This window comes from Bidens hawaiensis, unplaced genomic scaffold (assembly GCF_021521415.1).
Source record: "Bidens hawaiensis isolate Kalapana, Puna unplaced genomic scaffold, B.hawaiensis_p1.1 tig00013993_1, whole genome shotgun sequence".
Taxonomy (NCBI): domain Eukaryota; kingdom Viridiplantae; phylum Streptophyta; class Magnoliopsida; order Asterales; family Asteraceae; genus Bidens; species Bidens hawaiensis.
Genome location: NW_027492202.1, coordinates 310,619 through 454,797, shown reverse-complemented (window position 1 = coordinate 454,797; position 144,179 = coordinate 310,619). Strand labels below are relative to the sequence as shown.

Genomic DNA, 144,179 nt, shown 5'->3' with positions numbered 1-144,179 from the left:
TAAATTTTTTAGTGGAAACTTGACGTCAAAAAGTAAAATTGTTGGTGTAGAATTGTATTGCCAAGCCTTCGAGCCTGAGTTTATTTAACTTGCAAACCTCCCAAAATCAAAAAGCCACATGAAGTTTTGATTTTTTTCATATCCGTATATTTATCTACTGGTTTTAGAACCCGTATATACACAAGATGTTTATAGTTGTTTCGACCATTTTACAAAAATTACAATCTTTACCCGTTCATAAAAGAAATGTTACTTTTGACTTGTCCAGTAAAAATGATTAGGGTGACCCATCCATACATTGCAATAAATCATTTTTTTAACTGTCTCTACTAATGTTTTAAAAGTCATATATGTGTTTGTTCGGGTATAGTTAGTTATTCAGCATGCACATTCTTCTCTTGTTGGAACTTTCATTCGCATGAGAACGCCTCTACATCTATCTTTAAAATGTACTCTTTAAACTTTTGAAAATATAGAAGATTGTTTTTGAAACCATACGACATGAGGCTGTAATCATCACAATGCCATCTTAACTTTTAGAATAAAAACATACAATATTATTTTCTTAAATCGTATGACATGAAGCTGTAAAATGGTTTAGCAGTCCACATGAAGTCCCATCTGACGCATGAACATGGCATACGAAACCCGGTGATGTGTCTTGCAAATGATTAACCTCCATGAACAGCTCTAGAACGTGACAGAAAACAAAGAAAATTAAGCCTTTTTGGCTTGCATAGTCATATCAGCTTTCTACAAAACAATATGATGCCAATTAATTTTAGAATTAAACATGTAACAATTTTTAACAGTTTATTATACAGAATACAAGTTAAAAGAGTACCTCTTTTAATTCAAAAGTCAACTATGCAATTAATCTTCGAGTTTTTAACAAATTTTCAATAGCCTGACCAACTTGTTTTCAAGGAGTTTTATCCAAGGCTTTCTTTATGCCAGCTACTGTAATAATCCAAATTAATATAAAATAAACAAAGTTAAGCTGAATAGAAGAATATGCCAATAGTCAATGCATTAATCAAACTTCAGTAAACCGAGTATTATGTAGCGATTAAATATTCTGTATTTAATTCCTGGAACTAACCGTGCAAAATTTTTGTTTTGATCAACTGATATTGATTAACTACAATTAGGTTGGCAAAGATGGGAATTAGGTAATTTTAGCATACTGTATATTAAGCAGGCCAAAATTATCAAATAATCAATAGCAGGAAATTGAAAACTGGAGTTGTAATAATCTATATATCTATTTGATGATGCATACCCTCACAAACATCCTAAGTGAGTCTAAACCTATCAGACATTAAAAGCAATATTTTAACTTGAAGAAACACGGATCCACTCTCCGGGTATGGGTCCTGGATCCAGTGAGTCCACATGGTACAATACGATAATTACTACCACGATATGAGTAAGGCTTTCTAAAGTCCAGTGACCAGAACCTGCAAAACAGACACCGTGAGTCTCGTTACAGGAAGGGCAAGAGGGGGGTCTTCCTGTAACCACTCTCCGGCGTGAGAATCAGTAACGTTCGTAATGAAGAAAGTACTGATGTATAAAGACTAAGTGTAGTCAGAATATATGTGAGTGAATGAATGAATACCTCATATCGTTTGACAAGGTATTTATAGACGAAGAATGATGGAAGATGATTGGGGCAGCTGTCCTCTTCTAGAAGATCTTTGATAACCGCCTGGACACGTGTCTTCTTGTGATAGGTTGGGCTATACGTCCCATGTGCATGGGTATAACAACCTGGACACGTGTCACCAGCTGATAGGATGGATCGCACCCTGACCATGTGCACGGTTATAACAACCTGGCCACATGTCTTCTTATGATAGGTTGGGCTATACGTCCCATGTGCATGGGTATAACAACCTGGACACGTGTCACCAGCTAATAGGATGGATCGCACCCTGACCATGTGCACGGTTATAACAACCTGGTCAGGTGTCCTTTGTTCATTGGTTAGTATGTCAAGTATTCCCCAAGTAAGAATCATGAGCCTTTCTTCTAGAAAGTATTTGAATGGTGACAGCTGTCCTACTGGCACTGTCCTCCAGTTATTTGTGCGGACATACATCCTGTCTTGCGGATGACTTTTAAGAACGCCAGGATGCTTCGGCGTGTGTTATGAGAACGTTCCTCCTTACTCGTAACATGCGGGTGGCCCAAGTGTCCCGCGGGTGGTTTATATGACCCGCGGGTAGTATTTAAAGGTATTTGGGTCTTTTTGGTACCCTACCTCTACATAACTGGTGTGTGAGGCAAAACCTTAATTAAAGTTGCGTAATAATTTATTCGAGACAATAAAAACGCACGTATGTACATCCATGCATGTAAAAGAGACGCAACCATATTTTAACTATCTGACTATGATTTCTAATGAATCAGATTGAAATATATCATATTTAGCACACTTACTTTCCATTTTGTTCATGGATGATTTACCTGTTCACCCCTATTTAATTTGTGCCTCCAAAGCAGGAGACATTATGTTTTATCACAGTTAAGCACTTAATGAAAACATCACCAACTTAGGTTAAATTTAAAACCAAGAAATCCCAAAATTATATCAAACTCATACTTTTATTGTAAAATCAAAATACCGTCGAAATAATACTCTTCATTCTTGATTGGAATATCACTTGAGAGTGTAATCAACAATCACAAGGATACCCTAATGTATAAGTTGAATAGTTAAAGAGGAGAAATTTACAATACCCACCTTTCATTGCTTTCGTTTAGTAGCATGTTCTTTCTGGTGATACCATGTTATAAACATCATTGTTGATTAAAACTGATACACTACCAACCGGTTCAGTATAGTGCTTCGACGAACCTAGGAAATTAGGTATCTTTGATTCTTAGTTTGAAAAGACTAAAAAAGTGAACCTAATTTTTAATAGGTCGATCGAATGCACTTAAGTTTATAAACGAAACACAAATCTGAATTTGATAACGAATTGATTGAAAGAAAACATGAAAAAACTAAATCTAATTACCTGTGGGATGTGTCTACTGGATTTTTTTTTACAGATGATGATTACTGGATTGAAGACAATCGTGTATGTTGGTGTGGAGGCTTGTTCATGAACAAAATAATAATTAGGGTTTGTCTTCAATATGGGTTAGAAGGCTTTAGAAGAAAGGGGGCATAGGTCAAAATAGATCCGCGAATCGTTGTTTATGTGAACCAAGGCTTTAGAGTGGGAAAACATTCACCACAATGATTGAGACAATGACACGTGTCCTCCATTTTACTTTATTAAAATAAATAGATGTATAACATGAAGTTATTATTATTATTTTTTTTAAAAATTTGGACTCCAATAACTATTGCCCATGGGCCCGCCATGCTAATATTGATCAACACTACCGACAAAGAACGAGAATGTAACAAGGAAACATATGCCAACATCGTGATTATAATAAACACCTCGCATAATTAATTTGCATTCATGAGACTACTCGCATTCACAATCTCAGAATCTCAATCCTATATTATAAAATTAATTTCTCTATTCAATCTACAAAATTTAACCCACTCCAATCTTTTACTCCCATTAACAACCCAATCTCATCTTTTTTTTATTAAATAAATTCAATTTATAATTAGTTTTGATTAACTATATAAATATAATTAAGTAATTATATTTTTTTAAATATAAAAAACTTTAAATATATATATTAATCAAACACATTTTATAAAATAGATAAAAATAAGCTACAATAGTAGCATGAAATACAAAATCTATATATAAATAATTGTTATGAATTAAAAATAAATAATAAAATGTGGGATATGTGGGATAAACAAAATCTAAGCATCCAGTGACATGGTGACACGTGGAAACAAAGATAATGTTTGGATATCTAGTTGATAACGCTAGATAATGTTATCTAAACAAAATCCAAGCAATTAGTAAAACCGTGACATGTGGTAACGAAGATAATGTTAATATTTAATTTGTATTAAAAATGCAAATTTTGAAACGAACTCCGTTTTTAATAAAATTTATACCGGAATTTTCACAAAAAAAACTAAACAAGATTGTGTTTTTAAATTTTTTAAAAATTTTAAATATTATAAGTTATTTAAGAAAAATCAAATTATAATTAAAATTAATTATGTTAAGAGAAAAATCAAAAAAAAAATAAAAACCAACCAACCCAAGTGTGACACTTGGATTCCATTATCTTCAAACATGGTTGCAATCTTGATCGTGCTTGCAATCTTCTCATGGCTTTTTTAATTTTTTTTTTTTGTCCGATCTTATAGGCATTGGATCACCAATGGGCATAGTCTAACAAACTATGCCACTTAAGAGGAAAACCTTTTGGTATCAAAGCCATCACCGCTCTCATCTCTCAGCGATCCTTACATGTGTTTCATCTTCCACCTACACTCTCAATGACTGAAAACCCACCACTCCATAACCCTACTTCCGCATTTATCAATTTTTGTTTTTAAGTGCAAGGGATAAGAATGAAGACCATACCCTAAGTCTCGAGAACCGTGGGATGTCGTCTTTCTTGGGGCCACTGCAATCCCATATCCATCGCCATATCAGAGAGATACAAAAAGGAAGGATGCTCTAGCAATGTCGATCATACAACAAGGGGTCCATGATACTCTTTTCTCTCGAATTGTTGCATCAGAAACAACCAAAGATACATGGGAAACGCTAAGGATGGGGGCTCCCAAGTGCAATCGGTAAAGCTTCAAGGGCTTAGGCGTGAATTTGAGAACCTTACCATGAAAGAGGATGGGGCAGTTGACGACTATTTTTCTCGCGTCATGGACAATGTTGGACGTCAACAGTCCTATGGTGAGGAACTCACTTATCAGAAAATGGTCGAGAAGATACTTCGTAGTTTGTCATCCAAATATGATTATGTTATACCCTCCATTGAAGTTGTCTTTGACTTGGTAGAAATTACTCCCATTAAGCTTATGGGGTTGTTGCAGTCACAAAAAGAACGTATCAGCAGCCGTATCACAAAACAATCAAGAAACCATAACTGCAAGACGATTAATCTCTTAAGGTGTTCCAAGATGAGGGAAAAGCCACTCGTGGTCGAGTTAGAGTTCGAATATCACCAAGAGGACGAGCACCGGTCGTGGGAGGGGTACCTTGGGCTGAAGTAAAGTCCCACAATGCCACGTTTGTAAAAAATACGGTCACTTAAAAAGAGATTGTCGGTATAAAAATGACGATCCTCGAGTGAATGTGGCATAACATGAGGATCAAAATGAAGTTGGAGAAGACGAAAATGCTCACCCACTATTGGCGTTCCATCAGGTTTCTTTGATGACATGCACCGAGGAATCAAGTCATAACTCTCAGTTATGGTTTATCGACTCGGGTTCCTCAAACCATATGACATGCTCAAGAAATAACATTACTATTCTTGATGAATATTTCAAGTTGGGTGTGCAACTGGGTAATAAGACATAAATCCCGGTGGATGGAAATGGAACAATGAGAATACAAACTGGCCAAGACACTTGCAAAATGCTTGAAGACGTCTTTTATGCACCCAAACTAAAATACAACTTGTTGAGTATAGGGCAGCTTATGAATAAGGGATACTCACTTCTTTTTGACAATGGAAGTGTATGGTCTAACATAAAGCCACTGGGAAGAATGTCATGGAGATAAAAGTTAATACAAACAACATGTTTGTGTTTTATGCTGCTACCTGCTTAGTCACCGTAAAAGATGGACCCACCAACAAACAAGAAGATGAAGCTCTAAAATGGCATAACAGGTATGGCCACTTACATTTTGATAGCCTTAAACAATTACGTGACAAAGAGATGGTAGACGAACTGCCAAAAATTATCTCTGTCATACTGTGTGAAGCTTGCATAGTACTGGGCAAGCATGCCAATAAATCATTTAATTGGGTTTTGTGCATACTGACTTATGTGGTCTCATGCAAACTCTTAGCATAGGCAAAAGTTTTTACTACCTTCTCTTAGTTAATGATCTCTTGATGGTCTCACCAGAATGTGTTGTGTTAAGTCTATTTTGTGACCCACAAGAGTGAAACCTTTGAGAAGTTTAAACACTTTAAGGCTATGATAGAAAATATACATGACTCCAAAATTAAGGTGCCTCGTTCTGGGCAGAGGTGGAAAATTTTGCTCTTACGACATTAATTGTTTTTGTGATCAAGCTAGAATTATATGAGATATTACTGTTCCATGCACTCCTCAACATAATGGAGTGGTGGGGAGAAAGAACAGAACAATTATGAATATTTCAAGAAGCATGCTTAAAGAAAAGGAACTACCAAGCTTTCTCTGGGCTGAAGCAGTAGCTGCAGCAGTTTATACCGGTCAACCACCAAAGCACGGGGCTCGAGTTTTTTTTATAATTTCATGTACAAGAGACTATCCAATAATTCCATTATCACCCGCGTGGTTAAGTTCATTCTTTTATGTTATGTTTGTTAGCTAAACAATAGGTCAGCTAGTTTATCCAGTTTCTAGTGGTACATGTTAGGTTGTTGAGTCTTTTCAGGGTTTCTTTTGTTATTTAAGTTGGGTGTATTGATTTTATGTACTATCACTTTCATTAATAAAAAGCTATTTGAGCTTTCACTTTCTTGTAAGATTACTATTGCTTTGAGTTAGATAGCAACAAAACCCTACATTACTATTACAACACCTTAGAGGGTGTTTGGGATTGCTTCTTGAAATTGTTTATGGCTTTTTGAAGAAACAAAATGTTCAAAATGCCCCCTTCAAAAGCACCAAAAAGCTCCAACTTGATGCTTTTAGGTGCTTTTAGATGGGCATTTTGGACATTTTGCCTATTCAAAAAGCCATAAACAATTTTAAAAAGCAATCCCAAACACCCCCTTAGTTCCCATATTTGGATTTCAATTAAAGCTAATATCCATGTGCTTCAGTGCTTCGAGATTGGCAATTGACATCGACAAACTAGGAATAATCTCCATAAATGTTGATTCATTATTAGGAACATGGAAATCCATTATTTCGATTCACGTTAAAACAAAGAGGGACACATGTTAAATAAAACAACATGTTTCATCTTAAAAACATACCATTTATACTCATGAATAGATCCACATACTAAAATTCGTATCGGTTCATTGTATTTGACTAGTTACACCCTAACAATCTAAGAATAATACAATGTCCGAGTTAAAAGAAATAGAAAACACTGATAGAGTTGACAAAGTAGACAAACAAAATGAAAAAAGATAAAGAAAACCTGGTTAAACCATTACCAATAAGGAACATAAAAAAACACCAAAAATACATACATAATCAGCTACCCCATCAGAAAAACACTCACCTTTTACATTTATTTCAATTACCAATCTTCTATTTTTAAACTATACGAAATAATATTTATATGTTATTTGTTTTAAGGGATAATTTAAAAATAAAGGTTAAAAGTTAAATATTTATTTTCGTTGAAGGGAAAAATTAAAATATTTTTTGTTGGTGCTAAAAATTTATATATATATACGCTTCGTTTGAAATAAAATAAAATTTAAAACTTATTTATTAAAAGTAATAAATTTTTATAGAAATTTATTAGGTTTAGAGTAGAGAGTGTGTGTTTGATGGTAAAAAAAACAACAAATTATATTAAAATAATTAACTATTTAATTTAAAATCCTAAATAACTAATTATTTTAATTTATAATACTTACTTCATATAATTTATAAAGTGTGTTATATTTTAAAATATTACTACTAAACTATACATATATAATATTATATCTACATATTTTAAACAAAACTAAATGAATACACTTTTTTTACATATAAATAAAACACAACCATGTCCTCACCCCATATTTCCACCCTCCTAACACTATCTGTAAAGAACTTATATTTTCACATTCGTGGCCCAAAAATTTAACACTTCAATAGATGTATGGTTGAAAGTTGCACACAAATTGTGTCAAGCAGGCATGAAGAACAACCACAAATCTCCTATCAAAGATGGTATTAAAATGCACACAAGTAAATTAAACAATTAAAAAATAACGTAATTAAAACCACCAGTCAATTCACACAAAAATAACATGCACCCAAGTTTATCAATTTTGTAACACACAATTCATAAATAAATCAATATTTTGTATCTTTTATTTACAAACTTTATAAATCAAAAATGTAATTATCATATATATTTATCTTTACAAAAGGGATGTGATCCTCCCACACCACCCCCACATGCCTATACGACTCGTATAGGCCTATACGGCCGTATAAGGTACACATGCCTGACAAGGAGACAAAAAAAACAGCTTTTTTCAGCTTATACGACCGTATAGACATTAAATGTCTCATATTGCATTCAGACAAAACCATAAAAGCTATACGGTCGTATAGGGCTATACTATACGACCGTATAGAAAATAAAAGCTATACGGTCGTATAGGGCTATACGACCGTATAGAAAACAGTTGCAGAAACATTCAGACTACCTTAATCGCAGCTAGAAAACGATTTTAAAAAACCTCAAATTTTGGGATGCATTTTTATTTTAATGCATGTTGACTAGATGTTAAAAAAACCTCAAATTTTTATTATATGTAAATATGTAAGCAACAAATATGCATAGACAGTCTTGAGCTTTTGACGAGCTAAGCTTGAGCTCAACATTTAAACCCGTTAAGTTAAATGAACCAAATACGACCCGTATAAATCACATATATTGTATATATGGTCATCATTTTTTTAAAGTGTCTATAAACGAGCAAAATACGACCCGTATAAATTACATATATTGTATATATGGTCATCATTTTTTTAAAAAAAAAGTGTCTATACGGCCGTATAGGCCTATATACGAGGCACAATAAACGATGGTGTAAGGCCTCGTTACCGGTAGCCCTACTTTCGTGTTGGATTTACTCATAAACACAGTTCTAAATATCAGAGTTAATTAAAACTTTACGTGGAATATAAAACTTTCATAAAACATTACATAATTCATAACTTGTCTCAAAACATCCTTTGTCTTTTAACATTAAAGCATTAAACTTAAAACATCATAAAGCATTAGGTTTTTAATTTATTTTCTAAGCGAACTTAACTTTAGGCGAAGTTAAACCTTAAGCGAACTTAGCTTTAGGCGAAGTTAAACCTTAAGCGAACTTAGCTTTAGGCGAAGTTATCAGTTAGGCGAAGTTATCAGTTAGGCGAACTTGGCCGTAGGCGAAGTTATCAATTAGGCGAACTTGGCCTTAGGCGAAGTTATCAGTTAGGCGAACTTGGCCGTAGGCGAAGTTATCACTTAGGCGAACTTGGCCTTAGGCGAAGTTATCAGTTAGGCGAACTTGGCCGTAGGCGAAGTTATCACTTAGGCGAACTTGGCTTTAGGCGAAGTTATCAGTTATGCGAACTTGGCCGTAGGCGAAGTTATCACTTAGGCGAACTTGGCCTTAGGCGAAGTTATCAGTTATGCGAACTTGGCCGTAAGCGAAGTTATCACTTAGGCGAACTTGGCCTTAGGCGAAGTTATCAGTTATGCGAACTTGGCCGTAGGCGAAGTTATCACTTAGGCGAACTTGGCCTTAGGCGAAGTTATCAATTAGGCGAACTTGGCGTTAGGCGAAGTTATCAATTAGGCGAACTTGGCTTTAGGCGAAGTTACCAGTTAGGCGAACTTGGCCGTAGGCGAAGTTAAGCTTTGAAGGCGAAGTTATGCTTTGAAGGCGAAGTTAAGCTTTTGCAGGCGAAGTTGTTCAGGTCAGCTACGGGTTTGGTTTTTATCAAGCATTTTGGCGATTTTAATACCATTGTTATGGTTCGACATCACCCCCTACGTTCCCTAACCGTTTTCGTTCGTATATATATATATCCCGTATATACTATAAAGCGTGGACCTTTGAGGTAAAAACGTTCAATACTACGTAAACTTTAAAGGTCAAGAACATACCTTTTATACGTTCGGTGTGGTCGCGGTTTGCTTGGTTATCTCGTATATTGAAGATCTAATAATGGTCGGCTTGATTATTGGTCTCGGATGTCTCTCTCTCTCTCGGCCGAATATGGTGTAGTGTATGTGTGTGTTTTTGAGTGTGTAGAGATTATGATGGAAATGAAATGAGGGTTTAGGGTTTTAGGTTGGTTTAGGGGATATTTATATCCCTTAAAGCCCATGGACCTAAGGCTCATTCTCATTTAACCCATCTTAATTAATCTAAGTCCATGATCCGTTCTTTACTCGACATTAATTAATTAATAACGCGAAATCACTAAACGTAACTTTCTTTATTTAACATTATAAATTTTAGGATGTTACAGATGGTAGACAACCTCTGACACGATTCAAGTCTTATACGACCGTATAGTCCTATACGAGCCGTATAGGATAAAAAATGGTATATGAAGATCCAGGGTTGTATGGGAAGATTCTTTTGCTTACAAAATAATAAAATACATAGTTTTGAAATTTCAAATTGGTAGTCGGCGAGGGAAACTTTTATAAATTTAGCATTTCCCCTCAAAAGTCAAAACACACGGTTTTCCCGCCCGTTCAAAACCCTACACACTTTTTATACCTCCAGCAATCCATACACCTACCAGTACCACCACTGCAATACAACAACAATGGCTAAAGGAGTGAAGCGAGATCTGAAACAAGAAGCCGATGGTTCACCAACGCACTCTTCCGATGCAAAACCATCGGTTCCGTTGAAGAAATGCAAGACATCTCCGGCTGCCGTTGCTTCCGACGACGATGACGTCAGGTTTGTTGGAAAACCAGTTCCGGCGGATCAAGCCAGGGAGAAATGGCCGCATCGTTACGAATCGAAGGTTTAGTTTTGTAATTATTATTATTATTATTATTATTATTATTATAATTTTGTAATTTTTTGTTGTGTTAATTGATGTGAATGTGTGATTGTTGATTGCAGAAGAAAGTGGTGGTTATTCCGTCGTCAGATGGGTGAGTTTTTTCAGTTATTTAAGCTTATTGCTGTTTTTAAGCTGGTTTAGATTTTTGGATCAAAATATAAAAATAATTACTTGAGATCGGCTCGTTAAAAACTTGAATTGAGCTTAGCTTAAAAGCTCGAGTTTTTATTAAGGCTGATGAGTCAAACTAACTTTTTATTGATAAATTTTTTATTTAATATATTTATATACTAACTATTTAGATAATGAAAACAATTTACTATATTATATATGAAACTTTTTTGATAATAAATAAACAGACCAAATCATTCACTAGCGGAGATTGAGCTTTGGAAATACAACTCTAAATGAGCTGATCTCAAGCCCTCTTAAACGGAAGCTGATTATGTGCTTAAATGAGCTTGGGCTTGGCTCGATTTGTTTACTTTTATTTATTTTTCTAATGAAATATCCAGTATTTTATTTGAAAGTGTTCGAAAACAAGCAAATCAAAATAGGACCTAAAACAGAGTTTTGAAATCTTTATGTTGGATTTAAAAATCACACAATTAATAAGTTATGTTTGTCACTATAATTTAGGAAATTAGATACAATCATTTTCTTGATTATCTATATAATTTGGCAGTGAATCTGAGAAAGAGATTGTTCAAGCTAAATGCCATTATACCAAAGCTATTGTTGATGGTGTTGCCTTTAATCTTTTTGATGATGCTTATGTCAAGGTGAGCTTCCAGTTTACTTCTCATGTTTCCATTTATTATTTATTTCTATATATATTTATTTCTATATATATTTAACATGTTACTTGATTTTGTCAGGCTGAAGAAGGGAAGCTATATTATATTGCTAGGATTGTGGAGATGTTTGAAACTGTTGATAAAGAGTTGTATTTCTCAGCTAAATGGTTTTTCAGAGCTGAAGATACGGTGAGATTTTACTTGCCAAGGACTTTTCACATATTATTTGTGTGCTCGCTCGTGTTTTAGGTGTTCTGTGTTAAATGTATACTACTATAGACCAACTGTTGTTATGTCATATTCTCAGGTAATCAAAAGCCAAGCACATCTTATTGACAAAAGAAGAGTGTTCTGTTCTGAAATGAAAGATGACAATCCGCTAGATAGCATTGTGTCCAAAGTCAAAATTGTTCAACTTCCTCCAAATGTATGTATTCATCTTCTCTACTTGATATATTGCTTTCTCTTTATTAAATTATGTGCTCATAACCTTTTAGAAAATTGTATATACGTTTTTTATATAGTTGATATTCTGCTTATTATTGGTGTAATTTTAACTGATTAATATTACAGGTTGACTTGGCTGAGAAAGAAAAAGCACTTTCAAAGTATGATCTTTACTATGATATGCAGTATTCAAAGCCAGTTACATTTACAACTTTACATAAAGGTCAATATCTTTACAAGAACCTATCTAACTTAAATCCTTAAATGTGTGTTCATATATGTACATTGATATATAGCTATATCTGTATACATAGAGAAAATTCATTTCATAAACAATAATATGTTGAGAATTACAGCAACGATAATTAATCCTTGTACTAGTTCTTATATAAATTGACTGGAGTGCATGCAAATCCATTAACAGATTTATTTTAAAAAAATATAATACTGATAAGTCTTTTTATCCAAATGCATGTATCCAGAGACAGAATATGCACATTTGTATGCATATGTGCACATTTTTATACACTTTTTAAACGATTTCGACTTGAGTAGAGGAGATAAAATCTAAGAAAAAGTGGGGAGATAACTGAACATCTATTTTTCAATTTTACCTTTTTTTTGTTGAAGTGAAATGTAAACATCTTTATCAGTTCTTGTAGTTCTCTACATACTATTGATTTTGAAGAGAACACATACCTACACTCACACACACACACACTTTGTTTTGAAGATCTATGCCTCATATATTTATTACTTTTCGTAATCAACACAAATAGAACATCTATGTCTTGTATGTTACTTACTTTTCATGACTTTATGGAGGTTGAGTCATACATGATTAAGTCTAGTTTGCTTTAAACTGCAGAAAATTCAACTACAGAGAGCAACGAGTCGTCCGTAGTTTCAGATGATGCTTGCTCAAATGATGTTGTAGAGAGTGGCAATAAAAATTCAAAAGCAGCTAAAAGTAATAAAAAAGCAAAACCAATTAAAAGTAAAGAAAATGAAAAGTCTGAAATGACTCTGTTGGACTTGTATTCGGGTTGTGGTGGAATGTCAACTGGCCTTTGTTATGGCACAAATATGGCTGGTATAAAACTTGTCACGGTAAGCACATCTCATTTTTCAAGATTTTTTTCCATTCTCAATTAAACTTTTATTAAGGTTCTGTTATTTTATACAAGTGTAACAGAAATGGGCAGTTGACATTGATCAACATGCATGTGAAAGTCTGAAGCTGAACCATGCCGAAACTCAGGTTGGCACTAAATTAGTAAATTTACAAGTTCTCTATTTGTGTTTGTTAATAATAGTTAGCAGTGTGTTATTATTAGTTTTGGACTCAAACTGAATCAAAAACCAAAAATTTGGTTTGTGGGTCTTTAAAGTGTTTAATAATATTAATTGTATTTATGCAGGTGAGAAATGAAGCAGCTGAAGACTTTTTATCTCTGCTGAAAGAATGGGAAAAACTTTGCAAGCAATTTGGTTTGTTGGGTTCAAAAAGACATGATGATACAAGTGCAAAATCTGAAGAATCAGATTCTGAGGAAATTGATGAAAACCGTGATCCTTATAAAGGTGAATTTGAAGTACAGAGATTGACAGCTGTTTGTTATGGTGATCCAAACAAAGCCAAGAAACAAAAACTGCATTTCAAGGTAGATAACATTAGTTTTTCAAATATTTTTGTATGCTTTTATCTTTTGATGAAATTTCACAACTGTCGTAAGTATTGGTATTGCCTTTTTTTATCTATTTATTTATATTTTTATTGGTTTAGGCCCTTAGTTTATATTTTTTAAAACAATATTTGCAACATGTAGGTACGATGGAAGGGCTTTGGTCCGAGTTATGATACATGGGAGCCAATTGATGGTCTGAGGTAAGTGTTGTCCCCCCCTCCCCCGCGGGCGTGGGCGTGAAAATAGGGGTGCAAAAAAGTCAAGCGTTTTGTGGGCTGGAGCCTAGAAATAAGCTTGAGCCTTCTAGCGATCCTATAATTTTTGTTTATTGAATTAACTATCTATTTTTTACAATATATATTGTATATAAGAAAACTAGTAAGGTAACTAAATAATATGTATTATGCTATACATATAAATTATAAATGAAAAAAATATAAATCATTTATTAAAGCTTGAAACGGGCTGAGTTTGAGCTTAGATGAGACTGGGCTTGACTTGGCATGTTTACACCTGTTTAAAACAACCCCTCTCAAACATAAACTATCATTATCCTGTTTTAGCTATCATAGTTTTTATAAGATGGTGTGTGTGTCTTTTGGGAGACAGTCATTTCTTAACTGTGCTGGCATTTTATGAAAGGAACTCAATTAAATATTTACATATACATACCTTTTTTTTGCAATAGCAATTGCATGGAATCTATAAAGGATTTTGTTACCAGAGGATATCAATCAAGAATTTTGCCACTTCCTGTAAGTGTTCTCTCTCCATTCAAATTTTTTATCATGTTAACATAATCCACTAACCGTGCATTGACTATTTCACGCTCAGGGTGATGTGGACTTCATTTGTGGCGGTCCTCCTTGTCAAGGAATCAGTGGTCACAATCGGTTTAGAAACTACGAGGACCCGTTAAAAGATCCAAAGAATCATCAGCTTGTAGTCTATATGGATATTATTGACTTTTTGAAACCCAAATTTGTTCTGATGGAGAATGTTGTTGATATTGTCAAATTTGCGGATGGTATTTTGGGATATCATGCAGTTGGGCGTTTAGTTTCTATGAATTATCAAACACGTTTGGGGATAATGGCGGCTGGGTCATATGGAGTTCCTCAGTGTCGGTTGAGGGTGTTTCTTTGGGGCGCTAATGCAATGATGGTAAGTGTTTTTTTTACTATTAATGGTGGTAATATGGTGGATTGGGTTTAAACAGGTCAGGTAGTTTGTTAGAAACATGTTTTGTTCCTCTTTTAGAAATACATTAATGTGTTGAGTAAATCACATTCATGGCTTTGTCGTTTATGGTATAATATGAATATGGCCTTCAGGCGTTATGTTATACAGATTTGGTCTTTATGAACACAGTTTTGCTTTCAAGATAGCTTCTTATGTCAGGTGACTAGTTGTGCTTACTACTTTTCTCTTTTAAAAATTTAAAATTACATATCAATTTTTAACTCTTTGATTATTTTACTTGCTTAAAAGTTACATTTCAACTATTTTACCCTTTTAGAAGTTACATTTTACCCCCTCTTTATTATGATTATTAATGCTATAGTAAAAGGGCAAATGGTAATCTCACCTGATATGGTATCCATCGTTGACTGCAGACAGTGTATTTAGGGACTGAATCTGTAAAATTAAAGCTTAGGAACTAATTCATAGTTTGTCCTAAACTATAGAGAGATCATCTGTGTAAATTACTCTTAAAAGTAATTTACTATGGTAATATCTAAATTTTTTGGGTAATATGATTTAGAAGGCTTTATGAATTGTTTCTCTCTTTTGATATGTTCCTCTTTTTGCTAGAATTTTCAGTGTGATTTGAAACACAATCCAAATCAAGCCAGTTATAATTAAATGGGTTGAAGATGCTAAGGCTATTGAATATGTGTATTAATGTTATTCCATGTAACTTAATTAATATATTTTTTTAATCAAACAGAATCTGCCTCAGTTTCCATTACCAACACATGAGGTTGTGGGGAGAGGAGTTGTTCCTGTTGAGTTCAAGGTGGGTTACATCAATTAAGATTATATAAAAGTATTTTAAAATTTAAATATGTTTTTATGGTATTTTATTAAGCTTTTCTGTCTAATTGTAGGATTGTATTGTTGGGTCTGATAATGATAAGTCATACAAGTTAGAGAAGAGTATATTTCTTGGTGATGCAATTTCAGACTTACCTGAAGTAAATGTTAATTTCAGACTTGGTGTTGCACTTTTGTTGATATTATTATTATTATTAAGATTTTATATTATATTCATTTAGGTTACAAACCACAATGGTAAGGATGAAATGGAGTATGCAGGTGCTCCACATACAAGTTTTCAGAAATACATAAGAATGAGAAAGCAAGGTGAAATAAACACTACATTTTAAATTAAATTATTATTTTCATGCTAAACCATGCTCATGCTTTATGTTTTTGTTTTTACAGCTTTGGGTAAAGATTCTTTAAAAAGAATGATGCTTTATGATCATAGGCCATTGGAACTGAACGAAGATGATTATGCACGTGTTTGTCGTATTCCAAAAATAAAGGTTTGTTCACCAAACTTTCATTTTTTCTAATTTGGTCACTAACTTATAAAGATCCGTGATGCTTGTGCTATGTTTTTTTAAACAAGTTGGAAATCTGAATTAATATGAGCTATTAGCAGATTTCTTGTTATTCTCTGAAGTATTAAACTGTTAATTATCATGTACTAATTATTTATGATATGCTTAATTTATATGCAGGGAGCAAACTTTAGGGATTTACCAGGGGTAAGAGTTGGTAAAAACAATAAAGTAGAATGGGATCCTTCAGTTGAAAGGGTCATGTTACCTTCGGGAAAACCATTGGTACAGTTACAGCATCATTTTCTTTCATCACACAATAAATTCTATTATCCAATACCATCATGCCTCTATTTCTAACATTAAATCACTAATGTTACAGGTTCCTAATTATGCTATGACCTTTGTTCGTGGAACTTCAAAAAAGTATGTCTGCTTACATTTATTTATTTAGATTAGAATCATTGCATAAACATTAACACAGCTTGATCTACTTAATCGTTTAAGTGCCCATGTTTATTTTCAGTTTTTCACACACAAATGTCCTTTTAGTTTAAAAAATGTTAAGTAAATGCAATGTTGATTGTTAAAAAATCCCATGCTCTTACAAATCCTTGACTCTCATTTATGTTATTTAATCTTTTAACATTCAGAACTTATTAATAAAGTATTGCCACTCTGTTATTAAACCAAAAGTCAAAGTCCTTGTATTCTTGCATTTCTTATAAATGGGTACTTGATCTTTTGTGATTAATTATTTAAACTTTATTATGTGATTTTTTTGTTATGTTTTAGTATTTATTCAACAACCGACCATACTAAAATGATCTTTTGGTAACTTTGATCATGTTGATTTTTTTGATTGTGTTTTTGTGACAGTGATTTATATTAACAAAATATAGACCAAAATATGTTACCTTTTATACAATAATACTTTCTTAAGTTTAGCATGTGATGTTGGTTGGTAGTTATTACTAACATAATAAAAAATGCAGACCCTTTGGTCGCTTGGGTATGGATGATATTGTCACAACTGTTGTCGGTAGAGCTGAGCCACATAATCAGGTTCTTTATATTTTTTGAGTAGTCATTAACATTTTTGTTGTTTCAATTGTAAACAAGCAACTGAATGTTAAGCTTTTTTTTTTTAAATTTATGTTTTTTTGATAGGTGCTGCTACATCCGAACCAGGATCGAGTGCTGACCATTCGTGAAAATGCACGTTTGCAAGGATTTCCTGATCATTATAAACTTTGTGGACCTGTTAAAGCCAGGTAATTTTTTACAAAAAAATGATTTTGTTTTGATTTTTTTGCATTACCTTTTTAGCCAAAAAAGGATAGTTTTAACTTTTACAATTTCTAAGTTGAAAGTGGTAACATTGTTCATCTACACGTTAAAAGTTCAACCCTTTTAGTTGTAACTGGCAATCAAGACCCATTCTTCAACTAATGAATTGAAATAAGTAATTCTTTTTTTATTTGTTCATTTAGGCTTACTTAATTTATAGAGTAAAAACTTTTTGTCATTTAGTTTTACCCAAAATTGAAGGCTGTATTTTAACTAAGGTAATTACAAAAAATGTTCTCTAATTCAAAAAATTGTAACAGATTATGTCGTTTTTACTATTTGTGAGTTACTGGGTTAACATTTCCTTTGTAAATCTAGTCATGTGTATTGGTATACTTTTGGTGCATTTAGGCTGAATTTATCAGAAAAAGTTTCCACTGGTTAGTGAAAGGGACATGTTCTGTTACAACTTTTCAATTAAAAGACGTTTTTTTTTTTGTAATTATGTTGGTTGAATGGCACAACCTGCAATTTGGTGTGAACCTCAATTATGAAAAAATGCAATAGGTTATATTTATTAATTGCTTAGAATGTATCAAACTGGTGTTTGGTGCCTGCTAGCAGCCACATAGTCAAATATAATTAACTCATTTTTTCTCTAGCACGACTCGTTAAGACATGCCCGACATGCTATTCAAATTCAAAATTGTTTCTTCAAAGAACTAATAATGAATTTTTATACAAATAGCTAGAATTTGGTATATTAATGTTTTGATTTTGGTTTCGGTGTCAGGTACATGCAAATTGGAAATGCGGTTTCATTCTCTGTATCAACTGGATTGGGGTATAGTTTAGCCAGAGCAATTCAAGGAGTTAGCACAAGCAAACCAATAAAACTCCCAATAAAGTTTCCAGATTGTCTTGGACAACTATCAGATCTTCACTAAAACAAGACATTCAAGAATTTTATTGATGACCAAAATGTGGTTTAGTTTTAAAACAGATTAATGTTATTTATTGTTTTTCATTAGATTGTTGCGACATTAATCAATTGTGATTTTCATCAGATTGAGTGTAATTTAACATTGTTTCTTACTTCTCTGTAAGGTTTTGTTAAAATAAGATTGTTATGGTTATAATTTCTAGAAATCTTTTATGTTTTTTAGATATCAGCAAGATATCTTAATATAATATGAAGAAGCTACTTGTAATAGAGGTGGACAACAAAACCGGCTCCTGGAACCGGTTCGGTGGAACCGAACCGGTTCCTACCCGTTTTTCGTAGGAACCGGTTCGGTTCCGTTTCAACCCGACGATCCGGGACCGGTTTGACATTTTTGGAGGTGGACCGGGTAGGAACCGGAACCGAACCGGAACCGGTTCGACCGGAACCGGTTCTAGCCGTTGGAGTAGTTCTAGCCGTTGGGAAACGGTTTTATGGCCGTTTTTTGACCGTTGGGGTCAAAAATGGCCGTTTTTTTTGCTCCCCAAACACCCCACTACTAGTATAAATAGGTATTTGGTGTAATGGGTTCATCACAACACTCAAAACGCAAACCCGAACGCAAAAAAATACAAAAAAACGCTATTACAACGTTCTAAGTTCTCTAATCTCTTGTTTTCTCTTCTTCTATATTCATATTTGTTGTTATGGCTGCCTCACAATCATCGGTACCAAATGAAACAAAGACCAAACTTTTGTTATGTGAAATTACCATGTTACCCCGGCTGAGGACCAACCGTTAACACGCGAATATGTAACACGCCTGTTGAATGATGCAGATTAATATGGCTAATTTTTCATCAGGTTGTTGAGCTTAATTGTTAGCATTTAAAGTTATGAAATAAGCGGTTTTTTGAATATAAGCAATTCCAAACATCCTCAAACCTTAAATATATTGGACCAACAAACAAATCTTAAATTTCTCAATGTTTATCTTTTCCAGAACTATATCATTCTATCATTAAATTAATCAACCAATTAGTAAAAATTTTCAAAACAATAGTAAGTAAGTTGCAGGTACACGCGTACAAAAATTAATATTCATATACCGAACGGCAGTGTACAATAAGCAACTATTCAATGTAGACAGTTTTCATGGTAACATGAAATTATCATACAAACATCATTCTACATATGATTAAATATGGTTGTTTTAAACAAGTACTGGAAGCCTATATAATATGATAATTGATTAATCACAACTTACACATGGCTGCACTAGTTTATGGTACACAGGCCCACTCAACTACTCATTTAAGATTGGTCGATTTTCCAAAACATGTATAAACATAGGGCTGATATTTGATAGTCTGTGGATATAAACATATGAGAAAATAAATAAACTTCCAAAAGCTACTGAAAACTTGCACACGGCCCCTACCCATATGGAATTATTGTTTTCATGGTTTGTGAATTGACCGTTTACGTTATGTATAACTTATTTTCTGAAATCCAACTAATATTAACCTTAAGGTAACATTTTTGTCATATGTTACAAAGGAAGCAACTGACATGTTAATTTACATAATTCTAGCATCAACAATCTGTGGCTAATGTCTATATATATAGTATTATAGACTCACTTAACAATTATAGGTGACAAAAAAATCCATTGCAGAACAATGATAGTCGACTTTATATATATCTTCCTAGAATCATAGAGTATTAGACATATTTATATTTTATCCTACCAAAACACCAACAAAAATAACTTTACCAGTTTCATAGTAAACAAAATAACCTCGGGTACTTATAACAGTCTCTTTAACTATATAAACAAATAAGAAAACAACACTATTACTGGGAATTATCACATTGCGTAATATTATCTTTGTTTATAAAGTGAAACACGCTATAAGTACCTTCATTTTATTTACTATAGAATAGATAAACTCATAAACATGATACTTTTAGTGTTCTAGAAGAGTAAATATAATCTTAAGATCTAGAAGAGTAAATATATAAGAACATCCCCTATAAAGTATAGACAAATATTGATGATCAGTTAGTTGTGAAAGATACTATTAGCAGTTGAGCTGAATTTGAGTGCTATTTATTATATGTTCTACTCATATCAAAATATATACTAATACAACAAAACTTACATCAATATTAAATATTGAAGGCTTTATTTCTAACTGTTTCACAATATAAATGCCTTAAAAGTCCTAAATCATTATTGCAAATGTCATCTTCATTCCAAAACAAACGCACTTAAGCCATTTAATTAAGCATGTTTCAATTAGACAATAGACATCACCAGAAAATAGAATCTTTTATAGTCCCAAAAATGTGAATTAAACATGTGTGGCCCTTGATCGTTGGTAGATAGCCTTTGTAGCCTTGATGAGCTAATTATAAAGAATAGGGAATAATATTACTATGATATATAGCGGCTAAATTATATAATTCAACGCAGCTTGCAACAGAAAACATAAGCAGTGAATGTATGGTATTCCTGAAATGAACTTACCATTCCACCTAAACCTGTCTATTTAAATACTTGAAACAAACTAGATTGGTCATTTTGAATTTTGATACAATGCAAGCCATAGTTATACTCTTGTAACACCTTTTTCCATCGAATTGCATGTGATCAAAGGAACTAAGATTATAACCAATTAATTATCTCAATTCTTATTGAGTAATAAAAACGCAACAAATACCTTTTTGAGCTGCCTCAAAAAACAATATATACACTCGATCACCATTACAATACATGATATTAATTACAGTAATCATCAATCACGTTTCTACTACGTACAATGTAAATACGCACCGATTCAAGCTGGTTAGTGGTTATAAACTTGATGATATGCATGCCACACCATATCAAGAATGATAAACGATAATTAACGCACAACTTATAAATAACCGACTTATATTATAACCAGAAAATATAACTCAAAAACTTATTACAATAACTTTGGTAGTGATGGTGGTGATTGTTGTGTTTGTTGTTGTTGTTGTTGTGTTATATCTAACACTAACTTTGTACATCTATTTATACTAGTAACCCAACTTGGTCACCAAGCATAATATGTGGTCACCACTCAACTTGGCCACCAAGGTGAACTTGGGCAACAAGGTCAACTTGGCCAACAAGGTGAACTTGGCCACCAAGCATATGGAATGTTTCATAATACCTCTTAGACTTTAACCGACTTGTTAAAACCTCTTAGGCCCGGTTCACCGACTTGTGACCCGGAATATAAATTAATCCAACATTCACCCCCCTAATTTCGGATTCGGATTAGTAAGGTCTTCAACTCCAAGTAACTCGCGCATCTCCGTGAACTTGATTCTTGCGAGTGCTTTAGTGAGGATATCAGCCCGTTGCTCTTTCCCGCTAATGTGCTCAACATCGACCTCGCCGTCGTTGTAGCAATCTCGGATAAAATGAAAGCGAGACTTTATATGCTTTGTTCGGTTGTGAAAAACCGGATTTTTCACAAGGGCTATTGCGGACGTGTTATCAACTTTCAACATGACTTTCTGCAATGCTTCTCCAGTCAACTCGCTCAACAACTCTCGAAGCCATACAGCTTGACATGCAGCTGCTGAAGCCGCCATGTACTCGGCTTCACACGATGAGAGTGAAACTGTCGCTTGCTTTTGTGAGCACCATGTAATTGGAGATTGCCTGTAATAAAACACGTGCCCCGTGGTACTTCTACCATCATCCTCATCTATGTTGTGACTACTATCACTATACCCGACAAGTCGTTTAAACCCGTTCTTCCCGTACTTGATCCCGTAACTCATCGTTTTCTTCAAATATCTCAATAGGTGTCGTATTGCCATACCATGAGATTCTCGTGGGCTTTGCATATATCAACTAACAATACCCACTGAGTACGCCATATCCGGACGAGTGTGTAATAAATACCGTAAGTAACCCACTACTTTTCGATACTCGGTTGCATCGAGTTCGACTTCATTCTCGGCTTTTGAGTATTTCACACCATGATCCATCGGGACTTGAGACGGATTACAGTTTTGCATACCGGTCTCCTTTAGAATCCTTTTGGCGTATCCTTCTTGTGTAATTATTATCCCGTCCTCTCGTTGGAATACTTCAATTCCGAGATAGTAGGTTAACTTCCCGAGATCCGACATCTCAAACTTGGTCGCCATACCCCTTTTGGAATCGGAAATTATACTCGAGCTTGTACCTGTCACAAATAAATCATCCACATACACGGCTACGATCAAAAAATGTTTCCCATCCGTCTTTCGGTGAACCGATTGTTCCTTGGAACATTTTTGAAACTTCATGTCTCATAGGATGTTATCGAGCTTTGTGTTCCAAGCTCGGGGAGCTTGCCTTAACCAAAACAAGGCCTTTGACAACTTGTAAACTTTTTCCTACTCGCCTTTTTCTCGTATCCTTCGGGCTGAGAAACGAACACAACTTCTTTCAATTCACCATGTAGAAATGCCGTCTTTACATCAAGATGGTGGATTTTCCACCCGTTAGATGCAGCCAATGCGATTAGTAGCCGAACGGTCTCGATTTGGGATACCGGAGCGAAAACATCATCAAAGTCAATCCTGGGTTGTTGCACGTAACCCTTTGCAACCAACCGAGCTTTATACTTGTTTATCTTTCCATCCGCATTTCGTTTGATTTTGAACACCCACTTCAACCCGATACATTTTGCACCCTTTGGAAGTTCGCTAACTTCCATGTTTCATTCTTGTTTATCGAACCGATCTTGGTATTCATAGCACGAACTCATTCTTGGTTTGATTTAGCCTCAAAATAGCTACTCGGTTCACCACTTGATGTAAGAAGCAATTACTCATAGTCAGAGTCAATATGTAACACATAATCTTCTTGTAATCTTCTTGGCAAAACCGAGACTCGGGTTGAACGTCTTAGACCCGTTTGGGCCTCATTTTCACCCGAATGGACCTGTGACTCATTACTCGTCGACTGAACTTGAGAGCGGGTTGAGGAATTAGGCCCGATATGACTTGGTTCGGTTGAGTCGTTGGACTCGGGTTGAACCAATGATGTAGGTTCAGAGCTTGGGCTACTCGGGTTGCTTATAGACGTTTCTTCAATAGTGGGTTCGATTTGACCAGTTCCATTGTCAACCGTACCCCCCAAACAATAGAAAACATACCCGGCTCGTAGTCATTCTTCTCAACTTTCTTTACCCAATTCCACCCTTTGTTTTCGTCAAACACAACGTCTCGACTAACAACAATTTTCTGGGTTTTCGGATCGAAGAGACGGTATGCTTTTGAACCCGTCTCCGACCCGAGATAAACGAGCTGTCTTGACCTATCATCAAGTTTCTTTAGATGTACACTATCAACTTTAGCATACGCCATGCACCCAAATACTCGAACGTGTTCAATAATCGGTTTCTTTTTCTTGAACCGTTCATATGGAGTTTGATCAACCAAGGCCCGGGTTGGGACCCGATTAATTAAAAAAGTTGAATGTCGGACCGCTTCTCCCCACATATAATTTGGTACCTGCATTGCCTTTAGAATACTCCGCACCATCCCCATTAAAGTTCTGTTTCGCCTTTCTACCACGCCATTTTGTTGCGGCGTGTACGGGGCGGTTAAATGCCGAATAATTCCACTTTCATCGCAGAACCGATTGAAATCACGTGAAGTGAATTCTCCTCCCCTATCGGTTCGAAGAGTTTTCATTGGTAAACCCGCCTCCGTATCAATTAGGGCTTTAAACCTCTTAAAACTTTCAAACGCTTCACCTTTTTCTTTCAATAAAACCGTCCACATATATCGTGAGTAATCGTCTATAATAACAAAGACATACCTATTACCCGAGATAGTGGATGGAGTTATTGGACCGCACAAGTCACCATGAACTAACTCCAAAGATTGGGATGCTCTAAACGAGGATGTAGCCGGAAATGAACGCCTCGTTTGTTTACCCACCAAGCACGATTCACACAACTGATTTTCGTGTTCAACATGTGGTAAACCTCGTACAAGATCCTTCTTAGCCATCGATTTCATTAACTCGAAATTGATGTGCCCAAGTCTTGCATCATCTTCAATCTTTGATTGCAAACACACGGGAGCTCCAATTTTCATTCGTATTTTATAGAGTCGGTTTTCGGATCTCTTGACCTTCATGAGTAACCTCCCATTCTCATCGTACATGGTCAGAAGATCGTGTTTCATCCGAATGTCACATCCGGACTCCGTTGCTTGACCGAGACTTATTATATTATTTTTTAACTCCGGAATATAATAAATCTCGGTTAGCAAGTCTTGGTCACCCGATTTTCCTTGGAAAATAATTGAGCATTTTCCCTTGATTTGAACAAATGACCCATCTCCGAACTTAACCCTCCTGGTTATGTTCTCGTTTAACTCTAAAAAATATGACCGGTTTCCCGTCATATGATTACTTGCCCCATTATCCAAATACCATACATCATCTTCGACCCGCTCGGTCTCGTATTTCTTTGGTATTAGGTTTTGTTCATTTAAGAACACAACTTGATGCATATACGCCGCATCATCAAAATTTTCACGGGCTTCGGTTTGGTTTGCTTCTTGACCCTTTTGAACTCGGTCCGGGCAACCGGATGCAAAGTGACTAAACTGGTCATATCGGTAACATAAAATCTTTGACCGGTCTTTCTTCACCTTTACTTTTCCCCGACTTGATGACCCTTGTTCGGTACCAGGGGTTCGGTATTGGCCATTGAAACCGCCTCGACCGCGACCTCGACCTCCTCGTCCTCGTCCCCCACTAGATTCAAAACTTCTATGACTTGATGAATCATATTTACCGAATAAAAGTTTACCTTGGTCACCCCCTTGAATTTCTTCTTCTCGGATTCGCTCCTCATAGGCTCGAAGTCGGCCTACAACATCTTCAAATCCCGTTTTATTGAGATCCAACATTTGCTCAAGCGAAGCAACCATTTGAATATACTTCGATCTTGGGAGACTTTTGAGAAACTTCTTTACCAACCTTGCTTCATCTATAACTTCGCCGAGAGCCGCTGATTTCGACGCAATGCTCGATAACTTGCCCGCAAAGTTATCTATGGAATCTGACTCGTTCATCTTCATATTGTCAAATTCCATTGACAAGGTTTGGAGACGTGTTTCTCTAACCCGTTCGGCACCTAAGTGTCGAGTTTTAATCGAATCCCACATGGCTTTAGCAGTTTCTTGATCTCCAATTTGCATGATCAAGGTTTCGGGTATTGATTGAAACAACAAGGCCATAGCCATGTCATTTTTGTCTTCATCAGAGACACCCGAGTTGATGGTGTCCTAAACTTTGTGAACTCCTAGGACTACTTTTATCCTCATAGCCCACACGGTATAGTTCGTTGCAGTTAACATTGGACATTGAACGTAAGATGGCCCGTTCTCTTTCCCCTTTGGCGGCGGCGATGGAGTCGTGTCGCCCATAGCCACTCAAACCCAACTTGTTTGAATAAAGTAACAACTGAACGAACTATGCGATCGACAATGACAACAACTTCTTTGGGAGATCAAACCAATTTGTTCGATCAACCACGGTAACAACTTCTTCGGGAAATCATACCAACTTGTTTGATCGAAACACCTTCTTTGTTGGCCGTTAATTATCGCATTTTTGAACCGAGCTCTGATACCAATTCAAGAATGATAAACGATAATTAACGCACAACTTATAAATAACCGACTTATATTATAACCAGAAAATATAACTCAAAAACTGATTACAATAACTTTGGTAGTGATGGTGGTGATTGTTGTGTTTGTTGTTGTTGTTGTGTTGTATCTAACACTAACTTTGTACACTTATTTATACTAGTAACCCAACTTGGTCACCAAGCATAATATGTGGTCACCACTCAACTTGGCCACCAAGGTGAACTTAGGCAACAAAGTCAACTTGGCCAGCAAGGTGAACTTGGCCACCAAGCATATGGAATGTTTCATAATATCCCTTAGACTTTAACCGACTTGTTAAAACCTCTTAAGCCTGGTTCACCGACTTGTGACCCGGAATAGAAATTAATCCAACACCATACACGTAGTAAAAGAGTATTCGAAATGTTCTTCACATTTCACATGCTTCACACCGGCGACATTTTGCACATTCTTTTCTCCAAAGTAATATTTATTATTACAACCCAACATAGAATTTCCTACCGCAATCCACTTTATAGAATTATGTTTGATGAACCCTAGGTTCAGATCACTAAAATGCATATCAACAACAAAGTATAAAGTATAAACACCCTAACTAGCTGGGGTTTGGCCTAGAGGGCAACACTCGGGGGACATTTATATATTTAATGTTCGAATCATGCACGCGTATGGGCTCTTAAAGGACCACATGCATATGATATGAAACAACTTCCACCTAATGCACAATCCACAAACACCAAGACAGTACAGTTAATACAAACTATGATCAACAACATTTCAATCAAATTTGAACCTAGAAACTTTATTGTAATGGTTTTCAGTTCTACATATCTTGTACGCAGCATCACTTAGAATCAGTATTAAATTTCAACCATATGACAAATTCTAAAATTATACAACGCATAAATACTTAGTTATTATATATATCCAGATTCTCGACTTAACATATTTTGTGTAAATTTTTTTCACCTTTTTGCCATAAGTAAGACATATAACGTTCTATCTTTTTTTAAACCTAACATTTTATCGAACTTTTAAAGATCTAATGATATTATTCGTGTTAAAATAAATTGGTCCAAACATGCAACTTCCCAAAATCGAACCATTTTGGCATGCCCCTCAACCCAACCAACCTGGTCAGTTCGATTTAGTTTCTCTAAAACCGTAATTATGATTCGGCACAAAAGTTCCGTAAAAGCCAGCCTAACCAGGCTATAAACATCCCAACTCATGTACAATCGAGTAGACAAGCAAAAACAACTTGAATGGACTGAACCGGTTTATTGTTACGTATACGGGCCTAATATTTATTGGGCCTTTATTTGGGCTATAAGATGGCTTTTTTGATATGATTTTGATCTAATAAGCATGGGCCGACAGATCTTGAATTAATTAAAATTAAAAATAAAAATAAATAAACCACAAGGACTTTTGATTTAAAAGCAATAGTCGGTCAATGGATTGGGCCCATGCCCGTCGTACGAAATAGGCTGCCCGGTTCCTTTCATACGACTCTCTTGCCACGGTAGGCCCTCTGATACAATACATTATTTTATGTTAATAATTTCTCAATTATAATCGGATGACTAATTCAATCAAACAATCTCATTTTGGACAAAGTTTTTCATACATGTAAAAGCCTAGGCGAATTCTAGTTGTGTTGCACTGTCGAGTGCACTAGGATATGGGTTCATAAGAAATATCTGATCTCAAAAGCCATCTACGTTTGACACGTGTTTGTTGAGGTCGGAAAAAAGTTAAGGAAACTAAGAGGCAGTTTGGTAGCATCTTAATCGTTAAATGGTAACCTTAAGTCTGAATTTCTAACATATAATCTCTTAATTGTTACCTCTTAAGTCTTAACCATTATGACTTAGGGGCTGTTTGGTTCATTCAGATCTGAATGAGTCAGGTCTGAATGAGCCTTTGTTCCATTCAGCAACAACAACAAGTCTGAATGATTCAGACCTAATTTTAACCATTCAGATGCTTTTCTGTTTGAAACAAAACAGTCTGAAGTCTGAATGAATTAGATGTTTACATCTGAATGGTTTCATTCAGATGTAAACAAACAGCCCCTTAAGGCTACCTCTTAACCATTAAGAGGTTACGAACTGTTAAAAGGTGTGCATGGTCTTGAAGTCGTAATATGGACTTAAAATGACTGGAAATTAAATCTTATGATTAAAAATGCATAATCTCATAATCAATATCAAAACATCAAAATTACGGACAAAATAATTTAGAAAATATTGCAATAAACTAATAATGAAGAACATAAAGATTAAACTCCACAACAGCGTCACCATTGCTCATATTAAAAGTATGGGTTCTTGCTTCGGCATACCCACGTGCAAATCGAAACAATCCACTTCCTCCAATGATGGGCATCTCTCTCATCGCCGACATCACCGGATTCCGACCTAGAATGCTCAATGTACTACCATTATACTTCCCTTCTACAAAAACATAGTTCATAACCATCAACAATCCCATTTCGTTCAAACTTGCTGATGTATACATCCCTTGTGCTCTACCCACTAGCCTCGAGGTCCGTTCTAGGCCCACGGTTAATGGGTTGTCAATCATGGAAATGTCACCAAACCCAGTGGCGGCAGTGCGGTTGGTCCTAGTGGCTTCAACGATCCTGATGGCTGTGGCATTAGGGCCGCTTACTATATCGTGAAAGTAGAAATGAAAATGACTTAGTTTTTGCTTTCTCAAGCCTAACGATTGTTGTGACAACTTTCTTGAAAATTGTTGGGATTCAACGGTAGCAAGAAAAGATACAAGAAGAATAGTGAAAATGATTGTAGCATTTTTTTTGTTTGGCCATTATGGAAGAATATAGGATAAATGGTGAGTTATGCTTCTTGTTTCTTGCTTTTATAGAATGTCAAAAGATTTTGGAAGACTATTCTGATCCAAAGTCAACATTGGAAAATTTTTGTTTTCAAATAAATCAGCCTACATGGGGAATAAGTCGTGTTTAATTTATGGGTGCTGCTAAATGTACTATCCCTTACTCCATTTTTACTAAATATACTCCCCCCTAAACTTATTACATAAATTACAATTAGCTCTTAACATTATTTATATACATATTAGTCCCTACAACATTACTTTTATTTGATAACCTCCACTACATATATCAAATTAAAAACTATAAAGTATTACTATTAATTTATTTTTTTAATATTAATATTTTTAATATTAAATTATAAATATTTATAATATGTTTTTTAAATTTTAATAGTATATGTATTTATAATATCCTTATTTTACCACTTTATATTTTACAAAATAAACCAAAAACCCTAAACCCTAAACCCTAAACCCGAAACCTGAAACCCTAAACCCTAAACCCGAAACCCTAAAACCTAAACCCTAAACCCGAAACCGAACCCTAAACCCGAAACCGAACCCTAACCCCTAAACCCAAAACCGAACCTTAAACCCGAAACCCGAAACCGAACCCTAAACCCTAAAACCGAAACCCGAAACCGAACCCTAAACCCTAAACCCGAACCCTAAACCCTAAAACCAAAACCCGAAACCGAACCCTAAGCCCTAAAACCAAAACCCAAAACCCTAAACTCGAAATCATAAAAAGAAAACGCAACTTGTAAAAAAAATAATATAAAATCCTTACTTTTGTGCTAATTTGGTAATTATATGATTTCAAAGGTTAATATGAAAGTTGGTTTTTCCAGGGGGGTGGGGTATGACAAGCAACCAGGAGGGGTACATTTAACCTAACCCTTAATTTATAGCATATATTTAGTATAGATTTTTTTTACACTTTTTTATTTATATAAACTTTCCCAAATCAATTTTTGTCCGTAATGGTCTTGTGAGTGTGAGCAAAAGGTGTCGCCACCTAAGCAAGGCCTGTGATCACACTCATGCTCACAAAGGGATTAGAACGTGATCATTTTTAATTAAAAACTGAAGAAAAAAAATACCGACAAGGGCTTTCTCCCACACTTGTGAGTCCACTCACGGTGGGTTGCTCAAGCCCCCTCTCACGGAGGAGCGGCATGGTGTTCACCACACCTCACACCACGTGCAAGGTCACACCCCTACTCACGATGGTATTACGATAGCCTAAAAGGTTATGCTTTTTTGTTTTATTTTTTAATCAAAACTTTGTGTAATAACAAAATTGACATAGAAAGTATTAGTGTCGCAACCTAATTACTAGCTAATGGATGGAAACGGTAAGTGTTTAGTGGACCAGATAAAATAGGTGAAATCGAACATATATTGCCTTTCTTTTGTTTTCCGATCAAATTTTGAGACTAGGGTAAACCATGAGAGTATCAAATCTCATGCATAAAGATAATTCTAGCAAATATTTTTTCACTAACAACTCTAAGCTTGTTTGGCACAATATATAAATCTTAGTTTACTAATAGTCATAAACATTTAATTTTTCAAATATCTTAGTTATTCAAAAATGCGCTTAGAAGTTTTATCGCTGTTTTTGTCAAACTATGACAATGAATGGAAGATTCCTTGACCGCGTAGAGAGATGGAGTACTAAATTGTATCTAGTGGTCCGGTATGTTTGTTTTATACTTTTGTTGATTTAATTAAATTTTTACAGTTTAGGTCATGTCTTTGTTGTCACTACGACAATTGATTATGGTTTAACTAAAATAGGCTAGTTAAAGTGTCAAGTTACTAGCACGTCGTTAATGGGGATTTAACTAGCCCACTATTTAATTAGCACATTGTGGGTTACTAGGTTTAACTATAAAAAAACAAAATAAAAAAAAGATGTAATTGGTTGTTAGTAGGGGTAGACCTTACCTTTTGAGTCATTTGGGCGCTAACACGTAACGGGAAGGGGAAAGAGCCCCCCCCCCCCCCCCCATTCTCTTTTTTGACGCCCCTTTGCTTTAAACGATTGTGTGTTAAGGAGGCAAATTCAAGCCTTAAGCGTCAGACCATAACAAATGGTCTAAGCATTGGATTATCTGGTTTTTATTTTGTAACAAATTTACGCTCTAATACACATTACATGGACTATCTATGTAAATAGCTTTACTCTTTTTTTTTTCATTCATTTTTGTAGTCACACAAGAAGCGATATCATTTTCACAATTGGACGTTATTGTATTCTCTTTTTTTTATGATATATTCACATGAATTTTCGGTTAGGTGTGTTAAAAAAACTTGTGACTTGAAGCTCGCTTAGAGAAGCTCAATAAAAGCTTGTTTGATTTGGCTCAGTTTCAAAACCAAGCCGAACGTCTTTTTTCCCTATATTGTTTCTAATAATAATTGTATCAATTTCCTTTGCCTAATATAATTGGAATGCTTTGGTCGCATTGGTGTTCCCTTTTTTTTAACGAGGTAACCTACTCCTAAATACTTAAAACTGTTTGTATCTACACCTTGTATGATTTGAACATTCCACCTTTAGAATCTAAAGATGGAAAATACTTTATCACCACTTCATGTCCCTTAGGACCCTGTTAATGTTAGCTCTCCTTGTGAATCTACAGAAGCAGGTTCAAATGTCTGATCCCAAAACCCATGCTTGGGTCTACCATGTCCCATTTCCATTTTGTTTCTTCCTTTTTATGTTATTTCCCTTTCTGATATTTTTTGAATGGTCAACAAACATAAAATGCCTAGTTATTTCGTATGGGGTGATCAAATGGTAAAAGGTCATCGTCCGTTTGCCCAACCTAGCCGTACAGAGCCCTTGAGCGCCTCCAGGTTATCTCCAGTTCCGGAGAAAATCACCCACCCGAAGACCCACTGGTGGTAAAACCCAGAAGCCCTCAGAATCAAGCTGGAGATCACAAATATCCCAGTCTTCCTTCATGGAACACAACTTTGAACCCAAGCCGAACCATAAGGATTAATTAGGTTTGCAATCCCATACTTCAAAATGAGTTCAACAAGGTTAAACCCAACCCAAACCTTTTAAGACACTCGATTAGACTCAGACCGCACTAGAACCCGTTTTGCACACCTTTAGTCAAAATCAAAACCTTGTGGTTAGAGATGCACAAAACAACCGGTTCCTACCCGTCCCCGACCCATGGGTAGGACTGATATTGAGTTTCTCCTTGGATCTCTACCCGGAAGTGGACCCGCTAGAACTGGTTCCACCTTTACCCGGTCAAAACACGACCGACCCTACCTTACCCGAAACCCAAAAAAAAACCCAGAAAAACCCGTTCAAAACCCAACTATACCCGTAACCTATTCCTGCCCGACCTGCATTTTAACTTTTGTTAGCCATACCCGAAACCGGTTCCGATTCATATAAATATCCGGTTTGTGCACCTTGTGGTTTGCCCATTAGGCCCGAACAAAACAGGCCGCCTCAAACTCAGCCCAACATCATAATAAGGCCTAATAATAATAATAATAATCCGAAACCCTAATTAAATCCCAGCCGCCCCTCTTTTATATACACACCTAGGGTTTCAGTACTCACAGCGGACGGCCAGTTTACGATCAATAACCAGAGTCGAAGATGCCGGCCGGACATGGATTGAGGTCTCGAACCAGAGACTTGTTCGCCAGAGGGTTCAGGAGGAAGGGTACCATTCATCTCTCAACATACCTCAGAACCTATCACGTTGGAGATTATGTGGATATTAAGGTGAATGGAGCCGTGCATAAAGGTATGCCGCATAAGTTCTACCATGGACGTACTGGTCAGGTCTGGAACGTTACCAAACGCGCCATTGGTGTTGAAATGAATAAGCAGGTCTGTTTCTTACTCTCTCTGTTTTAACTTGTGTTTGATTATTAGATCTGTAAAGTAATTATATGAGGGTTTTGGTTTGTTGTGATGCTTGATTGGATTAAAAAATGGTGTTTTGTTAATATGATGTGCATTTAGGAATTTAATATATAAATGATGTATTTAGTTTGTTTTTTATATAGAATTTTGGATTTAAGAGTTTGAGGTTTGTTAATTTTATGTAGAACCGAAATAGGGCTGTCCCTGAGCCGAATCGAGCCAGGGTGGGTTCGATAGCCAACGAGTCGAGCCTTCACTCGCCTTGGCTTTGGTCGTTTCGAATCAAATTTTTTAGGTAGTTTTATTTGAGTTTTTATCGTGTGAGCTATGAGTCTCGTGTGTTTTGAACTACTCTGTGAAGAACTTTAGGATTTAGTTATAAGAAACTTAAATGACACTTGGTTTATTAAGGAGTGATTGGATTGGCACTTGGCAGTAGGTGTTTTATTCATTGGATGTGATATTTTGTGTTTTAAGTTACATATCTTTTAAAGCATATAATTTGTTAGAGAATTGAATGTTGGGGTGTAAACAAGCCTAGATGACTCGCTAGAGGCTCAACTCGAGCTTAACCGAATTAGAGTTCAAACTAGGCATGTGCATGTAAAAATTGATTTGTAACAGAAAGACCGAACCAAAATAGGGCACATTGGTCAACAAAAAGATTTAGGATCAAAATTTTATAATGCCGGGCCAAAAAAATTTTCTGTTCAAAATGTCACTTGATAGTGAAACCTTGAAACCAAATTTAAACTGAAAACCAAAATGAATGCCTTTTTTTAAGTTAATTCTAACTCATGCACACCAGCGTATGTTAACTTGAATATGCAGCATTTGATTTTTGACAAATTTTGGTGTTTCTGTAAAGTGATTATGTTCCGGACTTATTTTGACTTAGGTTGTTACTTAATATTGTATTGGTTTATGCAGGTTGGTAACAGGATCATCAAGAAGAGGATCCATGTGCGAATTGAGCACGTAATGCCTTCAAGGTGCACCGAAGAATTCAAGCTACGGGTTAAGAAGAACGACCAATTGAAAGCCGAGGCCAAGGCTAAGGGTGTGGTGATTAGTACCAAAAGACAACCGTTGGGTCCCAAGCCTGGGTTTATGGTTGAGGGTACAACCTTGGAGACCGTTACCGCCATTCCGTATGATGTTGTCAACGATCTCAAAGGTGGATACTAGGTTAAAAATGTTTGTTCCTGGTCGTGTTTATTTTGTTTTTGATACATTTGGAGACATCGGAACCAGTTTTTGTTTCTCGCTTATTATTTATAGTTTAGACCTGGCGTGTTTTGTTCTAAATTTTTAGGAAGTTGATTGTTTGGAACGAGTTATATTTTACCAAGCACCACTTTGCATTTTTTTTAATATGAGCATGAAACAAAATTTTACGTTATGTAAATTGTAAACCTGGCGTGTTTTGTTCTAAATTTTTAGGAAGTTGATTGTTTGGAACGAGTTATATTTTACCAAGCACCACTTTGCATTTTTTTTAATATGAGCATGAAACAAAATTATACGTTATGTAAATTGTAAGACACTGTAAGAGGCCTTTAAATGGGTTACGGATCAAATTATAGACGTGCACAAATCGGGTTCAACCGGAAAACCCGAACCGGTTCGAAACCGGTTTTTTCACACCGGGTTGTAAAATGGAACCGGTTCCAATCAAGAACCGGTTCGGTTCCCGACCCAAACCGATGCCCAGATATGCTAACTTTTAAGAACCGGGTAGGGTATGAACCGGAACCGGTTTTTACGTAAAAACCGGTTCCCCCGGTTTTTTCTGAAATTTAAATATTATAGCCGTTAGGAACCGGTTCCAACGGCTATATAGCCGTTTTTGACCGTTGGAACCGGTTTTTTAACTACAAATAGGTTATTTTCTTACTATAAATAGCAAAGTTTGTTTGTGTACTTGTTAAACCAATTCCAAAACTATAAAACACACTCCAAACCACAATTAACCTTAAACCGACAACAAATGGCAACTAATGATGACGTTGTTATGGTGATCGAAACAACAAGATGCCCCGATGTTTGGGTTCATTACGATTTGTGTCTCATGACCGACTCACATGAGTTGGCACGTTGCAAATATTGCTCGAAGTTTCTTAAAGCAGGGTCCAACTTGACGTTACGAAAACATACGAATAAGTATTGTCGAGAGAAAAGAAGGTTGGAAGCTAAAAAAACGGAAGTGGGAGAGTCGTCCGGCTCTACAACCCAAAAATAAGTATTCCCGGATTAAAACGACGGACTTTGTTTTTTATGTTTTAGTTGTTATGTTTAGTATCGTTTATGTTTTAATAATGTTTGTAATAGTTATTTTTTAGATAAATAAAATGTTCGCCGTTATTAAAAAAATAACAAAAATTAATCATGAGTAACAAAAGTAATTATAATAAAACAAATCAAAACTAAATATTAGTTGAACAAGTTACAAATAATTTTACCAAAACAAATAATTACAACTATTCTTCGTCTTCATTCTCGTCTTCACCCTCTTCTTCGTCTTCATTTCTCAAAGTAGAGTTGGAATCGTGCTTTAATATTGAACCACATAGTTTGCAACGAGCCTTTTGATGACCTTCGTCATCCACAATCAAATCCCAATTCTTCCATATGTCTTGGTTGCGGTTATGGTTGACTACCGTAACAACCCTTGGGTCCTCCGTAACAGGAACGGGGGCAACAAAAGCACTCTTCTTAGCCTTCTTGTTAGTTTTTTTGATGGGTGCCATAATAATATTTAGTTGGATGGTCGGGTAAAGGAACGGGTTTGCTAAAGAAGTAGTATTTTAGTTTGTGTTCGAGTTTGGTGGTGAAACAAGTGGTGGAAACAAGTTATATATAGGTTTGGGCATCAAAAACCGGTTCCAACGGCTATATTACCGTTGGAACCGGTTCCAACGGATCTATTGTCTCAAAAACCGGTTCCAACGGCTATATTACCGTTGGAACCGGTTCCAACGGCTAATTGGTGTCTAAAAAACCGGTTCCAACGGCTATATTACCGTTGGAACCGGTTCCAACGGCTAGTTTGACTTTTGTTTGACCCTTCAAAAAAAACCCGTCGGAACCGGTTTTTCCAGGTACGAACCGAACCGGTTCCAATTAAGAACCGGGTAGGAACCGGGTTGGAACTGATACTGACATACAAATAGGAGAACCGGGTACGATTTTCGGGTACAAAAATACCCAAACCGGGTATTGTACCAACCGGGTTGGAACTGGAACCGGTTCCGGTTCGGTTCCACCAGTTAGGTTCCGGAACCGGTTTTTTTTTTGCACGTCTAAATTAGTTAACTATGTTTTAAGTTAATGGGAGACTTAACATTTTTTTCTCAAGATAAAAAGCTGTAATTATCTTAAGAAAACATATAGGTGGTCATGTAGTTTTTGTGACTCATCACCCATAATCATTTTTGATAAACAGAATTGATATGAACGAATCGTACTCGTTATTAAACTTCAAATAAATAATAGTAATTTCTTTTATATTTAGTTTATTGTTGGGTTGGGCATTTGGTGATAGATCTATCGGATCAGGTGGTTTATCATTTAGCATTAGTATATTTGCAGTGGAAGGCTTTAAAACGGGAGGATTTTTGACACAAGGCCAAGAGGGGAGATATGTAGCCCGGAAGCGGTGTTGTAGCCCCTTATTTTCCAAAACTCCAATTTACCGCCCACTATACACGCTCTTCTTTTTTGACTAATAAAACCTGTTTTCTTACTTATTTCATTTTCTTTACACAGTTAGTTTGCATAAAAAAATAATATTTCTAAAGGAAATAAAGAAATATAATTATAACACATTCAAATAGTGAAATAACTACACATTTTAGAACAAAAGTCTATATTTATACTCTCTGTATCTTTAAACAAAACTGAATATCATCTGACAATCCTTAAAATTATTTATTACAAATTATTTGTTAACTGATAATTGCCTTAAACTAGCAAACAATAAAATAAACCAGATCTGTTAACAAACCATAACCGGTTTCACCAAATTATTTGTAGTTTTGAGTTTTGAGTGTTTATACCTTGCTAATAAAATAAACCACATAATAATATTTTATGGAAGCCACAAAATCAAGCAACTACTCAACAAAATCTATTTAATTTATTCATCATCAGCATCGCGTAGAACGAAACCGACCCAAACAAACACTTGAAGCTGGGTTTAGGGTTTGAGGATCAATCAATATGTCTCAGCAAAGTGGTAAATTGATGCCGAATCTGGACCAGAACAGCACGAAGATCCTGAATCTGACGGTGCTTCAGCGCATGGATCCTTACATCGAGGAGATCTTAATCACCGCTGCTCACGTCACCTTCTACGAATTCAACGTCGACCTCAATCAATGGGTACTTTATTCTATTATTCCTTACCTTTTCTACTATTTCCTTATTATACTTTTCCAACTCTGATTATAACTAATTATTAGCTGTGTAATTGATAATAAACATTAAGATGTGCGGAGTGTACACTTGCTTTAGTTTGGATATTTGTTTTTTTTTATTCTTAGGGTAGTATAACACAGTAACTCATATCAGCTTTTATCATAGACCAATGATTAACAGATAAATCTTGTTAATTCTCACTCAATTTTTTATGAAATTAAGTTTTAAGTTACGGAGACAAGTTTTAGTTAGATAGATCTAGTGCATATATTATCTCATGAAACTCGCTGGCGATCTATGACCTGTTTAAGGCACAATTAGGCTTCACACATGGGGCGCGAAAGGTGGCTCTCATGGGGCATCGAAGCCCCTGCACACCGCTGAGGGGTGGGGGGGGGGGGGGGGGGGCTTCGGTACGACTGGCACCTTTGAGTGCTTTTTGTGGGCCCTCCTTCTTTTCACACTCTCTCTCTCATATACATATATATGTATGCATATATATATATATATATATATATATATATATATATATATATATTGGGGCGGTAAAGGGGCTTTAAACCACAGCGGGTCGTATAGGTTGGTGCTTCGATGCCCCCAGTGCTCACGTGGCGCTGTGGAGGGGCTTCGATGCCCCCCGCCATAGAGAACAGCCTCAGGGGGTGTTTGGATGAGCTTCTAAAACATGCTTATTGGTTTGTTGAAAAGCAAAAAGTGTTTGGCAAAGCTCCTCCAAAAGCTTCAAATTGGAGCTTTTCAAAAGTGGCTTTTGCTTTTCAAAAAACAAATAAGCAAATTTAAAACGTCACCCAAACACCCCCCTTAAACCTGTTTGATAAAAAGTACACAACTGTGTACATGAAACATACAACTGTGTTATGGAGATGAGATATACAACGAGTCGTATACATGTTTGATACTTTTGTTAATTGCATCGTCATGATGAAAGGTGTTTTTGTTTGGTGTGCGTAAAATGTATTTGAGTTTCTTTTCTTATTTGTTTCTTCTTTTGTTTCTCAGAGTCGCAAGGACGTTGAAGGGTCTCTCTTTGTGGTTAAGAGGTTGTAGTTAATTTGTTTTTCTTGTATGCCAATTGCAAGTATATATAGTTTCCGAGGTTATAAGATCATTATGGCTAATAATGTGTGAGTATGCATTATAAGTCACTGACACTAAGTATTGAACTTTTTTAATGGTCATATTAAACTATAGAAATAGGAACAAGTTTTTCGATTGATTGCTTTTATTTGAAGAATGAGGACTAATCAATCTGACATATGAACTCTTTATTGTAATTACAGGAACACTCAACCGAGGTTCCAGTTTATTGTAATGAATCGACGAAGTACAGGCAAGCTTCCTCTAATTTTGTTATTATTTGTTTATTTTTATTGCATTGAATGACACTGACATAATAGTGAACCAGAAGCATGAAGAACTTTACACTATTCACTTTTAAGTACATTTAGCATTTTAATTTTGTGATCTTTGACATGCTTTATTAACATTTAACAGAAAACCTTGTGGAGAATCTGTTAGGAGATTTTGAGTTTGAACTTCAAGTTCCTTATTTGCTCTACCGGAATGCTTCTCAAGAAGTGAATGGTATTTGGTTCTATAATACACGTGAGTGTGAAGATGTTGCAAACCTCTTTACTAGGTAATTATTATTATATTCTTTTCTGGTTTTTATGCTAGCTTTACTCACTGTTTCAAATTATTAATATAGCTGCATTATATCTGTTACTTGAGTCCGACTATAATGACATCTGCTACAGTGCAAACAATCTTTTATGTAACTCAACTAAGTAGGCTTTTAAAAGAAGCGAACGAACATGAAGAAACGGTTGAATGCGAACAATTAAACGATTGAAGTTTTCGTGTTCGTGTTGGTTCATTAAGAAAAGAATGTGTTCATATTCGTTTGTTAACAGTATAAACGAATGGTTTGCGAAGGTAAACAATCTTTTATGTAAGTCAACTAAGTAGGCTTTTAAAAGAAGCGAACGAACATGAAGAAACGGTTGAATGCGAACAATTAAACGATTGAAGTTTTCGTGTTCGTGTTGGTTCATTAAGAAAAGAATGTGTTCATATTCGTTTGTTAACAGTATAAACGAATGGTTTGCGAAGGTAAACGACCAAACATAACTAAACATAGATGAACAAACATAACTGAGTGAAAATTATTTAAAAGTAAATCTAAAAGTAAACGTGAATATCAATCTGTTGTGCCTCCAAAGTTAATAAAACTAGGCTAAATTGTATTGGAGGTAAATTTAGAAAAAATATATAAACACGAACGAATTTTAACAATGAACGTAATCAGACAGACATAAACGAATTTAAATGAATGAGTGTAAATGAGTGGACATAGACTAATATAAATGAACGAATGTAAACAAATAAAGAAACAAATTCAAATGAAAAAACGAGTTATCTGTTCATGTTCGTTTGTTTTAACTAAATGAACAGTGTTGTTTGTGCTCGTTCATATACTAAAAAACGAACTTCCTGCCCAACGTTAGTACACTGAAAGTTCGGTTTGTTTACAAGCCTACAACCAACTCGTGATCATGAAACATGAAAGTATTATCACCTTTAGATATATTTAGCTAAATTTCTGTCTTATTTGTCAATGGTTTATTAAGTAGGGGATTTGGATCAAATATAAATTAAATTAACGTGCTAAGTGTGAGAATGAAGTATTGTAATTATATATACAACTTAGTGTAATTATAGTGTAGTGTAATTAATGTAATTACATAATTACACTGCTTCTAAATATAATTACACTACTTGATTCTCACACTTAGCACGTTAATTTAATTTTTACGTTAGCTTTCCCTATTAGTAGGTCCTAATTCTCACTTGATACATGCGTTCAATGACATGTTTAAGTTCAATTGGCATAAAAAAACTTTTTTCATCATCCTTTTATTTTCCAGGATACTTGGTGCATATTCAAAGGTTCCCCCAAAGCAGAAAGTGAACAAAAGGTAGCTAGTTTTATTATTATGTATAATCTAAATATTTGATTTTTAAAATTTAATAGCAAGTTGACTTTTATCATTAAAGTTATATTATTTTTAATAATCTATTTCATTAATTAAACAGTTTAAAAGGTATGTGGATCTGTTCAACTCGTTTATTTTTATGAAATTTTGACCCATTAGAGATAAATATTACTTGAATCGCTCAAATCATACATATAACAGTCAAAATTACTACCTCTAATTTTTAAAATCATATTTTGGTTTTTAGTGAGTTTGAGGAACTTGAAGCAGTACCTACCTCTGCTGTAATTGAAGGACCACTGGAACCAGGGTTGACCACTTCTCGGTCAACAGACATACCTGAGGATTTCTCCTTTATCAACTTCTTTAATGTACGTATCCATCAACACACATCTTTAATTTGTATTTTCTACATATGATTATTCTACATTAAATTTTATCAATGCAGACTTCTATGAATTTGGGACATAATAACAATATTACAAATCCTGTTAATCCCATACAACCTAACCATAATTCAACAACACCGCCACCTGTAGTCAACAATCCATCATCCGCCACACCAATGCCCCAACGTGACAGTGTTGACCAGGTCAACACCAGCAACCATTTGACCAATCTTATTAAACCTCTTTCTTTCTTCACACCATCTTCTTCTCCCGCCCCATTGGTCAGACAACCGTCAACATCTGTGCCAGCTGGCGCCCTTCAGCCGCCACTGAATGTTCAAAGAAGTGTCGGTATTCCATTGCTTCAGCCATTTCCACCACCTGCACCACCTTCATCACTCACTCCTGGTTCATCTGGTCCGTTTTATGGACCGTTGACCCGAGAAAAAGTCAGAGATGCTGTTGTAATGCTTTCACAGGTATTGAAACCATATTTGGAAGTGTGTCATATGAGTTTGACCAGGGATGACCTCGTTATTTCCTTGATATGTTAAATGATATTTTCAAATTGTAAACGAACCGAACGAACAACTAACAGTTAGACGAACAGGGTTTTATTGTTTGTGTTCGTTAGTTAAGAAAATGAACTTGTTCGTGCTCGTTTATGTTTCTGAACAGTATAAACGAACAGTTCATGTATGTAAACTAATGGACATAGATGGACAAACGTAGAGTTAAAAGTAATGTGAAGAACAATGTGTTGGGCCTATAAGGTACTAGGCCAAAATTTTAAATGACTATAATAAAGAACGTAAACAAAGGAACTTAAATAAACGTAAACTACGCAAAACATAAATGAACGAATGAACTTAAGTAAATCTAAACAAACTTCCTGCCAAACGGTCGAATGACTTTTCATTGAATGTTTGGTTCGTTTACAAGCCTAATTATTTACTAGTTTTTACTACACCTGGAGCATTAAAAGTTATATGAATGTTTTAATAGTGTAGTTTTGTAATCATGTTTAGTTAATTAATTATATATAAACTAAAAGAACAAAAATTGATGGGTGAAAGAGAACTGTTAACCGGCCCGGTGAGCTCTTAACACGTATTGTTTCAAAGTTTTTTTTGTAATCAATTTCTGTCTGAAGACTCTTGTTTTCATTTTTTTTTTGCAGGATAACCAATTTATTGACATGTTTTATCAAGCTTTATTGAAAGTACATCATTCATAACTTGAAGAACCATCTAAAACACTGTGTGTAGATTTTGAAGACATTTATGTTTGTTTTGAACACTGAAGGTTTCTTATGCATGTATTGTCATCCTTTGTTTATTAATGATGATTTGTAACGTTTCATACTTCTTGTTGATAGCACCTAACTTCGCTGATAGCACCTAACTGTCGTTAGATTTACCATTTAGCCCCTTGTGTCCCACCAAAATTTCTCGATACTTCGCTGTTAGACTGGCTCTAAGTTTTACACATCAAGTATTAGCATCCCATAATCAACTGGGCGGCTCAACTGTTTTGGGGGCTCAAAGCGAAGTAAAAATCCGAGTTACTTTTCAACTTTCTTGAGTTCACACATAATCAACCTATAAACTATCGAAAGTGTAAACATTTATCGGCTACATTTTTTTTGGGAGGGAATTCTTGTAACAGTTTATTTGTTACATATACCAAGTTAAAGCCCTCAAATAATTAACCACCAAAGGCAGATTGAATACAATGTCGATATGTGTTTCATAAAAAAAAATCTGATCAGATTTATGTATGTTAATTAGTTATAAAGTAACTAGGGGTGTTAGTTATAGATTAGTAAATGGGTCAAAGAATTTTAATAATGGTTATGTTTCTTATTCTACTATGATATGATGGGTAGGAGTCTGAATGGTTTCATTTAAAGGTAAAATCTGATTCATTCAGATCTAGGATTGTTTGTTTCATCAAAATGTAAAGTCTTAATGGCTGAATGAGGCTCTTACCCATTCAGCTCAGAAAACTCGTTGAACCAGAAAGTGCCCAAATTACCCTGAATTGCACTGTGTATTTATAATTGATTCTTATTATTTTTTAAAAATTTGGGCTCTATTCCGGTGGAGCCGAAAGCAATTGCTTGAGTTCACTCCCACCTTGGGCGGTCGTGGTAATCAAATACACATGTTAGTAATTCAATCGCGTATAACCATAATTATCGTTAGATAATTCTAAGAAAATCCAAATCTAATGTTCGTCTATTATGATCTTAATTGTGGAGTACCTAATCTCTTGATCTATCAATTTTGGGGTGAAGCTATCGAGTTTGGTCCTATTTAGTATATGAAACTGTCAACCTTTACTTTTTGTATTAATTGTGATCTTAATCATGTCATGTGGCTGACCTTTTGTATAGTGGTATCACATCAACTGAATTATGAGTTGCTATGCTTGGGGTGGGATTGTCTTGGAGTTTAAATGGTGTGGATGCATGAATATATGGTCACGAAGTAAACACATCACTAGAAAACTCATGAATCAAGGAGTGTGAATTGTAGATGCATGTATATTTGCTGTTTGGTTAGTTTCGTTTAGTTTAATTTTCACTTAAGCGGTTCGGTTTTGTAGAGATATGTAACCATAACTAAACTAAAAAAGTCGGTAATCAGAAAAAGAATTAACTGAACCATCGTTTAATCTCTTTTTTAAGTTCTTATTAGTTTGGTTACGTTGTTTTTTTTTATTTGTCACAACCGCGTCCATTTTAGACAAGTGTGTGAGCTTTAATATATTAAAACTAAGTTGAGTTTTTTTTTTTTTTTTGCTAATGTGTAGGGACTTCAATATGTTAAAAATTATATATAGTGATATTTTCACAAAATGAGAAAATATGTTGACTTTTATGATATCAATCCTACATATATAATTTATATATACGCATATAAAAAATATGCCAGTTTAGGTACATGCACGGTGCACCTACTTAATCTCGAAAAACAAAGCCCAGACTCGTTTATCAAACGCTCATATTTTAGGCTCAAGCTTGTCCTCAAACTAAATTCAAGCTTTCGGTTTTGAGTGGTCCATAAACGGCTTGACTTGTTTACACAGACGTCACGGAGTGTCTATAGTGGTTAAGGAATGTTACAAGTCCAAATTTTCGATTTATTTTAAACCAATCCAAGTCCTTCATATTCCAATTTATTTTAAACATTTTCACTTTTCAAGGCATTTTGTGAACTAAACGTTAAAACCTAGTGTTAATATCATGAATATGTCTCTTTATATATTTAATGGGGGTTGTCCCTCACATCATGATAATGGGTTCACGTCGTATTATATCATATTAATGGCGACGATAAGGTAATCAATAATCGTCATACTTTTCCAAATAAACATCTTAATTATTGTTGCCTTTTTTTGGGACTATTGCACATCTCAGTGTGAAAAGTGAAAAGTGAAAAGTGAAGATCGACCTTCTTGTCTATTTGACGGTAACATGAAAAATATTTCTTTCACTCACTTAGTAAGACCATAGCATTCTAGTTTCTCACACCTATTCTCACTAGACAACCCAATTCATCAAATAGTTTTCAAAATAAAACTTTTAGGTAAAGGATACCGATTAAATCAAAATTATTTGATAAGTGATGTTATTCGGTGTGTTAAAGAGTAAGAAACTAGATTGCCATATTTTCCTCTAAAAACAACCAATGTTGGTACATATTTTTGAAACAAGTTATTTTGATATATAAGTTTTTTAACATGTGTTTGAGAAAGAAAAAAAATACTCTTTAAAATACGTACTATGTAATGTTTGTTTTTAGGTTTTTGTTAAAATATGTTATGTTTATTTATTTAAAAAAAAAACAAGCAAACAAACATTTCTTTTATATAGTATAGTGTTCATGTGTGATAAGATTTTACCTCTATGGCTAAGAAATAAGCGAACAAATTATGTGTATCTATCTATGTTCACGTATCATCATAAATGTTTTGAATCTACAAAATTAACTCACACTTTAAGAGAACATAGTGTGATTAGGTCAAGGGAAAAAATAGATATCTCATGACTTTTTAGTGTTTTAGTCTTTTAAATGGTTCGTTGTACATTTCAAAGTTCGATAATAATCGAAGAAAAGGTTGATGATTAAATAATTGCACATACTTTTTAATATGAAAAACGTTGAGTGAGTGAAAATTGTTTTATAGATATATTTGTATAGTTTTATATATTTTGTGTCTTCAAAAGAAGAAAGTCTTGGGTTTAAATCCCACCTGTAATAAAACAGGGTTTCTAGTCAGGTCAAAGAATTTTCTTACTTATAGTGGGTTTGGGTTTCCTTGTGAGCGTATTCTTCTAGTCAAGACTGATGTACAAGTTTTCTTTCAAGAACGTGTCAGCTTAACATATATGATTCATTTTCAGGAAAGAAATATGATCATGTGAGTCAGTGATCCGTCAGTGATCTAATTGTCATTCAAAAAATATATGTCTTGAGGCTTCGAGATAAGGCAATAATTCATTGCCAACAAGTTTTTATTAATTAGAGCCATACATCTATCGCAACATCACACAAACTCATGCAAGAGCAATTAATACACTGCAACCTCATGAGTCATGATCCCTGCAAATATTGTGCATGGGCTGTTTATTTTAATATTGCTTTTAACCGTCACCATTTAATAAGTAAGGTAATGTTTCAATTTATGACAAATATTATAAAAATAATTATTATAATTAATATTAAAATAGTAGTAATAGGTAGAAAGTCAAGAACATCTTGCTAATGGCAAGTCATTGTGTTTCCTCTTTCTTTTATTAAAATGATAGGGATATATAAGCTTCACGATACATGTTGTAATTTATCACCAAAATTTCATATATTTTATATAAGTTTTGGGTTGGCTCATATCACATTTAAAAAAAAGAGAGATAATATTAAATACATTAGAAAATATATGATAGAAATATAATAAAATAGAAGATAGTGCAATTCTCTATGATATTTCATCTATGGAAGCATCTAAAAGCAACCTTCTTCCGATTTAACAACACCCCTTATGTATTAAAACTAAAGCTAAAATGCTACATGTCCAAGTGTATCATACGATTCTCGTAGTCCTGGCATAATGTTAGCCTTGATAAAAAAAACTACATAATTATTATTTTTTCTAAAACACATGTAATTTTAGCAACTATAATAGAAACAACTTTGGTTTTAATTAACTTATCTATATTTGTTTTACCTTTAAAATTAAAACACTCACATTAAATGTGTCGTTATCTTACGTGGATAAAGTTCGATACAACTTCATTTATTGCAAAATTACTTTACATTCTTAGAAAAAGAGATTAGGTATGTTTCCCGTATACATAATGTGACGAGTAAATGATATAACTCTATAAAACTTTAATTAATTTTCTTTTAAATGGTGGTCGACATGAATTCAACTAGCTAGTTATGAAAAACCCTACTCCTCTCAATTAAAGGTAATTTTAAGGTATTATTAGACTAAGTTTAACAACTTGAACCGAAATACAAAATGATTTTAAGTGTGTCTAGATTAGAATCGACGTCTTTAACACAAAAAGTACACGGTTTCTATTCGACTCATTTATACAATCCATCAACCTATAAACAAAAAACCTTATCATTAACGAATTTTCATCAAAGGGCTTTTGGCATAGTCATTTGAATGATAATCCAGTATAAGATAGTACGTAGGTTTGCCACTATACAGGACCGTCTCCGAGAATTTAAATACCTCAACCGAACCAAAATTAAAAGGCCCGTAGACCTTAATGAAAACTTTTTATTTGTTAATGTACATGGATAAAACTTTTATCGACCGATTTATTATAAGCAGAAACCATTCTGAATATGTAATTATCTCATAAACCATTGCAAATAACCTTATTTTTACCACAAAAAAACATATATGTAATATGTATAAAAAAGTTTGTGCCCCTGAAACTTATGTGCCCGGGCCGATGGTGCGGCTCGCACACTCTCCGAGCCTCCCTGCCACTGTAAATAAATAAATAAAAAACGAATTTATATTAATTTATATTTTTTTCCCTTTTTTTGAAAGTTACAAGTCATAACAAAAGTTTGAAAATTAGAAAATCGTTCTCAAAATTAATTACATAAAAGTAGGAAATGGTATTTGATGACGTCAACTATTTTCAACATTATGTTAGAAGGGACACAAAACCAACTCTGATGTATATATTCTGTTTTATGGTTAATTAAATTTAATTAAAAATTAGCTATCTAACATTTTAATAAATAAAAATATACTTAATTTATCTATACTATATATAATACATCATACAAGGGCAAATTAAGACACTAGATTTTAAGGGATTTACAATTGCTTAAACACATGGTACAACTATAAAGAGGGGTATAGTAGTCATTCTAACACTAAATTTAACGTTTATTTTATAATTCTTCAAATTATTTACAACATTGCCCCATCAACTTTAATCAACATTTGGAAATTTAAAGAATAGTTCAACTATGATCCCCATCTTTTAACTATATATTATTTATAATTTTACTTTTATCTCATATTCCCCCACGATTTTTAAACATCCATAACTTTTTCATACGTTAATATTTTTTTTAAAAAATTGCACCATAAAAACGAGCATTTAATTCTCTTTAATTTGAGTATGATATTGTCTAGTTTGTTTTCAGTTAAAAAAATAACATCTTACGTATAGGCGTTTGTGATCCGGTTTTGATGGTTTTAAACTAAGCCGTGAGCCAAGCCGTTTTTTGTCATCGAAAACTGAAACTAAACCGTTGAAAATTAAAACCTAACAAAAACAAACCATTAACAATGGTTAGATTTCGGTTTCATTTGTACTTTGCTACTAAATTAAGTTTAAAATAAGAATTCTTAATCCGCGGTTTCAAATGAAACGATGAGCACCCATAAATCTCTTACGTGATTATTAAGGCCTGCATTTCCCGCTGTATCGCGCGGGCACTCGTCTAGTATAATATAAATCATATCAATTAATTACATTTTGACATTGTTTTTACTTACAATAAAATAATAATATTTATTCAACAAAAAATAAAAAACATAGCAGCAAAAACTGATAACCCAAAAACCACAGATAGCATGTCTAATGTCTCTTCTACCCTCAACTTTCTCTCTCTCTTCTCTCTCTTCATTTCCTCAAACTTCTTGTATCTATTCCTTGCTTCTTTCTCTCTCTTCACCCCATTTCCTCTTTTGCCATTCATCACCCTTTGTAAAATTACCAAACTGTCCTTCCCATTCAAATGTTTCCCATCCATGTCCTCTACTTGCATACTCAACTCCCGCACTTGCATCTCCCCTCCCTCAGACCGGCCGCAGCTGACAACCACCGCGCACTGCATCAACTGCGGGTGGTTGTCACCTGCGAGTACGGATGCAAAACGCATCTGTACGTCGCCAGTCAACCAGTGGCGTTGGACCGAGACCGGTCTGTGGGAGGAGAGATTGACAGCGCGTTTGGAGTTGGGGTCAATTAATATCCAACTTAGTGTCATGTCGTCGGTTAGAGACGTGCAGTCTTGGTCCGGATGTGGTATCTCGGTTGGAACCATGTCTTTTGGGTCTAGTAAGTCGATTCGGAATGGTGAGCATTGGAACCAACCTGAAATGGTTTCGGTTTCTTCGGTTTTCGTGAAAATTAGTTTGTTACGGTGGTAAATGTCCACTGCGGATATTAATCGTGTCGTAGTCACTGCAACACATAAATACCATAGATTAGTTAGGCTGAGGGGTGTGGAGCGCTAGGAAGGGCGCAAGAGGCCGGACGCTCGCGCCCCGGGGCGCGAGCACCACACCACCGAGGCGCGATAGGGGCGCGAGAGAGGCGCGAGAGCGGAAAACGAGGCAGGCGCCAGGGTGCTAGCGGCTGAGAATGGCGCAAGAGTTTTCTTGGAAAGCGTGAATAGCCGTTGGGGGGTGTTTTATTTAAAAAAAAAACGTTTTTTTTTCCTATATATAATAACAAACCCATATCAAACCCATTTCAACACCCATATCAAACCTATTTCCAACTCGATTTTGTTTCTCTGTATTAAACATATATCAAACCCAAACCAATATCACATACCACACCCAAAACCCGAAATCACCCCATCTTCCAAACCTTTTTTTAAAAACATGGCTGGAAATTGGTACCCAAACCTAGAATCAGATTACAGTTACGACGATTTATGGTCGGCACCGGACCAACCGATGTTTTATTCGGGGTCGCAACAACCATCCGGCTTTCAACCATCCAACATACAACCGTCTCCTAACTTTGTAGTTCCGGAGACACAAGAACCAGAACCAGAAGGTGAAGCTGCGGGACAAAGAAGACGCGTCCACCGGAAAAAACAAGTTGCAACGGACGGGTCGGGTTCGGCTTCGACCGGAAGGGCGAAACGGAAAATCACTCCGTGGTCATCGGATGAGAAGGAAGCCCTGTGTCGGGCTTGGATAGTCACTTCTGAGGATCGGCGTTGCGGTAATTGTTTTAACGTTTTTAAAAATGATTTTTAATAAAAAAGTTAAATAAAAAAGTTAAATGACTTAAGTAGGGCCGAAACAGACTAAAACTGGTGGCGCCGGACGTTGATGCGGAAGTAGGGCCGAAACAGACTAAAACTAGTTCGTCTGGAGCGTACAGCACTTCCGCCGGGTCGGATTGCCGGGTTGGATTCGACCTAAACGTTGCGGGGGAGGAAACGTCTTCACCGCCGAGGAGGCGGCCATTGGGAAGGGACGCCAGGGGCAAAAAACCGGCTGAGGGGGAAGCCGTAAACATCAACGATCTTGTTGAATCCCTCAATAAATTCAACAAAACTATGGAGGTGGTCTCTAATGACAAAAAGGAAAAAAAAAGAATGAGAGATTTGGACTTCCTTGCAAGAGACTTCAGCCACCTAAATCCGGTCGACCAAATGCTGATGGAAAAACAAAAGGAACGTATCCGGAAGAGGTTGATCGAAGAAGACCAAGCCGAAGAATAAGAATAATGTTTTTTTTTAGTACTTTAATTTTTTTTTTAGATATTAATGTGTTTTTTTAATTAATGTGTGTTTTTTTAAATAATTTATGAGTTTTTTTAATAATACGTTATTTTAATACATTTATAAAAAAATAAAAAAATAAACCGCTCGCGCCCCCTCTCGCGCCCCTCCACACCATGGCCCGGGGCGCTATCACCACTACCAACACCCATCTTATCAAGTTTCTCTCTCTGCCACACGTCACAATATTATTGGCTGGCGCCCCCACTCACGCCCCCTCTCGCGCCCCCCACACCCCTCAGCCTTATATAGTTATCATATACAGGGATTCAAGTGTGATATTATTCTCTTTATACATTTGCTACAAATATTAAAATATTAAAGTTAAAAATTAGTTCCATAATTGTCATATCTAAAAAGGGATCCAATTGTTCTCCGACGTACATATATTAGAACATATATATCTAATTCTCTATTTTAAAATCCAAAATTATATTAAAAAGTCTTTAATTTTCCATCTCATTTTCAACTTAAAAAATATTATTTTTTATACCTTTATCAATATCTTTTCTTTTCGTTCACTCACAACCGTTTTTAATAAATATTAAAAAAAATTATAGGGTATTACAAAAACTTTTTTAAATATACAGAAAAATCACTGTATTTTTTTTCTCTTCCACTCTAAACAACTCTCTAAACAACTCTCTAAATTATAAAAACATCTCTCATAAAATTTCTCTCACAAAATTTGATAGGTTAAATAAGAATGCTCTTAAAAACTAGCTAGTTGTATCATTATCATATTTGAAAGTTATACAACTCTAGTATTATTTATTATATTGAAATGGGTGCTACTGTGTACCCCAGGGTTTTTTAATAGTTGCACTAATTGATTTCTCTTTCACTAATATATATTTTTGTTTTTCTTTTATAACCTCTAACGTATATAAAAAATACTTTTTAGTATAATAAACTTTATAAAAATAGAGTTATATCAACATATTGATATATAGTTCGATATCAATACTCCATACGAAACTGCATGTTTTCAATAAAACTTATATCGACAGGTAGAAAAAAATAAAAATATTGTAACGTCATGTTTGCCTTTTTTTATATAAAACATGTTAAAATCTATAAAATATATATTAGCTAAAGTTAATTAATGAAAATAGTAAAATGGAGCTGCTATTTAAACACCATAGATAAAAATACAATACAATTCTCTATATTTAAGTGTGATTAGTTATGTCATAAAACTGCTTACGATTGATTAATTTTTCGCTTCTTGGTGGTGACGAAGGCGGTATTATGATGGTAGGGTCTGGCGAGGGTAAAGGAAACGCCTGAGAGTAAACCTCCCGGTGTCCGTTGCTGGAGAAACCAGAAATGATTCCGGTCACAATCTCACCGGAAGTTGACGGCCACGTGGAGTGGCATACATCCGACCACAGCCGGTGGTTTGTTTCCGACATGGAGTGTACGGCGGCGGAGGCACAGCTGACGGCGGCTAACGTTTGTCCGTCGAGTCGAGTTAGAACATGGGACTCGATTATTTCGGCGGGCAAAGAAGTGATTCCGGTGGTGGTAGACTTAGACATGTTGGTTGTGATGTTTTTTCCGGTGGTTTAAGGTTTCGTGTGGTTTGAGGTTTTGCAGTTTGGAGTATAAATAGTTGGTTTGGGTGGTGAAATGACGAGATTGCCCTTTGGAGTTTGAGAAGAGTGAAAGTTGACTGATGACCAAAGGTATTGACAACAATATTATTAAAATCGACTGGGACATTATACAAGTCATTAGATTAAACTGACTAATGTCTCATGGTACGTATCATTGGTCAAAAGTCAACAGGATCTTTTATTGGATAATTGAGATTTATCCTATTTGGTCATTTTGTGTTTATTTTGACAAGCTAAGACAAAACATCTTTATACCATACGGGCACACACCATAATTTAGAAAATTAGTTTAAAAGCTTTTACGGTAACAACCATAACCAACAAAATCTCACGTGTAATAAAGGTATTGATAGAGTCTGGGTAGTGAAAAATAGAAGAAAAAAGCCGCTTGAGTTAAGAAAAACCTTATGTTTCTATTTGATTGTGATTCTTGATCCACTTGTGAAAAGTTCAACAAGATATACTGTCAATAATATTTGAGTTTACATTCTCCTTAATGAAGTTTTATAGTGACTTACACAGAGTTAAGGATTGTATTTTTGCCCGAAGAGGAACATTTATAGTTTTGAGCTCTTAAACTGATGCATCAACATTTTGGCCCATCATTGGGTGCATTTCAATTTATATGAACACTTTTCAATGAAACCAAATGATGTGTTACATTTATTATTAATGTATTGTTAATGCATTCAAAACTGAGATGTTCTTATTTCTTGTTTAAATAAACTTTTTAAACCATTAGTCCATGGAGTATAGTCGTATACATTCATGCACCTTAACTCTACCTAGACGTCACATCACTCACTTTAACTCTTTTTACACCATTTTACCAAAAGGAAATGGTTTAACCCTGCTTAACCCTCTTAGTTTAATTAAAAAACAATTATTAAAGTATTGTGTGAGTATAGAAGATTTTAAAGCCCATTAACACTTTAACCCAACTTGCTTTTAACGCCTCTTAATTAATGAAGGAAGTGACATCCCACTCGTTAAGCTTTGCAAAATCAGCTTTAACGCTCAGGGCGTTAAAATATACCCCTGGAACTTACTAATATATAAGATAATAAAGAGCATGGTAATAATAATTGTAAATAGATACTAAAATAGATAAGGGAGCATTTATTTATCATGGAAATTGGAACTCATCTTGCAATTAGCCCATTAGCCCAATTTATAAGGAAGACGATACCCTTGTTGTCCAGAGCCCACTTCCACTTATTTTGGGACTCATTTGCTTCTGGACAAATTTTGTTACTAGCCAAGGTTTATATAATTATCAAAATAGATAGAATTACTTGAAGACCCAATCATGGAGACAAAATAGGTAGTAACAATCTTGATGGGATTAATGAAATCCAAGAAAACTGGAATTTGGGAAGTAGTCAAAAGGTTGAGAACGCGGAGTAGTTATTCTCGGTCTTGTGTAGAAGTGATGGTCCTCAGTCTAAAAGTGAAGGATGCTGAAGATTACAGTTTTTTTTTTTTTTTTAATTCTTGGTTAGAAGACTGAATTGGGTTTTGTGATATGATAATTGGATTAGTGTAAATGGTACCATCTTTGTTGAAACCTGAGATTTGATTTATAAACATAATAATAAATTTCTTATGCAATAGTGCTGATGCTGATACTAATAGAGAAGCCATTTGTGTGTTTTCATCCTTAACTAGCCAGCCAGTCCCTTTGCATAGATTACAGACTATAAATAAATGAATGCATTTTGCTTCTAGTATTTTACTAATCGGCTTCTAGCAAAATGAATGCATTTTGCTTCTAGTATGTGTGAACCCTCGGGTGGGCAAAAGTGAAATTGCACTAATTTTGACGTTATTTTACTAATCTCGTGAAAATAACGTTAAAAGTGACGGACGGTTAATCAGGCATCATGTAGTGGCATTGATAGCCGAAAGACAAGGGTACATGCACCGATCAGCCGGTCCCGATGATTGAGTGCTATGTGCCTTATGTCCAAGGCTTGATGCAAAACTACTATCGAGCCGGGGGTCTCACCGGAAGCAGCCTCTCTATCCTTATGGGGTAGAGGTAAGGCTGTCTACATCTTACCCTCCTCAGACCCTACCATAGCCTTGCTATTGGTGGGATATACTGAGTACGATGATGATGATGATGATGATGATGATGATGATGATGATTTTGCTTCTAGTATCATATTGAATGAGTATGGTCAAAGTGAATGCAAAGTTAGCAGAAAAAAGCTAGAAACATAAATGTGTCAAAAGATGATGGTTTAAAGTTTAAACTCAAGGGTCATGATCGACCATCGGGTTGGTGGCTACCAATCAATCAATCACCATCCGTAAAATGCTGATGTTGCTTAATTGTATCCTAGGAAGTGATTCGCTACAAATCGTAAAGCATGTTGTTGTAGGTCAGTACGTTCGGACTGCACCTATAATCACTTGCACATTTGTATTTTGAAATCATATAACTTCCAAGCTAGTATTAAGCTGAAATATGATTAGGAGTTTAATTAACATTAGTTTCATAATATAATAATATCTTGTTGTTAATATATACTCAGTAGATAACTAACTACTCATTTAGAGTTTTAGACATACATTCCTTTTTATTTTCTTCATCAATGTTAATGTTGTTGATCCGGAAGCAGCGGTGGGGGAAATTAAGTCTAGCTTCAAGCCCGTAAACCTCCAACACTGCTTTGTCGTGTTGGAGTAATCGATCCTAACCGACATCCGATATTTTTGCACGTGAAGTTAAGTTAGCTCACAACTATATTTCTATTTTCTCTCCAACCCAAAACAAAAGGAAAGAAACCCTAGGTAGGTAAATGGAACGAGCGATCGATATGATAATGTCTGATGAAATCTGTGAGCTATTTCCAGCAATGATGAACTTGGATGATCATGATGAGAATAAGAAGTTGTTGTGTGTAAACAAGTCATCGGTTGCCAAAAAGAAGAAGAAATCGAAAGCATTGAAGAGTCGTGAGCGAAAGCAGCGGCCTTGGCTGACTTATAATGCGTTCCCAGGACGACTCGAAGACCGTTATTTGAGCGGAAAACCTCTTCTTCTTCTTCTTCCTGCCCATGACCACCTCCGGGGAGATAATCCCTGCCGCCTTGCAACTCATCTTCTATCTTTCTCATCTCTTCTTTTTTATCCTCGGGTAAATCCAGACCCCATAAATTCCTCTTCAATGCTTTTGATTTCTTCATCTTTTTGGCAATCGATGACTTGTTTTATTTACACCCAACAACTTCTTCTTATTCTCATCATGATCATGATCATCATCCAAGTTCATCATGGCTGGAAATAGCTCACAAATTGCATCAGACATTATCAGATCGATTGCTCGCTCCATTTTTCTTTTGTGTTGGGTTTGAGAGAAAATAGAACGGAATGGAATAGAACAGAGGTAGGTCGATCTTAATATAGTTGAGAGATAATTTAACTTTACGTTCAAAAATATCGGATGTCGGTTAAGATAGAAATTTGAAATATCGGTTATCATGGAGAAACATCGGCAATTTTAATATCATGTTGAATCTATGTATATAATACTTTAATACTAACAATTTTATAGTATTTAACAAATTATCTTTTTTGTAACTTGAAAAACATCAATAGTTGTAGCAAGTATAAACCGATTAAGACTCAAAACACTAACACTAAATACTAAAAGTTGAAAAAATACTTAAAACACTGATATCGGGAATATCAGTGAAATACGAAATGTCGGTCAATATCGCCGATATAATCGGTATTGATGTAGAACGAGATCACTAGTTGGTGTGAGGTAGAGACTATTTTCGAGTTTTCTATTCATAATTTATACAAGTTTTATCATCTCCCTACTTGAAAAACAACAGGTTGTTTTAACGATGCGGTGTATTTGGAAAAGTCGGAAGTTTTTTAGGGGAAGTCGGTCCATGTACAAAATGTAATAGGGGTAATTAAATCGACAAGCTTGTTATGTATCTGAGATAGATCGAAAGCTTTGGATTAACTTGGGAAAAAGCTGGAGTTACATTGACATTTGACAATTTGTGAGGGTGGATCGAAGGAATGGGTGGTGAATTTGTTATTTGTATTTATATTTGACATTGCGTTTTGTTTTTGCTTGGTTTAGTATCTTGCTAAGATAATTTTGTTTCTTAATATAATTCTTGATTGATTGTTAAAAAATATATATAGTTTAACTGTAAAAATCATTATGATGTTGCTAATTCAACCTATACCTTATATTTCTACACCACTTTATTTAGAACGATGCAAACATTCAACTTAATAGCTAGCACTTCGGAAGTTGTTTATTCATTCTTGTGAGTTGTTACCATTTGGTTAGTCTCACCTCCGGCTAAAAAGCTCAATATTCATACAACCCATTACTAAAAACTTAGCTTAAACACGATTAATAGATGGGTGCCGTCCTTTTAGGTTCATAAACAATCAAGAAAAAAATCTCATGAAAAATGAAAACACGAGAATACACCGACGAAAAAAATAATCAACATAATGATTGTTGTAACTTGTATGTATGTCAATCAACCAACTGTAATAAAAGCAGACAATGCTTGCGACTATATGCATTGAGTAATGGATACTTAACATGTACAAGACCAGCTATGAGACACAAATTATAAAACTGCGTATGAAGGGCTGTTTGAAACCATCTGAATGAAACCATCCAGGTGGAAACATATTATTCATTCAGACTTCAACATGTTTGTTTCCGGACAGAAAAAAAAAACATCTGAAAGTTAAAATCAAGTTTCAATTAGTCAGACTCATGTTATTGCTGAATGAGTCAGAAACTTATTCAGACATGACTCATTACCATACCCAAAAAAACCCGTCCTAGCTGACACATTACCATACCTACTAAACCGAAGGGGCAAAATTGTAATATAGTCTCTCCACCACCACCCGGCTAACCGAACCGGAAAGTATCCATAACCCGACCCGACATTTTGGTCTTATCAGTTGTCACTCATCAGTCTGATCTTGTTGTAAATAATAAATCGTTAATAATACACGACGTGGCTATTCCGCGAATCACTCCGTCTTTCTTATCCTGTTACCTCCTTCTGCCGTCGTAATATCACCGGCGAGTGATTCTACATTCTTCTTTGTTATATGATCAAATGAGCAGTTCTCAACCTCCTCATCCTCACCTTCTTCCCACCGTTTGCCGCCAACGTTCTATCACTCGAACCAAGTATTCATTCTCTCTCTCTCTCTTTTTCATTTCAATTCTTAAATTATTATACGCTTATTATTATTATTAATTATGCAACTGTATTTACTTTACTTGTTTTTATCTTCTAATTCCGTTGATTAGTAACTGCTTTAACCGAAATTAGACGCAATTGGATAGTTTATACTTCATACACTTATTATACTAATTGAATAAGCTTGAATCGTGAATATCCGTAAGTCTTAACACACTATTCGTTGGATAAACTTGAATCGTGAATACCATAAGATATCATGGATTGCAATTTCATCAATGGAGTCTGTTATTAGGTGTTCTTATTTAAGCACTTCGATAGTTGTTTGAATTAAACCCTACCCTAGCTTATTGTCTGAGAAACACATAGTTAATGAGTAATGAGGGCTGTAAATCAACCGACCCGAGCAAGGCCTTGATCATGTTAAGCTTTTATCGAACAAGAGAATGGTTCACGAAAAGCTAACGTAACGAAACTGCTTGTTTGTATAACAAACGAACAGGAATTAACACAAGCAATGTTTTATTTGATTTGGCTAACCGAGAATGGTCAGTGTCAACAGTTCCGTCTGGCTACCAAGTTTCTGTGTGTAGTTTTTTTAACATTCATGTTATCTGTTAGAAGATTTACACATATAGTTTTCACGTAATACTCATATATTTTTGTTTTATAGTTATTAGTGTTGCTTAAATAGTTAAATATATATATATATATATAAGATTAGAAAGTCATTAAAAGTATTAGAAACCTTCACTGAACACATTATCGAACATTCACGAACGCAATTGAATTGGCATGCCCTTGGTTCGTGTTCGTTCATTTAGTTAATTGAATGAAATTCCTTGCTCATGTTCATTCATATATTGAATGCACGAAAAATTGAACATAAGCGAACTTCCCGCCAAACGTTCAGTTCTTTTAAAGCCCTTACAAGCAATCATAAGGCTATCGAATCATACTATTTCTACTTGTCAAACTTTGGCTTTCTAAATTAGCATACATGATGCAGATATCTGAATCCATGGAACTCATGTAAACATTTCAAAACCTGTTTATTCCACAAGAAGTTAGCTGATGTGGATCGTCGGGTGTTTCGTAAGGTTTATTCTAGAAAACGGTTTCGGATAAATCTTTGTTTATTTGAAGACTTGACTCCCGGTCTTTGTTCCTCACCAGTAGATCCTCAGTTATCCTGCTTGACCTATAACAAGTCAAGAAGAACGCGATACTTGTTCCCCTTTGCTTCTGCTGATGATGGGGCAACAGTAAATGGAAGTTCTCAAGCAAGTACTAGTGGAAATGTAAAGGGAATGAGAGTGTTGGAAAATGAAGAATATAATGGTGCCCTTGTCCGATCATTGCATGATGCTGCAAGGGTATATGAGCTGGCAATTAAAGAGCGGAGCTCTAAGTCCAATTTATCATGGTTTCCAACCGCCTGGCTTGGTATAGACCAAAACGCTTGGGTGAAGGATTTATCTTATCAGGTTTGTTCCAAATATGTGTGTGTTCTTTGTACATTATCTTCATGGTAGACATATAAATATAGGCCTACATGAGTGGATGTGTATACATATACCCCAGTAAGCATCGTTTGTGTTTTCAGATCTGCGTATGTTACTTGTATCAGTTTTTTCTTATGCTGACTCTCTTTTTCCCATTATACGTAATTGATGTTGATGAAGTACTGATTTGTTGGTTTTAAGCTTAGGTGTCATGTTGAAATAGAATATTTAAAATGGATACTGTTTTTGAACATAACCTATTAGGTATCAGCGGATAATCTATATTTCTTTGTATTATGTAAAAAGTATAGATATCATAGTTGTAATGAATGGTGATGACTAATGGATGTCTAATTGGAGTCAGCATTGCCAATTTAATATGAAACTGAAATTCTACAGCTTCAGTCCGTTGTTCTTTCAGATTGCTCAACCTATTACGTAACAACATTGTCTCTAAGAACCAATCTTACCTTCTGAACATTTCTTGTTAAAATCTTAAAACTCATTCTTGAACCATCATTACAATTACTAGCTCTTCATTTTTCCAGCTTTATTTCCTCTTTCGATGATATATGCCTCAAATACATGTCTTATTTTCAAAAATTATCTTTAGGGTTGCATGTTATGCTTCAAGTTGGAAGAAAATCAATGTGAATTTATATTTGTATCAGTTGACAGATAGAACTTTGGTGACTTTTGTGAAGTGAACCAACTAGTCTACTACCAAGATTAGTTTTAGATGCTAGTATTTTAGTTCAATGTGTTAATGGGTTCTATACGTACTCAGTTGCAGCCACTTTTAACATTAAGCGGCTATAACCATATATTTGACACTGTTTGCTCATTAATGGCTTGGAAATGGTGCTGAATGTCAGGGTTTTCTAAATTTTCGACCTGTTGTCTTTTCTGGGGTTAACATGGATTGTGTAAAGCTACTAGGCCCTAGGTTGAAATTCTTGTGTACAAAGACTTAATCCAAACCCTTAGGAGCTATATGGTGTACGGGGCCACTCTTTATTGTTGATTTTGAGTTAGAAGTATTCTGCATGTTTTATACATTGAGTTTGTTGTTTCTGTAAACACGTGCTTATCAAGTTCATTAGAAAATCTATTATATGCATCTTATTGGACACATCACCACCACTACAATCAATATCCATGATAATGAATGTTAGGTTCGGAGTCACACACAAACACGAATACAATAGTAAAACCGAAAGAATAAACGAAAGAGACACAAGGATTTAAGTGGTTCGGTCACGGTGTATGACCTACGTCCACTGTCGATAACTAGGGTTTTCTTATTATTGAGTGATACCAACTTACAAGTACAGGAGAGAATATATAGACTAGACAATTAGGGTTTAACCCTTTAACTAAACTGGGCCTGATTAAAGCTTTTGGGCTTGGCCAAAACTCAAACAGCTTAATCTCCTAATTCTGTCTATTCGTCTAAACCGGACCCGACCCATGATGGATCGGAGACCACAACATAACAATCTCCCACTTGGGCTTCGAGACATCTTCTCTAAACCACCACTTGGATGCGTCAAACATTTCAACCTGCTCCCATTTGGAGACGTAAAATGTCTTCACCTGCATTGCCTTGTACATGTAAAATAAAACCCATCTGGTTTTGCACCTCCTAGTTACCCTTCGCCTTCTCAACATTATTCCTGAAGGCCTGCTGAAGCTCTGCACAGCTTCAGCTTATCCAGTATCACCGGCTTGGTGAACATATCTGCTGGATTCTTAGCACCTGAGATATTTTTCAAACTGAAAACACCATCACTGATCAAATCTCTGACAAAGTGATATCTCCTCCCGATGTGCTTAGTCTTCGAATGATAGACTGGATTCTTCGCAAGTTTCACTGCACTCTCATTGTCACAATATAAGAAGAACTCTGCCTGTTTCTTTCCCAACTCTTCAAGAAAAGTTCTCAACCATACTAATTCTTTACTTGCTTCGGCTGCTGCCATATATTCTGCCTCAGTGGTTGATAAAGCAACACTTTTCTGAAGTCTGGACATCCAACATATTGCTGTTCCCCCAACTGTGAAAACATAACCAGTAGTGCTTTTAAACGTCTTCTTACATCCACCCAGATCAGCATCTGAATAACCCCTGAGAATTGTATCCTTCTTCTTAAAACATAACCCCAAACTGGAAGTACCCTTTAAGTATCTGAGTAACCATTTCACCGCTTCCCAATGTTCCTTTCCCGGATCCGACATAAAACGACTAACTACCCCGACAGCATGAGCAATGTCTGGCCGTGTACAAACCATGGCGTACATGAGACTGCCAACAGCAGATGCATACGGAACTTTAGCCATCTCTGTTCTTTCTTCCTCTGTTCTGGGAGACTGGTCTTTGGTAAGTTTGAAATGACTTCCCAAAGGTGTGTTTCTCAGTTTAGTCTTCTCATCATTCATCCTGAATCTTTCTAACACTTTCCCTATGTATTTCTCTTGGGATAGTGTTATGGAGCCATCTTTCTTTCTGGATATACTCATCCCCAAAATCTGTTTGGCTGGACCAAGATCTTTCATCTCAAATTCATCAGACAACTGTTTCTTCAACTTGCGAATCTCCTTCATATCAGATCCTGCAATTAACATATCATCTACATAAAGAAGTAGAATGATATATGAGCCTTTAAACTTCTTTAAGTAGCAGCAATGGTCGGCCTCGCATTTCTTGTACCCAGTTCTCACCATAAAATCATCAAACTTTAGGTACCATTGCCTAGGTGCCTGCTTCAGACCATACAAGCTTTTCTTCAATTTGCAGACCCATTTTTCTTTCCCGGCAACCTGAAATCCTTCAGGTTGTGCCATATAGATCTCCTCGTCAAGATCACCATGTAAAAATGCTGTCTTAACATCTAATTGCTCTAGATGTAAATTTTCTGCAGCAACAATACTTAAGATCAATCTGATGGTGGTCATCTTCACAACTGGAGAGAATATTTCATTATAATCAATTCCCTTCTTTTGCTGGAAACCCTTGACCACTAAACGAGCTTTGTATCGTTTAGACCCATCATGTTCTTCCTTGACTCTATAGACCCATTTATTCTGTAGAACTCTTTTATCTGGTGGAAACTTGGTTAAAACCCATGTCTGGTTTTTACTCAAAGAGTTCATCTCCTCCTTCATAGCATGCTCCCACTGGAGCGAATCTTTCAACTTAAGTGCTTCATAATAACTCTCTGGCTCACCATTTTCAGTTAAAAGGAGATAATTAACTGAAGGTTTGTAACGTACCGGCTGTTTAGAAACTCTGGTGGACCTCCTAACCCAGTGCTGAGGCGGGTCAGGTTCTTGTGGAGACTATTCATCCTCAGACTCTGAACTCCCACTGTCAGAGACTCCCTCTGACTCTTCATTTCCACCAATATCATCATCTTCAAATTCAGGAACTGTGGTTTCTTCAGTTTCTGTCTCGGGTTCGGTAGCTGACTCAACTGTCTTTTTCTGAGCATCAATTTCATATTCAACCTGCTCTTTCTGAACCCTTGATTTTGAAGTGTTTCTATCTTTGTATAACTCAGCCTCATTAAAAATTGCATGCTTGCTTCTGACTACTTTTCTGCTTTCTAAATCCCAAAGCCTGTAGCCCATTTCGTTTGACCCGTATCCAATGAAAACATATTTTTTAGCTTTAGCATCAAGCTTGTCATTTTTCACTAGATCATAAGCGCTACACCCAAAGACTTTCAAATGCTTATAATCTGCAGCTTTACCTTTCCACTCTTCTTCTGGTGTCTTGAAACCCAGCGGTACTGACAATCCCCGGTTAATTAAATAAGCTGCAGTGTTAACTGCATCTGCCCAGAACGTCTTTGGAAGCCCGGCATTAAGTCTCATACTTCTTGCCCTTTCATTTAACGTCCTGTTCATTCGTTCTGCCACTCCATTTTGTTGAGGAGTGCCAGGGACTGTAAAGATCATCCGAATACCGTACTCTTCACAATAATCACGGAATTCTTTGCTAACGTATTCACCACCGTTATCCGACTTCAAGCATTTCACCTTCAAATCAGTTTCCAATTCAACAGCAGTTTTCCATTTCTTAAAAGTATCAAAAACATCAGATTTATTTTTAAGAAAGTAAACCCATACCTTGCGTGTCGAATCATCAATGAAGGTGACATAATAGTGCGATCCTCCCAAAGAAGAGACTGAAGTTGGTCCATAGACATCAGAGTGAATAAGCTCCAATTTCTGAGCTTTCGGTTGTTTTCCGGTCTTCACAAAAGATACTTTCTTCTTTTTACCGAAAACACATGGTTCACAAAATTCAGATTCAACCTTCTTCAGTTCTGGAATTTTTCCTCTAGCAACGAGCATTTTCATCCCTTTTTCACTCATGTGGCCGAGTCGTTGGTGCCACAAACTAGACTGACTCGGTCCACTGGTCACTGCATTTACCCCATCAGCTGGAATTTCAACCATGTATAAAGTGCCCTTCTTTTTACCTCTGGCGATCACAAGATTCCCTTTCACAACTTTCCATTGACCCCCACCAAACATAACATCATATCCTTTGTCATCTAACTGCCCAACAGAAATTAGCTTTCTTCTAAGGCTAGGAACGACCCGAACATCCTTTAGAGTCCATGAGGTGCCCAATGAAGTTTTTAGTTCAATATCCCCCATCCCCGTGATATCAACAGCATGATTATTAGCCAAACGAACTTTACCAAAATTACCTGTTCGGAGATTCTTCATCTTCTTCGTGCTATAAGTGGCATGAAAAGATGCACCAGAATCCATAATCCATGAATCTGTTGATTCTTCAACACAGCAGATAAGAGTCTCTTCTGAACCTTCTGAATCATCTGAACCGGTGGCCAGATTAACTTCCTTCTTAGATTCTTTCTTTTCTTTTGAAATTGAGGGGTTAGGGCATTGGTTTCTGAAATGCCCCATTTCTTTGCAATTCCAACACTCAATGTCTTTTCTGGGCTTTGACTGACTTCTTCTTCTAGACTTTGACCTACCCCTGCCATTACCTTTCTCTCTTCTCCTACCTCTCCCTTCGGTGCTCAATATAGAACTAGATGTCTCACCAGAATTCCTTCTTCTTATGTCCTCCCCTAAAATCAAATCCCGGACTCCTTCAAAAGTAAGCTTAGTATTCCCAGAAGAACTACTAACTGCAGTAACAGTCCCTGACCAACTTTCGGGTAACGAGGATAACAAGAGTAACGCTTGAACTTCATCATCAAACTTGATATCAACAGAAGACCAACGAGAAATAATAGTGTTGAAGTCATTAACATGAGAGGTAACAGATGCCCATTCCTTCATTCTGGTGTTAACTAGCTGTCTAATCAGAAATACCTTGTTTGATGCAGAAGGCTTTTCATACATATTTGACAAGGCTTTCATAAGACCATACGTGGTAGTTTCATTTACAATATTGAATGCCACATTCTTAGCTAGTGAGAGTCTAATAACAGCTATGACTTTTCTGTCAAGTACCTTCCACTCATCATCTTTCATACTTTCCGGTTTCCTCTCTTCTAGTGCTTCCATTAAGTCTTTCTGACATAGCAAATCCTCAATTTGCATTTTCCACCATCCAAAATCCTGACCATCAAACTTCTCAATCTTGATCTTTCCGTCCTCAGCCATTATCCAAACTGAGTTTTGATTACAGCAAACAACCAAACTACCCAAGGAATAAAAGGACAGGAAACTGATCAGAAAAAACGAACCAGCAGCTGCGGAACCCTGATCAGCGGCGGCGGACTGTAGCGGCGGCGGTACTGTAGCGCGGCGGTACTGTAGCAGCGGAGCGGCGGCGGCGGAACTGTGTGTATAATCGAGAACCAGGCTCTGATGCCAATTGTTAGGTTCGGAGTCACACACAAACACGAATACAATAGTAAAACCGAAAGAATAAACGAAAGAGACACAAGGATTTAAGTGGTTCGGTTACGGTGTATGACCTACGTCCACTGTCGATAACTAGGGTTTTCTTATTATTGAGTGATACCAACTTACAAGTACAGGAGAGAATATATAGACTAGACAATTAGGGTTTAACCCTTTAACTAAACTGGGCCTGATTAAAGCTTTTGGGCTTGGCCAAAACTCAAACAGCTTAATCTCCTAATTCTGTCTATTCGTCTAAACCGGACCCGACCCATGATGGATCGGAGACCACAACATAACAATGAAAACCTGCTTTGAACTTCTAGATTGGAGATTATATATCTCTAATACACGGTTATGCTCTTTTGACTGTACTGCTTGATTCTGACATAAAGCTAATAGCTGATTAACTTCTAATGACTTCAGGCCTCAGTGTATTCGTTACTGTCAGCAGCATGTGAATTATCATCTCGGGGAGACAGAAGAGACCAAGACGTCAATGTTTTTGTTCACAGGAGGTAAGGATTTTGAGTAATTTTCTACTAATCCATCAGATATCTCAAGTCTGCATGAGGAAACACAAGATATAACCATTTATATATTGTTGTGTTTAAGTCAATACAGATGTCTTTATGTATGTCAGTTTAGTTTTAGAGTCTGCATTCATCAAACGATGGAATATCTCAAAAGTCTTTTGTCAATGAATATCTCAATTTGATAAAAATTGTGTTTCGACAGTTTGACTTGGGTTGGTTTTGTATTGTTGCACTTTAAGCTCCAACTATATTCATCATATTTTTCCTTTTTTTCTGTTCATCATTAATATTTCCAAGCAAATGACTGAGTATAGAACTATAGATCGATCATTTCATAATGTAATCTGTTACATTACCTTTACTTGATCTGAATTTAACTTTTATGCAGTTTATCGCAGCTTTCTGCTCCCTTGGAAAGTATAATACGGGATACACTATCTGACAAGCAACCCGAACTCTATGACTGGCTTTGGTCTGAGCAAGTGCCTTCGGTGGTGTCCAGTTTTGTCAGTTATTTTCAAAAAGATCAACGATTTGCTGCTGCTACTGGAGTGTAAGCAGTTACCTTTTGTATGCAGTTCAACTTTTTGCTTGTTCAGTCAGATGTGGCAAAATAGACAGGGTGGGCAATGGCCGAAACGAGTACTTTCTCAGTATTGGTCCAAACGGACCGGTTAAGGATCAACACGCATCAGATCGACACACCCGCTTTTTTTTTGTGCGTGTCAAGGTTACAGAATCTATACTATTGTGATATAAAACTGTTTTAAGAAATTATACGCGTTATATAATAAATTTTTTTCAATTTTCAACCCGTTCGGCCCCATTCCCTTTTGACATAAACTTTTGATTTGACCCATAACCCATCCAACTCGTCCAAGATAGAACATAGACATTATAAGCAAACATGACAAAGTTGCCACCTCATCATGCTAACTTGCTTCTTCATCCAGTCTTAAGACAGGCACTTCCTTGAACTCAGGGGATGCATGTGACAGATCTTTGCTCCTGTTAGCCTTGAGTTGCATTGCTGCAATAACAAAACTGGGCCCCACAAAAGTTGCTTGCACACAATATTTCTCTGTTCTTCCTGAGTTAACTGGTAGACTGATGGGCATGCTGGTTGAAGTAATTGTTCCTATACGCAAAGCTTATAGTTTCATTAAAGAAATTGGTCTACACAGAGAATTTTTGGTCCACTTTGGACCTCGAGCTGCAGCATGTAGAGTGAAAGATGATCAAGGCACTGAAGTTCTCTTTTGGGTGGGTCTTGTACAGAAGCAGTTACAATGGGCGGTTGATAGAGAGAGAATATGGTCAAGACTCACAACCTCTGAAAGTATTGAGGTAGGTAAATAAAATTAGTTTCAAGCAATCTTCCAGAATCATATCAAGATTAGTCATGTTGCATAGTTTAACTTAATTATTGCACCTGCAGGTTTTAGATAAAGATTTGGCTATTTTTGGATTCTTCATTGCTTTGGGAAGGAGGACCCAGTCATTCTTATCTGCAAACAACTTCGACGCGCTACCTAAACCCATAGAAGGATTAATCAGGTAAAGTTTTCAGATTACAAATCTAAGTTTGCAAATTCATAATTTAAATCTGATTATTATCTTTCTTCAAAACAGGTATCTTATTAGTGGCAGTGTGCTATACTATCCTCAGCTTTCATCAATAAGCTCTTATCAACTGTATGTGGAGGTTAGCATATTTGGATTAATATATCATATTATCATGTACACTGTACAGAGTAAGATTTGCAATTTTCATCATTTTATAGGTTGTATGTGAAGAATTGGATTGGCTTCCTTTCTATCCCGGAGACATTGATACTCAAAAAAGTTTACATGGCCGTAAAACTACAAAAGGTCCTCCAAATGAGGAAGCTATATCTACTGTTTTAGATGTTTGTTCACACTGGATCCAGAGCTTTATAAGATTCAGTAAATGGATTGAGAATCCTTCTAATGTAAAGGCTGCAAGATTCCTTTCTAAAGGGTATGCCTTATTTCTTTTAAAAATATTAAATAGAAGTTGGTCTTAATGAAATGATATAATGCACATTTTTCTTATATAGGTACAAGATCTTACAGGAGTCTATGGAAGAATTAGGTATACCCGAGTAAGTTGAATGATATTGTGTCCAACTACTGTTTTGATCTACAATTATCTCAAGCAAATAGTTTAATCGTAAAAAGATAATGATTGAACTCTAATGACTTGGAAAGTGAACACAACAGTATCCATTAAACAGAAAATACATTTTACATTACTCATTAATAGGATATGAAATGTTAATGCAGGCGGCTGGTGGTTGAAAGCAGTACCAAAAATGTTTTTGATCTTACTCGTTCAGGAGGATATGCTCTATTAAAGAAAGAACCAGATTCTTTTGACAAGGTATCTTCATCTTCACTGAATCAAGTTTAAAGTTTTCATTTTTCAATCTTCTTTGTCGTCACTGTGATAATTTATTTGTAAAAGTTGTGTGTTGAATATGATTACAAAACTATATAATTACAGTAATAATAATAATGATAATGCAAGTTCTTTTAAATAAGACAGTTTGGGATGTTTATGCTTAGCACTTTCAACTGACTTTTCTCTGGGCCAATTTCATTTTGAACTAACTTCTTAAACATTTAACCTGTTTGACCTGTTTTCAATAAAAAATGGGTAAAAATGGCACCTCTTATATTATAAAGACTCAATACAAAGAAGTTGATATGCCGAATCATGATATTTGTCTTTTTTTCTCTTTTTCCTATTGATATCAATAATAACCCCGACATTATGAAGTTTTTGTTTTTGTCTACTTTTGTTTTGAAACTGATGTTCATAATTATTTAAATTTCTGTATGTGTGTAAAGGATGATATCAAAATGGCTAATTATTCTAAAGATGCTGAAGGGGTTCAATTGGTTAAGGTGCCGGAGGAAGATGATATAATTGGAAGGTCCATAACCAAATTTAAAGAAACTGCCACGGTAAATACTTCCCTTTCACTCTCATAAACTTATTATGATTTATTAAGAAGTTGGAAATTTTGACCCAAATGTAAACGGGTCGATCGGATCGTGTTTTATCGCACGCGTGTGAAATCAAAATATTCAGTTAAAACTTAAAAGGGTCAAATGGTTTGAAGGTCGCCCAAAATCTATATATACACACCCTCTAAAATCGTTTTATCCAAAGATTTGGACTAATTTTTTTAATGATAATTAACATGTTGACTTTTTATATAAAAAGTTAAAAATAGACAAAGTGTTAGCAGGTCAACCCGCTCCTGCCCATACAGTATTACATGTTTTGATGCGTTTTCAACCCCATCTATATTTCTAGGGATGTGCCAGCATAGGTGGTTATTGGTTAGTATTAGACAATTAAGTTTATTATGTGCATGTATTATATTAGAGGGGCTAGAGTGTAAATGCATTCAATATTTATACTCCTATTGTAATCAGTTATTGACACACAATATACAAATACGTTTACCAAGTTTATCTTGGTATCAGAGCCTCCTAGGTTCTAACCCTAATTCTGCCGCACCACCTCTCCTCTTTGCCAGAAATCAAACCACCAGCCTTAAATCGATCCAATGGCTCTCCTTGCTGCCTTTACTACCACCGAGAAAACTTCACACAATTCCCACAAATTCAGTTTTACCTTGTCTCCTACAAACTATGGATATTGGAAGGCTATGATTCAGCCTTTTCTTGTTACAAATAATTTATTTGGCTATATAGACGGAACCATTCCTTGTCCATCAAAAACAATCCAACAAACAACTGAAAAAGCCAAGGAGGGCACCTCTGCAGAGCCGCAGCCAAACCCTAATTATACAACATGGGTGGCTAATGATGCTCATGTCCGGGTACTGTTGATATCAACCATCTCAGAAGCTTCGTTTCAACACGTTCAAGGTACTACCTCTCGAGATTTATGGCATTCTCTTGAGAATGCTTATGCACCCCACACTTCCTCAAGGGAGTTTACCCTTAAAACACAACTCCTTAAGATTGCCATGAAGGGTGATGAGACTACCTCAGCCTATCTTGCTAGGGCACAGGAGTATGCAGATGCCCTAGCCAATATTGGTGAACCAATGAAAGAAAAAGATTTGGTCATGCTTGTTATCTCAGGTCTTCGGGACGAATACAATAGTTTAAAAACCAATATCCTTGCAAGGCAATTTCCCACAGCCTTTTCTAAACTTCAGGGATTGCTATCTGATCTTGACTTCATGGTCAAGAAGAATATTCCAGATATTGCACCCGTTCAAGCATTCACAGCTGTTACAACTAGCAATAGTTCCACTGCTACCTCCGGTTCAACAGTTCCTCCACCTGAAACAATGCAGGCTCTTCAACAATTGGTTTCTCAACTCGGACTCCAACTTCAGCCCGCTTCACAGAACTCCCCACAACCTGCTTCACAGAACTCCCCACAGGCCTTTTATTCAAATCGGCCAAGTAATACTCGTGGGGGGGGGGGGGGGGGCAAAACAACCGTCGTGGAGGACGTGGTAACTACAACAATAATCGTAATCAAGGAGGAAACATAAGTCAATTTAGTTGGGCCTCAAACCAAAACACCGTTTATGGAACGTGCAACCGATGTGGTATTGGTCACATTCCATCACTATGTCCTAATCGTGATCCCTCCTATCCAGCCCACATCACCTATGGGCCACCATGAACCACAATCCAATACTCCTTTCCAAACACCTATAGCCCCGCAACCACCGTCCCCACCTCTACAAACTTATCAACGTCGACCTAGGCAATCTGCCTACACCTCTAATCCACTTCCAACCAACCCAACCCAAATCCCACCTAGAACTCGACCTCCCAATTTACGCCAAAACCCCAAGAAAACACAGCCTTTCAACCTATCTTCCTTTCATACAACTGTTGTCCCTTCAGAAACTGAACCTGCCACCTTTACTGTTGCCAACAAAAATCCTCTTTGGCGTAAAGCCATGGTGGAAGAGTATTCGGCCTTAATGAGAAATGGTACATGGTCTTTGGTTCCACGAGTATCTAATGCTAATGTAGTCGATTGCAAGTGGGTTTACAAACTAAAAAGGGACCAAACAGGGGCTATCAAACGTTACAAAGCACGCCTCGTCGCTAAGGGATTTCGGCAACAACCGGGGATTGATTATCAGGAGACGTTCAGCCCGGTTGTCAAAGCGACGACTATTCGTGTTGTTCTATCTCTAGCTGGTACACAAAAATGGCCTTTAAGGCAACTCGATGTGCAGAATGCGTTTTTACATGATGATCTAAATGAAACTGTTTATCTGCAACAACCACCAGGTTTTGTTGACCCGACAAAACCAGATCACGTTTGCCTTCTTCACAAATCTTTATATGGATTGAAGCAGGCTCCTAGAGCCTGGTTTCATCGATTATCCAAGGCCCTTCATGCTCTGGGATTTCAAGGCTCTAAAACAGATCCCTCATTGTTCGTTTATTCAAACAGGGGCACATTATTATACATGTTGGTCTATGTTGATGACATTATACTGACAGGTAACAAACAACCAGGATGCTATTGATTCAGTAGTCAAGAGTTTTAGACAGACCTTTGTAGTCCAGGACATGGGCAACTTGTCATATTTTCTGGGAATTGAAATTATTCACCATGGTCATGACATGATTCTATCACAAAAGAAATACATTCTTGAACTTCTTCAACGGGCAGGTCTTTCTAATGCTAAGCCGGTTTCGTCACCTATGGCCACTAATGCTAATCTCACCCTTGGTGATAGTCCAACATTCGACAATCCGGTCAAATACTGTCAGATAGTGGGTGCCCTTCAGTATGTTACCTTGTCCCGTCCAGATATCAATTTTGCAGTTAACAAAGTCTGCCAATTTATGCACTCTCCCACTGATAATCAGTGGTCCGCAGTTAAAAGAATTCTTCGCTACCTGCAAGGCACTGCTGATTATGGCTTACGGCTCGAACATGCTTCTGGCACGCTTCTTCATGCCTATACCGACTCAGCTTTTAATTCTCTAAGTGCTTTCTCTGATGCCGATTGGGCTGGTTGTCCGGATGACCGTCGATCCACGGGGGGATATGCTATTTATCTAGGTTCCAACCTAGTTTCATGGTCTGCACGAAAACAAAGGACCGTCTCTCGGTCGTCCACTGAGTCTGAATACAAGGCCTTGGCTGATACGGTTGTTGAGCTAACCTGGCTTCAAACACTTCTACAAGAGCTTCGAGTTCCGATTAAGTCAGTACCTACTTTATGGTGTGATAATTTAGGTGCTACGTATCTATCTGCGAATCCTGTATTTCATGCACGCACAAAACATGTAGAAGTTGATTTTCACTTTGTCAGAGAGAAGGTTGCCCGACGGAAGCTTTTAGTTCAGTTTATCTCTACCGATGATCAGATAGCAGATGTGTTCACCAAGCCGCTATCTTCACATCGATTTCTCCTATTACGGTCCAAGCTACAAGTCGCTCCTCGGCCTTAGCTTGCGGGGGAATATTAGACAATTAAGTTTATTATGTGCATGTATTATATTAGAGGGGCTAGAGTGTAAATGCATTCAGTATTTATACTCCTATTGTAATCAGTTATTGACACACAATATACAAATACGTTTACCAAGTTTATCTGTTAGGATCGGTTTTGAGCTCAAACCGAATATGATAATTGTTTTGTTTCAGCATTTTTGGTTTTCAGTTTTCACAACGGGTTCAGTTTTTTTGGTTATGCCTCTTTTGGTCCTGAAATTTTGGGCCGAGAAAAGGCCCAAAATAATGAATTTGGACCTGAAACTTTGGGCTTAAACTTTTTTGGTAGTTAATGATTAAATGATTGTTACACATATAGGCTAAAACTTTTGCAGATTATTTATCACTCCAAAAGTAAAAACTAGAATCCATTTATTAAATGACAAAAGTTGGTTTTTCCAGGTTCGGTATGGTTCAGTTATAAAAGCTGCTTCCGTTTTTACGGCTCGGTTTGGTTTGTTTGGTTTTCGATACATGCAAAACCAAAACTGAACCGGATTTTTTTTTTTGAAAAAAACATAAAAACGAACTGTTGATTTTGGGTTGTGTTTGGTTATTTCGGTTTCATACACACCCCTACGTATTTCCACCTCTAATATGTAAATATTTGTTTCATCGATTCCAGAAACATCTTCTGTTAATAAAACAAGCGTTATATGTTTCAAAAATGCAGAATCTTGTCTCAGTCATCATTTATCTTTCTTAATTACCTTTCATATTTCTTCAAACACCCCTTAAAACAACGGTGACTGATCATATTATATCTACAATCAGGATGTGTTGCAGGGTACTCAACTTCTTGCCATAGATGTTGCTGCAGCTGTAGGGTTACTTAGAAGGGTTCTTATAGGGGATGATTTAACTGAAAAAGAAAAACAAGCTCTTAAAAGAACTTTAACCAATTTGACATCAGTTATTCCAATCGGTATCCTCATGCTACTACCCGTGAGTTCTGTAATCTTTGTGATAACAAACGGGTCAATTTGCGTTATGTATCATATCTAACATGCCAAATGGGTGATATGATGATGTAGGTCACTGCAGTTGGGCATGCAGCAATGTTGGCTGCTATACAAAGATATGTACCGTCACTGGTGAGCGGTTTGTATATGTCTTAATTTCCCTTTTATTGTTTCTTACATTAAAAAATAAGTTGTTTTTTTTACTTTTTAATTTTAAATGATGAATTTCATTTGTTTTGTGAAGATTCCATCTACATATGGACCTGAAAGACTAGACCTTTTAAGGCAGCTTGAAAAGGTTAAGGAAATGGAGACCGCAGAGCCGAATCCCACCGAACCTGCTGCTGATTAAACACAAGTTGAAGTAATTTCTAACCGTCATATGACTGATTAAATTCAAACATGAAGACTTTATCAAGTATTTTTTTTAATCTTGATCCTGTTCGGTTTCTCTAAACCAACACATTTTTAATGGGGGTCTGAATTTGTGAAATTTAAACATGATAGGAACCTAACATGAAACTCGTGGGTTTGAGTTTAGTCTAAGCGGATTTGGGCCAGTTTCGGGTTGAACCCGCTAACACATTTAGCTAAACAGGTCTTGTTCGGGTCGACCATATGACCCATGTATGTTTAAACGGATTGAGTATTTCATGCTAAAAGCTTAAAAGATAAAAGAAAAATGAGTGTTGCATTTTATAGTTTAAACATAATCATTGTATGTGCGTTTGTATTAATATGAAAAAATTAAAATAAAATAAAATTTTCAAGTTAAACAGCTAGTGTCCGTGCTAACCTTGAAAATTTGTGTCGTGTTTAGGCTCATGGATCTGACCTGGTTTTCAGATTCATGTTGGGTTCACCCGAACAATACTTGGAGACAAAACACCTATAGTTTTAGGCACACCTTTGGAAAATTTCATTTAGGCTTTAGAAATTGGGATCAAGGGCAAAGCTTAGCGACCCCCCCCCCCCCCCGGGACGAACTTGCCCAAGCTTCGTCACTGATTTGGACGAACCATTTTGGGGATTTTTTAAAAGGGATGATTATTTTTGAAATCTCTCTACTCACCTGCTTATTTTGGGAATTTTCTCTAAAATAAAATGTAACTGCATAACAACATTAATATTCAGGCAGTAATAAAGAGAACAGATCATAATTGGGTTGCAGGTACTATGTTTTACTATATGTAACTGGTGTACTATGTTTACTATGCATACACATGATGTCTAATCTGCTGAATCATAGCAGTTGCCAACTACACAGCATTGGACCATTCTTTCTATTCTGCATTTCTGCCAGCTTTCAATGCTCCAAATTCCTCATAATATTTGTTTTTATTTTATTTTATTAAGGGCCCTGAGGGTGTTTATTTTGGATACTATGAAACTTCACAAATCCTGCATTGACACGTCATATTTTCCACCAACTAACCTTAATTACCCCACAAACCTCATCTTCAGTGTCGCGACTCCTTTTAAATACCTTAAAACATTTCTTTCTTTAAAAAAATAAAATAAAGCATAAATTGTACTTTTAAAAACAAAAATAAAAATAAACTTCCATTAGAAATTAAAAATTACATATATCAATTTAAATAAAATCTAAAATTTACAAGGCTACTAATATTTGCTCGCAATTTCACGTTTTCGGTTTAGAATTACATCCACATCGTACCGTTCAGATTGTCATTTAATCTTCCAAAGGCTATTGATATTGGCGTGATGCATTAAGAGTAGGAAGTCTTGGCATTACATGGTCATTTGTGGGTGTGGGTATGGGTATGGGTGTTATGTAAACATTTGTTGCAGTTGACACCGATTTGGAGTCGACCCTAAATCACTTCCTCTCGAGCTTAAATTACCTCTTTTTGAGCTGGCTTCTCGAGATCTCTAGCTTCAACCAACATTTGATTTTTGTGAATCCATAGAGATATTTAGGTATTGTGTATGTAAATATTGGATTTTGGTGAATTAAACTGGTAAAAAGAGTGAGATATTTAAAAGGTTAAAGCATTTTTTTCCCTGTAATTACAATGGCTTTATAGCTGTTGGACAACGGCCTCATCCATCTTTCGCCGACTACTACAACCCGAGATTGCAAGTTTGGTGTACCTGCTCAACAAATCCTACCTGCCATGGGGTACCCAAGAACGCCCTACCGCCCTTATAAAAAGAAACCCATGAATTTGGGAATGGTCGCATTCCCAAACTTGTTTATTCATCCTCGATTCAGTCCACTCGTGTTTGAACTCGCGATATCATTTTCTTTATACTAACGATGGCTCTACTTAAATTGTGTGTTCTATTTTTCTTGTTGAGACCATCTACAATATAATGCAATGATTATCATCATTAAGGATCTGGCATTAGCTTTTTTACATCTTTTTACCAAACAATTTATTCATTGTAATAAATTATCTAGTTTTTCGTATACTATAAAAAAATATATACAATTTCGTAGATAAGTATGTACAAACATATAAATATATACAAATTCTTAAAAACTTTATTAAAACAACTAAAAATAACTTAAATTTTATTAAAAAAACAAATAAACTGAAAGCTAGGGGCCAACAGGCAACAACTTGTCTGTGACCTTGTTCGTCCCTATGAATTTTTCTCGTTCTTCCATCACAAACAGACATCCTCAATATGATGTCCATGGCTTTGCCATTTGAAGCTTGCACAGCAGCACAAGCTCTAATGGTAACAAACTCATTCCCATAATACTTGTAAACTTGATATAGTGTTACATTTACTCCATCCGACACCATATCTTTTTTAGGGTTTTTGACCCAATGGATATACGACTTGGGTCCTTTTAGAGAGTGGTCATTTTATTAGTGTTATAAACTAGAATAGAAAAAAAGAAATCTGCCTGAAAATCTGGGATCTCCCTCATTTTGTGCCATCCAATAAAAAATAATTTAGACTCAGAGATCTTATCCTTCATGTTGGTGGTATCTCATCTGTAATCTGTTACATAGCACACAAAGAATTCTGTTAGGGCCCACCAAGATTCATTATTTTAAAAATCCCAAAATAGAAAAAGGAAAACTACATCCACAAATCACAATCTTTTAAAGTTAGTTTCGACCAACTTTGGTTTTCAAATTAGATTTTTTAATAAAAAAATATAATACAAGTTTTCCACATCAGCTTTAATAATTTTATAAGTTTTTTTAACTATCTATAATACCTAAGTGAGCAAATATGATACGAGATGTAAACTGTTCATACTAAGTTTAACGTTTCAGGTCTAATTCATATAGGAAAATCATTAAGAAAGAAAGCCACTCTTATAAGAAAAAATTTATTTGAATCAGGTTTCGAGTTATAATAGATTACGATATTAAGTACTCCCACCTTTTTAGTAGAAAATTTGACCAAAACTAATACTATATTAATGTAGTAGAGGATTCACGTGGATCATAGATCAAAGATATTATTTTGGTTAAAGGAGCTAGGCAAATCTATGTTGAACATATTTATCCTTACAGGAAAATCTAGAAAATATTTTCTTTTTGAAATATTAATTAATAGAAATCAAATCAGACACAACTGTGTTAAGACTTAAGATTTGATCTACTTTGTTATACTAGGATAAGGTTGGATTCATTGTGTATCAACAATTAAACGTGAAAAAAAGCATATAACTAACCATATGTTGTGATGCATATTGTTGGAATTGAAGTTATATTGATGGACTGATTGACCACCGTGGTCCGAACCATATGTATCTAATGACTCAGAAGTGTCTTGGCACTCTAGGTTAACTCCAAACAGCCTCAATCGTCTTGTTGCTACTGATCCTCTTTGGTAAGTGTCCACGTTTTCATAAATCTCTACATATTTTCATTTTATACAAAAACAAATAATTTGTGGCCTTCAAAAACTAGCTAGCCAGAGGCGTTTAATAAAATCAGTTAAGTAAACAACTAGGAGAATCATATAAACACACATGCATATCAATTATTTTAACCGACATATATACTATCATCATGTAACCACTTACTATAAATATCTCTCTCCCTCTCCCGTGACATTTTTTAGAAGTACATTATGTAATTTTTAATGCTTTTAGCTTTAATTTGTTATTTATGTATAACTGAAGGCGTCCGGAAAATATATATTGTATATATAACTTTTATATAATTTGATACGAGTCGACTGATTTAGAATATATATTGAAATGGTGATCCAAGCGAAGAAACAGTGTTTCAATTCGGGTGTTTGAATTTTCAATTAACAAAAACTAAGTAATTTGAATCATCGTTTCGAGATAAGTTTTATATCAGTCGACTCGTATCTTTTTTTCTGATAAAAAGCTCTAAATTATCAATTTGAAATTCATAAAAACACTTAACGACGCTAAATGTTTTTAACAGAGATCCATTAAAAAAAATAGTCAAAAAATTGGATTAGTGGCAAAGATTTTTTGAAAAGAGATTATTATTAGTTAATGCACAAAAGGTGTATTATTTATTTTTAATTTACCTTTAATTTTGATAAGTATACATATATTTGGATTTTAAAAGTCAAGTGTTTTGGTAACTCCACACGTTATCACAAAAATAAATAAATAAAAGAAAAAGTAACTGCCTGCACGTTATAGCAACAAATCACAACCATCCATCATACATATAAAAATCTGTGGTTATAAATATATCCAATAATTACTCTATTGAGTCATGTGACATAACTTTTATAACACATGTAAAAATGTTACCCTAAAGGTAAATAACAATAATAATAATATTACCTGCATGAAGGCAGTCAGGTTGGCGGTGCAAAGGATAACTAGACTGAGCACAACCACCTGGCTGCCTAACCGTGGCCGATGTGGCCACCACCATCGTATCTTGAACTGGCACGGTTGCAAACCGTCCTCTCCACCCGATAAACATACGTTCACAATCCAACACATGTCGTTGGAACAACACAATATCACCAGCATCCAAACGTTTTTCCTTAACATACCGACTCCATCCCTTGGTCAACACGTAGCTTTGACTACTGTTCCAATACGAATACCGAAACCGCCACATTTTCCCGGTCTCGTCCTCAAAACTCAGCAGCAATCCGTTCTGGCATTCGGCTAGTGGGAAGTATTTTTCGGCGTGCTGTTTAGGAATAACTAGACGGTTTAGTTTTCCGACATCACTAGGTGTCAATGGTTTTTCAAACATGTACTCTTTAGTTGTGATGTTATTAATATTATTATTATTATTATTGTTTGTGTTTATGAAATGTTGTAATTGTGGTTGTTCTTGTTGTTGCGGTTGATCATCATTATCATGGTGGTGGTTGTGGATTATGTTGAGGTTGAAACCGGTGGTGGAGTGGGAGTAGAATGTGGTGTTATTTTGGGTTTCCATAATGGGAAAGGTGTGGAGGATGAAGTGAGTGAAGGTGTGTTTTGTAGCATGGGAAATGAATAGCAAAAAGGGAAAATAACGACTAAACGTGGAATACTGTGTGTGGGGACATATTGGGAAGGTGTTTGCAAGTACAAAAGGTGGTGATTGGTGAACCCTGTTTTAATTTCAACAAATTATTTAGGTAAAGTTGTTTTTTTTTCTTTTTTTTTTAAGTTTTAGTTTTTCTTTAAAGTTAATACTTTTATCACTTTATTTACACCAACAACCCGGACCGTTGGATTTGACATAGCAAATCTTTTGGAATTTTCTCATTATCCTCAATGAAAAAGATATTATTCAATAACTCAAATTTGGATGTTTCGTTTATGTTTAAGTGGAATACTTGGGTTCTTAAAAAAGTAAACATTCATGTTTGGAAGACGGAAATGTAGATTATGTAGAGAATACAAAGAAACGAGTGATCATCTCCTCACTTATTATTTTGTCACATTAGTTTGGTAATTTGTTAGCAATTGGTGACACATTCCTCCCATCTTTGCTTTTTTTTTATTCGTGACTTGCTGCATTATTATGAAACTAGCAATTTTGGGACTCAGAAAAGCAAGGTTTTATACGGTATCATTCTCACAGCGTGTGGTGTATTTGAAAGACTCGGAACAAAATCATCTTCTCAAATAAAATGGCATGAATGCAGAATGCCAAATCTAGTTCCATGTGATTAGATTGCCTTGCCACGTCACTCGATATCTAATTTTACATAACTTCTGAACTTCCAGTGTTTTAGATTTTAGGTTTTATAAATTATAGTACAGAGTAATGCATATGCTTGTTTTGATTACAATATAGAACTCGCTTATCAAATTAACTTCAGTTTGATTTAGCTTGAGTTGTCTCGAGTTTTAAACAAACAGATACGTGTAGTTCATGAACGGCTTGTATCATTTACCTTCCTATATCCGGACTATTTTCATTAAAGTGTTACGGTTGTAATAAGAAGAACATAGATAAGACGGACCAAATATTGAAAATGAACCATCAATCTAGACATGCATGCTTATTATAGTCAATTAGTCATCAAAAGATGAAAAGAAAATTAAAATCTGATAAGAGGACATTAGGCAATAGTATTGCCTAGCTATAATTGAACCATCATTGAGACTCAACAAGCGTTACTCTAGAACCAGAAGACAAACAACCAAAGACGAGCCAAATAGACCACTGTTGCAGAATGCAAATACATGCATCTACTAAAAAGGTTTGCAATAATTTAAATGTATATTCATGATTTGATAATAATTTTGGTTAATAATTATAGCATATGAATGGTGACAAATACCGATTTTTCATAGATGTAGGAAATTTTCAATGTTCGGGCATCATGATGGATTTACTGTCATGTCGGGTCATTGAAATTTTTTTATCGAATTGAGTCAGGGTCACTAAAATATTTTGGGTTGCGAGTTCAGATCTAAGGTTTTTTATTCCGTTCATAAATGCATAGTTTTCTATTTGGTTTTTAACTTCATTTTGTTCAAAATTTTCATACTATCTAAAATTCACAACTAATTAACAAGTTAACATTTAACAACAATTTAGTAATAAACTAACATATAATAACTCTCAAAGGTTGCTAGAATAGCATTCAACTTGAAACTCAACCTACAACTAAAACCTACATACAAAAATTTGGGGTTGCTCAAAGGGTATTCGGGTATTCGCCTATTCGGTTCAAGGACCGGAAAGAGACGACCGCCAAGGGGGTCTGTTGTAAGGAGCGGCCTCAACCACATACAGGGCTAAAATGTTGAGGGTCACAAGGGGAGAAGTTTATTGTTTCCGGATTCTCGATTGGGTGTTTTATTTCAAAATTGGCACTTCAGTCTTTTTATTTTATGCTAAATTCTTTTTAGCCGACAATATAGGTCATACTGTCGATAACGACCAAATTCTATGTTTACAATTTAGTGTTGATGTCGTTGATACCGACCACATTCGTGTCAATTCGCCGCCGCAAAACACGGGTTTTTATTATCGTCGATACATTCCAATGATTCCGGCCGAATTCGTGTTAACCCACAGCCGCAACACGCGTTTCCGTCGATTTCGGACGAATTCGCGTCATTTCTTGTAAGCAACATGCGTGTGTGTGTGTTTTTGTTCGCTGCATCTTTTTGTTCAAATTTGTTAATTTGTTGTATTTTGTGTGGTCAATTGTTTTTGCTTTACTTTCGGTTCTGTAACCTGATTTCTATCGAATTCGTGTCGATTATCCACCAAAACGCGGAGTTTTTTGTACAATATTTAGTGCAGACATCGTCAATTCTTAATATTTGAAAGCAAAAACAACAGCCTGGTGCAACACGCCGATTAAGACACCTAGTTCTTGCTCTAAATATAAAAGTAGAATCTGACTATTGGCCGAGCGAATAAGTTAACTTCAAAGTGGAATTGTTATGCAAACAATACATTATGACCCGAGGAACGAGCATGCACCAATCAATTAGTAACATACCAAAATCGCAAAAAATGGCCACAATTGTGGTTCCACTTACATCAATGTCTTAGCCAAGACAAATGATACACTATGTCACTATATACGATTAGTTAAAAGAAAACAGTAAGAAGTTACAGGTAAAATCAGTGACAAATAGGCGTGGCCCACAATTGGACACTTACGTGACTTGTGACTTTGATGATTTGTACCTCAACGAATGTGTTGTCCCTTTAATCGTTGCTACCACGTATGTAAAATTGTAAATTACAAAATTAATCATTAAATGGATGTACAACATTTGTTAAAAAATAAGCTCCCCCCCCCCCACCACACACACACACACATTTTTTGTTTATAATATCATGAATATTTTTTAAAAATTTTAATTGTATTTATTGTAAGGAAGTTAATATTGTATTTAAGGTTTGATGATGAAATAGTTTTACAAATAAATTAAATATTATTACTCGTTTAAAAGTTATCTGGGTTTGGTAAGACCAATGACCCACTTTCTTTTTTAGTAAAAAAATGTTTCTTAATTATAAATAACTAGCTTTAAAGCTCGTGTAACTAGCTTCAATGAAGAGGTAGGTCCCCGCAAAGCCCAGTTGGACCCGCAAGACTCACCTTGAAGAGACACGTCTCCGCATAGACAAACTGGATCCGCAGGACCCACCATGCTCAGAGATGAAGACCTTACACGCAGTAAGCCAGCTGTCCCCGCAGGAAAGCCTCCCTTGGTACAGTACCCTGCCTGTCCCCGCAGCTGTGGGTACAAGCCAAGAAGGAAGGCTACCCGCACTAAAAGTAAGGCTACACGCATAGGGCACTAACTCATACTTCAGTAATGTCACCTGAAGAAGGAATGAGCAGGGCGGGAATATTCCCGCCCAAAAGAGCCAGTCCGTACGCTTCTAAAAGATCTTTTGTACTATACCTACCAAGGTATGGACAAATAGACAAGATCTGGCAAAAGCAACCCATGAACCAATCACAGGGTGACAGCTCACCGACAATAGTACGAGGAGGAGCACGCTCCAGTATAAAATGTCACTATCAGCCGCTGCCTACCCACCAACTCCCATCGTGGCACGAACATAGCCCATAGTTGGTGGTAAAGGAATATTATACAGCTGGCCGTACCTGCTTGGAAACCTACATTCGGCTATAAATACTCCAACACCTTGGAACGGTATCATCATCTTCTCTCTAGCTATTTCTCTCAATATACACTTATATTCAGAGCAATGTAGTCTGATTCTCACGCCGGAGGGTGGTCACAAGGAGGAACCCCCCCCCCTTTCTCAGTGACGAGCTTACGGTGTCTGTTTTGCAGGTTGAGAAGAATAACCATCTTTTCCGGACCTAACCCTCGTGGGAAACATCTACTTAACCCTAAGATTATCCTTAATCTGCCGGGGTCACTTAGTGTTTCTTCATTGGCGCCATCCGTGCATTAAGCTAGAACTAGTTCTTCTTTTTCTCAGTTTTTTCAAACTTCTGGAAAGATGGTTAAGGTTACTCCGATGCCAAAGCCACCGAGTGACCAAGAAACTCCGGTAACCACAACCGGTGAATACACAATGTTTACGAACACTACCCCGGTTACCCAACCCGGGGCAAGTGCAGTAAACAATCCTCCCCTGGGATTCATTGATACCCAGTTGGAGAAACAACAGACGAGGCTTCCCCGACAAATACTAGATTAAGTTAAAGCTTGGGCGGAAGCACGTCAGAAAGAATTCCAAGCCGAGTTGGACGAACGTTTACGTTCACTCCAACAGGCCAACGGCGAATTCGGAAGCACTCGACAACAGCTCAACATGAGCAATGATTGCGAGTATTTGGATGATGAAGATTGGGAAGAATCTGACAGTGACGCAAACCCTCGTCATAAGGCGAAAAGGAAGCGTAAAGAAGCAGACTTCCACTCGAGAAGAAATTTCGAGGGAAACTTCAAACCAAAGAACACGGGGGGAAACCCACGTGACTTCTCCAAAACTTTCAGACCAACTGTTGCGAATGCGGGAACGTCCAAATTTGCAAGGGACATTGCGGAAGCAATCGCTCCAAAGAGTGCCAAACAGATGTCCAACATAGGCACTTACGATGGCATATCTGACCCGGACGATCACTTGAACAGATTTATAGCGGGGGCAACCGTCAGTAATTGGACGGAACCCACATGGTGTTACATGTTCCAGATGACGCTCGTGGGTGCAGCCAGAGCGTGGTTCTATTGTCTACCGGTCCACCACATCTATGATTGGGCAGACTTCCAGCACAAGTTCAGCCAGCACTTCAGTCAACAAAGAAAATATACTGAAGAACAATGGACGATCCTCAACTGCATCCGAGAGGAAGACGAATCTTTGCTAGACTTCATCACTCGCTTCAACTCAAATAAGCTAAGTCTGGGCACTATAAGCGAAGATCTTGTTCGCGCCGCTTTCATCCAGGGCACTGAGTACCCAGAGCTCATCCGCACGTTGACAGGTAAAGATGGCATGCCATCCACGTGGGATGCCATCATGACGGCAGCTAAACGCTTTGCCGAAACGGAGAAGCAACTGGGTAGAAATCTTCCCCAGAGCACAAACCTCTACACGCAGAGAACAAGAGAAAATAACGTCCGTACCGCCCGACAAAATAAAAAGAGGAAGCTTGGTATTTGGCAGTCAAGGATAAACTTTGACACCTCATCCAGCTCTCGCCCTCTCTTAGGCGGAAGGGACAACATGCACTCGTCGAACCGGAATCCCAGATGGACGCCACTCACCAAAAGCGTCACCGAGATATTTGCCACCGAGAAGCTCCCATGGCCAAAGGCTCCAATAATCCGACAACATCATAACGCTGATCAGAGCAAATCATGTGACTTCCACGGGACAAAAGGCCACACCACGGAGGAGTGCACATCTTTGAAGGATATCGTCGAAACATTCGTCAAAGATGGGAAACTCACACACCTCGTGGCGTCAATCAAGAAGGGAGGGAGGAATGACAATCGGTACAAGGGCAATGGACGAAAACCCGTCGACATCAGCATTCACATGGTTCATGGCAACGTCAGAGAAAGAAAACGACGAACAACAGAGCCAAGTGCATGGAAGGAAGCTGAAGTGCGCTTCCCGCGTGTGCCAGGAGGGCCCAACAAAGAAGGCCCCATAGTCATCAAAAGCCAGTTGGGGCACTACATCACCTCCCGCACTCTTGCTGATAATGGCGCTTCGTCAACGGTCATGTATAGGCAGTTCTTCGACAAGCTAGACGACGAAGACAAAGAACGCCTAGAAACAGTTTACACCTCGATGGAAGGGTTCGATGGCAGCACAAACACCCCATTGGGTATCCTATCCTTCCCCGTCACTCTCACGGACGGGAAGTACTCCCGCACAGAAGACGTGGACTTCGTTGTAATGAGGAAGCCACACCACACATACAACATTCTCTTCGGGAGAGATGGGATGGCAAGATTTAATGCCGTGGTGTCTTCGGTCCATGGGATGATGGGATGGCCAACAGCCGAGGGCGTTGCTATGATCACGGGCATTCCCCAGAATTTGGTGAGCGATAACGGCACCAACTTTGCTGACCAGAGGCTACAAAATTGGCTGAAAGAGCTTCAAATCACCCACACATTTACCTCAGTGGCACACCCGCAGGGTAATGGTGAGGTGGAAAGAGCAAACAAAAGCATCGTCAATGGCATAAAGAAAAGACTCTTGGAGCATAGATCCGGCTGGGTGAACGAAGTTCCACATGTCCTTTGGGCAAACAGAACGCTGAAAAAAGCAAGCACGGGCGAAACCCCGTTCAGCCTCACCTATGGCACTGAAGCCATGGTTCCAATCGAGATTAGTCTACCCTCACCAAGAGTCATAACTCAACCAGAAGACAATGATGCGGAAAGACGGTTAGACCTTATGCTAACCGAGGAGCGCAGAGACTTAGCCGCAGCGCGTGAAGAGAACTACAAGCGACAAATGCAAAAGTACTACAACACGCGGGTGAAACTCTGCAACTTCAATATAGGAGACTACATACTGCGTAACAACGAGGCTTCGAACCAGGAGCGCCCAGGAAAGCTGGCCCCAGTCTGGGAAGGGCCATACATTATTAAAGAAATTCTGGGAAAGGGCGCATACCGGCTCGAAAGGCTCGATGGCACCCCCATCCCAAGAATATGGAATGGAGCTCAATTACGCAGATGCTACATGTAGATCAATTCCAAACTTGTAACGAACAGGCCTAGAGCCACTTCTAATGGAAATGATTCTCCTTATCACATTGATGTTGATAGCCTTACCTTTATACTTATGAACCGACCACACTGATATGCCGGTATTCACCGCATAAATAAGTGAGGGAGGAAGTAAGTCGTTGCGTGTGGAAAGCGGCACAACCCGCATAAACACAAAAACAGTAAAAATTTCTAAGGGGAAGATGAGGAAAACCTTCACGCATGTCAGATATAGATGAAGTTTGGTTATCCTACTAAGTGAAAGTGACGGTCCTACCTGCACAATCATGATAGAGGAAACGGAACATTAACCTATTATCTGACACGCGTCGAAAGGTTAACTTATTCAAAACACTTAGAAAATTGCTGAGTTAAACTAAAATATGCATGAGCAAATCATATAATGTTTACAAGGCAAGGCGTTAACAAAACATTTATATTCACATTAAAAGCTGTTCAAGCATTACAAAATGGCTAGGTATCTACCCGCCTACAAAAAGTACAAATCTATCCTAACGGCTGGGAGGAATCTCAAGATTCAGGCTTCGGGACCACTCCCTCCAAACCCACTTGAACCCGCACCATCAGTTGGCTGCGGCTGTTCAAGGAAAGATTTGAGAACGGCTAGCCCGTCATCAGCAGCAGCAACTTCGTTCACCTTCTCCACAACCGGATGAGAAAAAGCAGCATACTGGTTCACAGCTTGGTCGTAGGCAGCTTCAGTATCAACATCATGTAGAGGAAATTTGGAAGGCGTGATGCCTTTCTCTGCAAATCCTAGACCAAGCAAGAAACCAGCTTTCTCTCCATCCTCATGAGAAGCGTTGAGGGCTGCACTCATGGCATCATCATAGAATGTGTTCGCGAAAATCCGATGCACAACCTACCAAAAAAAATACTTTTCTAAGTATAAAGAAAAAAGCAAAAAGCAAAGAATAAGTGAGCTATGCATACCTGCGGCAACGCTTCTCGTAGAAGCCAATCGTTATTGGACAAGGACTCTTGAAGGGTAGCTTGAGCTTGATCGCGTGCGCGTTCGGCCTCATTCTTATTAAGGTTGGCAAGCAACACTTCTTTGGCAGCAGCCTCCTCAACGCCTTTAAGTTTACGCTCAGTGCGATCAAGCACACCCTTCTGATCCAAGAGCTCCTGTAGCTTCTTGGCGTCCTCCAAAGCCAAAGCCTCATGAGCCTGCTGAAGCTTCTCCAGTTTGGCTTTCAGTTCCTCATTTTCAGGGCGTAGAGGCTCAGCAACGGCTTCAGCTTTTGTGGCCCTTTCAGTGGCATTACGCGCCGTTTCCTTAGCCAACCTAAATTGTTCATTAACAACTTGAGTAGCCTTGGAACGAGCCTCATGCCTGGCTTGGATTTTGGCCTCAAGATCCTTGAAGGCCTTTTTCTTCTCAGCAGCGGTGGCAGCAAGCTTCTTGTTTTCCTCCCGCAGCAATCGCACCTGAGCCCCCTCCAAGCTACGCGCAGTCTTTAACTTGTCGTTTTCACGACAAAGTAACTCGACACGCGGCTGCATCCGGGCAAGAAGGATTCGGAGCTCAGTAGACAACCGGCCTTCCTGATAACTAACCATGGCCTCCCCCAATGCACCGCTTGGAGCGGCATGGCGCGCCCAGTTGACGCAGTCTGCAGCCGTCCTGAGAGTCGTGCCTCGGCGGATATTCCACCTTGGGGCATAGACCTCATTGGAATCTGAAACTGCAACAACAAAACAGTTAAGAAAAAATGACAAGGAGGGATAACAGGCCAAAGTAACCCCACGCACCTGTAGGTCGATAACAGGCCGATAGCCGCTAAACCCATCACCTGAACCTAAAGGATATCCATCCAAGAGGTCAAGGAGATGGGAAGGAAGCAAAGATTGGACTCCCTCATCAACAGGGTAAGTCTAGAGGTCCCAACTCTAAACATACATGAAGAACCGGCCAAGGACGAGGTAGCTGACGCCGAATGTGACACTGTAGAAGCCACTGAGGTAGAGACCATCGGAGATGAACTCATTTGAGATGAACTCATAACCGTGGTAGCCGCTGTGGATGAGCTCACAGAAAAAGTCATCGCCGGTCCGGTGAAGGATGTAGTAAAGATGGCACTGACGGCCGGCGGAGAAGTTGAACTGCTCAACGCAGCAACGAAACTGGACGCCATCGTCGGCACAGCAGCCATGACAGATGACGTCATAACCGGAACAGTTGCTTCAACAGTATGAGCAACTGAACCAGTACCAGAAACAGGCGCAGCCGCCTGGGTCATCGCCTCGGATAGGTTGACCAAACCTATCGTCGTGGGTCCTGAACCGCTTCCTCCCGCACCGCTCTCGAAAGCAGATAAGTCCACTCCTGCATGAAGAAAAACAAAAGATATAAAAAACAAAGGCGGAAGGAAATGCGGAAAGGGTACACAAAAAGTATACTTACTGGTTTTCTTGATCTTGAAAGCCCTGACAGGCGGAGATGGACCCGATGAAACTGGCCTCTTCACGCCAGTCACCTTCGCAGCGCTTGGTGGCTCGGAAGTGACAGCCGTTGTCTCAACCTCTGAGACAATGGTCTCGTCACCACCACCAAGGTTCCCCGCCGCCTCCTCATTTTCAGTCTCGGAATCAGACTGATTCCCCAGGTCAACGAAGGTAGCAACCTTCGTTTTGCCCTTCACACCGGCCGCCTTCTTCTTCCTCACAATAAAAGGCCCATCTGCGGATTCCTCATCAGAAGATGACAAGATCAGAGGAATTCCAGCAGAATTTTGAGCATGAAGAGGACGGGGATTAAAGAACTCCTTACCTGTCCGAGTGGCGCTTAAAATCTCGTGGCCTGGCGGGTAGACCTCTACGAATCTATCCGCAGTCTGCTCCAAAATGGGCAACTCGTTCTCATCGAGATCACGAGTACCCAACCGTGCGGGACCACCAGTCTCCCGCGGGTGCAAGAGCGAATGTAAGTTGTTCCCTTTTGAAATAAAAACGATAAAAATGTTAGAAGGAAAACCCTAAACCAACACAAAAGACGGGGCGTACCAAAAGGAAGATAGTTCAAACCGTATTCGAGAACGATGGGTATTTGCGGCGTCCCAGACCCGGCATCCTTCCACACGCGGCTCATCCCAAACATCACCATCCCAGACTTCGCGAAGCGATAAACCGGAGTCTGAATCTGGGAGATCTTGGTGAACCATTCCGTCTCCTGGTAGTTGGAGGCGTGAAGGTTAGGAAGTGCCCTCCCATTCTTGAACGTCATCGCGATGGGAACGACACGAGCGGAAATGTAGAAAAACTCCCGCTTCCAAGAACGAAGACTACGCTCAGTAGCGCAGATCTTCAAACCCTTGATCCGAGTGACAAGGGTATACCAACCCTGGATGCACCTCCAAGTATATAAGGTCATCAGGCGGTCGACTCGGGGCTCGATACCCAAAATACGGCACACCCATTCGAAATGGTGAACTTTGGCAATTGCCATTGGGTGCACCTCTGTCAGATGAACACCATGTTTCTCCAAAACACGGTATACGAACTTCGTTAATGGGAATCTTAGATTCCCGTATAGGAAGAACGAAGCGTAAACCCCTATCTTGCCCTTAGGGGCATCGTACACCGTCTGGTTGGCCTCCGGAAACTCAGGCTCATAAGGCTCCAGCAAGAACTTCTTGACGATGTAATGGTATACATCGACAGAAAGAGTACACTGACACTCGCCAGCAGTACTCTTATCGTCCTTATCGGACGTAGACGTCGGGTTCTCGAGGTAAACGTCGGACTCCTCGACGTTAACCTCTGGGTCATGAGTAGAAGAAGACATTTTTTAGTGTTAAGAAAGCGGTTTCAGGAGAATGCTCGCCGGAAAAGATGAGTATTTGCCGGAAATCGCTTAAAAGGAAAAGGAGAGTGAAGTGAAGATGTGGATGAAATACACCCTCTCCCCCTTATATACTCATCGCAATGAATGCGATGAATTTAATGCGGATGAGAGAGAAGGCGCAGGAGCAATGACACGGCGACACGTGTGGATAAAGCAAGCTGGCAACAGGTGTCAAAAGGGCGCGTGCCATAAAACTCGCGCCCACGCGCCTGAAAAAGCGTCCTGATTGACCACATGCTGTCACGTCGTCATAACTTCTTGCACGTCCTGAAACCGTCAGAAGACGCCAACGTCCCTTCAACCGTTTGGACTGTCCTTATCCTTTCACCAACTCCCCAAAAAGATTCAGAAAGATTCAAAAATAAGAGGAAATATACCCCCTTATCTTGGAAAGCAAGAAACCGTAAGACAAGTGCGGGTACAGTGTCAAGGCGAAACCCTTCACATACTTAGCACTTGCAGGGAATTGAAGCCAAGAAGGACCTTATGGGCCATGCTTGCGGAAAGAGAAATAACATCCCCGCATGGCGGGAATGTTGAGAACTAGATTGTTTGAAGCTTCAAGATGGAATTGGTTGTCTAACATAACTGATCACTATGTCTAAAACTACCAAAACCTCGGAGAATCTATACAAGTGAAACTCAACGCTCCCGACTTGCGAGGAGGTTACACACCTACCCGCATCATACCCAAAGATCAGGCAGAAAAGTCGGGAATTTCTGCAAGTGACATTAGGAAAACTGCGGGAAGAATCCCCACGGAAAACCTTAAAAAACGAAAACCTCTCTTTAAAACCCCTTGCTTAAAGTCCAAAAGTTCACCTCACTTATTAACAATTCATGAGAAGAACAATGGACTGGGGGGACTTGAAGAGGTAGGTCCCCGCAAAGCCCAGTTGGACCCGCAAGACTCACCTTGAAGAGGTACGTCTGCGCATAGACCAACTGGATCCGCAGGACCCACCATGCTCAGAGATGAAGACCTTACACGCAGTAAGCCAGCTGTCCCCGCAGGAAAGCCTCCCTTGGTACAGTACCCTGCCTGTCCCCGCAGCTGTGGGTACAAGCCAAGAAGGAAGGCTACTCGCACTAACAGTAAGGCTACACGCATAAGGCACTAACTCATACTTCAGTAATGTCACCTGAAGAAGGAATGAGCAGGGCAGGAATATTCCCGCCCAAAAGAGCCAGTCTGTACGCTTCTAAAAGATCTTTTGTACTATACCTACCAAGGTATGGACAAATAGACAAGATCTGGCAAAAGCAACCCATGAACCAATCACAAGGTGACAGCTCGTGGGAAACATCTTTGTCATACCTAACCCTCGTGGGAAACATCTACTTAACCCTAAGATTATCCTTAATCTGCCGGGTCACTTAGTGTTTCTTCAATCATTAAGAAACTTAAAAGGTTAATTTTGAAAGAAAGTGAAAGTCAAAGGGGGGTGTTGTAAAAGAGTCAACAGATATGTTTGTTAGTATGTTTGTTCTTTTAATTGTTTGATTTAACCGCATGTCTATTTCAGTTATTAGAATTACTAGTTTTATATTAGAAAAGTTTGGTTAATTGTATGTTTAGGAAGTTATTAAATATAAATAGATGGTTAGCCTATGTAACTAGTGTGTAAGTGTTAAAGATTATAATAATCTGAAAAAAACAATCTTGTTGAGATCAAAATTTCGTATACGTGTTGTTTGGCCTGATTTCAAACAATATTTTCTCTATTTCTGAATCTTTATCTTTTGTTGGACCAACATTTAGTCTTCTATTGTCGATATCTTCTTTCTAGATCAAACTTTAAACCCACCAAATCTACGTATAATTAAGCTAAGAATCATTTATCTACTGAGCATTTCTAACCGGGTATAAGTATCAATGACTAAAAGAATCGTTAAATGTAATGAATTGTCGTTGGGGAGTTCGATATGCACAATTACATATGTGACACAACAATATACCTTTCGTCAATTACGTAGATTCGGTATGTATAGTTGCATCTCATATGTAATTATACACACCGTACCACCCACAATCGTGAAAAAATACCATAAAATAAAACCATGAATAATTTTATACTAAAACAAGCAGATAGTTACATAAGTAGTTATCTAGTTATGACTTACGAGCTCAGAGCTGAGGGTCTTTTTAGAAACAACTTTTCTATCCTTTGGAATATAGGTATGAATGTATGATCAATCTACATTCTAACATCCTCAGACCCTACTAATAGCCTTGGCTCCTTGCTATATGTAGGATTTTACCGGGTATAATTGTTATTAGATAACTTACTAACCATTATAAAACTTTGTTGAATATGCAAAATCTTTAACAACCCCCCATCTTTTTCGGGCCGTTGTTGCTTACCTATTGACGTTTACAAAAAGTAAAATTCTCTCGGTTTCTTAGTTTCTTTATATCCGATTTAGTTCTTTTAAATATTAATATATTTAAACTATATTTGTAACAACCGAACACGAACGTACACAAATATCCAACAGAAACTTGAACAGCAATCAGCATCATGGTTCTTTTATCGACTTATAATATATTTGTACAGTGATTTATATACTTTGGTGTACACGTGAAACTTTGGTGACCAAGTATATAATATCATGGATATTATTTATTAATGTTTTCAACTCCATTATTATATGAATGCCATGTTATTTGGACTACCAACGTTGTATCAGATCTAAGACAGATTTTCGGCGTGGCGCCCTGTTGTTCAAATTGTTACATGAAAACGACCAAAAACATATGTATCATAGTTAATATTCTTAAAAAAGTTCATATGGTTAAGGTTTTCTATATGATTTGTTACATTAAAGTTTTGTTTGATTTATTCAAGTATGAAGTAGGTGTGTGAATTTATGATACATATTGTTAAACCACCCAACTCATAATTGACGAATTCGTATGTTCAATTCCTATTGGATGCACGCCAATGAGACCCTCCAATAAGTCTACTGGAATTAGCTTTGTATCAATGAAATCTCATCATCCATACATAACGACTTGATGTGGTATATTCATATCATACATTCATACTATATGAACAATAAGAATTAGTAGTCTTATTGAGACTAGAACTCATAGGGAATCAAAACGATTTATGGATGGAATCAGGTATGCAGTATCTATAGACAAAAGTATTCGGTTATTGGGGAAAATCAATATACTTCTAATGTCGAATCGGGATCAACTAGAACAGAAATAAAGCATTATATAAGGTGAACATGGGGTTGTTATGCATGTTTCTTAGATGCAAAACAATCAAAACGACGTGGTTCATTTGCACATGCTTTGGTGTATTTTCGTTTAAACTTTGGTGTATCATTATTATTTATTAAAGACCACTATCTGTATTTGATGAAAATCTCCAGTCAAGACGTGATCGATAAGAATTCACATGGCAAATAAAAAGAAAATTAAATCATGTGTTATTGATGTTACTAGTGTGCTTGAGAATCCGCCATATCTTCGTAGTATTCTGCGATCCAATCTTTCATGATACCGATTTCTCTCTTTCTTACATCTCGAAGCCATTGTGGATCTTCATTTGTTGCAAATCTTAGGTCAACATGATGTGCCCCTGCCAAAACACGAGTAAACCACTTAGATATAAACATTACTATCAGGACAAAAATATTTTCCGTACCTTCTTTCTCAACTATAGCAATAATGCTTTTCGATATATCCTTTAGCACCCTATTTATGTTTATAAACAAAAAAAAGATACAATCAGTTCTCAGTTCTTACACAAACACGAGCAAGGTTGTTAAAAAAGGAGAGACATATACCCGCCACCACTCCAAGGGTCTCGTAAACCGTTGAAGAATATGATATTACTACCGAAACGTTTTAATACTCTCTCAATATCCTGTTTCATTTGAAAAAAAATGTTTACTTAAAGTAAATAGGATGACAAATAATCTGAATATGATAGTAGATTAATTATTCACTAATTATTTTATCTAGCATACTGAAGGGGTAGGTCCCAGCAGAGACCAGTTGGTCCCGCAAGACTCACCTTGAACAGGGACGTCTGCGCAAAGGCCATCTGCTCCCGCAGGACCCACCATGCTTATAGAATCTTACGCGCAGTACGCAAGCTGTACACGCAGGGAAAGCCTCCCAATGGTGAAGTACCCCTCCTGTTCCCGCAGTTGCGGATACAAGCCATCAGGGAAGGCTACCCGCAGACAGCAGGGCTACACGCACAAGACACTAGATACTTCAGTAGTCACATGAAGGAATGAGCAAGGCGGGAACAATCCCGCCTAAATGAGCCAGTCTGTATGATTCTGAAAGATCTTTTGTACTATACCTACCAAGGTATGGATAGGACAGACGATCTGACCAGAACAGCCCATGAGCCAATCACAGGGTGACAGCTCACCGACAACAGTGCGAGGAGGAGCACCCTCTAGTACTGTTTGTCACTATTAGCCGCTGCCTACTCACCAACCCTTACTGTGGGGCATGCGCAGCCTACAGTTGGTGGAATAGTGTTACTGTTGGCCGTAACCTATTCACCAACCAGCATGGCCTGCGTACAATCCACAGTAGGTGGGACGTGCATAATATACAGTTGGTGGAATAGTGCAGCCGACTTTGTTACTGTTGGCCGTAACCTACCCACCAACCAGTATGGCCTGTGCATAGCCCACTGTTGGTAGAACAGGAATACTATTCAGCCGGCTGTACCTTCTAGGAAACCTACCTTCGGCTATAAATACTCCAACATCTTGGAATGGTAAGATCATCTGCTATCCAGTTATCTAGCAATCTCTTAATATACACTTATATTCAGAGCAATCTAGTCTGATTCTCACGCCGGAGGGTGGTCACAAGGAGGAACCCCCCCCCCCTTCTCAGTGACGAGCTTACGGTGTTTGTTTTGCAGGTCCCCTGAAGAACAACCGTCTCTGTTGGACCTCATTCTCGTGGGAAACATTACTTAACCCCCAGATTATCTATAATCTGTACCGGGTCACTTAGTGTTTCTTCATTGGCGCCATCCGTGCATAAAAGCTAGAACTATTTTAGTTTTTTCACAATTTCTGAAGAAATGGTTAACGTTACTCCGGTCCAAAGGCCTGTAACCGACCAAGAAACCCCGGTAACAACCCCAGCAACTGGGGGGAACACCGGCGGTTATACAATCCTTACGAACACTACCCCGACTACCCAAGCCGGGGCAAGTGCAGTAAATATTCCACTGGGGTTCACCGATACCCAGCTGGAAAAACGAACGAGGGTCCCTCGCCAAACACTAGATCAAGTGAAGGCGTGGGCCGAAGCACGGCAAAGAGAATTCCAAGCCGAATTGGATGAACGCTTGCGTTCAGCTCAACAGGCTGACGAATTCGGCAGTACTCGCCAACACCTCAATATGAGCAGTGACTGCGAGTACTCAGACGACGAGTTGGAGTCCGATACCGACGCAAACCCTCGCCATAAGGCGAAAGGGAAGCGTAAGGAAACGGACGTCCAACCAAAGAGGAATTTTGGGGAAGCTTTTAAACCAATCGCGGAGAGAAACCCGCGTGACTTCTCCAAAACCTTTAGACCAACTGCTACAAATGCAGGAAAGTCAAAATTCGCAAGGGACATTGCGGAAGCAATCGCCCCGAGAAGTGCCAAACAAATGTCCAACATTGGCACTTATGATGGTCTATCCGACCCAGACGACCATTTGAACAGGTTCATTGCGGGGGCTACCGTCAGCAACTGGACGGAACCCACGTGGTGCTACATGTTCCAGATGACTCTGGTCGGAGCGGCCAGGGCATGGTTCGATCGTTTACCGATCCACCACATATATGACTGGGCGGACTTTCAGAACAAGTTCAGCCAGCACTTCAGCCAACAGAGGAAGTACACTGAAGAGCAGTGGACGATCCTCAACTGCGTGAGAGAGGAGGATGAATCTTTACTAGACTTCATCACTCGTTTCAACTCCAAAAAGCTAAGTCTCGGCAACATAAGTGAGGATCTGGTTCGCGCCGCCTTCATCCAAGGCGCCGAATACCCAGAACTTATCCGCACATTGACGGGTAAGGATGGCATGCCATCAACATGGGATGCCATCATGACGGCGGCAAAGCGCTTTGCCGAGACGGAAAAGCAACTGGGAAGGGATCTTCCCCAGAGTACACACCTCTACACGCAGAGGACAAGAGAAAACAATGTCCGGATCGCCCGGCAGAACAAAAAGAGGAGGCTAGGTATTTGGCAGTCAAGGGTAAACTTTGACACCTCATCCAGCTCTCGCCCTCTTGTTGGCGGAAGGGACAACACACACCCTTCAAACCGAAAACACCGGTGGACGCCACTCACGAAGAGCGTCACGGAGATATTTGCCACGGAAAAATTGCCATGGCCAAAAGCCCCATTGATCCGGCAGAAACCTAATGCGGATCAAAGCAAATCCTGTGATTTCCACGGAACAAAGGGTCATGGTACTGAAGAGTGCACATCCTTGAAGGATATTATTGAGACATTTGTCAAGGATGGAAGACTTGCACATCTCGTGGCATCAATCAGGAAGGGAGGAAGGAATGACAACCGGTACAGAGGTAACGGACGAAAGCCCGTCGACATCAGCATCAACATGGTTCATGGCAAGGTCAGAGGAAGAAAAAGACGAGTGACAGAACCATGCGCGTGGAAGGAAGCTGAGGTGCGCTTCCCGCGAGTGCCAGGAGGCCCCAGCAAAGAAGGCCCCATCGTCATCAGAAGCCAGCTGGGGCATTACATCACTTCCCGCACTCTTGCTGACAACGGCGCTTCGTCGACAGTGATGTACAGGCAGTTCTTTGATAAGCTGGATGATGAAGACAAAGAACGCTTGGAAACGGTCTACGCTTCAATGGAAGGGTTTGACGGCAGTACAGAAACCCCCCTGGGTATCCTATCTTTCCCCGTTACTCTTACTGATGGGAATCATTCACGCACAGAAGACGTGGATTTTGTCGTGATGAAAAAGCCACACCACACGTACGACATCCTATTCGGAAGAGACGGGATGGCAAGATTCAACGCCGTGGTATCTTCAGTCCACGGCATGATGGGATGGCCAACAGCTGAGGGTGTAGCGATGATCACTGGCATTCCCCAGGTATGCATCGCATCTGTCTCATCTAAACCCAAACCGAAAAAGGCTAAACCAACCATCACCGAACCGGAAAAATGGGCCTTCAATGGCAAATACCCCGACCAGGCCGTTACCATTGGACCAACAATCGTTGATCCCACCCGCACCCTACTCAAACGCTTACTGCAGAAAAACGCTGACATCTTTGCGTGGGCACCAGCTGACATGACTGGTGTACCCCGAAGTAAGGCGGAGCATAAGCTCAAGTGCGATCCGGCTGTTACGCCAGTCGTACAAAAGCGCAGAGTAATGGGGCCTGAACAAACTAACGCGTGTAGAACCCAAGTCAAGGAACTCCTTGACGCAGGCATCGTACGCGTTAGCAGATATCAAACATGGGTTGCAAATCCCGTAATGGTACCGAAGAATGACAAACAATGGCGCATGTGCATAGATTTCAAAGATTTGAACAAAGCATGCCCCAAAGATTGTTATCCGTTACCAGAAATTGATCTTAAGGTGGATTCGTTGGTACCATTTCGCCTTAAATGCTTCTTGGATGCGTATAAGGGGTACCATCAAATCCACATGGCCGTAGATGACCAGGACAAAACCGCATTTCGGACGCCCGATGGTACATTTTGTTATAAAATGATGCCATTCGGACTTAAGAATGCAGGGTCCACGTACCAACGACTGATGGACAAAGAGTTTCATGCCCAAATCGGGAGAAACTTGGAAGTCTATATGGATGATTTGGTCATCAAAAGCCCCGAGCCAGAAGCGATGTTGAAAGACATTGAAGAAACTTTCAACACGCTCAGAAAGATAAACATGAAGCTCAACCCGAGCAAGTGTTCATTTGGGATGGAAGAAGGGAAGTTCTTGGGAGTCATTGTTACTAAAGATGGCTTCAGAGCGAACCCTGAAAAGGTCGAAGCCATTATTAAAATGGAATCACCTACCACCATCAAACAGGCTCAGACACTGAATGGACGACTAGTCGCACTTAATCGCTTTTTGGCAAACCATGCGGATAAGTCGTTTCCTTTCGTGTCAACATTGAGAAACTGCTTAAAGAAAACGCACTTCCGCTGGACACCAGAAGCGGAAGCAGCTTTTCAGGAGATTCGGTCACGCCTGATCGAACTCCCAACACTTACAGCACCACAAGCGGGAGAGGAGTTAATCCTATACCTTTCCGCAACAGATAGAGCAACCGGGGCAGTCCTGCTAATAGAACGAAAAGGCATCCAGATGCCAATCTATTATGTTAGCCGTGTACTAACAGACGTAGAAACCCGGTACTCTACCCTCGAAAAATTGGTCTTAGCACTTATACACGCTTCACGCAGGTTAAGACGATATTTCCAGGGCCACCCAATCACCATTCTCACCAACTTCAAACTCTCAAACGTTCTAGGCAAACCCGAATTATCGGGACGTCTAGCCAAATGGGCAATTGAATTGGGAGAATATGCAATTAGGTACAAGCCAAGACCAGCCATAAAGGGCCAGGTCCTGGCCGATTTTATTGCAGAAGTCCCCGCTTCGCGGGAGAAAGAGTGCCAGGAGGAGGCTCAACCCTCCCCAGCACAGGACATCAATGATGTCTGGCGACTCTACACTGATGGAGCAGCCAGTAACGAGGGTTCAGGCGCAGGGTTAAAATTAACCAACCCAGCAGGCCAAGAATATACTTACGCTATTCGGTTGGATTTTCCAAGTACGAATAACGAAGCCGAATATGAAGCATTCTTGGCCGGTTTGAGAATTGCGCGTAAGATGGGAGTGAAAAACTTGGAAGCCCACGTGGATTCCATGCTGGTGGCCAACCAAATAAATGGAACGTACACAGCTGTGAACGACACAATGGCCCTGTACCTCTCCCAGGCAAAAACCCTTATGCGTGATTTTAGTGATTGTAAAGTCATACACGTCAAGCGCAGCGAAAACAAATCTGCGGATGCGTTAAGCAAGCTTGCATCACTAGCCTTCACCCACTTGGGAAAGGACATCCGCATTGAACTCCTCGAAGCACCATCAGTCCCGCACAAGGAAATTTGTGTCATCCAAACCGGTACAGAAACGTGGATGACACCAATAATAAATTACCTTGCAGCAGGAACACTACCAGAGTCAAAAACACAGGCAAGAAAACTACGCTGTAAAGCACTGAATTATCAGCTCGTCAATGACATCCTTTACAGACGTAACTTTCTTGGCCCACTCTTGAGATGCGTGGACAACCAAGATGCTGACTACCTCCTAAGGGAAGTACACGAAGGCATCTGTGGAGTACACGCAGGTCCTCGCGCTGTTGTAGCCAAGCTAAACAACGCGGGATACTTTTGGCCGGGGATGCATACGGATGCACTGGCATACATCAGAAAATGCAGGTCTTGCCAGCTTTACGCACCCAACACGCACCGCCCGAAGAATGAACTTGTTCCAGTCACTTCTTCATGGCCATTTCAGAAGTGGGCCATCGATGTGACAGGCCCATTTCCTACAGCAGCAGGAAATGTTCAGTTCCTAGTGGTAGCCATCGACTACTTCACCAAGTGGATAGAAGCAAAACCTTTAGCCCAAACAACCGCGAAACATATCAAAAAATTTATTTGGGAATTTATTATTTGTCGTTTTGGACTTCCACAGAATTTGGTGAGCGATAACGGCACCAACTTTGCTGACAAGAAGCTACAACAGTGGCTAAAAGAACTTCAAATCACCCACACCTTTACCTCAGTGGCACACCCGCAAGGTAATGGTGAGGTGGAAAGAGCAAATAAGAGCATCGTCGAAGGCATCAAGAAGAGACTATCGAAACACAGATCCGGCTGGGTGGACGAGCTTCCGCACGTCCTTTGGGCAAACAGAACGCTGAAGAAGGCCAGTACGGGAGAAACCCCGTTCAGCCTCACTTATGGCACTGAAGCCATGGTCCCGGTCGAAATTGGTCTACCCTCGCCAAGGGTCTTGATTCAGCCAGAAGACAATGATGCGGAAAGACGGTTGGATCTCATGCTAACCGAGGAACGCAGAGACTTAGCCGCAGTGCGTGAAGAGAACTACAAACGACAAATGCAAAAGTACTACAACACGCGGGTAAAACTCTGCAACTTCAAGATATGAGACTACATACTGCGTAACAACGAGGCTTCAAACCAAGAGCGCCCGGGAAAGCTGGCCCCGGTTTGGGAATGGCCATACATTATCAAAGAAGTCCTGGGAAAGGGCGCATACCGGCTTGAAAGGCTCGATGGCACTCCCATCCCAAGAACATGGAATGGAGCTCAATTACGCAAATGTTATATGTAGATCAATTCCAAAACTTGTAAAGGCCTAGAGCCACTTCTAATGGAAATGATTCTCCTTTCATAATATGTTTACCTTTATACTTATGAACTTCCCACTGGTCGGTATTTACCGCATAAACGGGAAGAAGTAAGTCGTTACGTGTGGCAGGCGGCAAAATCCGCATAAACACAACGTTAAAAATAAGGGAAACCTACACGCAGGACAGATGTAAGTAAAGTTTAGCCATCCTTGTAAGTGCAAGTGACGGTCTTACCCGCACAATCACGAACAAGGAAGCAAAACTTCAACCTATCATCTACCACGTTCAAAGGTTATCCTTAAAAAAAAAAAAAAAAAAAAAAAAAAAAAAAATGAGGAAAACCTACACGCAGGTCAGATATGGGTAAAGTTTAGCCATCCTACTAAGTGCAAGTGACGGTCATACCCGCACAATCACGAAAGAGGAAGCAAAACTTCACACCTATTATCTACCACGTTCAAAGGTTAACTTATCCTCAAATAAGGTAAACCTACACGCAGGTCAGATGGTAAAGTTTAGCCATCCTACTACGTGCAAGTGACGGTCCTACCCGCACAATCACGGAAGAGGAAGCAAAACTTCACACCTATCTACCACGTTCAAAGGTTAACTTATTCTAAACACTTGGAAAATTGCTAATTTAAACTTAAGTATGTAAGTCATATAACGTTTATAAAGCAAGGAATCCAATGAATCAAGCGGTCTTAGCCGCGCAAAGATTTACATTTCATAAATATTCGTTACAAGAATGGCCGGGTAACTACCCGCCTACAAGAAAGTAAATCTATACAAACTAAATCTATCCTAGCAGCGGGAAGGGATCTTCAGGATCAGGCTTCAGGGCCACTTCCACTTGGACCAGCGCCGTCAGTAGAGCGTGGCTGTTCAAGGTAAGCCTTAAGGATAAGTAGCCCGTCATCAGCAGTAGCAATTTCATTCACCTTCTCCACCACCGGATGCGGGAAGGCGGCGTATTGATTTACTGCTTGGTCATATATGGCTTCAGTATCTACATTGTACAAAGGGAAGTTGGACGGCGGGACGCCTTTCTCAACAAACCCTAGACCAAGCAGGAAGCCGACCCGTTCCCCATCCTCGTGAGAAGCGTTGAGGGCTGCGCTCATTGCATCGTCGTAAGATGTCTCTGAAAAGACCCGATGCACAACCTGCATAAGAAAATATACAAGTGTCAACACCCTATCTACAAAGAAAAGCGTGAAGACATGAAGATAGACATACCTGAGACAACGCTTCTCGAAGAAGCCATTCCTTGGCAACCAGAGCTTCTTTAAGGGCGGCTTGAGCTTGGGTGCAGGCGCGTTCGGCTTCGCTTTTGTTAAGGTTGGCAAGTAGCACTTCCTTTGCGGCAGCCTCTTCGACGCCCTTAAGCTTCCGCTCGGTTTGGTCAAGCACGCCCCTCTGGTCCAAGATCTCCTGGAGCTTCTTGGCATCTTCCATCGCCAAGGCATCATGAGCACGTTGGAGAGCCTCTAATTTGGCCTTGAGCTCCTCGTTCTCCATGCGTAAAGGCTCAGCAACGGCTTCAGCCTTGGTGGCCCTCTCGGTCGCGTTCCTCGCAGTCTCCTTAGCTAGCCGAAGCTGTTCGTTAACAGCTTGGGCAGCCTTGGAGCGGGCCTCGAGTCGCGCTTGAACCTCAAACTCGAGGGCCTTGAAGGCCTTCTCCTTCTCCGTAGCAGCTGCGGACAGCTTTTGGTTCTCCTCCCGAAGAGCCCGCGCATGAGATACTTCTTTGGCGCGAGCTGCTTTCAACTTGTCGTTTTCACGACAAAGCAGCTCGACGCGCGGCTGCATCCGGGCTTGGAGAACCCGAAGCTCGTTGGTTAGCCTACCCTCCTGGTAGCTAGCCATGGCTTCCCCCAACGCACCATGGGGAGCAGCGTGGCGAGCCCATTCCACGCACTCCACAGGGGTACGAAGGGTTGTTCCTCGGCGTATGTTCCATCGCGGAACATACACTTCATTGGAATCCGACACTGCAAAAGAAACAAAAAGCAGTTAGGAAAAGATGATAAAATATATATAGAAAAATGGGCCAAAAGAACCCTACGCACCTGTAGGGTCAATTACAGGCCGATAGCCGCCGAACCCATCACCTGAACCCAATGGAAATCCGTCCAAGAGGTCAGGCAGATGGGAAGGTGGCGGAAAGATGCGAGAAGCCCCACGCGTACCTGAGGGACCGGCCGTCGTTGCCGATGACGGGGGCATGGTAGCAGCCGCCGTGGTTGCCGCCGCGGTCGCTGCCGCAGAATCCGCGGCAAAAGTAACCGCCGGCTCTGTGAAGGATGCCGTAAAAATCGCACTCACAGCCGGCGGTGACGTCATCTCGGCTGGAACAGTCGGCTCAGAATGAGCAACTGAACCAGCGGAAGCAGGCGCAGGCGCCTGGGTCGACGCCTCAGGTAGGCTGACCAAGCCTACCGTCATTGGCGGAGAGGTAGTACTCGGCCCCTCACCCTGGAATGCGCCAACATCCACACCTGCGTAAAGAAGAAAAGTGTTAAAAGACTTGGAAGATTAAACTACGAAGATAAAAGCCAAGAGTTGTACTTACGGGTTTTCTTGAGCTTGAACGTACGGACGGGCGGGGACGAACCCGATGGAGCCGGTCTCTTGATGCCGGTCACCGTCGTCGCCATTGGTTATCCGGAGGTAACAGTCGTAGCCTCCGGAACAGTGGTCTTCTCACCACCGGGGTTCCCCGCCACCTCTTCACTATCTGACTCAGTGTCAGATAGGAGCACTGGATCGGCTGTGGAGGCCGCCTTCTCCTTCCCTTTCCCGCCGGCAGCCCTCTTCTTCCGCACTAACGGAGGACCATCTGCGGATTCCTCAGAAGAAGACAGGATGTCAGGAATTCCAGCAGCGGGTACAGCACTGAGGGGTGGAGGAGAGAATAACGCCTTACCTGGCCGCCGGTGGCTCAGGATCTCGTGGCCCAGCGGATAGACCTCCACAAACCGATCCGCTGTTTGCTCCAGGATGGGCAACTCGTTCTCGTCAAGAGCACGAGTACCCACCCGCACGGGACCGTCAGCTTCCCACGGGTACAGGAGCGACTCTAAATTGTTCCCCTCTGAAAGAAAAGAAACAGTTAGAAGACAACCTCATATCAGCAAGAAAGACAAGACATACCATAAGGAGTAGAGTTCAAACCGTATTCGAGAAGGATGGGAACCTGAGACGCCTCCTTCCATACCCGGCTCATCCCCAGCATCACCATCCCGGACTCCGCAAACCGGTAAACCGGAGATTGGACCCGGGATATCTTCGCAAACCATTCCGCCTCCTGGTAGTTGGTGGCGTGGTGGCTCGGAATTGCTTGGCCATTTTTAAACTTCATGGCAATGGGGACGGCGCTGGCAGAAATGTAGAAGAACTCCCGCTTCCACGATCGGAGACTGCGCTCGGTCGCGCAAATCTTCAAACCCTTGATCCGGGTTGTCAGGGTGTACCACCCCTGGATGCACCTCCAAGTATAGAAGGTCATCAGGCGGTCCACATAGGGCTCAATGCCCAAAATCCGGCACACCCACTCGAAGTGGCGAATCTTGGCAATCGCCATGGGGTGCAACTCGGTCAAATGCACACCGTGCCTCTCCAGGACACGGTACACAAACTTTGTCAATGGGAACCTAAGATTCCCATAAACAAAGAATGCAGCATATACCCCGATCTTGCCACTGGGGGCATCGTACACGGTCTGATGGGGTTCAGGAAACTCAGGCTCGAGAGGATCGAGCATGAACTTCCTAACAATATACCTGTACTGATCGCCGGGCAGAGCACACTGGCACTCGCCAGCAGTACTCTTATCATCGACTACAGCTTCAGTATCATGTGAAGACATATTGTAAAGGAAGAAGAAACGATTTCGGAGGAATGCTCAACTGAATAAGAGAGTATTCACCAGAAATCGCCTTAAGAGATGAAAGAGAAGAAGTGAAGATGTGAATTACAAATGACCCTCTTCCCCTTTATATAGTGATCGCAATTAATGCGGTGAATTTAATGCGAAGGAGAGAGAAATCGAAGGTGCAATGAAACTATGACACGTGGCAAAGAGCAGGCTGGCAACAGCTGTTGACAGGACGCGTACCATTAATTTCGCGGCCACGCGCCCGAAAAATCACGCCCACGCGCCTGAAAAAGCGTCTGGAATGACCATGTACTGTCACGTCACCATAACTTCCTGCACGTCCTGACACAGTCAGAAGAAACCGTCGCACGACGTTTCAGATGTTTGGACTGTTCTTATCCTCACCAACCTTTCGAATTTCAAAATTCGAAATTCAAAAAGATTCAAAAGTAAGCGGGAAAATACCCCTTACCTTGGCAACCAAGTAACCGTAAGACGGATGCGGGTACAGTGTTAAGGCAAAACCCTTCACATACCTAGCACCCGCAGGGAATTGAAGCCAAGAATACCCCGGCAACAAAGTAACTATAAGACGGGTGCGGATACAGTGTTAAGGCAAAACCTTTCACATACCTAGCACCCGCAGGGAATTGACGCCAGGGGTACCTTGAAAGTAAAGTAACCTTAAGACGAGCGCGGGTGCAGTGTTCAGGCAAAACCCTTCACATACCTAGCGCTCCGCAGGGAATTGAAACCAAGAAGGATCTTCTGGGCAATGCTTGCGGAAACGGAAATAACATCCCCGCAAAGCGGGAACGTCGAGAACTACATTGTTTGAGGCTCCAGGATGGAATTGGTGGTTTAAACATAATTGATCACTATGTTCAAAACTACCAAAACCTCAGGGAGAATCCACACAAGTGAGACTCAACGCTCCTGACTTGCGAGAAGGTTACATACCTACCCGCATCATACCCAAAGATCAAGCAAAAAAAATCGGGAATTTTTGCAAGTGACATTAGGAAACCCGCGGGAAGAATCCCCACGGAGAACCTTAAAACTAAAAACCCTTCTCAAAACCCCTTGCTTAAAGTCCAAAAGTTCACCTCACTTTATTAAACATTCATGAGAAGAACATTGGACTGGGGGGACTTGAAGGGGTAGGTCCCAGCAGAGACCAGTTGGTCCCGCAAGACTCACCTTGAACAGGGACGTCTGCGCAAAGGCCATCTGCTCCCGCAGGACCCACCATGCTCATAGAATCTTACGCGCAGTACGCAAGCTGTACACGCAGGGAAAGCCTCCCAATGGTGAAGTACCCCGCCTGTTCCCGCAGTTGCGGATACAAGCCATCAGGGAAGGCTACCCGCAGACAGCAGGGCTACACGCACAAGACACTAGATACTTCAGTAGTCACATGAAGGAATGAGCAAGGCGGGAACAATCCCGCCTAAATGAGCCAGTCTGTATGATTTTGAAAGATCTTTTGTACTATACCTACCAAGGTATGGATAGGACAGACGATCTGACCAGAACAGCCCATGAGCCAATCACAGGGTGACAGCTCACCGACAACAGTGCGAGGAGGAGCACCCTCTAGTACTGTTTGTCACTATTAGCCGCTGCCTACTCACCAACCCTTACTGTGGGGCATGCGCAGCCTACAGTTGGTGGAATAGTGTTACTGTTGGCCGTAACCTATTCACCAACCAGCATGGCCTGCGTACAATCCACAGTAGGTGGGACGTGCATAATATACAGTTGGTGGAATAGTGCAGCCGACTTTGTTACTGTTGGCCGTAACCTACCCACCAACCAGTATGGCCTGTGCATAGCCCACTGTTGGTAGAACAGGAATACTATTCAGCCGGCTGTACCTTCTAGGAAACCTACCTTCGGCTATAAATACTCCAACATCTTGGAATGGTAAGATCATCTGCTATCCAGTTATCTAGCAATCTCTTAATATACACTTATATTCAGAGCAATCTAGTCTGATTCTCACGCCGGAGGGTGGTCACAAGGAGGAACCCCCCCCCCCCCTTCTCAGTGACGAGCTTACGGTGTTTGTTTTGCAGGTCCCCTGAAGAACAACCGTCTCTGTTGGACCTCATTCTCGTGGGAAACATTACTTAACCCCCAGATTATCTATAATCTGTACCGGGTCACTTAGTGTTTCTTCACATACTAAAATGTTAATTTAATTTAATTTTAGTTCTAGCATATAAAAAAAAGAACTAGAAGAAATTAGATTTAAATTATGTATACATACATGACCACCAAATTCTGTAGTAATCCAAGTGGGCCTTGATTGGACATTATAAGTTGCTTTACAGTATTCGTAGTGGGCCGAATAGCTATATGTTGAGGCCGGAAATATACTTTCTTCAGTATTTCCTGATGTTGGCATCACCATCTCTGAACAGGCCTGGCCCAACCAGATTAAAATTTCATTTAACTTTTCAAAGTCAAAACAATATTTATGGTAAAAATATTTTAATGATATGAATTCATAAGAAAACCAGCTATTATGGTTTGTTTCACAATGTACTCTTAGGTCACTAATAATAATAATGAATTTTTTTTACCTGCCATTGCCACCCTCCAAGGTCGTGAGGGTCGGAATCGTCAAGAAAATTAAAGCACGATACATCCCCGGTGTAGTTGTAGTAGATGTTAGCAGCATGATACAACTTTGCAAATGTGTCATTTCCAAACTTAGGGTTGTCAATCGCCTTGCACATCTATTATTTCACTATAATTAGTCAAGTTCATTTAGTTGATCTTGTATAATATAGATTAAAATATGAGAAAAAAGCCCGAATACATGCCTACTTGTTTGGTGTATTATAACCATGCCGCTAGCCCATAACTCAGTTTGATATGACATTTTATGGAGTATCTTTTTTTACTTCAATTTTACTTTAAAATATTGGTTTTGCTTGCTTTTTACTAATTATTATGGATTATTGGTTAAAAACCTTTCATTCTTATTCATTAAAGGAAATGATAATATACATAGAGAGTGGGAATTAAAATAACTATTAGTTAACTAGGATTCAAAATGACAATTGACATTTTAATCGATGGATTCCTTTCAACTTACTTCTTTTATAATCTCATTGGAAACTATATGAAGACAATTCATATTTGATATAGCTATTTGTGTCTTTTCAATCTCTCGCAGAGATACTCTAATTATAAAGACTAAAAAGTGATTATTTGGATATTCTTTACTTCTATTTTGTATGCAATTAATTTTGTGATAAATATAAATATGTTTATAATTGAAAGAACCGCGTTATATAAATTAGTGGAAAAGAGAAAGCATGACGTTTACATAATTGTTTTTATCTCTCACTTCCAAATTACTACATACAAGTTTATTATGCAGTTCTCGTAATTACTAGCATGTTATTTGGTTATGAAATAAACAGCTCTCTATACGGAAATATAAAATTATGTACAATGTTTTTATCTAAAGTCTAGAGTGAATAAAACAAAATACCTGTTTGATGGGATAAGCCGGCATTGGAGCAAGAAAATTGGACGGAGTTGGATAATCCGTCATTGCAGTATAAATAAATGCCTCTGAAAGCCAACCTTCAAGATAGCCACCGCTAATATAATTTCTGCAACACATAATTATTTATTATGATATTAAAAAGTTTCAAAATTATTTTCTTTGAAACCAAGTTCAATTGTAAACGAGTTTAATAACATACTTGCATACATGAAATGACTTGCGGAGTAACTCGAGTCCTTGTTGTGTACTAGTCGTCTCTTGGATCTCGCCCCATGACCCTTTTATTACTTTGTAACAGTTCTCACTCTCACTCTGATATTTTATATCATCTAAGTTTCATCATTTTTTTGCTCTTTTGTATGTAACAAAAAAAGTTAAAAGGGGAAATAATTATGCATATTGGATGCATGGTAGAATTATGGGGGTCCGAGTCGATTGGCTTTTTGCCCGTCCATTTTTCATAATAATTTGGATGTTTAACGTCAAAGTTCTTTTGTAATTGGTATAGGGGGAAAGTTACATACAAATGATATTAATGTGCTAATTGTGATAATCAAGTAGAGTAATTATGTAATTATATCATAGAGTAAATATTACATAATTACTTGCGTTAATTGATTCTCACAATTGAATTAACACGTTAATTTTATTTGTATTTGATCCAAACGCATTGGTATAATAACTAAAACGGATGTAAAAAATAAAAATTCAACTGTAATCTCAATTTAAATTGTTACCGCCGGTTTATCAAAAGATATTTATTAATACCCGAGAGTGTTTTATCTTTTAAAAGAGTAAGGCATATAAATAGGAAAAATGAATAAGGAAAAATATGGTATTTAAAGTAAAAAAAAGAATACCCTAAAGTCTTGTGTTATTATATTGTTGAAGCTATATTGAGATGTGATATTCTCAAATTGAAGGATAGGTGAAGAAGATGCCAATGCACCTATAGCTACATGTGGATATTTTAGTCTGAACCAGGCTGCCAACACTACATAACAACAAAAAACCCGTTTACGCCTTTATTTTATGCAACTAAATTCATAATAATACAAAAGGTACAAATAATAATTTAAAGAAATTAAATAAAGAAATAAAGAAATCATACTTCCACCATAGGAACCTCCAAACACAATAACAGGAGAATCTATTGCTGTCAAGTTGTTCTTGAGATTAACAATGAGTGTTGCATAATCAGCCAATGCTTGTGTTGAACTCAAGTATCCAAAAGTGTTTGAACTATTGTATGCTTTCTTTTTATCACCTCCATATGGTATTGATTTACCATAGTACCTATGCTATAATCATACTTTCCAAATTTAGAAATACAAAAACATATAGCAAATGAAAATTAAAGTCAAATACCTCTATGAACACGAGAAGGGCTTTGAACTCAGGCGCAATATCATACATGAATCCGGTGTTTTGAGCAAACCATTCAATATCGCCTTCATTCCCAGTGTATACGAATATCGGAGCATTGGTCTTGGGGCCACCCCAGAAGCTGTCGTTGACCAGATATCGTTGTTGGAACGTTTGGTAACTTTGAGGATTGTAATTGAAGTGATCAAGAATTTGTGTGAAGTATTTTGTTTTGTAAAGATTGTTATTGCTAGGTGGATATAATGATTTGGGATGGGTGATTGAAGAAGGAAAGTACCTAGGTTGAAACTTAGCAAAAGATGAAGGACTATATTGTAAAAATACTAGTGAAAAGAAGAAGAGTAGCATCCATGGTGCCATTCTTGTTTCAAAATCTCTCTAAGAGAAGAAATTATAAGGTTGTATAAATTTAGAGTAGTTGGGAAGTTTTTGATTAGGACAAAACGCTAAAGGGTACAAGTTTTGATGCATGATTTACAATTATTAGTTATGATAATAATGTTGTTTTGGACTTTGGTACCATCACTTTGAAAGTAACATTTGGACTTTGGAGTTTGTTTAGGCATTTGGGTGACCCTTGTGGGAAGAAAACAAAAGAGGGTTGAGAGTGGACCTTGTGATTGGTCCATGTTGGATCAAGATTTAAAGATTCTATTTATATGGACATGATTAATTTCTAGAAAACATGTTAAGATGTATATTAAATTCGTTTTAAATACTTTGCCGATAATAGTATTAAGGATTAGACTAATTGATAACATTTTGGTCGGCAAAGGCTAATGAACCTTGTGTACCCGTGTAGTTATGTCGATGTCCTCCACTAATACGTGTTTAGTCTTTTGTTGATAGTTTTCCTTCGGCTTGTTTTTATTTCTAGTGTGTTAGGTAATGGTTAAATATGAGGCGTGATTTTCATAAGGTATTTATTGACTTGTGATAAATAAAAAATAAATGGATTTAAGATACTCTATAATGCGAAAAATACATAACCTATATGGTCATTCGAAAAACAACCTATTTATTAAACTGGTTAAAAACGATAATCAATAATTTTATTATTTTTATGTCACAACACTAATAATACCCAACAAATAAGTTAAATGCCATAAACTACCCACAACAGGGTCCTTGGCTCCCACGAAAGCCTACGAGTGTAGGTGATGCGCTCGTCTCGCTATAGGTGGTTTTTTAGGGAATGTGCTCGTTTGAATGGCGACTACGAGCGATGTTGTGAGCCCATTTCAACCTTTTTGTTATTGTGATTTGTAACACATGTATGATGATTATTCACAATCAATTTGGGCTTTTGATATCCTCAAATTTGGGTTGCATGAGAGAACCCATATATCATTATATCATGAGAAAGTGTAGCTATATTAGAGTATTCCTAACATGTCCTGCGTATTATTGTAATTTGTGAGTGAGTTATCTATGTTATATAAAGTAGTTTTAAATGATTGTGAGTGGAGGAGATAAAGAAACTTTCATTTATGAGTAAATTTGAAGAAATATTATATACCTTCTATAGCTTTTTAATATTCTCTGAAAATGGTTGTGAGAGGAGGAGAATGAAATAAAATGATAAAAGTATAAAAAAATATTATTAATTAAAAATAAGAGAGAAAATATAATTTTATTAGTGTAATCTATAATATATATAAACGAAACCATAAAAATCCTAGGTGTCGCGATGTGGTCGCTCCCCCTTTTTTTGGAGTCACCAGATTTGCTTGATTTTTAAATGAAGGTTTCTCATGCATTTGACCCAAATTCATGGGTATGGGTCTTACCAAACCCAGATATTCTTTAAACAGGTTATAACATCTCATTAAATAAAAAAATATTCTCACCAAATTATTGATGTAAAAATCCTATAAAATAGGATATACTAAAAATTAATATCTTATTTATTTTAAAAAAGATATATATATTATTTAAATTAAAAAACCAAACGGGTCCTGGGTCTCATCAAACCATAAGTATATTATTAACTTTCATAAATATTATTTATAATTAAAAAACCAATTTTATAGTAAAAAAAATAAACTGGTCTTGGGTCTAATCAAAACCATATAGCTTTTAAACCGGGTTATAACATCTCATTTATTTGTGAAACAATTTATCATCAAAACATAAATATATTATTAACTTTCATATAATAAAAAAATATAAATTTAAAAAATAAATAAATATTAGAACAAACAATATAAAATAACCCCCGTAATATGAGAGATAAAAACTAGTTATAGAGACAAAGATAAATACGCCTGAAAACTTTTAAAATCTTGAAAACAACTGCCATTATGAATATAAAAAATGGTAATGATGCTAAACTTTTTTAGATTTCTTCATTGAGATTCTGAGCTATATCATAAAGACTATAGGAATTAGGGACAGCCCAATATGTTACTTTTGTCAAATATAGCCCAACGTGGAGCCCATGTGCTTCCTTAAAACCATGCATTTTAATTTAATAATAATGATAATTATATTATACTATAATTATATATATCTATACTACATATAATACACCAAACAACATTTTTAATTAATTTAAAACACTTAAAGCATGAGATACATGTTATTAGTAAGGATAAACATGTTTTTTAAACATAATTCATTTAACTTACAAGTTTGGACTCTCATATTTAACCATATTATATTTTTAATTTAACTTGTAAACTAACTTCCCGCCAATGATTTTTAAACGACTATAGCCTTTTCATGCGTTAATATTTTTATAAACAAAGTGCACTATAAAAACGAACATTTTATTCTCTTTAATTTGGATATGATATTGTTGTAATTTTTTTTCATTTTAAATAAATTAATATGTTACGTAGGGGTGTTCAGTGTCGGTTTTGATGGTTTTTAAGTTAAACTTGTGAGTCCAACCATTAATACTGATTTTTTGTCGTCCAATACCAAACTCAACCATTGAAAGTTAAAACCGAATCGTTTCTAACGGCCTGGTTCCAGTTTGGTTTCACAGTTTAAACTTAAATAATAAATTTAGTTTAAAAAAATTAATAATTTAAATGTACCATCAATTTTAACTAAAAAAATAATTAATAATTTAGATGATCATAAATAAAAAATGATAATTTTAGCCACATAAATGGTAAATATTAATGGAAGATCTAGGGCGTGAAATAATAACAACAAAGATTACAAAAGAAATCATATTGCAATTAAGTTAATTTACAGTCTTTTCTGGTTACATATGGCCGGTTGCCGATATAAACCGCGAACCAACCGTTCACTACATTTTGAAAATTTTGAAACCGAACAACAAACCGAAAGTAAAAAAGAAAAAGAAAAAAGAAGTCAAACCAATGACCGATTTAAACGATTGTAAGGTTTTAACCGAACCATAAACACTTATATTTGTACGTGATTAACAGGTTCAAACACCCGTTACATCGCGCGGGCACTCTTCTAGTTATATTATATATATTGCAATTTTCAAAATTGGTATGTCTTGTATTTACTATTCACTAGAAATTATGCATAATTGTAAGTACATTGTGTTTATTGATTTGTGCACCCTGCTTCCAACAGCCTTTTTTGACTTTAGTGGTGTTTGGGATTTCTCAACCTCACACGTGTTGCAGTCCACGGTTCAATTACATTCACATTTATCTCTCGCCACCACAATCTCTTTAGATCCCACACCATAACATTGGTATTTGAGCTACACTGATTATTGCAGTGATTGGCTTTTCGGGTTGGATTTCATAACATTGGTCTAGTAGGCAGTAGTGTGCTGGTTGTTATGCTGCAATTACGGCCGGAAAACCTTGATCGGTAAATTAAAGTTTCTATTGTTGCTTTTTTTTTTAATTGAAGGTCGTTGAATATATAAACGAATACATGATTTAGGACTGAAATTGCATGGAGTTTGCTTCTGATTTGGTTCGTCAGGCTTTCTGATATAAAAACCCTATCTCAGTCGAGGTGCCTACCAATCATTTGCAATCGTAATAAGTTATTATTTTGGGTTCCTTTTAATAGCATAAATTGTTTAAACATCGTAATTGGTTATTTGTGAACCCGTCAGTTTTTTAAAGTTGTGATGGCTTACGGAGCTTTATTGGCGATGATGTTGTAGGAGCCTCTTTGGTCCCTATTTTTGTTAGCTTGATATGGTTAAACACCGTAATTGGTTTTAATGGGTCAATTTGTAAACCCGTCGGTTATTTAAAGCTGTGATGGTTGTTTCCTGAGCTTTATAGGCGATGATGTTGTCTTTGGTTCCTATTTTTGACAACTTGAATCCGTTAAACACCGTAATTGGATTAAACGAGTCAGTGTGTAAAAGCGTCAATTATTCAAAGTTGTGATGGTTTCTTGAAATTAATTGATAGCTTGAACAGTTGAACAGGAAAACGCCAATCGATATATATAATGGTTTAAAGACCGAATTGATCTAACGGGTCAACGTGTGAACCCATATTGCTTTCGTGAGCTTTATAGGCCATGATGTTGGCTGAGCCTCTTTGATTACTTGAATTGGTTAAAAAACGTAATTGGGTTAAACGGGTGAATATGTGAACTGGCTATGTCACTTCTCTCTCTCTCTCAACTTATCTCTTTTATTTTAACTTTTCTTTTCACTTTTCATCGCAGTGTTTCGTCTGTTTTCATTTAAGCTGTTATCGCCAGTAACGAAATACATGCAGTCAAGGTTTGTTTCTTATTTGGTATGTATTTAATTTATTGTTGTTGTTCCGAATTAGTTTATCATTGAGTTTAATTTTGCCTGTTGTCGTTGTGAATCTGTTAGGTCATGTAGGAACTAATTTGGTCATTTTGCTATTAGCTGATGTAATTTTATACATAGTCAAATAAATCTGTGAAACCTTGCCTCTAACAGTTCTATTGTGGGGGCTTTCAACTTTTTTTGGTTAGTGTGATTAGTCTTCGTTACGTCATATATATATATATTCTTCAATAGCGATTCAATTTACTTGATATTTGTTTTCTCAATTCTTGCCTCTTGGTATTTGAACAACACAATTTGGTAGTTTATATAAACAACACAATTTGACACGTTAAGTAAAAAACTATAAATTACAATAGTAGTAAGCATGTTAATTGTCAAAACTCAAGAATGTTCAATCTGGTTGACACTTAGTTCGTCAGAGTCGCTTTGTTGATATTATCTTTGCTAATAAAAATATGAGAGATGCAAAATGTTTTTTATTTGCTAATTGTTGTCTGAGTTTTTTATGTAAACGACTCAACCGGCTTGACAGCTAACTGAGGAATCATACAAAGACAACACTTTAAATCTTTAATGATGCAGCACTTGAGAGGCAATCTCACTTTGTGGACTTGACGTTCCAGAGGATGAAAGTAAATCATGTATCAACATTTTAACCTTTTTTTCTGTGACACCCGGTAATTTCCCAATCCTATAAACTAAGTAATCAACCTAATGATTAAGTGATTGTAAATATTAAGCGCGCCATGTTAGAATCAGCGCGGGCACTTGTTATATGCGCCGTGCGCGAGCGCGCCATGTTAGTCAGCGCGGGCATGTTATGTGCGCCCTGCGCGAGCGCGCCACGTTAAGAACCAACGTGGGCATATGTTATATGCGCCATGCGCGAGTGTTTTGGCTTTATGTTTTCATGTAACTTAACTTTATGATGGGTTGACCGTCCCGCATGATGCTAAGGCGGGTGCATCCCAAATCGTTTATGCGCGTGCGGAAAGGGAACTAACCTCCCCGCATAGCGGGAACATTGAGAGCTAGTTTGTCTGAAGCTCCAAGATGGAATTGACTTCAACATAACTGATCACTATGTTGAAATACCAAGACCACCTGGAGAATCTACAAATGAAACTCAATGTCCCTGACTGCGAGAAGGTTACGCACCTACCCGCAGCAAAGAAATGTCCTTCACGCAGAAAGCTATGCGCACAAAGTTATGCGCGCAGAACACTTAGTCTATTCTCCAAGATGTAAGGAGATTACTCCCGCCCAAAAGGAAACAGTAGCGTGTTTCAGAGATTTTCCACTTTTTACTGTACACTGACAAAAGTACCTGAAAAAGCACACTGTAACATGAAAAGTCAACTGTCAGCCACCCTACTCCCACCAACCACAGACCTGCATGTCCTGTCCAAATCAAATCAAAATCTTTTATCCACTACTCCACTTTTAAACAAATAATAATAATTTCCATACTTTATCATCATTACACCTAGATATGAAAAGATTACAATCCTCTAAAGCAAGGGATTATGTTCCCTTGAGTTTGCCTATAAATATGTAACCTAAATTATCACCCAAAATGCACTTCAAACTTCTCTCTTAAGAACTGCAAACTTGCACTAATCATCTCCCAAGCCTCCGTTGTTTTCATTTCCGATCCTGTTACTAGACCTTCAATTCCGAGGCCAACACCAAGAAAACCCGAATCTCGATTAATCCCTTAACAAGAACCACAGGTGAGTCTCACAGCCCCTATTTTCACCGTTTTCACTATTTTTAAACTGTTTTCGGGGCGAGGGACACGTACTTAAATTATGTTTTATCATGATACTCTTACAAGTAATGCAAGTAATTATGCGTTTAAATAATATGGTATATTTACGAGCAATGCAAACGGTTATCTATGGTTTACTATGTATGTGCGCCAGAATTCGAGTAAGTGATCACTTTACCATTGGAACTCTAAGGGTAGGGACTGCTGGTTTGATCCACCCACTCGTAGGGGTCGCACCTCTTACACAGACGAGTGCCTAGCGTGTCACGGGGCAGTACTATGGGATTGAGCCCGCTCGTAGAGGTCGCTCCTCTTACTCAGACGAGCGCCTTGTTTTCCGGCACAACGTCTGCGCGTAACCCGCCGGACGGTATTATTCGCTCGTAGTGGCAGCGCCACTTACACAGACGAGCACGGCTTTTCAGATGTGTCCACGCGTAACCCGCGGAACGGTATTACTTGTTTCGCTCGTAGTGGCAGCGCCACTTACACAGACGAGCACAGTTCCCAGAAATGTTCGCGCGTAGCCCGCGGAACGATTTATCAGAACTATGTTTTACTAAGCATGTGTTTCAATGATGCTATCATAATTATGTTTAGAATGATTTTTATCAAGACTATGACGCGATACGATTTATCAAGTTACTAAGACTTGTGAACTCACCCAGTTTATACTGATTCAAATGTTTTTACGTGTCTTTCAGGAGATAACTAGGTAGCGCATGGAGTCACACTTAGAGCACCTCACGCTGAACATCTAAAACTAGCTTTTTGGGAGATTTTAGTTCTTATCCCTTCGATGCGCGTGGTTGTTCCCGCCGCGCAAGGGGATATGGCGTGGAAATCTTCAACAGTTTTTATACTTGGATGTTTTTATGTAATTTTTAAACAATGTAATGTATTTGTATTAAACATTTCATGCGCAATGAAAATCTTATTTGACCAGTTGCAGGGATCCAGTTATTATTCGAAGATAGATCTACGGTCAGGATACCACCAACTTAGGGTCCATGAGGAAGATGTGCCGAAAACAGCCATCCGAACTAGATACGGCCATTATGAGTTCTTAGTGATGCCTTTCGGGCTAACTAATGCGCCGGCTGTATTCATGGATCTGATGAACCGCGTGTGCAAACCATACTTGGACAAGTTTGTGATTGTATTTATAGATGATATTCTGATTTACTCTCGGAACAAGGCCGAGCATGAGCAACACCTGAGATTGATTTTGGAATTGTTAAGGAAAGAAAAGTTGTATGCGAAGTTTTCCAAGTGCGAGTTTTGGCTTAGAGAAGTTCACTTTCTCGGTCACGTTGTAAACAAGAAAGGAATACACGTTGATCCTTCCAAAGTCAAGGCCATCAAAAACTGGGAAGCGCCAAAAACCCCAACTGAGGTGAGGCAATTCCTAGGACTAGCTGGCTACTATCGACGCTTCATTGAGAACATCTCCAAGATAGCTCTACCTCTGACCGCGCTAACTCAGAAAGACAAGAAGTTTGTTTGGGGCGAAAATCAAGAAGCGGCATTTCAAATGTTGAAACAGAAGTTATGTAGTGCGCCAATTTTGTCTCTGCCCGAGGGGACGGATGACATCGTCGTTTACTGCGACGCTTCACATCAGGGACTCGGATGTGTCCTTATGCAGCGAGACAAAGTCATAGCGTATGCCTCGCGCCAACTCAAGACCAATGAAAAGAACTACACAACGCATGATCTGGAACTTGGAGCGGTTGTCTTCGCGCTAAAGATTTGGCGCCATTACCTCTATGGTACGAAGTGTATAATCTTTACGGATCACAAGAGCCTTCAGCATATATTTGATCAAAAGGATTTAAACATGAGGCAACGAAGATGGGTTGAATTGTTGAATGATTATGATTGTGAAATAAAGTACCACCCTGGAAAGGCGAATGTGGTAGCAGATGCGCTAAGTAGGAAGGAGCGAATAAAAACCCTACGAGTCAAGGCTCTAAGGTTGACCATTCGCGCAGATCTCTCTACCCGCATCCGAGACGCTCAACAAGAAGCCTTGAAACCATAGTTTGTTAAAAACGAATCCCTTGGGGGAATGATTAAGAGCTTGGAACTTAAAGAGAACGGCAATCTATATTTCGCTAACCGCATATGGGTCCCTCTCAAGGGAGGATTGCGCGAGCAAGTATTAAACGAGGCTCACAAGACGCGGTATTCCGTACATCCTGGCGCAGACAAGATGTACCAAGATGTTAAAGCGCTGTATTGGTGGCCCAATCTTAAAGGCGCCATCGCGACGTATGTCAGTAAGTGCCTGACGTGTTCGAAGGTAAAGGCTGAATGCCAGAAACCGTCGGGGTTGCTTCAGCAGCCAGAAATTCCCATGTGGAAGTGGGAACAAATCTCTATGGACTTCATCACCAAACTGCCAAGGACACCTGGAGGTTACGACACAATCTGGGTTATTGTAGATCGGCTAACTAAGTCAGCGCACTTCCTGCCGATCAAGGAAACCGATAAGATGGAAAAGTTAGCCCGATTGTATATTCGAGAAGTAGTTTCAAAACATGGAGTCCCAGTGTCCATCATTTCTGATAGAGATAGTCGGTTCACCTCAAGGTTTTGGAGATCGTTACAAGGGGCTTTAGGTACTCGTCTGGACATGAGTACGGCTTATCATCCTCAAACGGATGGGCAAAGCGAGCGAACAATCCAGACATTGGAAGATATGTTGCGCGCGTGCGCAATCGATTTCGGGGGTAGCTGGGATACTCATCTCCCATTGGTTGAATTTTCTTACAACAACAGTTATCACACAAGCATCCAGGCTGCGCCGTTTGAAGCTTTGTATGGGCGCAAGTGTAGTTCCCCACTGTGCTGGGCTGAAGTGGGTGACAAGCAAATGACTGGTCCAGAATTGATCCAAGAAACAACAGACAAGATTTTTCAGATAAGGGATCGCCTTAAGACAGCGCGCAATAGACAGAAGAGCTACGCAGATGTGCGAAGGAAACCGTTGGAGTTTCAAGTAGGGGATAGAGTACTTTTGAAAGTCTCTCCATGGAAAGGAGTCCCCCGTTTCGGCAAGCGAGGAAAGTTGAATCCGCGCTACATTGGACCATTTGAGATCCTGGAAAGGATCGGTCCGGTTGCTTATAAACTCCGTTTACCCGCCGAACTCAGTGGAGTTCATGCTACGTTTCATGTGTCCAACCTCAAAAAGTGTTTATCTGACGAAACGTTGATTTTACCGTTGGAAGAGATTCACATCGACAAACCACTGCACTTCGTAGAAGAACCTATAGCAGTGACCGATTGGAAAGAACAAAAGTTACGCAGAAGCAGAATCAAGTTAGTAAAGGTTCAATGGAACTCAAGGCGTGGGCCTGAATTTACTTGGGAAAGAGAAGATCAAATGCGCCAGAAATACCCACACCTCTTTCAGAACATGGCTTCTGCCAGCGACGTCTCCTAAATTTCGGGACGAAATTCTCTTAACAGGGGGAGAATGTGACACCCGGTAATTTCCCAATCCTATAAACTAAGTAATCAACCTAATGATTAAGTGATTGTAAATATTAAGCGCGCCATGTTAGAATCAGCGCGGGCACTTGTTATATGCGCCGTGCGCGAGCGCGCCATGTTAGTCAGCGCGGGCATGTTATGTACGCCCTGCGCGAGCGCGCCACGTTAAGAACCAACGTGGGCATATGTTATATGCGCCATGCGCGAGTGTTTTGGCTTTATGTTTTCATGTAACTTAACTTTATGATGGGTTGACCGTCCCGCATGATGCTAAGGCGGGTGCATCCCAAATCGTTTATGCGCGTGCGGAAAGGGAACTAACCTCCCCGCATGGCGGGAACATTGAGAGCTAGTTTGTCTGAAGCTCCAAGATGGAATTGACTTCAACATAACTGATCACTATGTTGAAATACCAAGACCACCTGGAGAATCTACAAATGAAACTCAATGTCCCTGACTGCGAGAAGGTTACACACCTACCCGCAGCAAAGAAATGTCCTTCACGCAGAAAGCTATGCGCACAAAGTTATGCGCGCAGAACACTTAGTCTATTCTCCAAGATGTAAGGAGATTACTCCCGCCCAAAAGGAAACAGAAGCGTGTTTCAGAGATTTTCCACTTTTTACTGTACACTGACAAAAGTACTTGAAAAAGCACACTGTAACATGAAAAGTCAACTGTCAGCCACCCTACTCCCACCAACCACAGACCTGCATGTCCTGTCCAAATCAAATCAAAATCTTTTATCCACTACTCCACTTTTAAACAAATAATAATAATTTCCATACTTTATCATCATTACACCTAGATATGAAAAGATTACAATCCCCTAAAGCAAGGGATTATGTTCCCTTGAGTTTGCCTATAAATATGTAACCTAAATTATCACCAAAAATGCACTTCAAACTTCTCTCTTAAGAACTGCAAACTTGCACTAATCATCTCCCAAGCCTCCGTTGTTTTCATTTCCGATCCTGTTACTAGACCTTCAATTCCGAGGCCAACACCAAGAAAACCCGAATCTCGATTAATCCCTTAACAAGAACCACAGGTGAGTCTCACAGCCCCTATTTTCACCGTTTTCACTATTTTTAAACTGTTTTCGGGGCGAGGGACACGTACTTAAATTATGTTTTATCATGATACTCTTACAAGTAATGCAAGTAATTATGCGTTTAAATAATATGGTATATTTACGAGCAATGCAAAGGTTATCTATGGTTTACTATGTATGTGCGCCAGAATTCGAGTAAGTGATCACTTTACCATTGGAACTCTAAGGGTAGGGACTGCTGGTTTGATCCACCCACTCGTAGGGGTCGCACCTCTTACACAGACGAGTGCCTAGCGTGTCACGGGGCAGTACTATGGGATTGAGCCCGCTCGTAGAGGTCGCTCCTCTTACGCAGACGAGCGCCTTGTTTTCCGGCACAACGTCTGCGCGTAACCCGCGGGACGGTATTATTCGCTCGTAGTGGCAGCGCCACTTACACAGACGAGCACGGCTTTTCAGATGTGTCCACGCGTAACCCGCGGGACGGTATTACTTGTTTCGCTCGTAGTGGCAGCGCCACTTACACAGACGAGCACAGTTCCCAGAAATGTTCGCGCGTAGCCCGCGGAACGATTTTATCAGATTATGTTATCAGAACTATGTTTTACTAAGCATGTGTTTCAATGATGCTATCATAATTATGTTTAGAATGATTTTTATCAAGACTATGACGCGATACGATTTATCAAGTTACTAAGACTTGTGAACTCACCCAGTTTATACTGATTCAAATGTTTTTACGTGTCTTTCAGGAGATAACTAGGTAGCGCATGGAGTCACACTTAGAGCACCTCACGCTGAACATCTAAAACTAGCTTTTTGGGAGATTTTAGTTCTTATCCCTTCGATGCGCGTGGTTGTTCCCGCCGCGCAAGGGGATATGGCGTGGAAATCTTCAACAGTTTTTATACTTGGATGTTTTTATGTAATTTTTAAACAATGTAATGTATTTGTATTAAACATTTCATGCGCAATGAAAATCTTACTTTGAATGTTTGCAATGGCCCGTGCTTAATTATCAATCCCCACTCGCGCGCCCGGCTGTTTCCGCCGCTCAGGGCCGGGTGTGACATTTTCCACCTAAGTTTTTGTATTAAATTTGTTTTTTTCTCTTATCTCTTGATGCAATTCTGATTTTTGTTTTATATTCACTTTGTTAATAGGATTATCTGAAGCTTTGAAGTAGATTATGGTGCTGGAGTTTCACTTTGCTTTGTGTGTATGCTCATTTGTTTACATGTAGGATAAGTTTGTATTAGTACTATTTAGCAGATGTTTGATATAACACTGCAAAAGACATTAATCAAATCATATAGGTTTGCCTAAGATGTTTGCACTCCAACGTTCGGTTGGTAGCCCAACTACGCCGCAACGCGGCGGGTAAGCCAACTAGTTATATTATAAATTAGTATAATTGAGAACTTTGGTATCACAAAAGTTTTTTTAGGGCTATGACTTTAACTATTTATATATTTACTTTCAATAGTTATTTAAATTGTAAAGTTGGCATGATGGTTGATGGAGTGCAAAATAGTTCTTGTACATCAACTAGTATTCTCCGCGTTACCGCGCCCGGGGGGGGGGGGGGTTAAGATGTCATGTAGCATCAATGTCACATCCTCACCAACGACCATTAACATTGAAAAAGCTCGTAAAACATAAGAAATAATAAAACCAAACAGAAAATAGATTTAAAGCATTGAATGCGCGCCCTTTGGGTATGTTAATGCGCAAAAAATATACCTAAACATAAAACACCATGGAGGCATTAGACATGGAAAAATAGAGGTAAAAACTTTGAACCACATACATACGTTGTAACGTGTTAACTGGAAAATTTTAGACTAAACATAAAACAAATTTTTTGTGTAAAAGATGAAAAATGTATAAGACCAAAGTTGTAACTGATAAAAGTGTAGTGGGTAAAAGTGAAAATTGAAAACTATTGTAGTTAAAAGTAAAAAAAAAAGGAAAAAGTAAGATACAAGTTACAAAGCATGATGTACAAACCATCATGCATAAGTAAGTTGCAAATGGAATATATATATATATATATATATATATATATATATATATATATATATAACTGAATTGGCTCGAAGTTAAGTCCCACACTAGCACTTTTTATGGATATTTTTTTGTTATAGGTTTTATTTCTTTTAAATATGATAAAATTATTTTTTAGGTCTAGTTATTGTATATGTAATAAACCTAATTGATAAGGATTGAATTCTCATCGAGTCGTCGTAACACCAATGTTTTTATTTTAATAATGTTAACTTGACGGGACTATTTTTAGGGTTTAGTTCATAAACGTAGCAGACATAGCTGATACTGATCAAATGCAATGACGTGTTTTACCGACCGAATAAACGTTGTTTTAAATATGTAAAATTTTTGTATCATATGTAATACAAGTATCACTACTATTCTTGGTGTTTACTAATTTATACTTTGGGTTTAATATATGTACAGGTATAAACCTAACTAATACCAACAAAATTTGTATCCATTGCCGCAACGTGAGGGCTGCTCCCTAGTTATTATATAATATATAATGGACATTATTAGGTTGGCCATATTATTGTGAAAATGTACAAAAGTTGAAACATCATATACAAATACATAAAAACATGTTTTTAATGTTACTCACATAATTACAATATAACTCTTTCAACTTTAATTATCTTATCATTAACACTCTACATTTTTCGAATACTTATTTTTATTTTTAGTTTGGCAGATTACAAATTGACAAGGTTCCCCTAATTTTTTATAGCTTTTAAAATAGGAAAATTGGTTTTAAATAATCCAAACTATGCTCTATTGGTAAATATCAGTCCCAACTTTATACTTCCCTGCTGGCAGTACCAACTACTTATGTATTTGTTTTTAACGGGCCGCGACTAACGGAGGACTAACCCCGTTAGTTCGATGATGATGTGGCATGCATACGTGTCAAAAACGTGCTTATATAGCAAATACGTGGCAAGATCGAGCTTAAGTGGCAGATTACACAATCACCATTACCATTGCCACCACCACTCTCTAATCACTCTCTCTATCTCTCTCTTCTCTTCTCCCTTTGTATTCCAGTAACTCCACCACCACCGGCCCTCCAACACCACTTATCACCTGTCGCCACCAGCACCACTACCTGCAAGCACCTACCATCAAACCCTAATCCTATTAATCTTCATCATCTGCTTCTTTTTCTAGGGTTAGGGTTTATATGGCTCTAGAATCGGGGATCTGGCTTGATTATTTTGCGTCGGAGATTGTGGTGACGGAAGAGTGTATGGTGGCATACATCACGACGGTGAGGGGAAATATCCATGACAGGTGGATATGTGGACTGTGTGTGGAGGCAGTGAAGGATGAGACATCGAGATCTTGTTCGCAGTCGCCGGAGAAAGGTCGTCTCCGGCGGTGGCGTTGTTAGAATTGGTGGTGGTGAATTGAGATGGCTAGTTGCAGGTGGTGGGTTCCAGTGGTGGATCTGGGTTTGTGAACTCCGGCAAGATTAGGGCAGAAATCCGGCTAGTTGGGGGTCGGAGAGGATGGCCGGAAGATGGCCAGTTGCAGGTGGTGGGTTCCAGTGGTGGCTGCTGTGGATGGGCATGGTGGTGGTCGAGGTTCCGGCGATGGTTGCAGGGGTGGTCGACTGATGGTGTTGTGGTGGCCGGGGATTGTAAAGAGTATTAGGTTGAAGATGATGGGTTTAGTGGTGGGATGGACCCAGTCAGCCGCCACGTAACGTTCCACGTAATCAAGTTTTTGCCAACTAGGATGGCCACGTCAGACAAAAACTAACAGAGTTAACATTCGTTAGTCGCGGCCCGCTAAAAACAAATACACAAATAGTTGGTACTGCCAGCAGACAAGTGTAAAGTTGGGAGTGATATTTACCAATAGGGCATAGATTGGATTATTTAAAACCAATTTTCCTTTAAAATATAATATTTATAGAATTTTTGTCACACCCTAACCAAAGACGGAAACCTGTGGCGTGTCAAGGTTAAAATCACAGCACAAGGTATTAAATGTAAAAACTTTTATTATAATAAAACAACTTGTTCATTGAAAACAAAAACATCATAATCCAACCAAACATAATATCAAACACTTGACCAAACATAGTATCATAAACGAATGTCATCATACAATTTCAACTTATTAATTTTCATTACTTAAAAAAAATGTGTTAGTGTCAACTAAAAGTAGTTTGTAAGAACATAGATTTTATGATAAAATAAACAATGACTATGTCTTTGAAAACTTTCATACGAGTAAATTAAATTGTATACATATAATGAAATTCACAACCAACCCTATGGTACATCTAATCCCGGTACACAAGAGATTAGAGCAGGTGTAGGATATCTTGATGGTCCAACACGTAGCTCCAAATCCATGTGTCTTGATGGTCCAACACGTAGCTCCAATCCCCGTGTCTTGATGGTCCAACACGTATCTCCAAATCCACATGTCTTAATGGTCCAACGCGTATCTCCAAATCCACGTGTCTTGATGGTCCAACACGTATCCCCAAATCCACGTGTCTTGATGGTCCAACGCGTAGCACCAAATCCACGTGTCTTGGTGGTCCAACGCGTAGCTCCAAATCCACGTGTCTTGGTGGTCCAACACGTAGCTCCAAATCCACGTGTCTTGGTGGTCCAACGCGTAGCTCCAAATCCACATGTCTTGATGGTCCAACACTTAGCTCCAAATCCGCATGATTCATTAGAAATGAAGGCTAATGATGTTCTCAGTTTGCCCATGTGTGGTCATGTCTGCTTAACTATGTAAGAGACCCTAGCTAACCACCCAAAAACAAGTAATCAGAATTAAGAAACTTTAAAATAATAATGATGCATAACTTAATCACACAACTTTAATATACAAAAGGGAACAATCTACAATATAACAGTGAAGATTCTATCTACTAATAAAAAAAGTGATAAAATAGAAAGCCCTCTTATCATAATAGAAAACAATTTATGATAAAGGTACCCTTAAATATTAAATTGCCAAATAAAACATTAGCTCATCAAGAAGAAAACCTCCATGTGTTTATAGAAGTGAACAATCAACATCGACACCAAATTATCCATTATCAAATAAAACCTTTTGTCTACGGTGGCAAACCTTGGACTGAGTCACCGGGGGAGGGGGGGGGGGGCGAGCTCAAAATGTATACGGGGCCGAGCTCAAAATGTATACATAATTTCACAAACGAAGGGGGGGGGGGGCTCAAACTTTTCGCCGAAAAAGGCTAAACTTACACTACTTATAAAAAATTTCGGCCGAAAACGGGTAAATTTACACTATCGCGCAAAAAACAGGGGGGGCGGCCACCCCGAGCCTCAATGAAGCTTCTCCCATGCTTTTGTGTACTTCTAATATGCATAGCCATCACAAAGGTAAACAAGTTTTCAAATGCGATACAAGGATTTAAACAAACTATTAGGTCAAAGGATACAAGAATTCTAATTGATACTATACGAACTAACAACCAACCCTAAGTAGGGGTGTTCATCGGATCGAATAACATATTATTCGGTATATTTGATTCGGATTGTTTGGATTTGAAATTTTTAGGGCCATATCTGAAATTCGATCTGATCCGAATTAGGGGTATTCCTATCTGATCTGAATTTATTTCGGATGGATTCAGATCAAATTCTTATAATCCGAATAACCCAAAATAAACCATATTACAAACATTCAAACAAACGCCTAATTAAATAAAAATACAAACCGAAAAATTAAAATAAAACATACAAAGAAAAGGTCAAACTTCAAACAAAAGTCGAAACAGATCCATGATCCATCATAATTTTAAAAATAAAACATATACTAATAAAACCAAACTTAATTAAATCACATGTTATTTATTCGGATTATTCAAATATCTGAATAATCCGAACTATCTGATTTTATTTTTCTTGAAATCCCTATCCAAATCCGAATTAGTTATTCAGATATTCGGATCAATTCGATTTGAATATCCGAATAAGAATTCGGATCAGGTTATTCGGGTTTCGATTCAGATTCTGTTTTTTTTTCGGATTTCGTGAACACCCCTAACCCTAAGTGGTGACATAGTGCAACAAACCTAATAGGTAGTTGAATTGAAATTTCATAACTATGAAGTTTAACATTACCATGTGAATTTTTTTGCTATGAACAATCAACATGTTATAATGATTGATACATACGATCTCCAGTTCCATGGTTCCCTACATGATGAAACCGATTAGACAGCATGCCCATTCGTAACAAAATCAAAAGTTAATTATAAAATGAAAACAAAATTCTCATTACATAAATAACACAAAACAAGACAAAATAATTAATAATTAGTAACGCAAATATAATTACTAACCTCAGATGATGGTGGTTGTCTTCCTCTAACAATGGTAGCTAAAAGTTTACCAATTAGAGTTGTCGGTTGCAGCGCCACCTTACTGAATAGATGTCTCTGATGAGATAACATTAAAAGAATTAGGTATTTGATTTTGTAGAGGTAGGGCGTGATATTTTTGGATTTATATTATTGAAGCATTAAGAAAATTAGATGTGTAATGGGCCTAGGAAAGAATAGATGGGCCGACTATTCCAATAAGTTATATAATATAATAATTACCAATTACATCTGCAATGATGTAAAAGTTAAAATGAATAGAAAACTACGATTAATTTTATAAATATCTTTATACTATCTTTATTTATAATTCAATGAATAGTTTGAACTGGTGGTGAAGTGGTAAGGTGGAGATTTGGTGCCCTATGCGACTCATGTTTGATTCATGCTCTCGTCATTTAGTTTCAGTGACAAGTAGGTGGGTTTTACTAGTTGGATTCCTTAACTGAACATGTTTTCATCGCACTGTCGGGCATTCGGACAAAATAGCAAATGTTCACAGGCGTTGGCTTTAAGTTAAGGTCTTCCCTGAATCGAAATGCAATATATCCCGATATAATGAATTGACCAATAACCTATTTATAGGTTTCGTTGATCGTTCAAAAAATAATATTAATTTATTGTATGGCAACAAATTTAATTGTATTAATACATTTGTTTTCCTTTTAATATATAAATTGATTTTCCAGTTTTCATTTAATATCTAATTGAATTTTCATTCAATATTTAGTTCAAATTTATTTCTTATTATTATATAATATATAATTGTATATTATCAGGTGCGTCAATATTATTGTGAAAACTAAAAAGGTACAAAAGTTGAAACGGTACAAATACATAAACATGTTTTTAATGTTACTCTCGTAATTACAATATGACTCATTCCACTTGATTTAATCTTATCATTAAGACTACACTTTTCGAATACTTATTTTTATTTTCAATTTGGCCAATTACAAATTGACAAGGTTCCACTAACAATTTATTTTATAGATTTTAAAATATAACAAGTTTTTGGACCCCGCGTTACTGGGGTGGTTGATTAACAGCAACCATAAAAGATGTTATATACTAAACTGACTCGAAGTCAACACGGTTTCACAGAAGATAACAGAGTTAGTACTTGAGATCTTTACTATGCTATGGTTTATTACTGGATCATGTACAACAAAAAACAAAACAATGAAACACGTAATTCAGTAAATAAACATCAAAAAACACATGACTTTGGTCATTTCATCTATTAATTTCAATATTGTAAATTTGTTACACACACAAACAATTGATAATGTAATTACAACATCAACAAACAACAAAAGCACGCCTAGTAATAGATCTTCTATACTACAAAAGATTGTCTAAACTGATTCTAATAATACAAATTCTCATAAACACCTAGAAATAAGAATGACATCTTTTAGTTGACGTATGTGCTCATAGAAATAATCATTAATGAAGTGGCGAAAGAATATATGTAGATGCCACAACCCTTAAATTACACGAAAATAATTCAAAGCAGCATAGAAAATTAGGTATTTTAGTCTAGCCTAAAGCCATTGAAGTTTCTCTAGCGTTACCGAGTGGCCTGCCATTAGTTTGTATGGAGTCAAAACAAATTGTGCTCATCAACTCGTAAAGGGAAAACTCTTTAGAAAGCATCGACCACCATGACCTATGCCAAATCAATCGAGCCTTTGGTAGAACCAACAATTTTCCTCTCTTAAGGAAGAAAAAATCATGTTGTAGAAAGCCAAAAACCAAATTAGAAAAATCATAAGCAAATTTGCAAAATCTAAATACAAAAACGACAACACATAACATCAAAGAGAATACTTAGTCTTAACACCAATTATCTTTTAATTCCAAACACCAGATCATACGATTGTCACACGATAACTGCACAACACGGTAGAAAAAATAATGTAAGATATTATAAACTCAATCTTGTAAATCACAAATAGAACAGTGGGCGAACACAAATTACGGTAGTGCTTAAAATGAATACCATAACTCATAATGATACACTAAAAAAACGTATAAATAAATAAATTAGGGACCACAAACGAATTGGTGGTAAACTGAAGTTATTATTTCTGCTTTAGGAATTAAACATCTTATAGAAGTCAACCATTTTTTGTTTGGCTGAATGGCATAAAAAGCCAAACATTAACACACATGTGCATAAACAGAGTTGTTTACAGAGACATACCTATTTGTTCTTCGGTCTTCACCAACAGCAAAATTAATATGCAAACGTAACAGTTGATAATTCCTTTGTACAAAGTAAAGTGAACGAAGGCCCTTCTTTGAGTTTGACCCGTTAGATAAACCATAGCGAAGTTTGATCCGTTAGAGATAAAACATGATCCGTAAATATCTGACCCAGTTTATCTTTTATCTGTGACGGGAAAACTTGGATTAATGGTTATGGTTTTTCTAACCGGTCGAACAGAAAGAAAATATCCTACTTTAAGTTTGTACTTTGTATGTGCATACCGATCGCATCGACTTATACGGGACGACTTTCAACAGCCAGGTAATAATAAGCAAAATTTTCCTAAATTTGGCGCAGGCCAGTTTTATCATCGAAGCAAGACGATTACACCACAACGGCTGCAACGGAGGTTGCAAGTGGAGAACTAAAGATAGGGCTCGCATTTTCCGTCCTCGGGTATTGCCTCGCCAAGTTGTGGAGAATCTCATTCTTAACTCAATTCACATGCAATCATCATACCCTTTTTAAATGCATGTTCTAAAAATAGGAATCACCTGAAATCCAATTGTTAAGATACATGAAAGAAAATCCAGCTTTGGTTTCATGTTTTTAAACCATAGAGCACCTCAAATGAAGCTACAAAATACATATAATGGAAGCAAATCATCAAATCAAAGTTGTACATGTTTAACATAAAAACCCAAACTAAAGTCAGATAACATATAACAACCCACAAAAGCTGGACAAAGCCCCAAAAGGCACCAATCAATTCAAAACGTCAATTGCTGATTATCATATACCCTAGCAACCGAATGGAATGATGTTCAGTGGTGTAATTTAAGAACCATACCTAGTAGGCCTGATGCTCAACGGTGACAAAACGCAATTACCTGAGCACTGAACCACCATACTATCGACGTCCGGCTCCACCGAGGTTTCCGAATTGAAACCCGGCAACGCCACAGCCGATTTCATCAGAGAGTACCACTGAACAACCACACAATCGCCGTTTGCTGCCACCAGGGTTCCTAATCGGAAGTCGAAAATGTTATAGCCGTGACACCAACGATGAAGTAGAGAGGCAGAGAAACAAAAGAAATCAAGCGTCCTGGAGAGAACGATATGAGTTGCATAACATGTGTATGGTTGACAACAAATATTTTCATGATCAGTGAAAAGTGTGAGATAACAAAATATTAGTTTTTAATATATATATATATATATAATGTTTTGTAGAATTCTTGTCACTCTCTTACCGAAGACGAAAACCCTATGACAGACCAAGATTGAAACACAACACAAGGTATTAAATATAGAAACTTTTATTAAAATAAAACAACTTGTTTATAGAAAGTAAAAACAAGTATCAAAAACTTGATTAATGGTATTCTAAATCATTATTCCTTAAATGATCATCATGCAGCTTCAACTTTTTAATTTTCATTACATAAAAACATGCAATGGTGTCACCTAAAAATAGTTGTTGAGAACATATAGATTTTATAATAAAATAATGAGTGACTATCTTTGAAAATTTCCATATGAGTAAATTAAATTGTACACATATCATGAAATTCACAACCAACCCGATGAGACATCTAATCCCGGTACACATGAGATTAATCTTATGATTAACGACTTACAAGTAATGATTAATGTCGGTCTCTAATCACACATGACCTGAATGGGCTGGTCGGGCCAATAGATATATTATTGTACTACCATGGGCTTCGCAAAGTTAATGGTTGTGTCGATTGATGACTATGTACACACATTCTGTTACACAAATATAAAAGATTTTATGAATGGATTTAAACACGTTTGCATGTATAACATAATATAAAACAAGTTATTGCATGTTTTCCACACCATGATTAGAAGCATTAAAAGGACTATAAACTCACATTGATCTTTTATTGAAGTTGAATTAAGATTCAAAATGCTTGAATCGTTTGTGAGATGCCATAAATAGTGGAGAAGATACAACTTGGTGCTCGTTTAAGATATTTATGAATAAATTGAAAAAAAAGAGAATAAATTGTGTCAAATACCCATAACTTTTGATCTTTAAAATGTTTCTTTTAAACTTAAAAAATAGATTAATCTATTTTTTAAAAATTTGCATCGCTAGATACTATTGCGTCAAATACCCTTTTAGTAAATTAATCTAATTCATTTATTGAAAACACATATATGGAAAATAGAAACATCACTGTAATTAGGGAAAATTCCCAAAATAAGTGTTTATGAAAACGTTTTTCAGGTTTTAGGTGCCATTTGCAAGCAATTCCCAAAATATGTATTATAATCTAGTCGTGACGAATAGTTTGTAAAACCAATTAAACCTTGACACGTGTCTTTAAACTAACAGTAACGAGCAGATTTACTAACCATTTACTCATCACGACTAAATAAGTTTTATGTCTCGTAATCAACACCCACGAGTAATCCATAAGTTCTTTAGTCGCGACGAGTAGATTGTAAGTTTAAACTAGTCGTAGCGAGTTAACTACTAATAAACTACTCATGTAGGGAATGTAAACTAGTCCTCGCGACTAAAGGACTTATGAATTACTCGTGTGCGTTGATTACGAGGCATGAAACTTATTTAGTCGTGACGAGTAAATGATTAGTGAATCTACTCGTTACGGTTAGTTTAAGGGCACATGACAAGTTTTAACTGGTTCTACAAACTATTCGTGTGTAATCATAAACTACTCGTCACGACTAGTTTATAATACCTATTTTAAGAATTTCTTGTAAATGACACTTAAAACCTGAAAAACGTTTTCATAAACGCTTATTTTGGGAATTTTCCCCTATAATTAAGCATCATATATTTGACATAAGCATGGTTGTAACGGACATAGGCTTTGATTATATGACATTTATCGTAAAATAACAATTTTGATGAGGTACTCTTTGTCTCTTTGATTGAACTTGACTCATTTGTGTATAGAGCATAATCATATTTTTGCATGTTATTCATTGTCTTTATAGTTTATACTTCCATGTTCTTTCAAACTCTTGTTCATTTTCTTGATTGCACTTTAATAGTCCAAACATAGTTGAATTTCATCCTATGTTCGGTGTCCTGTTGGTATGTCTTTTCTATCGTTTTTATATGACGTCAAGATAAAACTGAGATTGCCACATACTTCGTATGCACGTTTTAAAACCAAAAAACACCAAATTTTATGTTTGTGGAATCATGTTGAATCATGTTTAAAACGATTATGGGTCCATATAATATAAATTATTTTCATAAACATCGTGAGAATTTTAATTTTCCCCATTATTTATTTTGACAAGAAGCAATGAACTGGTGATGGAGTGGTACGAAAAAGTCCTGGTGTTTTATGTGACTCAGGTTTGATTTGTGCCCATATAATTTAGTTTCGGTGGCACCGCGTGATGATGTGAGACTAAACGATTAGATGACACTCACTAGTTGGATCCTTAAATTGAATGGATTGAAAGACGAGTATATCCTGATATGATGAATTTAGCTAGTAGCTCGTTATTATTATTTTTTTTAAACAACGATTTTTTTGTATTTAGGCTACCACACTCTTCAAATTTGGAGAGCCCTGTTGCCTCACCATGGCCAAACTATGTTGTCTTAACCCGTTAACCGAGCTCACATTAGCTTCAGAGTTTGGCTTGGACATTCTCTCCTGAAAAACTATATCATCAATCTTCAATGCCGAAGGATAGTTAGGGCCAGGGTAGGCCCGACCCCCTCTGTTTTTTCGCGTTGTAGTTTAAATTTACCCGTTTTCTGTAACACCCCGACCGATGGCGGATTATACATCGGGGCGCCACGTATTGTTTCATTACTCGCGACACTATTTGGGTGTCAATATTTAATAAATACATTTCCTTGCGCACGCGCAGAACATGACATAAAGTAACATAAATCATATCATAACTTAAAATATTCAAATAACATAAACTTGTCTTGTTACATTTTAAACTAGGTCCAAAAGAAAAGAAAACATCCTATGTGTCCTCAAGCTTCCAGAAACAGCTACAGCAAACCTGAACATGTGTTAAAATAAAACGTCAACACTTGCGTGTCGGTGAGAAATCAAGTTTAATAGATATAAATAGATAACAATATCTGCGCGCATCATGTGTATAACTGGTGTTCAACAAGGGTGTAATCAGATTGTGATCAAGCCTAATAGATCATAGCTCATAGTTCAACCCGTGCTCCCAATTGAGCACAAAAACAAGAAAACTGTGCAAGTGTAAACAAAAGAGAAATCATAAACGATAGTTCTCCCGTGTTCATCTAATGGATCCATGAAAACTGCGGAATAGGCCGACAAGACGGTTAATGATCCACACATACAAATAAACAGCCAAGTCTACGTCCATAACACATGGGGTTTTGCGCGACAAAAGTTTATAAACAAGTTTAAGACTCAAGTTTGTACGAACACATGAACATCCCAAAACATTAAAAATAGAAAGGGATTAGGTACGAGATTACTCACCTGAAAAAGGTGTGTGGAAAGATAATGCAAGAATCAACTTTTAAACAAGCACAAGTTAACCTATAAATAAGAGGTTATTGGTTTAATGATTTGTTTTATGCCTTGAATATATGTTAGCATAGTAATATGTATCTTTAACAAATTATTATATATTATATATTACCGGAAATCTGGGCAGGACAAGGGAAAAGACGAAGGCAGAGAGAGGAGGCGGCTGAGGAATTAGGGCAGAGAGCAAAGGGAGAGAGATATGGGGAGTGTTTAAGTGTAGTGTGTGAAGTGTTAAGAAAATAGCTTAATTTATAGGCAAACCCTAGGGAACACAATCCCTAGAAAAGAGGAAAAGATCTCAACAAATCAAGCAAAAGATATTAAAAAGCATAAGAATCCAAAAGCAAAAGATATCACAAGATATGCCGGCAGCTGCAGGGGATGGAAAAGCTGACAGGTTACAGGTCAAAGCATGGGAGGTGTCAGATAAAACACTGTTCAAGACATGCAAAAGAAGATTTCAAAAGATAATGTCAGTCACTTTTTCTGTCAACCAATAGGATTGGTGCGCATGCTGCGCCGAAAGTGGCTTTTCGGACAGATGTTGGAACTGACCTACAGAGCTCAAACAAAAGATAAGATATCAAAAGATACAGGCTGACCTAAACAGAAGAAAAGACTTAAGGTCTAGCGCGAGAAGATTCGAGCGCAACGCGCGAGGGCGAAGGCAGACAGAGAACAATCCTTAGCGCGCCGCGGGAAGAACTACAAATCCTTAGCGCGTCGCGGGAAGAACTACAAATCCTTAGCGCGTCGCGGGAAGAACTACAAATCCTTAGCGCGTCGCGGGAAGAACTACCATTCTTAGCGCGCTGCGAGAACAACAATTCTTAGCGCGCTGCGAGAAGAACTACCGTTCTTAGCGCGTCGCGGGAAGAACTACCGTTCTTAGCGCGTCGCGGGAAGAACTACCGTTCTTAGCGCGTCGCGGGAAGAACTACCGTTCTTAGCGCGTCGCGGGAAGAACTACCGTTCTTAGCGCGCTGCGAGAAGAATTCGTCTCGCGTATCGCAGGAACAGCCGGTCTTCACGCAGGCTTCCTTGTAAGGAGTCTGGCGCGTGGAGCAGCGCAGACATCCTTAGGCGGGAAGAACCAAAGGACAAGCAAAGAGTTAAGAGAAAAAGGGGTTCAGACTCAAGGGTTAAGAAGAGGGGGCGGGACGGCGACAAAGGAGAGAAAAGAGAGGCGGGACGGCGACAAGAAAGAAGAAGAGGCGGGACGGCGAAAAGAGAAAGAAAGAGGCGGGAAGGAATTATTATTAGTAAGTAATATAAAAATATATATATATATATAATTTATTTAATGTTAAATTTTACAAAGATTAATAATCAAATTTTAAATCATAAAAAGAATCGGATTCGAAAACGGGTACCTGGGTCGGGTCGGATCGGGCAGTTGTCACAGTCTCCCTTACTTTAAGAAATTTTGTCCCGAAATTTATCTCGAAGTAGGATGCGCAGAGAAAAGGTACTGGTACTTGATCTTCATTTGATCTTCCCTTTCCCAAGTGAACTCGGCTCCGCGCTTGGACTGCCAACGAACTTTAACAATAGGGATGCGACTGCGCTTGGTTTGCTTTACCTCACGATCCATAATCTCAACAGGCTTCTCAACGAAATGCATAGACTCATCAACTTGAACTTCATCAAGTGGTATGTGGAGGTTCTCGTCAGCTAAACATTTCTTGAGATTGGATACATGGAAAGTTGGATGCACATTGCTGAGCGCGGGCGGCAGGTCTAGTTTGTAGGCAACTTTTCCCACCCTCGCAAGAATCTTGAACGGACCAACATAACGAGGTGCAAGCTTACCTTTCTTCCCAAAGCGGACAACACCCTTCCAGGGCGACACTTTGAGGAGAACAAGATCACCAACTAGAAATTCGAGAGGCTTCCGCCTGCGATCTGCGTAACTCTTCTGTCGGCTTCTGGCAGTCAGCAGATGATCACGGATCTTGGCGATTTTATCGGTTGTCTCTTGAACTAGTTCGGGTCCCGTGATTTGAACTTCACCCACTTCGTTCCAACAAATCGGTGAACGGCACTTTCGACCGTAAAGTGCTTCAAATGGGGCCATACCGATGCTGGAATGATAGCTGTTATTATAAGAGAACTCGATCAGAGGTAGGTGTGAATCCCAATTACCTCCAAAATCAAGAACACAAGATCGAAGCATATCCTCAAGGGTTTGAATGGTTCGCTCAGACTGTCCGTCAGTCTGAGGATGATATGCAGTACTCATGTCCAAACGAGTTCCTAACGCAGTTTGGAGAGATTTCCAAAAGCGAGATATAAAACGGCCATCGCGATCGGATATGATGCTCAAAGGAGTACCATGACGGCAGACAATTTCCTTGACATAAAGATGCGCAAGTTGTTCAACACGGTAGGTTTCACGAATGGGCAGAAAGTGGGCAGACTTGGTCAATCGATCCACTATTACCCAAATGCTATCATGTTTGCTTGCGGTCAAGGGTAACTTGGTGATAAAGTCCATTGCTATATTTTCCCATTTCCACGTAGGAATTTCAGGTTGTTCGAGCAAACCAGATGGGCTTTGATGTTCAGCTTTTACCTTAGAACAAGTTAGGCATTTAGCTACGAACACAGCAATATCCTTTTTCATACCAGGCCACCAATAAGAAAGGCGCAAATCCTTGTACATTTTGTCAGCACCAGGATGAACGGAATACCGGGTTTTGTGCGCTTCACTCAGTATGACAGAGCGAAGATTCTCATCATTGGGAATCCAGATGCGATTGAGATAGCAGAGAATTCCACTCAGATTAGGGACAAAATGCGCTTCCGCTCCACACGCTAACTCGGCGCGAAGGTTGCCATTGCTGATGGATGCGCGCTGCGCGTCGCGAATGCGCGATTCAAGATCGTTTTGGATCGTCGCGAAGCGAAGCTGCAGGCGCGGAAAGATACAGTTAAGTTGGCTGGGTTTACGGCTGAGCGCATCAGCTACCACATTAGCCTTTCCAGGGTGATATCGGATCTCACAATCGTAATCGCTGATGAGTTCGTTCCATCGGCGTTGTCTCATGTTAAGTTCCTTTTGATCAAAATGTGCTGAAGGCTTTTATGGTCGGTGTAAATGATGCACTTAGTCCCATAGAGGTAGTGTCTCCAGATTTTCAAGGCAAATACAACTGCACCAAGTTCGAGGTCGTGAGTCGTATAATTCTTTTCGTGAATCTTGAGTTGCCTTGACGCGTAAGCGATAACCTTGCCTCGTTGCATAAGTACACAACCGAGACCTTGGTTGGAGGCATCACAATACACGACAAAATCATCATTACCCTCTGGTAAAGTTAGAACAGGAGCTTCGCACAACAATCGCTTGAGCTTCAGAAAGGCTTCTTCTTGCTTCGAGCCCCAAATATACGGTTTGCCTTTGTGCGTTAAAGCTGTTAAAGGCAAAGCGATCTTTGAGAAGTTCGAAATAAATCGCCGGTAGTAACCAGCTAAGCCCAAAAAGGAACGGATTTCGGTAGGAGTGGATGGCGTAATCCAGTTCTTGATTGCTTCAATCTTGGATGGGTCGACATGAATACCCATCTTGTTTACAACATGACCAAGAAACTGTACTTCATCCGACCAAAACTCACACTTGGAGAGTTTGGCAAAGAGTTGCTCGGTTCGAAGCTTTTGCAACACCAACCGAAGATGTTGCTCATGCTCGGCCTTGGTTTTAGAATACACCAGAACATCATCGATGAACACGATCACGAATTTATCCAAGAAAGGCCTACACACCCGATTCATTAGATCCATGAAAACGGCGGGTGCGTTGGTTAAACCGAAGGGCATGACCAAGAATTCAAAATGGCCATAGCGGGTTCGAAAAGCAGTCTTGGGAACGTCCTCTTCGCGGATACGCAACTGGTGATAGCCAGAACGGAGATCGATCTTGGAGAAACAAGAGGCACCTTGGAGTTGGTCAAAGAGGTCGTCAATACGCGGTAAGGGATACCGGTTCTTAATGGTGAGCTTGTTCAGCTCGCGGTAATCAATACACATGCGAAACGTACCATCTTTCTTTTTAACGAACAACACCGGAGCACCCAGGGCGAAGAGCTAGGGCGAATGAATCCTTTAGCGGTCAACTCTTGGAGTTGACTTGCTAATTCTTGCATTTCAGCGGGCGCAAGACGATAAGGAGATTTGGCTACGGGGGAAGCACCAGGGACAAGATCAACACGAAACTCGACTTCCCGAGCGGGAGGTAAACCAGAAAGATCATCGGGAAAGACTTCAGGAAAGTCACGCACGATGGGAATTTCAGAAAGTTTCTTCTTTCCTTCATCGGGTTTGACCACATGGGCTAAGAAAGCGACACATTTCTTCCGCAAAAGTCTCCGGGCTTCAGAGCATGACATAAGTTTAAGACCGTTAGATGGTTTTTCGCCGTAGATATGCAGATCACCATTTTCTCGAGGAATGCGAATCATCTTTTTGGCGCAAATTACTTCGGCGCGATTTTGCGAGAGCCAGTCCATTCCAATAATCACATCAAAACTTCCAAGCGGCATAGGAATGAGGTCGATTAGAAAATCGTTTTCGTTAAGGTTAAGCGTGCAATCTTTGATTACGGAGTTTATTAAAATAGTTTCACCATTAGCCAATTCAACTGAAAAGTTTTCGTTTAAGTTTATGCGCGGTCGCGCAAGTTTCTGCTCAAATGCGCGAGAAATAAAACTTCTATCGGCGCCAGTATCAAAAAGTATAGATGCATATTGTCCGTTAAGTAAAAATGTACCATTAACCACGTCATTATTCGCTTGCGCTTGGTGCGCGGTTATATTAAAAGCTCGGCCGCGCGCCACTTGGTTCGAAATTTGGTTAACTGGGTTCGCTTGCGTAATCTGAACTTGTAGTCTCGGGCACGCGTTCCGGAAATGACTGGGATCACCGCAGTTATAGCACGACCTGGGTCGTGGATTAGGGTATGTTGGCTGTGGGTTCTGCAGGTAGGTTGGTGGTGATTGCGCAATTTGGTTGGAGGGAAGGACTCTACAGTTTTCCGCATTGTGACCAGCGCGGCCACATCGGTGACAAAGTCGACACGGGACTTGAGGTGGGTGATGAAGTTTACAGGTTGGGCAAAAGGGTTGGTTTCCTGTGTAAGGTTTCTTAGTTGACGGGGTAGGGAGTGCGGGATTGGTTAAGGCATAGTTATGGACTACAGGAGGTGTTGGGTAGGTCGACAGTGGGTTAGGCGCGTAAACTGGAGGTTGGTAGGTGGGTTGCTGGACAATGGGCGGGTTGGTAAGCGCATAGGCTCTGCGCCTGCGCTTGAGGTTGTTACGGTTTGAGGGTTCTGGCTTGGTTTCTATTGGTTCTGTGACAGTCTTGGTGGGTTTGGTCTTTTCGGTTCCCCGCAGGAACAGGGTTCCTGCCCTGACATGGTTGTCGCTGAGCACAGCGGCCAACTCGATGGCGTCAGAGAGGGTTGCTGGGTTCCTGGCCCATACAGAATCTTGGATTTCCATGGGGAGACCCCCAAGGAACTTCTCGATGGCTCGGCGGGAAGGGGTAACTAGGTGCGGGACAAGCAAGCTTAATTCATGGAAGCGCGTCGCGTACTCGCGCGCTTCGCCACTGTACTGTTTCAGGTTCCAAAACTCTTCCTCCAGGCGCTTTACTTCGTTGGGAGGGCAGAACTCTCGCGTCAAGATTTCCTTGAATTCTTCCCAGAGCATGCTAGAAGCAGCCTCTGCGCCACGCGCATGAGCTACTCCGTTCCACCAAGTAAGCGCCCTTGATTCCAGGACACTAGAGGCATATAGGGTTCGTTTGTCTGGAGGGCATTGGGTATGGAGGAAAGTGTTTTCAATTTTCTCGAGCCACTGGAGCATTACGGTGGCTCCTTCAAGTCCGGTGAATTTCGGAGGGTTACCCGCATTGAAGGATTTAATATTGTATCCGGAGGGGTTGGTATTAGTTTGGTTTAAGGCTTGGGCTATCGCGGCGGCCATTTCCTGGGAACGTTGTTGTCTACGCCTGCGCGAAGCTTCTCTCCTCTGATGACGGCGAGATAGCGGAGGCATTCTATAAAAGTTTTAATTTTTGTTAATATCTAGGTATGGGAAATCGTTTTAGCGCAAAGTTATATCGTCGTAAAGCTTGTTTCGCGGAGTTAAATGCTATCAAATTTTGAAGTAAAATATGAATTTAAATGCAAACTTAATACAGGTAATGAATTCGAATTGAAAATCGACAATTCATGTATCACCATGACTTTTCAAATCTTCAATTTAAAATATCGAGTAAATGAGCATTGAAGGTTGACCATTCATGTATCACCATGACTTTTCAAGTCTTCAATTTAAAATATCGAGTAAATGAATATTGGAGATTGACAATTCATGTATCACCATGACTTTTCAAATCTTCAATTTAAAACATAAAGTTAATGGTAATTGAAAATCAACTATTCATGTACCACCATGACTTCTCGGATTTTCAATCCCCACAACAAACGAATATGTAAGTAAAGAAATAAATTGAAATTTAATAAAAATCGAAAGATCGTGAATAAAACATGAAATCAAGTGCTGCATATATGCAAGCATATTTTATAAATATCGAGTAATTAACAATTAGCGCGCAAACATGAGATATTTCTCATGCGCGAGAAGGGACTCTCAGGTATTCTAGGTCGTTACGTCTAACCACCTATCCTAAAGTCACGGAGCTCTGATACCAATCTGTAACACCCCGACCGATGGCGGATTATACATCGGGGCGCCACGTATTGTTTCATTACTCGCGACACTATTTGGGTGTCAATATTTAATAAATACATTTCCTTGCGCACGCGCAGAACATGACATAAAGTAACATAAATCATATCATAACTTAAAATATTCAAATAACATAAACTTGTCTTGTTACATTTTAAACTAGGTCCAAAAGAAAAGAAAACATCCTATGTGTCCTCAAGCTTCCAGAAACAGCTACAGCAAACCTGAACATGTGTTAAAATAAAACGTCAACACTTGCGTGTCGGTGAGAAATCAAGTTTAATAGATATAAATAGATAACAATATCTGCGCGCATCATGTGTATAACTGGTGTTCAACAAGGGTGTAATCAGATTGTGATCAAGCCTAATAGATCATAGCTCATAGTTCAACCCGTGCTCCCAATTGAGCACAAAAACAAGAAAACTGTGCAAGTGTAAACAAAAGAGAAATCATAAACGATAGTTCTCCCGTGTTCATCTAATGGATCCATGAAAACTGCGGAATAGGCCGACAAGACGGTTAATGATCCACACATACAAATAAACAGCCAAGTCTACGTCCATAACACATGGGGTTTTGCGCGACAAAAGTTTATAAACAAGTTTAAGACTCAAGTTTGTACGAACACATGAACATCCCAAAACATTAAAAATAGAAAGGGATTAGGTACGAGATTACTCACCTGAAAAAGGTGTGTGGAAAGATAATGCAAGAATCAACTTTTAAACAAGCACAAGTTAACCTATAAATAAGAGGTTATTGGTTTAATGATTTGTTTTATGCCTTGAATATATGTTAGCATAGTAATATGTATCTTTAACAAATTATTATATATTATATATTACCGGAAATCTGGGCAGGACAAGGGAAAAGACGAAGGCAGAGAGAGGAGGCGGCTGAGGAATTAGGGCAGAGAGCAAAGGGAGAGAGATATGGGGAGTGTTTAAGTGTAGTGTGTGAAGTGTTAAGAAAATAGCTTAATTTATAGGCAAACCCTAGGGAACACAATCCCTAGAAAAGAGGAAAAGATCTCAACAAATCAAGCAAAAGATATTAAAAAGCATAAGAATCCAAAAGCAAAAGATATCACAAGATATGCCGGCAGCTGCAGGGGATGGAAAAGCTGACAGGTTACAGGTCAAAGCATGGGAGGTGTCAGATAAAACACTGTTCAAGACATGCAAAAGAAGATTTCAAAAGATAATGTCAGTCACTTTTTCTGTCAACCAATAGGATTGGTGCGCATGCTGCGCCGAAAGTGGCTTTTCGGACAGATGTTGGAACTGACCTACAGAGCTCAAACAAAAGATAAGATATCAAAAGATACAGGCTGACCTAAACAGAAGAAAAGACTTAAGGTCTAGCGCGAGAAGATTCGAGCGCACGCGCGAGGGCGAAGGCAGACAGAGAACAATCCTTAGCGCGCCGCGGGAAGAACTACAAATCCTTAGCGCGTCGCGGGAAGAACTACAAATCCTTAGCGCGTCGCGGGAAGAACTACAAATCCTTAGCGCGTCGCGGGAAGAACTACCATTCTTAGCGCGCTGCGAGAACAACAATTCTTAGCGCGCTGCGAGAAGAACTACCGTTCTTAGCGCGTCGCGGGAAGAACTACCGTTCTTAGCGCGTCGCGGGAAGAACTACCGTTCTTAGCGCGTCGCGGGAAGAACTACCGTTCTTAGCGCGCTGCGAGAAGAATTCGTCTCGCGTATCGCAGGAACAGCCGGTCTTCACGCAGGCTTCCTTGTAAGGAGTCTGGCGCGTGGAGCAGCGCAGACATCCTTAGGCGGGAAGAACCAAAGGACAAGCAAAGAGTTAAAAGAAAAAGGGGTTCAGACTCAAGGGTTAAGAAGAGGGGGCGGGACGGCGACAAAGGAGAGAAAAGAGAGGCGGGACGGCGACAAGAAAGAAGAAGAGGCGGGACGGCGACAAGAGAAAGAAAGAGGCGGGAAGGAATTATTATTAGTAAGTAATATAAAAATATATATATATATATATAATTTATTTAATGTTAAATTTTACAAAGATTAATAATCAAATTTTAAATCATAAAAAGAATCGGATTCGAAAACGGGTACCTGGGTCGGGTCGGATCGGGCAGTTGTCACATTTTCGCCCAACATTTTTTATACGTAGTGTAAATTTACTCGTTTCTAATCGAAAATTTGATCATGGCCCCCTCTGTTTACGGATTTTTAATGTGTATTTTTGTCTGGCTCCATCGACATCTTCGTCCAAGATTCGCCACTAACTATATCATCAATTATCATTTGACCGTCGTTGTCGGTGCATATGCCGGTTCACTGGTTCCGGTTGAACCGCAACCCGTCAAACCCCACCGAGTTGTTAGAAAACGGTTATATAGTGTGAATTGGACCGGTATGCATAGTGAGTCCCTGTCAGACTGGTCCGGATTTCAAAACAATGTTTAACCGAGCTTACGTTGACTTCAGAGTTTAGTTTGAACATTCTCTCTCGAAAAACCATACCATCAATTACCACTTGAGGATCGTGTCACCAGAAGAACAAAACTCTCGGAATTAACACGTATCGTAACAAAAATAAGCCCCACAAGATAGATTGTTATTTTGACAAGAACGGAATAATTAAATTATTATCTTTTTAGTTTTTATTACACCGAAACGCAAGTGAACTAGACTATCAGTTTCCAGCAGGCAGTTGACAACGATTTGAAATTGTCTATTCGCCGGAGATCCAGTCGGAGATTTTCTCCGGCGACACTGTCAGTCAGAGTAATATCATTTGGACTTCCTTTTGCTTTACTTTTCACTTAATTGCTTTATTATTATGCACAGTTAGTTAGTTAGTTAGTTACTCAATTCTGCACTATTAATGAATGATGCTTCTGTCTAATTGTCCTCCACTCTCCCGTACAATTCTCCCTTAGTTTTGCCTAGAATAATCGGATAGAACGATATCAATTTGATGTTTAGTGATTCCTAGGGTTTTTTGGAACCCTAATTTTAATTGATCGTACTGGTCTTATGCTACTGGAAACTGATAGAGGCTTGATTATGCATTGTTACATACATAAGCACACGTGTGTAATTACCGTTCACTGTTTTATGGAAACTGTCTTCGTTTTGCTTCATTGTGTAGAATAAACGAGCATAATAATCTATGCAGTTAATGGGGAAAATATCGGATACCGGTCAAGGACCGATATTTGAGATATCGGTTATCGTGGTGAGATATCGGTAGTTTTAATATTATGCAGAATTTATATATGTAGCAATTTAACACTAACGATTCAGTATACTCTCCTACCATTAACAATTTAACCTTTTGCAACTTACTAAACACTAACAATTGTAGCAAGTAGGGACTGATATCAGGAAATTTGGTGATATATCAGTCAAATATCGGTCAATGTAATCGATACTATCGGTACCGATATTTGACCAATATTCTGCTAGAGGTCCTATAACCGCTATAGTGCCGATATTGACAGCATAGATGGAAATTGGTAGACGTTTGATTATGAATTGATATTTTTGATTATTTGATCTATTGGATGGTTCTAATATAGGATATTTTTTTTTTTGAATCAGGTTTAGCTAATTAGTCATGTCCAGGCCACTTCTGCTAGTCACGCTGCTTTTGTTGATGGTGGTGACGTCTCAATTGGATTGGAACCAGAAAATTGTGAACGATGTAGAAGACAGCTCGTCTGTTCTTTCGAGAAAACAGCAGTATGTTCTAGACAGGAAAGAATCTGTTAAAGAGAAGGCAAGTACTTTTGTCGTCGTGTTTCTAATTCATTGTGCTTTTACTAGAATTTGCAGCTAGGTTATTGTGTGTAGACCTTAGGCGGCGCCAAATGCGCTTTTGAGTCAAGATTAGGGTCTACAGGAGTGTGATATGTGAGAACAAGCAATAGGGATTAAGATATCATGAATTGTTTACTTAAAGAGATGAGACATATGCAACTTTTGGCTGTACAGAGAGCAACACCTGGTATGTGTGAAGCTCTTGCCTCATGCCTCAGCGTGCTAATATTGTTATTATATTTTGGAAACTGTTATGGATACTCATGGAAATATATATAAAGATTATAGACTCTATGTGCTCAACTGCTGATATTAACATTTGCAGCTAAGTTACGGTATGTAGACATGTACTTTTTAAAATACTTTATGGAAAAAATAAATAGAATGTGATTTGTGTCCTTTCTTGTTTCCTGTATATTGTGGCTTTCGTACATTTTCATGTGATTTCTCTTCATATTTGTTTTGAGGCCTTAGAAACATTCAGTGTGTTCTTTACTCTTTATAACACAAGGTATGAATTGACTATACTTGTTTACACTCTCCTAACATATACAGTATGAATGCATGATAGACTGCTCATATAAACATAAAGTAATTGTAGTGTAATGCAAAAACAAGATTATAATATGGAGGAAATACTGAAAACTACTGTCATTAGATTAACTAGCAAACAGAACCTTATATTGTGCTGACCCTTGACGGTTTATGAACATTTTCACCAAATCATATGAATCCCACTCAACTCGTATATGCCTAAATCACCGTTTGCAGATCAATGGACATGATTCAACAAGTTTTAAGACGCAAAGGATGGATAAAGTGCCTACTTCGAATGCACTCTATATAGCAATGTTTATATGTGCATATTTCACCATAATATTGAGTGCACTCTGCATAGTAATGTTTCATTGTTTCTATTTATTAATTTAAAATAAACAGTGACTATACACAAATATGGATATGCTCTCTTTGACAAAGTATATTGAATGATTATACGATAAAATCATCTTAGGATCAAGATCCATAGCATATAACACATAAATGGGAAATTTTATTTGTTGTAATATACTTTCTTTAACTTGTTGTAACTCTTTTGTATTCTTTGTTAATTGCAGATAATCTTATCTCAAGAAAAGCAAATTCAGAAACTTAAAACACTTGTGCAGAGTCTTCAAGAACAGTTGGTACAGTGCAAGAACAAGGATGAGTTCGTAAATGATACCACAGGTTCTTTGACTGAAGTATTTAATGATCCCAAACAGCAACAAATCATGGAGTAGTCAATATCACTTTCCTTGTGTAAGTAATGCGCACTACTAAATTTTGGACCAACCGCATATAAAGCAACCAACTTTTTTTAGGCCAAAAAAACCCTTCTAAGCAGTTTAAATCAATGACATGTCAATACTTTTGTTGACATTGTTGGTTTTTCTAATGTGGGATTTGGAAACACTTGCCTTGTAACAAAAGTTTGAAACTTTGATGGGTCTTTTTGGCTTCACTATTGTTAGGCATGTAAATGAACCGAACAAACACGAACGGAGCATGTTTGTGTTCGTTTGTTTAACTTTAAGTGAATAAGCGATCGAACACGAGCATTTGAATGAACGGAATTTTCTTGTTTGTGTTCGTAATAACAGCATGAACGTAGAGTTCACGAAAGTAAGAGAAAGAAAGTAACTGAGCATAGATGAAAGAATGCAATTGAGCTAGAACCAATTAATAATAATAAAATGTGAACAATCATGTATTGGGCCTGAAAGGTTATTGAAACTAGCCTACATTGTAACGGGCCGAAATATTTAAATGAAAACGTAAGTTTTCATGTTCTTTCGTTTAACTAAATTAGCAAGAGCCGAGCCGAGCTAGAGCTTTTAGAAAAAAAAATCCCCAAAC

At 38.2% G+C, this 144,179-nt stretch overlaps 7 protein-coding genes and 2 pseudogenes across 8 annotated transcripts in view; 5 read left to right on the top strand and 4 right to left on the bottom strand.

Moving 5' to 3' along the window:
• The first annotated feature begins 10,630 nt into the window (after positions 1-10,630).
• On the top strand, positions 10,631-18,771 carry LOC143545708 (DNA (cytosine-5)-methyltransferase 1-like). The gene is made up of 21 exons (XM_077037543.1): positions 10,631-10,840; positions 10,942-10,973; positions 11,568-11,664; positions 11,761-11,868; positions 11,987-12,106; positions 12,253-12,349; positions 12,995-13,236; positions 13,322-13,387; positions 13,548-13,790; positions 13,956-14,014; positions 14,503-14,569; positions 14,649-14,978; positions 15,766-15,834; positions 15,926-16,012; positions 16,094-16,181; positions 16,263-16,366; positions 16,565-16,669; positions 16,767-16,810; positions 17,380-17,449; positions 17,555-17,658; positions 18,468-18,771. Exons 1-21 carry the CDS (start codon positions 10,634-10,636, stop codon positions 18,619-18,621), a joined length of 2,493 nt encoding a protein of 830 aa, XP_076893658.1. The 5' UTR covers positions 10,631-10,633; the 3' UTR covers positions 18,622-18,771.
• Positions 18,772-28,589: 9,818 nt separating this feature from the next.
• On the bottom strand, positions 28,590-29,150 carry LOC143545707 (dirigent protein 22 pseudogene; annotated as a pseudogene).
• A 3,615-nt stretch (positions 29,151-32,765) lies between these two features.
• Positions 32,766-34,408, top strand: LOC143545706 (large ribosomal subunit protein eL21z/eL21y-like). Its single transcript, XM_077037542.1, has 2 exons — positions 32,766-33,063; positions 34,030-34,408. Exons 1-2 carry the CDS (start codon positions 32,827-32,829, stop codon positions 34,285-34,287), a joined length of 495 nt encoding a protein of 164 aa, XP_076893657.1. The 5' UTR covers positions 32,766-32,826; the 3' UTR covers positions 34,288-34,408.
• A 2,872-nt stretch (positions 34,409-37,280) lies between these two features.
• LOC143545705 (mRNA-decapping enzyme-like protein) lies at positions 37,281-42,326 on the top strand. Its single transcript, XM_077037540.1, has 8 exons — positions 37,281-37,482; positions 38,539-38,579; positions 38,820-38,869; positions 39,034-39,178; positions 40,467-40,517; positions 40,783-40,906; positions 40,984-41,403; positions 42,105-42,326. The coding sequence occupies exons 1-8, from the start codon at positions 37,321-37,323 to the stop codon at positions 42,159-42,161; spliced, it is 1,050 nt and encodes a 349-aa protein (XP_076893655.1). The 5' UTR covers positions 37,281-37,320; the 3' UTR covers positions 42,162-42,326.
• A 5,629-nt stretch (positions 42,327-47,955) lies between these two features.
• Positions 47,956-51,798, bottom strand: LOC143545687 (putative F-box protein At2g36090). Its single transcript, XM_077037527.1, has 2 exons — positions 51,206-51,798; positions 47,956-48,659 (listed from the first exon to the last, which is right to left on the bottom strand). Exons 1-2 carry the CDS (start codon positions 51,537-51,539, stop codon positions 47,989-47,991), a joined length of 1,005 nt encoding a protein of 334 aa, XP_076893642.1. The 5' UTR covers positions 51,540-51,798; the 3' UTR covers positions 47,956-47,988.
• Positions 51,799-56,635: 4,837 nt separating this feature from the next.
• On the top strand, positions 56,636-72,896 carry LOC143545704 (uncharacterized). The gene is made up of 15 exons (XM_077037539.1): positions 56,636-56,815; positions 57,838-58,315; positions 64,651-64,742; positions 65,149-65,313; positions 65,714-66,107; positions 66,199-66,317; positions 66,393-66,465; positions 66,545-66,762; positions 66,842-66,886; positions 67,068-67,164; positions 67,635-67,751; positions 72,079-72,249; positions 72,339-72,398; positions 72,511-72,619; positions 72,662-72,896. Exons 1-14 carry the CDS (start codon positions 56,742-56,744, stop codon positions 72,616-72,618), a joined length of 2,211 nt encoding a protein of 736 aa, XP_076893654.1. The 5' UTR covers positions 56,636-56,741; the 3' UTR covers position 72,619; positions 72,662-72,896.
• A 464-nt stretch (positions 72,897-73,360) lies between these two features.
• On the bottom strand, positions 73,361-78,007 carry LOC143545696 (B3 domain-containing protein At2g36080 pseudogene; annotated as a pseudogene). Its single transcript, XR_013137477.1, has 3 exons — positions 77,032-78,007; positions 75,931-76,114; positions 73,361-73,376 (listed from the first exon to the last, which is right to left on the bottom strand). The product of XR_013137477.1 is annotated as a B3 domain-containing protein At2g36080 pseudogene (transcript).
• A 13,628-nt stretch (positions 78,008-91,635) lies between these two features.
• Positions 91,636-108,117, bottom strand: LOC143545686 (uncharacterized). Its single transcript, XM_077037526.1, has 10 exons — positions 107,470-108,117; positions 107,213-107,402; positions 106,962-107,095; positions 106,301-106,413; positions 106,084-106,207; positions 105,164-105,319; positions 104,848-105,003; positions 92,057-92,136; positions 91,915-91,964; positions 91,636-91,848 (listed from the first exon to the last, which is right to left on the bottom strand). The coding sequence occupies exons 1-10, from the start codon at positions 107,845-107,847 to the stop codon at positions 91,709-91,711; spliced, it is 1,521 nt and encodes a 506-aa protein (XP_076893641.1). The 5' UTR covers positions 107,848-108,117; the 3' UTR covers positions 91,636-91,708.
• Positions 108,118-141,943: 33,826 nt separating this feature from the next.
• The window catches only part of LOC143545685 (uncharacterized), a 3,180-nt gene continuing 944 nt past the window's right edge, over positions 141,944-144,179 (top strand). Inside the window, exons 1-2 of the mRNA XM_077037525.1 lie at positions 141,944-142,242; positions 143,399-143,582. Coding sequence (XP_076893640.1) covers positions 142,081-142,242; positions 143,399-143,563 — 327 coding nt within the window. The 5' untranslated portion in view covers positions 141,944-142,080 and the 3' untranslated portion in view covers positions 143,564-143,582. The remainder of the gene's footprint in view (positions 142,243-143,398; positions 143,583-144,179) is intronic.

Excerpts from the sequence above, each read along its gene's own strand:
- LOC143545708 (XM_077037543.1), top strand. The coding sequence starts at position 10,634 with ATGGCTAAAGGAGTGAAGCGAGATCTGAAACAAGAAGCCGATGGTTCA. Across the intron at positions 10,841-10,941 it reads CGCATCGTTACGAATCGAAG|AAGAAAGTGGTGGTTATTCC; the intron begins GTTTAGTTTTGT and ends TGTTGATTGCAG. Across the intron at positions 14,979-15,765 it reads GGGGCGCTAATGCAATGATG|AATCTGCCTCAGTTTCCATT; the intron begins GTAAGTGTTTTT and ends TTAATCAAACAG.
- LOC143545706 (XM_077037542.1), top strand. The coding sequence starts at position 32,827 with ATGCCGGCCGGACATGGATTGAGGTCTCGAACCAGAGACTTGTTCGCC. Across the intron at positions 33,064-34,029 it reads GTGTTGAAATGAATAAGCAG|GTTGGTAACAGGATCATCAA; the intron begins GTCTGTTTCTTA and ends TGGTTTATGCAG.
- LOC143545705 (XM_077037540.1), top strand. The coding sequence starts at position 37,321 with ATGTCTCAGCAAAGTGGTAAATTGATGCCGAATCTGGACCAGAACAGC. Across the intron at positions 38,870-39,033 it reads AATGAATCGACGAAGTACAG|AAAACCTTGTGGAGAATCTG; the intron begins GCAAGCTTCCTC and ends AACATTTAACAG. Across the intron at positions 41,404-42,104 it reads CTGTTGTAATGCTTTCACAG|GATAACCAATTTATTGACAT; the intron begins GTATTGAAACCA and ends TTTTTTTTGCAG.
- LOC143545687 (XM_077037527.1), bottom strand. The coding sequence starts at position 51,539 with ATGTCTAAGTCTACCACCACCGGAATCACTTCTTTGCCCGCCGAAATA. Across the intron at positions 48,660-51,205 it reads AAGCGAAAAATTAATCAATC|TGACTACGACACGATTAATA; the intron begins GTAAGCAGTTTT and ends TATGTGTTGCAG.
- LOC143545704 (XM_077037539.1), top strand. The coding sequence starts at position 56,742 with ATGAGCAGTTCTCAACCTCCTCATCCTCACCTTCTTCCCACCGTTTGC. Across the intron at positions 64,743-65,148 it reads AATGTTTTTGTTCACAGGAG|TTTATCGCAGCTTTCTGCTC; the intron begins GTAAGGATTTTG and ends ACTTTTATGCAG. Across the intron at positions 66,763-66,841 it reads GCAAGATTCCTTTCTAAAGG|GTACAAGATCTTACAGGAGT; the intron begins GTATGCCTTATT and ends TTTCTTATATAG.
- LOC143545686 (XM_077037526.1), bottom strand. The coding sequence starts at position 107,847 with ATGGCACCATGGATGCTACTCTTCTTCTTTTCACTAGTATTTTTACAA. Across the intron at positions 105,320-106,083 it reads CGGCTTATCCCATCAAACAG|ATGTGCAAGGCGATTGACAA; the intron begins GTATTTTGTTTT and ends GTGAAATAATAG. Across the intron at positions 91,849-91,914 it reads TGCTATAGTTGAGAAAGAAG|GGGCACATCATGTTGACCTA; the intron begins GTACGGAAAATA and ends GTGTTTTGGCAG.